This window comes from Dasypus novemcinctus, chromosome 12, assembly GCF_030445035.2.
Source record: "Dasypus novemcinctus isolate mDasNov1 chromosome 12, mDasNov1.1.hap2, whole genome shotgun sequence".
Lineage (NCBI taxonomy): Eukaryota > Metazoa > Chordata > Mammalia > Cingulata > Dasypodidae > Dasypus > Dasypus novemcinctus.
Genome location: NC_080684.1, coordinates 87,666,186 through 87,810,364, shown reverse-complemented (window position 1 = coordinate 87,810,364; position 144,179 = coordinate 87,666,186). Strand labels below are relative to the sequence as shown.

The following is a 144,179-nucleotide window of genomic DNA, read 5'->3' as shown; positions in this document are numbered from 1 at the left end:
TCTTGAGCCTCAACAGACTCCAGCACCTACAATCTGACTTATTGGGCTCACCACACTCAGCTAAGATGGAGTTGAAGAAGGACAACCACCACACCATGGAGCCTAGAGTGATTACAACTGAAAGTGGGAGGATTGCATCCAACATCCATGTGGAATCTGAGCCTCCTCTTGACATAGAGGTGCAATGGACACAACCAATCCAATGTCCAAATAGAAAAGGTGGCATTGGATTGGGAAAAGTGGACATGATGGCTGATGGGTATGGGGAAAGGCAGGAAGAGATGAGAGGTGGAGGCGTCTTTGGGACATGGAGCTGCCCTGGATGGTGCTTCAGGGGCAATCACCGGACATTGTAAATCCTCACAGGGCCCACTGGATGGAATGGGGGAGAGTATGGGCCATGATGTGGACCATTGACCATGAGGTGCAGAGGTGCCCAAAGATGTACTTGCCAAATGCAATGGATGTGTCATGATGATGGGAAGGAGTGTTGCTGGGGGGGGGGGGGAGAGGTGGGGTGAGGGTGGTGGGGTTGAATGGGACCTCATATATATATTTTTTTAATGTAATATTATTACAAAGTCAATAAAAAAAAGAAAAAAAAAGTGCATAGAACTATGCCTGGAACATAATAAGTGCATAGTAAATGCTAGCTATTATTATTCTATGTCAAGTACTGGGAATGCAAGAGTGACTAAGAGACCAGAGAGAAGAGATAGATCCAATATATCAGATGAAGGAATGAACGTTTAGACAGTGCAATTTTCAGAAGCAATGATGGAGGCCAGAAGATAGTGAACTAACATCTTTACTGTGTGGTGAGAAAACAACAATCTAGTATTGTGTACTGTATTAATGCATCAAAGGGTGCTGATACAAAGTATGAGAAATTTGTTAGCTTTTATAATATAAAGGGTATTTATTTGGGATAGTAGCTTACAAGGCCCTAAAGAGTCCAGCTAAGGGTGCTTTCTCACTAAAGGCAGTTGCCACATGTTGAAGCAAGATGGCGGGTGATCTCTGTGAGGGTTCAGCCTTCTTCTTTCTTAGCTATAGGCTGGCATAGGGCCTGTTTCTTTCTGGGCTTTCTCAGCTGCAATCTCTCCGGTGAAGAGGTCATCTCTCTTCCCTGAGCTGCAGAATCAAATTTCTTTCCTCTGCTGTGTCTTTGGAGTTCGCTCTCTCTTCCTGTGTGTTTTCTTGAGTGACTTCCACGCCCTACTGACATGGTTGAATCAAAACCCTAATCTTTCATCAAGTAAACTTAAAACCTTTGAATTTAATACACTCAAAGGGTATCACACCCAGAGGAACAGACCAGTTTATAATCATAATTTTTCTCTTTCTGGGGATTCATAAATAATATCAAATTACCACCTGTACCTAGAGAAATTACCTTTCACAAATTGGGATGAAATAAACATGTTCTATGATGAACAAAAACTGAGAGATTTCACCATCAATAGACTCTGATGAAAGAAGCTTCTAAAGATTTTGATTCAAGAAGGAGCAAAATGTCCCCAGAGAGATGAGAGATTCAAGAAAATATGGAAGCAGCTAGAGCAACTAGGAGTGTAGCTGCAGTCAACACAGGCTGCTCGGTTTCAGACTGAGCTTCATGTCCTCCCTGGGCTCCAGATCCTCAGAGACAATGGAGAACTCCCTGCCTCTGTACTTTCTGTCTTGAGCAGAAACTCTTCTGTTGCCCAAGATCATTTTCTAATTGGGCATTTTGTTGAAAGAATACACTCGCCTTGGGTAGAAAGAAGAGGGGCACATAGGGAAGGGTATATGTTTTTCATTCCTTGGAAAGGATGCAACTTGTAAAGAGCACCCTGAACAATCAAGTTAAGCAAGAAGTAACAGAAGAAAGACACCAAATGCTTCCAGGCCCTCCAAAAGGAATATATAGGAAAGAGAATATAAAGCTGAAATTCATCTGGGACTTGACTTTTAGAAAGGAAAGATCCATTTGGGTTCTATTCTCATTTGGGTTCACATCTCAGAAGTGGGCAGGTCCTGAGAAGATACATCTTATTTTAAACCTACAGTGTTTATTCATATTTCCATCCAATCTGTTTCTGGAGCTGTAGGGACTCAAAGCATAGTTGCTAAAAAAGGGTTGTGCCAGAGTAGAACGATTTTTGAAGACAAATAAAAGGGATTATTTTCATCAAAATCTCACTGTGTGTGATGAAGGGAAACTAATATTTGTTGGATTTTTACAATGTATTAGCCTTCTGGGCTTCTGACATATGAGTTCCTCATTAAGAAGATATATCTTGATATAGAGAACAGAGTCATGATGGCGTTAACTCACCTTGCATATAGCCAAACCCCCACCTTCCACTCCCTAATACAGAGGGAAAAGAAAATCTGCAGCAGCTTCTCAAGTCCCCTTCTTACCTCTGTACTGTCCTGCACTGTTCAGGACTGTGGCATTGCTGTATGGACATGGGAAGGTAAGCACATTCCCCTCTGGACAGAGATCCTTCTCCCACCATCCCCTCTTAGGGGTCCCCATATGCTGTAGCGAGAGGGATTTGGGAAAGATGAAGCATTGCCCATGGGATGGGTCAGGTTTCCAGACTGAACTACCCAGGAGAACTGTCATATTTCTCCCTTTGGACCAGGGGCTGACCTTACCCATTGTATATGTGTGTGTGTACATATATGTGTATAGGGGGGTCTCCTTTAACATATAGTGGTCACGGGAGGCTAATAATATTTAGCAAAGAGGTAAAGGAGATGAAGGATCAAGCCATGAGATATTTTGGAGGTAAGTGTTCCAGGGAGAGGGGACAGCAAATGTAAAATTCCTGAGACAGTAGCCTGGCATGGTCAAGGGACAGCAAAGGAGGTTGGAATTGAGTGAATAGGGAGGCAGAGAGTAGAAGATGAAGTAACAGAGGTAATAGGGACAGTCCAGGTTTATAATTGATGTTCCAAAATAAGTAGCATAGGATCTCCTTTTTCTCTTAAAAATGTCCCTAATTGGTCAAAGTAGTTATGGGGGTCCCAGATCCTGTTTGCTCCAGTTGGATGTCATAGAGAATTTTACTCTGGGTTGTGGAACCACTGGAGGGATCAAAGCGGCAGGACACGAGGTAGGCTTAACTGGACAGTTAAGAGCCAGCCAATATGGCTAGCACCCAGGAGATCGGGGTCCTGCAAGCGTAGTGCCTGGGCAGCCAGGCAGGTTCCCAGGTGGTGTTCCCTGGTCTGACACATGGAGCCTCAGTCAACAATCCAGAGTGCGTGTGTGGTTGTTCAGCCCTCTTCAAAGCTGGTTTACTTCATGAAGGCAAGAACGGAATCAGCTGCAGAAAGGGAGCGTGGCTTCAGGGTACTTCAAATCTTTTTTAAAAATCCCATACTTGCTATATTTTGGATTATGCTGACCCTCTGGTTCATAAGCTCTTCAGTGGCAAATTTACCATGGCCAGGAATTATGCCTGACATCAAAGGATCACCTTAAAAATGATTTCAGGGAGACTCTGAGTGCAGTTTGAGCACTTAACTGGTGTTCCATTAACCTCTTTCCCCGTGGCCAGTGTGACACTGATCAGATGAGTTTTAGGGTTTAGAGTCTTTGGAGAGGAGGGCTAAGTTGCCATCAACAAGTCAGAGATAACCTGGAATCAGGGAAGATAGATTTCCAGAAGGGCAGTTCAGTTCCAGAGTGGAATTTAGAATTACCAGCGAGTACTTGCCCTAATTCAGGTTATTTAGAATTGTGAGGCTGAGGTGGCTGATACTTGCTTGAGTGGGTGACATGCTAAATAAGTAGTGGGGGATAGTGGTTACACAGACAGACATTGGGCTCAGATGACCTGAGTTCAAATCTTGGTTTTGCTACTTTTTGTCCTGTCCTTTGGGGCACGGCGGTGTTAAATATAAAGTACCTAGAATGGTGCCTGGCATAGGTGGGAATACCACCATGCCTGTTGGCTGTTATCATTATTTCTCTTGACTGATTTATTTTTAAATTTAAAAATATTTGATTAGTATACATCTATTTGACAGCTTCTAATGTAGAATGCTTAGAATCAACATGAAAAAGAGACCTACTATTCAATGACAGATCTGAAATGGGGGGATTACTCTAACAGGATTATATCAACATCTTATGCAAATTATATCTATATCTTGTAGAGTGAAAAAAATGTTGATTTACACAGCTCTATAATTACAGTTTTTTTTAAACACCCCATTTTGTAGTCTCAGAATACTTTTCAATTAAACTGATCTGGATGTTTAAAGATGAAAAATAAGAAATTTGCATTTTAAGTAGTGGATAATATCTAATGAATTCAGATTTCTTTCATTAGTATAAGCCAGGAACAATTTAGAGTAAGCACAAAAACTGTCCACATTAAAAGGGGAAAACTTAGGTTGTATATATATTACTAGAATAAAAATTAAAAGACAAACATAGGATTATACAGCACAGTGAGCCCTATCGTAAACAATGGACTATAGTTAATAATACAATTATAAAAATGTTCTTTCATTAATTGTGACAAATGTACCACAGTAAGCTGTTCATAACAGAATGGTATATGGGAGCTCTATTTTATGCATGTGTGATGGTTTGAAGCTGGATGGATACCAGAAAAGTCTATTCTTAGAGTTAATCCATTCCTGTGGGTGTAAACCTATTGTGGGATGTTTTGACTATGTTACTTCAGTAATGCATGGCCCAGGGTGGGTCTTAATCCTTTTATTGGAGACCTTTATAAATGGGATGAAGAGAGAGAGAACCATGGAAAAAGCCACAGAAGGAGAGAAAAAGCCGGAGGAAGCCAGAGCTGAAGGAACGAAACCCGGAAAAGAAGAGAGAGACCAGAAGATGCTGTCATGGGAAGTGGACTTGGCCCAGTGGATAGGGCGTCCGTCTACCACATGGGAGGTCCACGGTTCAAACCCTGGGCCTCCTTGACTCATGTGGAGCTGGCCCATGTGCAGTGCTGATGTGCTCAGGGAGTACTGTGCCACGCAGGGGTGTCCCCACATAGGGGAGCCCCACGCGCAAGGAGTGCGCCCCGTAAGGAGAGTCGCCCAGTGCAAAAGAAAGTTCAGCCTGCCCAGGAATGGTGCCGCACACACGGAGAGCTGACACAAGATGACGCAACAAAAAGAAATACAGATTCTCATGCTGCTGACAACAACAGAAGCAGACAAAGAAGCACACTAAGCAAATGAACACAGAAAGCAGACAAGGGCGGGGGGTTGGGAGGGGGAAGGGGAGAGAAATAAATAAAAAATAAATCTTAAAAAAAAAAAGAAGAAGATGCTGTCATGTGCCTTGCCATATGACAGAGGAGTCCAGGATCACTGGCAACCACTCTTTGGGGACAAAGCATTGCCTGATTATGCCTTGATCTGGATATTTTTCATGGCCTCAGAATGCTAAGCTTTTAAGCTAGTAAATTCCCATTGTAAGAGCTAACCCATTTCTGATATATATTATGGCAGCCTAGCAAACTGAAACAGCGCGATTACAACTTCTCTGGTTTAGTAACAATAACAGTTCACATTTTCACTGAGCACTTTCTATGAGCCAGGCCCTGTGCTAAAGGTCTGAACATGCAATTTCTCATTTAATTACCTTAGTGGGGAGTGTCACAGGTTCACTTGTTTTTCACAGCTGTTGGTGATGTCTCAGTGGCAGGTCTCACTGAGCATGTGCTTCCAAACATTTACCTGGTGTTTTAGCCAGAATTATGCTCTTGTATTGTTGCGGCAGCTCACAGGGCTCACCCGCACAATTATTTATTTATTTATCTATCTATCTATCTATCTATCTATTTATTTATTTATTTATTCTTTCTTTATTTTCTTTTAAATATTACATTCAAAAAATGTGAGGTCCCCATATACCCTTCACCCCACCCACGCCACCCCTCCCACATCAACAAACTCTTCCATCATCGTGGCACATCCACTGCACCTGGCGAATACATTCTGGAGCACTGCTGCACCACATGGACAGTGGTCCACACTGTAGTCCACGCCACCCCCCACCCAGTCCACCCAGTGGGCCACGACAGGACACAACGTCCAGCATCCGTCCCTGCAGCACCACCTAGGACAACTCCAAATCCTGAAAATGCCCCCACACCATGTCTCTTCTTCCCTCTCCTGACCATCAGCAGCCACCATGGCTACCCTCTCCACATCACTACTACAATTTCTTCCCTTACTAATCACAATAGTTCCCCAGCAGAACAGCAGTAAGTCCACTCCAATCCACACTCCATTCCTCCATCCTGTGGACCTGGGATGGCCGTGTGCAGTCCCCCTCTACATCAAGAGGGGGTTTAGATTCCACATGGATGATGGATGCAATTCTCCTGCTGGCAGCTATAGGCACTCTAGGCTCCCTGGTGTGGTGGTTGACCCTCCTCACCTCCCTGTCAGCTGGCCAGGGTAAGTCCAAGAAACCAAAGGGTAGGAGCTGCAAGTCTGCTGAGACCCAGGGCCTGGCCGTCACATGGACAGTTCAGAGATTCAACACCTGCACAATTTTAAGAATGTTTCACAACATTTGCAAATGTGACCCCCTCCACACTCCAGCCCTGCACTGTGCCAAAAATAAAGAAAACAAAACCCAGACAAGGTCTGAGTCTTTACTAATCAGACAATGGAGCAGCTGTGATTTAGGACTTCACTAAAGCCCCCTTTTCCTAGGACTCAGAAGTGGCCCTCCAGGCCTTACTGCAGGAGGGCAGCCTCAGCCTTCTCCCTCTTGGCTTATACAGAGGAGCTCCAGCTGCCTTCCAAGGGCCCCACTGTGGTGGGCCCCAGCGATGACTTGCTCCAGGCGCACCTCCTTCTCCCCACCTTCTGCATCAGAGGCTCCAGACGAATGACATAAGCAGGTAACTTGTCTCCTGCATTCTGATAAGTGTTCAGAAATCTAACTGATGTATCCCTAGAGCTCTCCATGCTCCCCAACACCTGCTCAAGAGGCTTCAGACATTCGGAGGTGGTTATGCAGGGCCGTTGGTCTTGAGGATGCCAACGACACCAGAGAGGCAGGGCCTCTAAGACTCTCAGTCAGCCACCTCCTCTCTTCTACAAAGAACACTGCCACTCCTCCATGACCTCATTGGCCTGCTCCAGCTGGGGAGCAAGTCTCCTTCCCAGGGCCTGGGGTGTCCCTCCCACAGAACAGCACCAGATGCTTGTACGATATGGACTCAACAAGAGGCTGAATAGCATTTTTATCCAAAATATAATTTAGAACTTCTGCTGGCATTTCTGGGCCTGAGACTGGAGTGGGGATCTGAAGCCAGGCAACATCGTGCATAGTCCACCCCTCTCTTGCTTCATAAAATGTCAACATTGGAAGTTGCCAAATGTCCTGCACAGCTTATATTTGATCTTTCTCAGCAAGGGCAATACAACAGTGCAGCAAAAAGGTGAATTCATGGAAAGACTCTTGAAAGGTGACCATGGAAAGACCCTTCTATGGTCTTGCTGCTCACTTCTCCCTTTCCCATACTCTTCCCAAATAAGGAAAGATCTGACTTTGTTTGTATTTTGATGACTATTTTCACATGAGCAAGTTTGCTAGCATGGCCAGCAAGCCTAGCCTTTTATCTCCTAATGAGAAAAAAAGATTTTTATATGACTAACAGACATTTCAATATTAGGAATTGTTAAAAATTATGAAAATCCCTCAACAGCTCCCCAATGCCATCCACTCTTTCAGTCAGTCATTTTTATTCTGGTAATGTATTCACAACCTAAAATTATCCATTTTATCCACCAGTCAGTCATTGAGCAATCACTTTTTGTGCTCCTGTTATGTGCCAGGAATTGTGCAGTTGGTATGGAGACACTAGTTATCACAGAGATTATGATCTACTTGTGAACTGCGCTGGGATAGAATCCAAACCTTTATGTGGTTTGACCAGCCCTTCAGCTCCTACCTAGAACTTCATGTTCCACTTGTCCCCACCTTTCAATGCACCACACCTTTCACCTTTAGGCCTTCGCACACGCTACTTTCAGTCCTGAACTTCTCCCCGCTCTCCATCATACGGCTAATTCATATGCATCTTTCAGTGTCAACTTAGTTTTAGCTTCCAGAAGTCTCCCTAAACTCCAACTTGTTTTAAGTCTTCCTCTTTTCCACTTCTTTTTTTTTTTTTAAAGATTTATTTATTTATTTATTCCCCCTGCCCCCTCCCCCGGTTGTCTATTCTCTGTGTCTATTTGCTGCAACTTGTTTCTTTGTCCGCTTCTGTTGTTGTCAGCGGCACGGGAAGTGTGGGCGGCGCCATTCCTGAGCAGGCTCCACTTTCTTTCGCGCTGGTTGGCTCTCCTTACAGGGTGCACTCCTTGTGCGTGGGGCTCCCCTACGCAGGGGACACCCCTGCGTGGCTCGGCACTCCTTGCGCGCATCAGCGCTGCGCATGGGCCAGCTCTACACGGGTCAAGGAGGCCCGGGGTTTGAACCACGGACCTCCCATGTGGTAGACGGACGCCTTAACCACTGGGCCAAGTCCGTTTCCCTGTTTTTCACTTCTTGACTGTCCTTTTATACTCATTTTGATCCTTATCACTGTATCACGATTGCCTGTTTATTCTCCATGTTAGACTTGAAACTTGGTCAAATCAGGGATTATAACTGTTTTGTTCATATTTGAATTCTTTTTAAAATTTATTTATTTCTCCCCTGCCCCAGTTTTCTGCTCTCTGTGTCCATTCACTATGTGTTCTTCTGTGACCACTTCTATCTTTATCAGTGGCACCAGGAATTTATGTTTCTTCTTGTTGTGTAATCTGGTTGTGTCAGCTCTCAGAGTGTGCCATGCCATTCTTGGGCAGGTTGCACTTTCTTTCGCACTGGGTGGCTTTCCTTACGGGGTGCACTCCTTGCGCGTGGGGCTCCCCTATGCGGGGGACACCCCTGTGTGGCAGGGCACTCCTTGTGTGCATCAGCACTGCACATGGGCCAGCTCCACATGGGTCAAGGTGGCCCAGGGTTTGAACTGCGGACCTCCCATGTGGTAGGCGGATGCCCTATCCATTGGGCCAAGTCCACTTCCCAATATTTGAATTCTGAAAGCAGAATACCTGGCAAAAGGAAAAAAAAGGATCATGGGGCCCATTCTATTTTAGCTCACTGTAATCAGAATGCTGCAGACTTTCTGATTTGGGAACTAGGTGAATTATTTCCTCCGATGTTCCCTCTAAATCCATTAGCAGATGTTGTGAGTTTCAAACAAAGTGTGTGGTGGCCTCTGAAGCAAGCTTAGCCTTTATCTCAAATTTTCATTTTTGTTTCAAGTATGAAAAAAATAAAAATGAACTTGGTCAAATTTCAAAGTAAATCATTTTTAGAAAAGATTTATATTTGATTAGGCAAGTGAACTCTAGAAGTCTGGTAAATAAAAATGATGAAATGGATCATCCTCTGAAAAATAAGGTGAGACTTGTCTCATATAGAAGATGACATCATTACAGTTTATTATAATCGTTTAAAAACTTTATTGAGTATCACATGGGTGTATTTATGAATCCCATTTTACCTGAGTAGCTTTCATATTCTATTAATGGGTTACTTATAACACAAAATGAGTACATCTCAAGGAAGAATATATTTGGACTCATTACTCATCATAATTATTGTTTAACAATATTATGAAGGGCTGGTGATGAGGTGCAGGTGTTTAAACATGCAGTGCCAATAGATTTGACACGGTATTCAGTTCTAGGCGTATACATTTTTAAAGGCGTCTATTCACCAGGGGGGACAAAAAAGGCCCCACACAATGGTAAGTGTGTTTGCTAAAAACATGAAGTGACTGGTTAATTGTAGTCTTTAGATTTTAAAATGGGATTTTTATTTTCAATGATAAATGTTTCTAACTTACTAGTCCATATATTATATTTTAGAGCAAAAAATACAAAAGGGTTATATTGGTAAAGTTAACTTACCTGTTTCAGAACATCTCTGGAAGAAGCTGCACTGCAGTTCAATTTCAGACTGAGCAAATAAATGACAAAGCAGAAGCCTGAGGCTTTGACATGTATTTTCACCTGGAATTATTGGTTTCTTAAGGAGGATATCGTCCAGGCCTCTAGCTTCCCATGAAGCTACAGAAAATAGTGATTTGCTCAAGAAACGTGGATGGCAGACCAATGTTTACTAAATACTGATATGCTATTTACATGTGGTACCTTTATATGAAGCACATGAACTTGGTATTGTGCCCTAGACAAAGAGAAGCTAAAGCATTTGATAAGGTTAAGTATCTTTCCAGTATCAGTGCTGGAGACTGGTTCACCCACAGATCAAAATAGTGCCCATCTCCCATTCCCTCCTCCCCCGTACTATTCAAATTGTGTTGAATGAATGAATGCTGACTTTCAGTTCAGATCTTTATAGCATCAAAGTCCTTTCCACTATATATGTTGTCCTTTTGTACCTCTTGGTGTTAGGAACACACTGGTTTTCTTTGAATAACATCTAGCAAAATTCTGCATGAAAGTAATTGTTTGAAAAACCCCTTATCTAAGATGGTGTATAAACTCCTCTAGGCTTAGAGATCTTACATACCTGCCATTGTAGTTTTTTTAAGAACAAAGAAATTATGTAAAGTGAATTTTTGAAGATCAAGGCAAATAATAATAATGCCTTTGGTAGTGCAGTAAATACCATCTAAAAGGCACCCGTTAGGGTTTGAAACAGCCCTATTCTCATTGTAGCTCTCAAACACTCCTGGAGACTTCACTCTTCCAAGAAGTCTTCGGAGGACCCAACACCCACTTCTTTAAATGATTTATATGGATGCTTATTTTAGTTCAATGATAAGAGCTTACATTGCTCTGGATGAGGTATCTTATTGTTGTTATATCAGATTTTTAAATATTTCAATCCTCATAGTTTTCTTTGAAGTAGTTCCCCATTTTACAGGTGAATTCAAGAAGAGTTAAGTAGAGGTTAAGCCTTGTAGCACAGGTCAACTGCTGTCATTTATATTGGGCTTGGTCTATGGTCACACTCTCAGTTATTTGCTCAATTCCTCAGCAATTAGTTAATTAAATAATTAATTAATTGGACCATTGAAAATTAGTTGTTTATATAAAGGTGATCCAGACAAACACAAAGCAATGTTTGCCAAAAGTGTATTTACATTTCTTTACATGGGAAGAGGTAGGCAAAAAAAGTTTATGCATTGTAGCATTCTTTGTGACAACAATAGTAGAATACGAGTGATACTAGAAAACCTAGAAAACAGCCTATATATTAACAGTAGGGGACTACTTTGCATTTTTAATGCCATAGAATACTATGTCCTTTTAAAAAGAATGAGGCAGAATGTTATATGCTGATGAGCAAATGTGTTTGCGATGCATTTATAAGTAGAAGAAGCAAGCTGTAGACATTAAGTATCAGGTTGAGACAAGTACAAGGTACAGGTGAATATTCATAACTTTGACCCCTTCCCCAATCTTCCAAGAGAAAAGTATCTTTGTTGCCATGCCTGGCCTTTTGTTGTGTTAATCCAGTAATGAGAGTAGAGAAGGACTGAAAGAATCCCAGAAAGGTTAGGAATTTTAGAATGGAGAGAAGTTAAGCAACTAAGGGGAAAAGAATATACAGATGAGGCAGGGAGAAGGGGGATGAGACAAGAACTAGAAAAGGACTGGGTTTTCTTTTCTCTTCTTTTTTGGAGTAATGAAGATGTTCTAATATTGATTGAAGTGATGAATGCACAACTTTGTGGTTATACAGATGCCATTGATGGTAAATTTTAGATGGATCATATCATTTAGGATTGAGTTTAGAGGAGACAGTTTTGTGGAAGGAAAGAAGGAGAGGGAGAGAAAGGGGGAAGGGGAAAGAGAGAGAAAGAGACAGTTTGGAGTATCCGTGCATGCTATGAAGAGTGGGGCCTTAGGGAGGCAGGGAAGAGGTGAGGGGGATTTTCAGGATGCATTGTTGTTTGCCATGCAAGATAATGCTACTTTTATTTTTGAATGGCTGTAGGAAAGATTTCAATTGTTTTCCAGCTATGTCTTAGATGTAGGCATGCTTTCGAATGCGGTATCGATCCTGAGGTGGGCTATGAGGATACAGCTTTATCTTGGTTACGTTGTGATCTCATTTGTGTAAAAAGTAATGTGTGTGTGTATCTGTGTACAATAGCAATATACAAGCATCAAAGCTGTCTGAAAGCAGCCTAAGACATTTTTTACGTTAACATCTCTTGAGAGATAATGATGAAATCTGTATACTCTTCTATAATGTTTAAGATGTTTAGAGTGAGCATTTCTTATCTTTATAATTAACAATAAATATATGTTACTGATACAGTTGGTATTTCTCATAATTTCTCATCAGTGGAATAATAGTAAGATTCTTCTTAAGTGGAAGAGCTGTGCCTAAACAACAGGTATGTTTTTGCTTTAAAAGTCTTTAAAATGTAAGATTTTAGGGAAAACTCCTTCAGATACCTAAGTTTCAATAATAGCAATAAAACACAAACTTAAGACAGAACCTAACTAAATCCTTGAGTGGTTTAATTCTTCCCAATATCTTTGAGGAGTATGTCAGAGAAGACTTTTACATTTTGAAATTCCAGAAGGGATATTAGCGCCCTGTGAGCCTAAGAGGGCTGACCTTGGAAAGCAGAAAATATTGAAAGCACCTATATAGGGTAAAAAAAAAAAGGACATTTACTTGACACCAGGGATTGGGGAGAAGATGGAAGGTCTGGCTTCTTTAATTTCTACTGGGCTCTGCCTTTCCCATCCCCATCCCCAGAATTTATCCAATGGGGAACTTCTTCCCCACAAAGCAAAGAAGGTTGGATGTCAAAAGACCAAAAAAAAAAAAAAAAAAAACCCGAAAACCAAAAAACAGAAGCAGCTGTGTGTTCCTATTGAAGCTTATGTGGTCAATATACAACACTCTTCTTTTCTTTGCATGAATTTTGAACCAGTGAGAGAGACAGAATTGGCTGATGGAGCGAAAATATCAGATAGGTTAGCAATATGATTTAGGTGTCTGGCAAAAATGGCCTTTTTATTCAGATTTTCAGAATGGCAGATTTGCCCAAACAGCCATGGAAGTATCTGGAAGCTGCAGGACTCCCCTGTGGGTGACAGGCTCTTGACCCAAAATGTTTACACTCTTGCTGAGAGCAGACTGGAACTATTCTTGCTTTCTGTTGATCCCAAAGTTAAAGAAGAGGAGACAGAGCTAAGTCAAGCATGCTTAGGACTTTCTCCCAAATTCCCCCTTCAAGTAGTCACTCCACCTCCAGAGGTGGATGAGAAGGCCAAGAGTAATTTGCAGGCAGAATGTCCTCTCCAGGACAAAACTGGAGAGTATTTTTCCCAAGACAGCGAAGAGCTTCAGGGGTGGGGAGGGATAAGGACTTGTAGGATGGGGGTTGTTGCCTTCGATTGAAGTGCATGCATTCTGGCATTTGGAAGGCCTGAGCCAGCCCACCCTCACACCTGAAGTGAAGCCAGTCAATTCGCATTGTCTGAGCACCTTTATTAAACCTAAGGTCCCTGGGGAGAAGTCCTGAAGTCTCTAATAAGAGAATCACACCTGCACAAAAAGAGAAGAAACGCACCAACTAGCCTTCTCTTCATAATATCAGAATTTAAGAAACATCAGTGACACAAAAGAGAGGGACAAAGAACATCAAATAGAAAAACTGGCATTGGAGGAAACAGACATAATACAGAAACCAGAAAAAACATTTCACTCTAAAAAGGCTTCTAATTAGTATCATCTGGTGGATTCTGAGAAAATCCATAAAATAAGAAAGGGCATTTCCTTGCAATAGTAGCAACCAGTGAGCAGAAAGAATCCCTGGAATCCAATCTATGATTGCTGAAATTAAAAAAAAAATTCATAAAAAGATTTCAAGAAAAAGTTGTGAAAAATCTCCTAAAGTATAAACAAAAAGGCAAAAATAAAAAAATGCAAGAAGAAAGTTAAGGCATGGAGACCCAATCAAAAAGTAAATCAAACATAGAAGACAAGAAGAGAACTGCAGGGTAAGTTGGTCTGAAGCACAGTCTCCTTACCAGTGCACCAGTGAAGCTCCAAGCAGCAGCTTGTAGGGTTCGTCACACCCGCAGGCTGGTCCTGGTCCTCTGCTTTGTTCATCACTGAGTTCTATGCCATCCTCTCATCTGCTTTTCTATTCTCCACACAGCCAAGGAATACTCCATTTTGGACAGCATGCTCTGATTTTATGGAAGGTGATGTAACATTAGCAGAAAATCCCGAGGCTGGATCTTCACCCAGCTCAGTGCCACTCCTGTTACATGTGCTCTTCCTCCTCCTGTATCTTATTTGCATCCAGGCAGGAGCAGAAGGGCTGAGACCAGAGATTTCAGGACTCAAAATTCACTGCTCAGTTGCTCCTTTTTTTCTGCTGCTTTGTTCTACTCTTGATGGAGTGTTTTTGTCCTCTGTTATTGTTGCCCCTAGTGCCTCCATAAACCTAACCCCCAGGAAACCACAAAGTCCCAGTGACCCTTACCCATAGTCTGATATGGTTCTACAATGCCTGAGAGGACATTTTGTTACTAAGACATAAAAGTGATCAGAAATAGATGAGATTAACTACATAAAATTGTGAAAGACAAGTTCCTATTCTAATTGTTTGGCCAAAATGTAAAACACTCATTTCTCATCAGTGTAAAAAATGGAAACAAACAAAAGCCATGCTTCCAGTTTATAACCTGCTAGTACAATGGACAAGGAATCGATGCTATCTACCAAGAATTTATTTATACTGCTTCTCTCAGGTCTCAGATGTATGTATATAGTGGTGACTCTCTCCCAAGCTGCCCCAAATTCTCTATGAATATTGTCAGTTAATTCTCATAGCTACCCTATGATGTATGGACTATTGCTATCCCTGATTTATACATGAGGAACTTGAGAGAAAGAAAGGTAAAGGAATTTTCCAAAGCAGTAGAGCCAGGATCCAGCTTTGGCAATCTAGCTCCAGATCTGCCTGTCTCTACTGTGAGTGCACCTATTTATTATTATTGTTGTCACTGTCATTGTTGTCATTATTCTGACTGTTCTCTCCATCTTTTCCCCCTCTGTGGTAGTTTGTATGTACCTGAAGAAAAACATGTTCTTGAATTTAATCCATTCCTGTGGGTGTGAACCCATTGTAGGTAGGATCTTTTGATGAGGTTGCTTCAGTGGAGGTGTGGCCCAGGATGGGTCTTAATCCTATTACTGGAGTTATTAATAGCAGAAAGATATTCAGGCACAGAGAGAGAAAGCTACAGGAAGCAAAAAGCTGAACGTCAACAGAATCTGAAAGAGACGAGAGGTCAGAAGAGGCTGCCATATGCATTGCCATGTGACAGAGGAACCCAGGACAAAGAATCACCAACAGCCAGTACCAGAACACTAGTCTTTGGGAAGAAAGCATTCCTTTGATGACACCTTGATTTGAACTTTTTCCTAGCCTCAAAACCAAGAGCTGATAAATTCCTATTGTTTACATCAACCCATGGCATGGCATTTGCTTGAACAGCCTAGGACACTAAGCATCCTCCCTCCAATAAGCCTGAACTGAAAGTAAGAGCTCAGGAGCAGGGTCAGGGGATGTAGACACAGACTCCACGAGCTTTGGCCTTGATCCTTTTCACCTTCTGGTTCCAACCATTCCCAGCTGCATTGTCCTCTCAATGTACTCACTTCTGTATAGAACTTCATGCTTCTCAAAACTCTTTTGGATTCCCCATAATGTCTCAAGAACCCTGGAGAGTAGGAAGGGAAGGGAATTTTATTCCTGTGTGACTAATATACATCAGCGAGTTTAGTGATTTGCCTAAGATGAGGGAGCTGATTAAAGTGCTGGAGCCCGCAGTGGACCCCTCTGAGGAGCTCTGAGGTGCCATTTCCTCTGGCTTTAGGATGGTGTCAGAATAAGCACAGCTGTAATGCAAGTAGCCTGTGTGTATGTGCGTGTGTGCATATAAATTCTGGGAATCCTGAGAAGAGAAATGATTCGAATTAGGGATTAGAAGTTCTAGATATAACACCAAATTAATTATGAAGTATATAAAATTAAATATATACGTATAAAGTTTGGAGTGGAGGGAGCCAATGAACAAGGTATTTAACCTCTTAGTTTCCTCATCTGTAAAATGGGCATAATAGAGTACTCATTTCGAAGGATTGTTATGCGGATTTGATGAGTTAACATGCATAAAGTATTTAAAACAATACCTGCAGTGTGGTAGGTAGCCAACAAACCATTCATTGCTATTGGTAAATACTGAGCAGATACACAGTAAAGTTTACTTTTAAAAACATAAAAATATACAGGGAAGGGCAGTTATGCTATGCTTCTTTTCCCAAAGCAGTTGCTTCTTTATAATTTAATGGATCTCAGCAAACTGTAAATTTCGCAACTTCATATCTGTCTTTGCCAAGGGCTTCTCAAGTTTCAGATATTTTGTGTTGTTTAGTAGGAAGCACTGCATTCATTATCAACCACACAGGATTGAGAAATAACACTTTATGGAAGAAGAAAATATATCACTACAGAAACTTAACACCTGTTTCTTGCAATGACCTCAATAGGTAACTGTCAGTCCCCTTTGGTAAATTTCCTGTTAAAATTCTGGCTGGCCTACTTCTTATTTGTTAGAAAAAAACTTTCATTGGAGGAAATCAGGCAGAAAACCTTGCCAGCATATTTAACTTCTTGTCCTTTAAGAAATTATACTTTGATATTAGGGCTTCGACTTTGCTGGATAATGAAATTATCATGGTGGAACAACCCATAGAAATAATAAATACAGTAATTCTTCTTTGCCTATTGTGAGCTTTTGCTATTCATAAATTTTAGGGCCTTAGATATTAGATACACTTACGTAAGGCCTCACGTACGGTAATTATCTTTTGGCCAAAGATAAAGCCCAAACGAATGTTAAGCTGCATTATCGCTTGGCTTCTGACATGAGCTGATAATCAGATTTTCTTGCTTAAATCCATGGTGCTCGAACAATGCTACCCACTGTCTGTGCTTCCCGATATTGCCCTTAATTAGAAAGAACAGAAACACAAATCTGAATTATTTCAAAATCTGGTTTCCATGGTCAGTGGTTTGGAGAGCTTAACTTTATTATAAATAAACCTGGCTTTATTGGCTAACAAAATCTGAAATGTGAAGCCTGAGACAGAAGGGAGTGTAATACTCTGTTGCTTACATGTCAAAATATCTAATGTGGGCAAAGTGTTTTGTCCTAAATCATTGGATAATTGAATTATGAGTCCTTTATCCAAGTATCACCCTGGAAGGAACTTGAGTTTGGGTTTTCTTGAGAAGCAGCATCTTTAAGTTGAATAAACTATGTATCAATAGCTGTCAAGGAGTTGTAGACCTAATTTGCATTTCCCCTCACTTTGGTCATTTTGTTTCTGTGATTCACTGGGGTACCACACTTAGAAGTGTGTGATGGTCTAGCCATGCATAAATATACATCCCTCATGGCTCATTCTCCTTCATTCACTTTGGACTCTGCATTCTAGAGTAATATGTGGGTGAGACCTCTGTCTGAGTGATGATGAGATGGGAGATCAGTTGTATTTTTATTTATGGTCTTGTAAAAAGAGGGCTGACTACAGGTGAAGGTACCTGAACCCATCTTAAGAGTTAGTTAGTAACTAAGTGGAAATGGTAACTTTGTTCTTTTCTCGGAAAACATCGGAAAGCTAAGGCCTAGAACTGCTATCACATATATGGACCTTAGGTGGTATTAATAATTATGATTATATTGTGATATAGAATATGTAATTACATTTAAATACACACATGTCCACACATACATATTATCCATCTCTATGTGGATGATGAGCCTGAGTGTCTTTGTGTGTTCAAACGTGTATCCCTTTTTATTCTCTATTTAATATCTTCCTCTAAGACCCCATTCTTTTTTTCTTTGCAAGCACCATCTTTCATTGTCAACCTCTTGCCAATATTTTCTTTCCACTCTTTCCCTTGCCATTTTGTGCCAGGCATTTTGCCATTGCTTTCTCACTTAAACAACCACAACAGCCAGAATTACTCTTCCTGCCCTATTTTCCAGATGAGGATGTTAAGCTTACAGAGGTTGGATAATTTTTCTAGGATCCAGTAATGGTGGAGGCAGGATTCCAACTCAGGGATGATTGATTCCAAATCCCATGACACAGTCTTGACACTGTGTCATGCTGCCCTGCCAAACTGTGCTTTAGCTTCTTTTGGATCATTTGCTGTGTCTTCATAGCATCTCTGATTCATAGGTGGGAGCAGACTCTCCTGTGTCTTATATGTTGGGGCAGGACATTTGTCTTGGGTGGGAGTAGCATTGAGAGAAACCTCACCTTTACATCCTCCAGGGAGAATGATTCTGGAGAAGGAGTGGGTGCTATGGTATTCAGGTAAAGCTTATCAAGTAAATTCCATGGATGGATAATCACCAGATGGATGTCCACAGGGAAAAAAGAATCATCTAACCTGGAGAGTGTAGAAGAATGAGCAGTGAGGGGTATCTTGCTAAACATAATGGAGGACCACATCTATTTACCTCTTTTCCCTCTCTCCAAATCCCACCAAGATGATATTAGAGCAAGCTTTCCAAATTGTATGCTGCAATAATTATCCATTTAGCCCTCTTGGTGGCCTTGTGGGGCTTGGGGCAGCGAGGCCAGGCCAGGTCAGTTGCTCTTAGCCTTGAGAGATTTCATCCATTTATCCCAGTGTTATCTACAAATATTATGAAGTTTTTATGTCCCATATTGAAAAAGACTGGGAAGCATTCACCAACAAGGATATGTATAAAGGGAAGAGCAATTTCAAAAATGTTTTTAAACTTTAAATTTGCTTGAAAAGTGGCAACAGAGTTAAGAAAATGGAGTGAGTTCCAATACAAGTTTACACTGGGGGCTTACAAGGAGAAGAGATTCAATTTACTCTTCCCCCAAGAATCCGTGAACTTGAAGGTTCTGTATATCTTCTAAAGCAGGGGTTTGGCATAGGGTTTGAAACAGGAGGCTATTGAGCATCTGGATACAGAGCTCCATTTCCCCTTGACGCACCCTGCAGTCAGAACAAGGATTTATTCTATGGCAAAATTAAGTTAGAGAGGCTCCCAAATCAGGCTCAGAGGTGAAGTGGGGGCTCTAAACAGGGAATTATTTGTCATTTTATATAGTAGCCTGTGGAACCCTCTGCCCCTTTATTCTGCTCTGTCCCCACCCCAGAGCCAGATAAATAATCTCTGGGCTAGTATTTGGAGGGTTCTTCTGTGGGGAAACCAGATAAAAGACCCCCACATTCTGACATTGAAGTTTCTATCACTGGAAAGGGGAGGCTTGCTAGCTCATCACGCTACAGTGAAGCCCTTTAGTTCACAAGTTCTGCCCACGTAAATCTCCAGTTTGCAGTCTGCTTTTTAGTGCCTGTGGTGGTTTGAAGCTGTATGTACCCCAGGAAAACATGCTCTTAAATCGAATCCATTCCTGAGAGTGTGAACCTATTGTAAGTAGGACCTTTTGATGAGGTTACCTCAGTTAAGAAGGTATGGCCCATCTCAATCAGGATGGCTCTTAATCCTATTATTGGAGACCTTTATGAACAGAGTGAATTCAGAGAGCGAGAAAGCCACAGAGGAAGCAGCCAGAAGCTGAAATCAACTGGAACTGGGAGAGAAGGGAGACACCAGAAGATGCTGCCACTTGCCTGGCTATGTGACAAGCTAAAGACCAAAAGACTGCCAGCAGCCAGCTCCAGAAACCAGTCTTTGAGGAGAAAACATTGTTTTGACATCTTAACTTAGACTTTCTTTTTACCCTTAAAGTCACTTAAAAATAAAATTTTTATCACTTTTTATGTTTAAAAAAACGGATCTGTCAATTAGCTGATTAATTCATTATTTTATTCATTTATTTCATACATATTTATTGACCAATTGTGGCTAGGGAAACAGTAGTGAACAAAACAGACAGAAATCCCTGCCCTACATACCTTACATTTTGGAGGAGGGGAACTAGGGCCTCTGTGTATGGTTGAGTTGGTCGTGCCCAGCCCAAGTGTATCAGCTAAAAGGGTGGTAGTGGAGCCAAATTACAGAGAAATAGGAGATAAGACAAGCGAGGTAAGCATGTATCACGATGGCCTTGCAGGCTCTGTTAATGACTACTGTCTTCCTGAATGAGTTGGGCGCCATTAGAGAGTTGTAAGAGGAGCAGCATCATCAGACTTACTTTTAGAGGTACTGTCTGATTGGTGTATGGAGAGCAGTTTGTAGGGATGGCAAGAGCAGAAGTAGGGAGAACAGTTAGGAGGCTGTGGACAGCCAGGTGACAGAAGTTGATTGTTTGGCCATGATGGTACAGATACAAAAATCATGGCTCAGGCCTTAGAATTTAGAACCCAGTTCGACTTCTCATTCTTCCTCTAACTTGCACTGTATTTTTGTACAATTCCCTTTACCTCTTTGAACAAGGCTGCGGATGTCTGTAAAACTGGCTCTGACACTTATTTCAGTAGAGGTTGTCATATTAGCTAACAAGTCATTTTGGTCAAGTGGCTGCTTTGTTCCCTTAAAGGAAAAAGTTTTTCCATTCATTTTATAAACATTTATTGAGTATCCATAAGTTTCAGACCTTAATCCTAGACTGAATACATATGTCTCAAGGTTAAAACCTCAACTCTCCAGAAGCTTTCTTTCTAGAGGAAAATTAGATGAGTGAACAAGGACAAAAAAAGTGAAGAGTGTGTTAAGTGCAGTGATAAGGTCAGAACAGGGTGCATATTTGTAGGTCTTTTCTATCTATCATCTATCCATCTGTCTGTCTATCTGTATATCTATGTATCATCTATCATCTCTAATTACTTACTTACTTTCCTAGGAATGCCTTTAAAAGGGAATTGCAATCTCAGGTTTGCTGCAGCCCTGTTACTGACTTCCACTTCCATTATTTGCTTGATGTTGCGTGGTCTTTCTAGGTATTTGAGTTTGCTAACTATGGTAGAGATACACCTCAGCTTCTTCACTTGAAAAGTAAGGAAAAGTAAGGCTGGGTGCTGGAATTAGATTAAGGTAGCATGTGCCAAGGCTGAAAATAAACAAGATGCAACATGGGAAAGCAATTTCTAAATTGCATTTCTAGACATTTCAGCTTGGTGACACATTGCATGTATCACAGATTGTAGGGCAGGAGAGCTTGACCACTCTAAAAGTGTGGGTATGATGATGGCAGAAAGAAAGAGAAATGTCACACATTTGCTTCACTATCGTCATCACCTCCGTCACCATCATCATTAATCATTTATTAGACTACAAAATTCTCGAAAATATGTATGCATTATAGAGATATTTTGTCTAACTTGAGACAGTGTATGGCCAATTGAAGACACTCAATAGATGATAGATATTATTTTCTTTCAAAGTGGCAGGAAGTGATCTTTGAAGACAGAAGAAGGGACATTTCCAAATGACAAAGGGAAATGCAGATTTCACTTATTTGACTAATAAATTTTGACCTTGCCCATTTGACTGTGAGTGTTTAAACACTGGCATAAAAAATTCTATAAGTACAATCAGCACCAGCTACATAATTTGCGAGACATAGTGCAAAATAAAAATGTAAGGCCCCTTGTCCAAAATGCAGGGAGAAAGAACAGTTTTTAGCTAATGGTACTACAATATGAAGCTTTCTCCTTTAAAATATTTTATTATTTATAAAGGATAATAGGGGTGATCTCAATACATGAGTAACAATATGAACTTAAAATCTGCAAAAATTAATATTTTGGAGTCATATTTTACATATAATACAATGGATATTAATGTGATGGCTTGATCATAAGGTTTTTTTTTCTGGCTTATTTTATAAAAATTCATTATTATGCCATCACAACTTGTTCTTCTATCTTCATTTTTCAAGCTTACAAGTAATTTTTGATAAGTTTTAATTTTGAAAAGAATCTCTGTTGATGCAACTGCTAATAGAGCTGTTCCGAGTATTATTTTATAGACTGACAACATTGGAATACATTACTGACAAATTATTTTGAATGATAAATTTTAGTACATACAGATCTGATGATTCATGCAGACAGTTTTTCCTAAAAATTTATACAAACCAGCTTGAGGTAAATTTGAATTTTATTTTAAGTGTAAATTTATACAATGGCATTTTAATGTTTCCCTGATATATTCTGTAATTTTTAGAGGTTGTGCAAGAAACCAAACATGTCTTCTCAATTTGTATGTGATTCAAATATCTGTTAGGCAATTCCCTGGGGATCTTCCTAATCCAGCTCCCCATTCCATGGTTTACCACATAAATTGACAACAGAATATCTCTTTATTTAAAGTGTGTTTGTAGCAAATATCTCTTTCACTTTTGGGATTAGTAAATTATCTAGGATTTTTTTCCCCTCAGTTTATTGGGGAATGAGTCATCCTTTTGAGAACCGATCAGTTTTGCCCAGAGTGAAATAAGCAGTTCCTGACTACAGACTGCATTTCAAATCCTCATGTCACAAAAGCCATGCTTCTGGGGATCAAGTAAGAGAGTGTGGTTCACGTAGCTCATCCTGTAATTTCAGGAAAGGAAATCAAAGCCAACAGACAGTCATCTTGTGCTAGTGACGTGGCTGTGGCTGCCCAGGACTCTGCAGTCTCTCATAGTCAAACCTCATTCCCAGAAGTCCCCATAAAATCTCATTATACCCTGTTGGCTCTAAACTCTCATCAGGGTGGTTAACAGAATATGTCATACACATGTGCTCAGCTCTAGAATTGTAGGGGAGGCGGTTCCTCACACAAACTGCACGGATCAAGGAAGGGAGAAGCACCGATCTCCAAACGCTTCTTTTGGAAATTAGAATAAAAGTATATGGGACAGTGAAAAGGAACAAATGTTCTTCCCAGTGGTAGTGATAATGTACAATTCTCCCTGTAAATTAGAAGTCAGCTTAGCTTAGAGTAAGAGAATGGGCTAAAGCTTTACACACAGATAGCTTGTCCCTAAATCCAGTCTGACCATTAGCATTGATGGGAGACAACAATTGGCAACAGTCCATTTGAAGCTGTATTAGCACAGCTCAGAGCAAAGTGGTTAGAAACATGATTAAGATCATGGAGGGCATGATTGTCCTGCATCAAATGGGTGATGCTTCCTGCCGAAGAAATGATAGATTTATTCAATATTTACATTTAAATCTTTGGATAAGTATTCTAAGGGATCAAGCTCAATCACAATATTAACTTACATTTGCTGAAATCCTATTCTCATTTCTTATCACCTATCTTAATGTTCAGTTAAAGATTCGTTCTAGATTTCAGCAAAACATAAGTTCAAAAACTTTCTGCTAAATAATAACACTGTTGAGGAAATCCAGACTGATTTTTGGTCTGTAATACCATAAAATGAGCTGGCATTCAACAGTGGGAATTTATTAGCTTACAAGCTTACAGTTTTGAGGCTGAGAAAAATGTCCAAATCAAGCCATCATCAAGGCAATGCTTTCTTTTAAAGACCAGCTGCCAGTGGTCCTGGACTCCCCACTCACATGGCAAGAAACACGGCAGCATCTGCTGGTCTCTCCCCTCTACTCTGGGCTTCCTTGGTTCCAGCTTCTTGCTTCCATGGCTTTCTCTCTCTCTCTGTCTGAATTTCATTCACTTAAAAAAGACTCTAGAAAAAGGATTAAGACCTGCCCTGAATGAAGTGGGTCACATCTTAAATTATGATCCTACTCACCAAAAGATCCTACATAAGATGAGTCCACCCCCACAGGAACAGATTAACTTCAAGAACATAATTTTTGGGGGCACATACAGCTTCAAACCATCACATGCTGTTACTTTTTAAATACTGGGACAAGTAATCAGGAAAAGGAACTCCAATCCCTTTTTCTCTCTCCCCATGTCCTCTAATTACAGTTGCAGTTAAGTGACCCGGGCCTGAGGCTTCCCTTACACATTGCCAAGAGAGAACCAGAATATCTTTTCATTGACTACTGTACTTTTAGAATGGTTCTGAACACCAAACAAGAAAACCACAGTGATCTTGGCAAACAAACAATTGAAAAGTACAGGTGCTGGGAGTATGCACAGGCCCAAAATCAACATGACTTGGGAGGAGAGGGGTCTGGTTAACAAAGAAAGGTGCTTTGCATTCAGAGAAATTTATTTCTTTTAAATATTTGCAATCTGCAGCCAATGGCACATGCGACCACTCGGCATTATTTCCTGACAAAGGAGAGGGCCGGGTAGCAATGAGCAGATGCTTGAGTGGTCTGTGGCGTGAGGTGCACCATCCATCAAGAAGATCAATATTTACTGTTCTTGTATCTTTGTGGTGAAAGTTTGTTCTCCTTTAAAAAAATTACGTGGGGGCTGTGCTTTCTGATTAATACATGGAGAATAGGGTTGACTTCAGGTAGTGAATCAACTGAAGCAGCAAGGTCATCACAAAGTGGAATAAGTGTACCCCTCCCCTGCCCAATAATGAAAAATTCAGTGTTTTAAGGAGTGAAATGCATCTGGCTCACGACATTGACAGACTTCTCCATTCATTCTTTTTTATTCCAATTAATCAGACCTTGATGAAAAGTACAATGTGCATATAATGTTGTACCCAAAGTATGCTTTAAAAGATCATTTAATTAAGTTCAATTAGACTCAATATGTATCCATGAAGTGGTGTGTCTGTGCTGGTTACTGGAGTGACAAAGATGAAGAAGAGAGGGTTTGGTGCTTTGCCTGTTCAGGGCCTCAGTTTCCCCAGTTTGGCCTACTTAGCTTGCAGAGGAGAGAGTGCTATGAGGTAGATGCTGGACCATGACTAGCCTCCTCTACCACGGAAAGGGTTTTGTACTGTATCCTTTAGGTCAAAGTGGGGTCAACATCTTTAATGTGCACAGGCCTCAGCTGGGGATGTTGCTAAACTGCAGAGCCTTACTCTGCAGGTCTAGGACTGGGCCAGAGAATTCCATTTCCAAGCCCCTAGATGATGCATTATTGGTCTGCAGACCACACTTTGAGCAATAAGAATCTACTTATTACTTATAACACTCACTTGTGATGCTTGTTAAAAATGCATATTCTTGAACCCTGCCTCTGACCTTTTGAACCAGAATATGCATATTCAGTTTTTCCAGGTGATTATTATGCATAATAAAGTTTGAGAAGTTTTGCTTAAATGATGGGAAGCCAATCAACACAGTTAAGAATGCCAGTGAATGCGAAAAGAGGATCCAATTGGGATGATCTGCAAGCAGGGAAACTGGGGAAAAAGCTAAGGCTGGAGCTGGGAAGGGGGAAGTGGGCCTGGAATTCAGAAGGTGGGATTAACAGGATTGGGTCATCAGGGAAAATGGGGGCTGAGTGGGTAGGACAAGGCCAGTGAGCGTTTTCCAGGTCCTGGATTGTTAGTTTTGCCAACACTAAAGTGGGGAAGCAGTATGGCGAAGGGTTTAAGGACGTGGGGTTTGGAGGAGGAAAGAGTGGGTCTGAGGTCTGCCCGTAATACTTACTAGTTATATGGTCTTGGTAATTTGCTTAGATTTTCCTCATAAAATGGGGATAATAATAGTTGTTGTTAGGTAGCATTATCTCATTTTGCAAAGGGGGAAACTGTGGGATAGGGAGGGTAAGGCACCCCACCTTGAACAGAGAGAAGATTTGGACATGGATGATCATGGTTTCACAGTTCCTGCTCTTGACATTACCTTCCAGCTTTGTTCATGGATAGAGGCCTCTAGGAGGACACTGGAGGCAACAGAGCAAATATTTACCCTCGCATTTCATTTTTTCCCAAGGTTTCTCACTCTATCACTACTGCTCCTGAGGTGCTCCTCTCCTTTTAAACTTGTAGAAACCTGCTTCCTTTCAATTCTTAGCTCACCTAAGATAAGAAAAAAAAAAAAAAAAGACTTAATACTACATGAATATGGACATAAAGAAAATGCTGGCTGCAAAAAAGCAGTGAGGCTTATAAGGTTCATGTTTTGAACACTTCCTCAGTTAATTGACCATAAAATGTCACTGACAGTTTACCTGGGTCACTCATTTCCCAATTCCCTTCCTGCCTTTAAGAGGTGTGTGCTTTCTTAAGCCTCTCCCTCCTGTTTTGTCCCAGCTTGCTTTGCCTCCTTGGTGTGTGGTCATGGCGAAGGCAGAGTTCCTGCTCAGGTACTGCTCAGGTACTGCTCATTCATCTACACGTCTCTGGTTTGAGACACAAGTTTTTTCTCAAGGAACGTGTGGGGCTGCAGTAAGTGAAATGGTTTTGGGGAGTGACACAATGAAAACCTCACTCTTTAGGTAAGATCCTTTCCTCAGTCAGGGTGGCTTGGTCTCTTACAGACCCTGCAGGCTAACAATAACCTAAGCACATAGTATTCATCCGTAACCAAACAATAAAAATTACACACATGTGCTAATGGACAGGTGGTGCTGAGTATATGTTGGTTGAGTTGTTTTTTCATTGAAATAGAATCAGATTGTCCTTCTTGATGGCCTTAATTCATAATAACTAGTCATCCAGTGTTTTAGTATCTCTTTCCCCTTGTCATGTTCTCTGTTGGTTCTTTCAAGGTAACAAAGCTCAACTTTAGATGTTCCCTTAACTGCATCTTCTGACGACCTTGCCCATGCCACGGCTCTACCCTCAGACACACTGATCTCCGGGCTGGGAAAGACCCTCACACAAGAAGTCCTATGACCTCTTCCTTCTCTGCCTTGGAGTCTCTGCTCTAATCAGCCTGTCTGAGGAACCACCTCTTCTTTCTGCATATAAATTGGTATACTATCTCATCATTTTTCCATCCTCCCTTACTGCCTTGCCTTTTTATTTTTTTGTAATCCTACTTTTCAAAAATTTTTTATTTTTTTAAAGATACTTAGATTACATAAATGTTAGATAAAAAATATAGGGGATTCCCACATGCCCTGCTCCCCACATCTCCCAAACTTTCCCACATTAACAACATCCCTAATTAGTATGGTATATTCACTGCAATTGATGAACACATTTTGAAGCATTGCCACTAAGCATGGATTGCAGTTTACATTGTAGTTTACACTCTCTCCCATCCAATTCTGTAGGTTATGGCAAGATATATAATAGCTTGCATTGTCATTGCAATGTCATTCAGGACAATTCCCAAGTCCGAAAATACCCCTGAACTACAACTGTTTTTCCCTCTCCCTGCCCTCAGAACCTCCAGTGGCCCCTGCCTCCACATCAATGATATAATTTCTTCTATTGCTAGAATCACAATAAGTCTATAGTAGAGTATCAGTAAGTCTACTTTGGTCCATAGTTCATTCCCCAATCTTGAGGATTCTGGGATAGTGATGTCCCCTCCAACTCTAATTGAGAGGGGTCTTTAATCCTACAAGGCCCATGGATGGGAGTCTCTTGCTTGCAGTTGGGGACTCTCTCCATTCCTTGGTGTGGTGATTGTCCATCATCACCTCTTTGTTAGTTGTTCTGGGTGAGAATGAACTGAAGAGTAGGTGTTGCAACTCTGTTGAGGCTCAGGGTCCAGCTAGCACATGGACAGCCCAAAGATTTAAGTCTCTTGGATGTATACTTACTAATTCTAGTACTAAATATAGGTTCAAACAGAAGGACAGATGAGCCATGTTTAGAGAAACCATGACCTGGTCTAATTCTGTCATATGGGGGAGCATAAATTCCAAAGTAGGGCCCACTGGCAAGGCATCTAACTCCTGAGCTATCTCCCCTGACTATAGTGTCTGGATGTGTACAGAGCCCTCAGGATCCCCGCTATTTGAGGTAGTATCTACTTTGGCAGTCAATGAGATCCTGCTGAGACTTGCATAAGTGTAACTTCTAGGATGACCTCCTATCTCACTTTGAAGTTGCTTAGCCATATAAACTCATTTGTCTTTACATTTTCCCCCCTTTGGTCAAGGTCTTTTTCCATTGCTAGTTGGTGCTTGGTAGTAATCCCTTGGTGCCAGGGAGGCTTATCCCTGAGAGTCATGGGGGGAAGGTAATGTATATATGTACTGAGTTTGACTTTGAGAGAGGCCATATTTGAGCAACAAGGAAGCTCTCAGGAGGTAACTCTTAGGCATCTATGATACTAGGCTAAATTTCAGTTTCAAGAGTAAAGATTCATAAGCACAGTCATTAATATCAAGGGCCCATCAATGGACCATCCTCCTTCACTAATCATTGCCCCTGACTCAGGGGATTCTTGCTGTTGCATTAGAGAAAGTGACAGAGCTCCCCAGGATGGGAATGTGATATTCTTTTGGTTATTGTGTGAATCTCTAACCACCATGAAATGCTCCATGAAGATTTGAACATATTTATATGCCTTACATGTATGCCCAGGTGAGTTTCCTCCCATGTATCCCCATCACTGAATCCCTGCACCAATGATCCTCCCCTGCTACCATTGTAACCCTTTTGTGATCTAAAACATGTTCAAAAATTAAGCCAATAAAATGGCCAAATACAAATAAGAAAAAGAAATAATAATGATCGTTTTAAAAATAAGAAAAAAATATAAAATATGAAAAAAAGATTAAAATTGAAAAGAAATTTTTTAGGATAATAAAATATAATGAAAAAATATTTTAGGGAAGTGGATTTGGCCCAGTGGTTAGGGCGTCCGCCCTACCACATGGGAGGTCTGTGGTTCAAACCCTGGGCTTCCTTGACCTGTGTGGCGCTGGCCCATGCACAGTGCTGATGCACGCAAGGAGTGCCCTGCCACTCAGGGGTGTCCCCTGCCCCTCAGGGGTGTCCCCCACGTAGAGGAGCCCCACAGGCAAGGAGTGTGCCCCATAAGGAGAGCCGCCCAGTGCGAAAGAAAGTGCAGCCTGCCCAGGAATGGTGCCGCACACACGGAGAGCAGACACAGCAAGATGACGCAACAAAAAGAAACACAGATTCCTAGTGCTGCTGATAAGGATAGAAGCGGTCACAGAAGAACACACAGTGAATGGACACAGAGAGCAGACAACTGGGGTTGAGGGGCGGAAGGGGAGAGAAATAAATAAATAAATAAATCTTTAAAAAACAAAAAAAATTTTTTGACATCTTAACTTTCATCACTGTAAGATCTGCTGTCCTGTATGTACAAGGACATTTTCTTCTATTTATTCCTCCAGTGTCTTACATTTTTCATTTTGTCTTCAAAGAAGTTTTAGGTTACAGAAAATCATGTACCAAATACATGTGACTCCCATATACCCAACATCCTCCCCACTTTTCCCCCTTCCCCTATTAATAGCATTGTATATGTGGATGGTATGTTTGTTGCAACTGATGTACATATATTGGAACATAGCTACTAACTATGGGCAATGGTTTACATTATGGTTTACATTTTGGGCCATGTACTTTTATAAATTTTGATGAAATTTAACATGGCCTGTATCTATCATAGCAAGATTGTATACAACATTTCCATCACTGCCAAAATGCCCCCAGTTCCCTCTATTCCACTCCTCCCTTTCCCACCTCTCGGGATCCACAGCAACCAGCAGGCTTCGCTCCTTGAAGGACAAGATTCATAGTTATTTGCGACAACACCGAGGGCTTAACAAACTGGTCTGTCTTCTCCTATTAGGCACCACCCATGCTCTTGAAAGACTCCTGACCCTCTATTTGAGAACAGAGAGGGCCTTACCAGGATGGGAGTCCACCACCTCCCTGCTCATTATGTGGGTCTCCACCCATTGATGTAGCACACCATAACAAGATGAGCACTCACACTCCTAGAAGTGGTGTACCCTGTCCCGAATGTCCCCACATCCAATATCCTAAACCCTCACTTGCTATATTGCCAAGACAGCATTCCCCACATTGTAGTTTCAACCATGTACCCACCAATCCCCAGTGTTCCCAGTTCCATGAACCACCCAACCCCCATGACAAACCAGTACTGCCCAATCCAAGAGTATCACTGTACTACCCTGTCATGCCCCTCCACTACCCAATTACGTACTTCCACCTTAGCATAGATTTTTCCCATATGGGCAATTGGCTCACAATCTTCTTCTTCTCCTTTTCTATTTCTTATAAACCTGTCTTCCAGACTCCAGCTCTGTGAATCTGTTCAATTTGCTTAATTCATATCAGTGAAGTCATGTAATATTTGTCCTTCAGTTTCTGGCTTGCATCACTCAACATGAGTCCTCAATATTCGTCCATGTTATCCTGTGTGTTAATACTGTATTCCTTCTTGGCAGCTGAGTAATATTCCATTGTATGTATATACCACAGTTCATTTATTCATTTACCTGTTGAAGGTTGTTTGGATTGGTTCCAACTTTTGGCAATAGTGAATAATGCCTCTATGAACTTTGGTGTGCATATATGTGTTCGTGTCCTTGCTTTCAGTTCATCTGGGTATATACACAGCAGTGGAATTGCTGGATCATATGGTAGTTCTATAGTTAGTTTTCTGAGGAACCGCCTTACTGTTCTCCACAACAGCTGCATCATTCTACATTCCCACCAGGAGTGGATGAGGGTTCCCATTCCTCCACATCGTCTACAACACCTGTAGTCCTCTGCTTTTTTATTTTTTATTTTTTTTAAAGATTTATTTTTATTTATTTAATTCCCCTCCCCTCTCCCGGTTGTCTGTTTTCTGTGTCTTTTTGCTGCGTCTTGTTTCTTTGTCCGCTTCTGTTGTCTCAGCGGCTCAGGAAGTGTGGGCGGCGCCATTCCTGGGCAGGCTGCACTTTCCTTCGCGCTTGGTGGCTCTCCTTACGGGTGCACTCCTTGCGCGTGGGGTTCCCCTACGCGGGGGACACCCCTGTGTGGCACAGCACTCCTTGCGCGCATCAGCACTGCGCATGAGCCAGCTCCACACGGGTCAAGGAGGCCCGGGGTTTGAACCGCGGACCTCCCATGTGGTAGACGGACGCCCTAACCACTGGGCCAAAGTCCGCTTCCCCTCTGCTTTTTTAATAGCCACCAGTCTAATGGGTGTGAGATGATATCTCACTGTAGTTTTGATTTGCATTTCCCTAATAGCTAGTGATGTTGAACATCTTTTCATGTGGTTTTTAGCCATTTGTATTTTTTCTTTGGAGAAGGGTCTATTCAAATCACTTACCCATTTTTTAAAAGGATTTTTTGCCTTTTTATTTTTGAGGTATAGGATTTTTAAAATACATGCTGGATATTAGGCCCCTATCAGATATATGGTTACCAAATATTTTCTCCCATTGAATAGGCTGCCTTTTCGCTTTCTTGACAAACTCTTGTGGGGTGCAAAAAGTTTTAATTTTGAGGAGGTCTTTTATTGCTTGTGCTTTGGGTGTAAAGTTCATGAAACTATTTCCTAATAGAAGGTCCCATAGATGCTTCCCTACATTATCATCCAAGGTCATTATGGTCTTGGCTCATATTTAGATCTTTGATCCATCTTGAGTTAATTTTTGTATAAGGTGTGAGATGGTTTTCCTCTCTCATTCTTTTGGATATAGATATCTAGTTCTCCAAGCACTATTTGTTGAAGAGGCCATTCTCACCCAGTTTAATGGGCTTGGTGGCCTTGTTGAATATCAGTTAACTGTATATGTGAGGATCTACGTCAGAATTCTCAACTTGGTTCCAATGATCAGTACATCTATCCTTGTGCCAATATCATGCAGTTTTGACCATTGTAGCTTTGTAGTATATTTGAAAGTCAGGGTAGTGTGGTTCTTTTTATTTAATTTTTCTTTACCAATATGTCTTTAGCTATTCAGGGCCTCTTGCCCTAACAAATAAATTTTATAGTTATTTTTTCCAATTCAGTAAAAAATGCTATGGTGATTTTTATTAGAATTGAATTAAATCTGTAGATCAGTTTGTGTAGGATAGACATCTTGATGATGTTTAGTCTTCCTATCCATGAACAAGGAATATTCTTCCATTTATTTGTCTTCTTTGATTTCCTTTAACAGTGTTGTATAGTTTTCTCCATACAAGACATTTACATTTTCAGTTAAATTTATTCCTAGGTGTTTGATTCTTTTAGTTGCTATTGTAAATGGAATTTTTTCTTGATTTCCTCCTCAGATTGCTCATTATTGGTTTACAGAAATGCTACTGATTTTTGTACATTGATCTTATAACCTGTGACTTTACTGAACTTATTTATGAGCTCAGAAGTTTTGTTGTAGATTTCTCAGGGCTTTCTATGTATTGGAGCATGTCATCTGCAAATAGTGAAATTTTTACTTCTTCCTTTCCAATTTGGATGCTTTTTATATCTTTTTCTTGCCTAACTGCTCAAGCAAGTACTTCTAACACCAATAGAAGCAGTGAAAGTGGGCATCCTTGTCTTGTTCCCAATCTTAGTGGGAAAGCTTTTAGAATTTCGCCATTGAATATGACGCTATCTGTGGGTTTTTTATATATACCCTTTATCATGTTGAGGAAGTTTCCTTCTATTCCTACCTTTTGTAGTGTTTTTATCAGGAAAGGTTTCTGTATTTTGTCAAATGCTTTTTCTGCATCTGTAGAGATGATCATGTGTTTTTTTTCTTTTGATCTGTTTATGTGGTGAATTACATAGATTGATTTTCTTATGTTGAACCATCCTTGCATACCAGGGATGGACCCCATTTTGTCATAGTGTATAATTCATTTGATGTGTTATTGAATATGATTAGCAAGTATTTTATTGAGGATTTTAGCATCTAGCTTCATTAGAGGTTGGTCTACTTTTTTGCTTTCTTGTGGAATCTTTGCTTGACTTTGGTATTAGGATGATTTTTGCATCATAGAATGAGTCAGGCAATGTGCCCTCCAGTTCTATGTTTTGGAAAAGTTTAATTGGGATTGGTGTTAGTTCTTTCTGGAATATTTGATAAAATTCACCTGTGAATTCATGGCCCCTTCTTAATTGGGTTTTTTTTATTACATATCTATCTTATTACTTGTGATTGATTTGGTGAGTTCATCAATTTCTTCTTTCATCAATGTAGGCTGCTTGTGTGTTTCTAGGAATTTGTCCATTTCATCTAAATTATCCTTCTTGTTGGCATTTAATTTTTCTAAGTGTTCTCTTATGATGCTCTTATTTCTGTGAGGTCAGTGGTGATATCCCCTTCCTTGTTTCTTATTTTTTTGTATTTTCATCTTCTCTCTTTTTTCCTTTGTCAGTATAGCTAAGGGTTTGTCAGTTTTATTAATCTTCTTGAAGAATCAATATTTGGTTTTGTTTATTTTTTCTAGTGTTTCTTATATTCAATTTCATTTAGTTCTGCTCTAATCTCTTTCTTTCTTTCTTTCTTTCTTTCTTTCTTTCTTTCTTTCTTTCTTTCTTTCTTTCTTTCTTTCTTTCTTTCTTTCTTTCACTTCCCTTGGGGTTTGCTTGCTGTTCTTTTTCTAATTCCTCCATTTGTTTTTAGGGCTTTGATTTAGCACTTCTTTTTTAATATAGATGTTTTATGGCTATGAATTTCCCTCTCAGTACAGCTTTTGCTGCATCCCATAGGTTTTGATATGATGTGTTGTAATTTTCATTCATTTCAAGGTAGTAACTGCTTTCATTTCAGATTTCCTTCTTGACCCACAGCTTGTGTAAGAGTGTGTTGTTTATCTTCCATATCTTTGTGCCTAATTTGGTTCTCTGGTTCTTACTGATCTCCAGCATCATCCACTGTGGTCAGATAAATTATTTGTATAATTTCATTCTTTCTGAATTCATTGAGAGCTATTCTGTGGCTTAGCATGTGATCTATCCTGTAGAATGATCCATGGGACTTGTGAAGAATATATATCCTACTGTATTTGGGTGTAATGTTCTGTATGTGTCTATTAGATCTAGATCCTCTAGTGTATTATTCAAAGTCTTTGTTTCTTTACTGATTCTCTGTTGAGATGTTTTGTCTAATGGTGGTAATGGTGTACTGAAATCACCCCATATAATTGTAGAGGCATCTATTTCTCTACTTAGTTTTTCTAGTGTTTGCTTCTATATTTTGAGGCACCCTCCTTAGGTGTATAAATGTTTATGATTGTTCTTTCTTCTTGATAGATTACCCTTTTTATTAATATATAGTGTCTTTCTTTGTCTCTTACAATAGTTTTGCATTTAAAGTTTATTTTGTCTGATATTAGTATAGTGACTCCTGCCCTTTTTTTGTTATTGTTTGCTTATAAAAATTTTTTTCCAACCATTCACTTTCAGCCTCTTTGCATCCCTGGGCTTAAGGTATGTTTCTTGTAGACAGCATATAGATATGTCATATTTCCTTATGCTTTCTGCCAATCTGTTTCTCTTGACTGGTGAGTTTAATCCATTAACATTCAATGTTATTATTGTCAAGGAATTACATTAGCCATATTTTCTTTAGGTTCATGTATGTAATTTGTTGTTTTTATTTCTTTTTTTAAAATCTTTTTAGTTGTTCTTATGCTCTCCTCCAACCTCTCTCTCTCCCGTTATTTCCTCTCAACCTGCAGAATTCCATTTAGTACTTCTTGAAGGGCAGATTTCCTATTGATATACTCTCTTGATTTCTGTTTATCTGTGAATATTTTGAACTCTCCCTCATTTTTGAGTGCCAGATTTGCTGGATAGAGAATTCTTGGCTGGAAGTTTTTTCTTTTAGCACCTTAACCATGTCATACCACTGCCTTCTTGGCTCCATGGTTTCAGATGAGAAATCAGCACTTAATCTTATTGAGTTTCTGTTGTATGTGATGCATCTTTTTACTCTTGCTGCTTTCAATATGCTCTTTCTTTCTTCAGCATTGGAAAATTTTCCAAGTATATGTCTTGAATTAGGCCTGTGTGGATTTATACTGTTTAGGGTGTGCTGCACTTTCTGGACATGTATGTCCATGTCCTTCAATTGAGTTGTGTAATTTTCAACCATTATTTCTTCAAACACTCCTTCTGTCTCATTTCCCTCCTCTTTTCCCTCTGGGATGCCTATAATGTGCACGTTTCTGCATTTTGTGTTGTCATTCAAATCCCTAAGTCCCTGCTGGATTTTTTATATCTTTTTCTCTCTCTGTTCTACTGTATGTTGGATTTCAGATGTACTGTTTTACTCATTGATGATTCTTTCCACTGCCTGTTCAAATCTGCTGTCATGTGATTCTAGTGTATTTTTGATTTCTTGAATTGTGTCATTCATCACCATCATATCCGTTATCTTTTTACATATGTTTACAATTTCTTCAGTATATTCTCCTAGTGTCTTTTTAATATCCTTAATCTCTTCCTTCACTTCATTAAGTTGATTCATGATATTTGTTTGGACATCTCTGATTAGTTGTTGAATGTTCTGTATCTTCTCCTGGTTTTCAGTGTATTTGTTGGACTGAGCCATGTCTTCCTATTTCTTAGTATGGCTTGTAAGTTTTTGTTGGTGTCTAAGCATCTGTTTATCTTGATGGGTTTATTCAGTTGATCAGCTACTCTCTTTATTTTATAGTTTTATTTTGTTGTTGTTTTTGTGTGTGTGGTAGGGTTTCACTTTGACAGTTCATTCCTCTTATTCTATTTCTTTGTTGTTGTCTATGTCCCCTTGGAAAAAAAATTAGAACCAGAGAAAAGGAAGGAGGTAAGAAAAGAAAAAGAATAATAGTAATAATAATAGTAAAAGGTAGGAGAGGAACTGTATGAGACCTAGGAAATTAAAAAATTAGCATGAGTAAGAAACACAGATAACATTCAAATAGAAGAATAGTGAGAATGAAACAAGAAACAGAAAAATATACAGAATGAATTACAAGGCCAGAATGATGAGAAGAGGGGGAAAAAAGAAAAGAGAAAAAGAAAAAGGAAAGAAAACAGAGAAAAAAGGAAAGCAATAGATATAAAAACCAGAAAAATTGAAGACCAAACAAAAAGAGATGGAATGAAAGAATAACAGAAAACAGAAGATATAAAGATGAAGCAGAGAAAAGAAATAGCACAGGTAGAGAAAATAGTGGGGTATCATTATAGGGTATGCATTGGTGGGAGGGAGTTCTCAAGGGCATGCATGTAGGGTATATAGAAATGTTCAGATATTTGTTGGGTATTGATATAGAGGGTAGAGTATCTTATGACAACTGAGGGAGTGCTGAGTTCCCATTAAGAGAAACTCTGTTGCACTCCCCAAAGGAGAAGCAACAATCCCCCAAGCACAAGGGCAAAGACCAGAGAAGAAGGATAGTTCAGTGATGGGCCCTTGATACTGATAAGCCTGTGTGCTTGAAATTTCAACTAGGCCTAGAGCTGCAGGGTACCTAAGAGTTACCTCCTGAGAACTTCCATGTTGCTCAAATGTGGCCACTCTCTAAGACTAACTCAGCATGTAAATGCGTTACCTTCCCCCCAGCATGGGACATGACTCCCAGGGATGAGCCTCACTTATTCCAAGGGATTACCGCAGAGCACCAGCTGGTGATGTAACTAGAAAAACACCTTGAATAAAGGGGGAAATAGTAAAGACAAATGAGTTTATATAGTTAAGAGACTTCAAAGAATTGGGAGGTCATCAGAGGGGTCGCACTTAAGCACATCTTAGCAGGATCTCAGAGACAGACAAAGTAGATACTACCCCAGGTGGTGGTACTCCTGAGGGCTACAGAGATACCCAGGTCCTACGGTCATGACAGATGGTTCTGGAATTTGGTGCCTTTCCAGTTGGTCCTAGTTTGGAATTTGTGCTCCTGAGTGTGATGGAGTTGGACTCAGATGTGACCTCTCTACACATGACTCTTCTGTCACTTTTACTGAACCTGTGGTTGGCACTGGGGTTGGTGTGTGCTCAGGAGACTTGAATCTCTGGACTGTCCATGTGCCAGCTGGGCCCTGAGTCTCAGCAGAGTTGCAAAACCTACTCTCTGGTTTGTGGGACTTACCCAGGTCAGCTAACAGGGAGGTGATGATGGTCAACCACCACACCAGGGAACTGAGAGAATCTACAGCTGCAGTAGAATTCCATCCATTAACCATGTGGTATCTAAGCCCCCTCTTGATTTAGAGGTGGAGTGGACATTGCCATCCCAGGGTCCTCAAGGTGAAGGAATAAAATATGGATTAGAATGGACTTACTGATATTTTAATATAGAATTATTATGACTCTAGCAATGGAAGAAATTATATTATTGATGTGGAGACAGGGGACACAGGAGTTGCTGAAGGCAGAGAAAGGGAAAAAGATGTGTGATATTGGGGCATTTTTGGGAATTGGCGTTGTCCTGAATGATATTGCAGGGACAGATGCAGGACATTATATATCCTGCCATAACTGGGAGAGAGTATAAACTAAAACATAAACTATAGTCCATTCTGTGTCGCAGTGCTCCAAAATGTATTCATCAAATACAGTGAATGTATCACACTAATGGAAGAAGTTGTCCATGTGGGAGGAGTGGTGGGTGTAGGGACTGGCTTATATTGGAACCTCTTATATTTTTCATTGTAACATTTTGTGTGATTTATGTGTCTTAAAAAAAAAGATAGTAAAAAAGACAAAATAAATAAAGAAAAAATAGTCAAACAGAGAAACAAAGCAAGGGGAAGCACGACGAACTAGAAGCTAGACAGCAACAACTCATTTAAAAAGAAGAGAAAGGGGGAATAAAGATTAAAAAAAACAAAAATAAACATGGAAAAACATTGTCTCTTAGACTCCTAAGGACCTTCTCAGGCTGCCGGTGTTCATCAATCAGTCACCCTGTAGCCTGCCCTCTGCTGATTTTGAACCGGGTTTCAGTAAGTAAAGTAAGGAAAATAATAAAGGAACCTTTTTTTTAAAAAATAGGCTATACAAGAAAAGCTAAAGCAAAGAAAATGTCTATATATTCCCTGTCATAAGGTTTCAACTGATGCCTGATAACCCAGTAGAAGAGCGGGCAATCAAACCAAGGACCTCCTATATGCTAGGCAGGAATTCTTCCACTGAGCTAATCTGGCTCCTTAGGTTAATTTGCCTTCTCGAGGCTAAACGCCCCTTTTCCCTGGGGCAGGTTAGATTCCCTGCAGTCCTCCGGAGTCCTGCCGATCTGTCCCCTGTCTCTGCTTTCTGTCTGATGTAATTCCTCTCTGCCTGGGCAGAGATGCCCCTCTCCTCTCCCTGTTGAATCAGGGTCCTTTCTGATATTCAAGCGAGACCCAGCTGGGTAAACTCACTGCAAAGAAACCACCCTCCACTGTCCCACCCACTTCCTCCCAGGGAATCTGCCCTCACACTCTTCGGAGATGGGACCCAGCGGCTCCACGAGGCTGTGCACTCAGGGCGGGGTGTCTGTGCCCCTCCTGGCCGCAGGGGCGCACAACCCAAGATTTCCCCTGGCTTCCCTATCTGTCCAGCACCTCCTAGATGACTCAGAGCACCTTCCAGTTCTATATATATCCCAAGGAGGGGGCAGGGAGGAAGACACCCACTCTCCTCTCAGTGAGGTTCAGGTCCCAGGAGTTTTACCCTAACTTGTTATCCTGGGGGTGGGTAAGGGGAGCCCTTCCCGGCGGCCAGGACGTCTAGTAAGTCACAACCCATTTTTAGGCTGCTGCTTCTCTTCTTCCTTCCATCTCCTGGTAGCTGTGAAGCAGTGTGCCGGTCCACTATACCCCAAAAGCCTCCGACTCCCTCGCTGTGTTTTAGCGAGAGCTGTGCCCTATCTGCCTAAACCATCGGTCATGTTTCATAATCCCTTGTCTTGAAATAGAAAAATTGCTATTTGGTTTAGTATAGGTGTAATTTTTTTTTTCTGTGACCCTCCAGTAAAATGTCAGTTTCATAAAAATAGAGACCTAATCTCTTGTGACCCCAGTGTATAGAACAATGTCTGGGACCGTCTAACTCAATAAAAATTTGTCAAATGAACACGTAAATTAATTTCAATGAAACACATGAGAAGGATGAGCCTGTGTAGGTAACTAAAGTTAGTTGCATTTAGAAAAATCAAAACAAAACTAATTTAAAAATATACCAATTATCTGGGGAAGTAAGAGTGATAGGTGGATTGGGTTACTTTTGGAGCCATCAACATAATTTTATTTTGTGCATTTCCCCCCTTCTACCCTATAACACAGCCCTCATCATGAGAAAACTGCTTTGCCCTGCACCAGATTCACTGTTCACATGAAGAATTTCTATGAAACTCCTAATGAACTTCACTTTCTGCAATTTCCAGGTAAAGTAAAAAATAATCCCCCCAAATGACCTTTGTTTTCAAAGAAACTCTGAAATATGTACAGATGAAAACCATAAAGACATTATTGAAGAGAATCTGAACTGTTTTTCAAAATGGTAAAAGAAGAGGTAATTGTTTGCTTATGAAATTTGTAGATCTGAAGTGTGGGCTGGATTAAGATATAGCTGTCTCCAGGGTTCACAGATATCACTGATATCATGAGTCTTCCCCCCCCCCCCCCCCCCCCCCCCCCCGGCCAGTCTCTATGTTGATTCCATTCTCTTGTTGGTCTCGTTTCAGGATGGATGGAAATAATGAGAAGGTAGCTACAGGTGCACGTGTTTCCTCGAGCGGTGATCTCAAAAGTAAAGACAACCCCTTTCCTTTCTTTCTTTCTTTTTTTTTTTGAAGTACCAGGGATTGAACTTGGGACCTTGTACATGGGAAGCCCTTGGACACCCCCTTTTGCCTAGCGCCTACAACAGTCCCTACCTCCTATCCAATGACTGATTGGCCAGGTTTGGGTCACATGTTCACCTCTGGGATGGTGTGTCTGGGGAATGGAGCAATCCAGTCAACTTTTGTTATCCCTGAGGCAGGGGAGGCAGACTCCTTGATTGACAGGTGCACTAAAATTACACAAAATATTTGCATGTGAGAAAGAAAGAGAAAGAGAGAAAGTTAGAGGGATGGTTCTTCAAAATAAATTGATGCGATACAAACATGAGAATATCATGATGTATTATTGTTGTGTTAGCTTTATTATAAATAACTGTCATCTTGGACCGCTATGAGGATGACCTGGAACAACCCATATTCTACTTTGAGGACTATTTCACCAATATGCCCAATTTAGTACCTAAGAGAAAACAAAAATATCAGAATTGATGAAGCAGGTGTTAAAAGAAAAACTTGTCATGCAATTTAGGATCTCACAGCTTTATTGAGCTATTCAAGAATCAGGCAGCATCACATCCAGTTAATAGAGGCAAGCTCCACCAAGAGGAAGAAAAGGCATACCATCTAAACTGGAGTTGGTGGACTATGATTAGTTGGCTTAAACAGCAGCTGGCGGACTATGGTTGGTTGGCTTTGGGTTTTGGGTTCCCTTTTTAACCACATTCAAGTATATGATTCAGTAGTATTATCTACATTCCCAATAATGTGCTAACATCACTCAGAATAATATTTTTAAAGGATGTTTGTTAATTTATTTAGCCAGCTTTCTTTGATGAACACTAGTGATTCCTCAATAAGGCCCCCCAAAGTAATATGGATTTCATCATTTAGAACTTGGATAGCACATTTTAAAAATGGGTTTTCATCTAGACTACTTTTGTTAGTTTTATATAAAGAATAATTTAGGATTAATTCCAGCCAATTGATGCAATTCAGTAAGAGTAAATGCCAACCTTTTAATTCTTATCAAAATACTGGAGAAAGGGGAGTGGATGTGGCTTGAGCAGTTGAGTGACTGCTTCCCTCATGGTAGGTCCCAGGTTTGGTCCCTGGTACTTCCTAAAAAACAAACAAACAAAACAACAAGCAAACAAAAAGAAACCAACTCAGGGGAGCTGATGTGGCTCAGTGGTTGAGTGCTGGGTTCAATCCCCAGCCCTGGTACCAAAAGAGAAAAAAAAAAAAATACAGGGAGGCACAAAGGAACAAAGAATGTAATTGCAACTATCACTATCGGAAAAAATATTTGGCTTCAAGATTCAATATACCAGTAATTAATTTGCAAGGGCTGCTATAACAAATACCACAGACTGGTTGGCTTAAACAACAGGAATTATTGTCTCACAGTTTAGGAGGTGACAAGTCCATCATCAAGGTATGAGCAAGCCATGGTTTCTCTGAAGTCTGTAGCATTCTGACTTGTTGGTCAATCCATAACTCAATCTCTGCTTCCATCGCATAGTCATCTGTCTCCGTCTGTCTCCTCCTCATCCTACTACCATGTTTAAATTGCCTTTTTTATAAGGAAGCCAGTCATATTGGATAAGTCCTACCCTGATTCAGTTTGTCTTCATCTTAATAGGATCTTTGAAGATCCTGTTTACAAATGAGTTCACACCCACAGGACCAGGATTCAGGAATTGAACATACTTTTGCGTGGACTAGATTCAATCCTTAACAATCAGGATCTTGAGATTTGAGATTATGGATCTAATATTGAGAAATGCCATGGCTTATAATTAGATAGCTTGCTCCAATAGTTCTAACTTCCTTGTCATTTTGAACTTTATCTTGAATTTGGGGCCCTCAAGTGTTGGGCATGCTTGGATCACGGGGCATGTGAGTGGGAATAGAAAGGCAGTGGATTCTCTAGAGACGAAGGACTCACTTGGCAGTAGGTAGGCTTCGTGTTTGGAACAGATGAACAGCAGCATTTTGGTTCTGGGAGCCATATGTGGACAAGAAGCAGAACTCCTGAGAGCTGCCAGTAGGATGGAGGGGCAGAGTCAGGCACCAGTGAGCAGAGATGAGCCGTAGCTAGGTTTGGTTGCTAAGCAAGGGGAAACCATTACTCCCTGCCCCCCCACCCCCCCCAAAACAAGGGAGTAATGTAATTCAATTTGTATATATCAGGAGTTTGAGAACAGTGACTAGGGGACAGTTTTGTTTAAGGCTGTTTCAGTAAACTAAGTGAGAACTATAAGGGCATGAACATGGCATTGAAGTTGGACGAAAGGGGATGGGTAGGAGAGGTATTTAGGAGGTGACATCAGTAGGATTTGATCATGGATTAAAGATGAGCACTCAGGGAGAAGACCCATTTGAGGGAGGGTTTCCTGCCATCTGTGAAGTGATTGGCATCATGCAAGGTTCAGGAACGCAGAAGTGGACAAGGCAAGTTTCTGCCCTCTTAGAATCTGCCTTTTGTGGGGAGGGAGTCAATTAATAAGTAAACAAATAGATAAACAAGATTATTGCAGATTGTTATAAAAGCTCTGAAGAAAATAGGTCGATGAGTTGCATCACATTCCTTCAAAGCCACCCCCGCCCTTCAACCCCAGCCTCTGACCAACACTGCTCTGTTTTATGTCCCTATACTTTTGCTTTTTCCAGGATATCAAATAAATTGAATCACAGTCTGCAATTTTTGAAGTCTAACCTCTTTCACTTAGCAAAAATTATTTGAGTTTTTCATCCTTGGTATTGTACATAGTGGTGGTTTATTTCTTTTTATTGTTGAATGGTATTCTGTTGTATGGCTTTAGCAGTGTGTTTATATATTTACAATTTGAAGGACATTTGGGTTTTCAGTTGTGGGATAATTCTTTGATAAACGTTTTTGGGTGATGGAAATATTCTATATAGTGATTACGGTAGTGATCAGTATGTGTTTGTCAAAAGTTAGAATTGCTCAGTAAAGAGTATGAATTTTGCTCTATAAATTATACTTCAATAAACTTGACTTTTAAAAAGGCTTATTTAATAACAACAATAACAACAACAAAAAAAAGGTAAAGGAGAGGAAACAGATTAATGAATGAGAGTAACTAAGCGGTTGTCAAGGGATTGGGGACTATTTAAGATACAGTGGTTGGGGAAGACCTCCCTAAGGGGTTAACATTCAGCCTGAGATATATGTATTTGTTGTGTTCAGAAAAGAGAAAGGAAACCAGAGGGGCCAGCATATTGTCAATAAAGAGGAGAGTGATATGAACTGAAGTTAAGAGGCAAGTGGGTCCAGATTCTGAAGAATCTTTTAAATCACAGTGAGAGCTTTTGGATTTTATCCTAAACAAAATTAAAGACATTTGAAGATTTTTGGTGGAAATTTGCCATCTTCTGATTCACTTCGTAAAATGGTCACACTGTTGTCAGGAAACTGTGAGACTAATTAATAGACTACAGCAAAAGCCCAAGTGAAAGATGAAGGCAAACTGCGTATTGGTAATTGCAATGAAGACGGAAATTAGTGGGCAGGGGTTAGAAACAATTTGCAGATGAATAAAACCGGTAAGACTTGTTGATGGTTAGCCTATGCAGGTAGGATAGAGGTATACATCAAGTTGGAATTCTAATTTTTTTGCTTGAACAAATTGGGCGATAATACTGCCATTTACTGGGGTGGGGATTTTGTGTGAGGATCAGTTTTAGAAAGGAAAATAGAGAGTATGATATAATCTCCTTTCCCCTCTGGGCTCAGTCATAGACTGGGGACTTTTGGAGGTGGCTATTTGATCAGTCTGGATTAATAGCTTTCATCACTGGAATGACTCCTCCCAAATGATGCCTCTTTACCCACTATTTTTTGACTAATTCTTGAAATCTCACATCCCTGGGACTTCTTCAGTTTCTATTCTGTTTAGAATTTAACTAGACAAAATGCCACAAAATTACAAAACATGGTGACAATCACTCACTGTACTCTACAATGTATAGCACAGTGAGACATGCTTTCCTATTCCCCCCACCAAGAACATAAGTTTCGTTCTCCACCCCTTGAATCTGGGGTTGGGCATATGACCCATTTTGGCCAATGGGACATTAGGAACTATGACATGAATAAAGAATTGAAAAGTACTTGCACATTATTTTCTCTCATTGCTATGAATCCTCTCATTCTACAAAGGAGCCCATGCTATCTTATTGAGTGATGAGAAATATATAGGCTTGTAATCCCAGATGACAAGCATACATGTGAGTGATGCTCTCTCTAAACTAAACAGTCTCCTCTTTGTCAGACATGTGAGTGTGGTCATCCTAAACTCTTCAGCCAGAGCCATGCTGCCTCCAACCAGAACTGCCAAGTCAACCACAGAACCGTAGGAAATAATACATTTGTAAGCCAGAAAGTTTTGGAATGGTTTACTCTGCAGCAAAAACATAACCATGAAGAGTTTCAGGGGTGGTAACCATTCTCAGACTTACTGCTGCCTGAGTTTACCCCATAACTGACTTTATTCACTTGGTTTTACTTGCAAATGAATGGTGGAACAAATATAATACCTAGCCAAACTGGACAACAAAAGGGACTGAAACTGATCCACAACAGAAACTTATTGGAGATTTTGGTCAAGGTTGGCTTCATGTCACCTCACTAGTGGAGCATCCTAGCTATGATGATGAGGCCACAAGCCAGACTCAGGGTGACTGCAATGGTCAAAGAAGAAGTGGATGGAATCCCAACTGTCCTGCTTGGATCGTGCCTTCATCAGACAGGTGGAATATTCTTCTCGTAACATACCTAACACTTCAGTTAAAAGCAAAAAATATTCATTTATTCAAAATAACAGATAGATATTAGATTGCTATTTTTGCTTTAAATAAACCAAATCCAAGTGGCACAAAGAGAAGGAAAATGGAATATTAGAAATCTAAATCTAATTTCTTATCATCTGGATAGCAAGGTAGCAAAGAGACCATTCTAACAGAGATATCTCTTAACAGCTGAACAGACACAGACATTCAAATGGGCAAGTTTATAGATGTTATATTTGTGTGTGACTTAGAATAAAGGTCTGAGATGGAGAAAAAATATGAAATTATCTTCTTATATGTGAAAATGAAGTCTTGGGAGTGGATGAAATTCTCAAGATGGGGAGAAGAGACGAGGGCTGAGAATGGAACTCAAAGGAATAATACTTATGGGTGTGGAGAAATGAAAGGGAGAGAACCTGAGAAAGCTATGGACTAGAGATGTGGGAAAGAATCAGGAGCTACCAAGAAGCATGGTGGTTAGGAAAATCCAATCTGACAGTAAACTTTTTTGAGTTTGAATGCCAAATTAGCCATTAACTAATTGAGCAGTCTTGTGTATGCTTAACCTCGCTGCACTTTAGTTTTCCTAGGTTAAAGTGGCAATAGTAATATTTGTAATTCCTAGGGTTATATGTCACAATTTATTTAATGGTCTTGGAACATTGCCTGGCACATAGTAAATGTCCAATAAACATTAACCATTATTTGTTACAACAGTCACAGGAGGTCACTGGTTTTAAGAGAAGGGAAAGGCTCGTTAGCATGAAATACTAAGGAAAGTGAAATATGAAACATGATAAGAATGCTCATTTGATATAACAACAAGTATATAATGGTAACATTGGCAAGAACAGTTTTTGTGGCATCATAGAGCTTAAATCAGGCTTCTGAGACTTGAGGAGTGAAGAGGAGGTAGAGACTACATGTGTTCCAACCCTATCTCTGTGTGAATAATGCTAGCTGTTTAACCTCTCCGAGTCAGTCTCCTTCTCTATTAAGTAAAGGGAGGAGGAGACTGGGTGATCTGCTATCCACTGCTTTTAAACGTTCTTCAATAAACCAATAAGAACTTGGATGGGCAGTGTCTTAGCTTGCCAAAGGGCTGCTGATGCAAAGTACCAGAAATCTGTTGGATTTTATAATGGGGATTTTTTGGGGTAAAAGGTTACAGTTCCAAGACTGTGAAAAGTCCAAATGAAGGCACTATAAGAGGTGTTTTCTTACTAAAGTCAGCTGCCATGTGTTCAAGCAAGATGGCAGGTGATCTCTGCCTGGTGTCTCCTTCCCTGTTCTCTCAGGCCCAGCTGCTCTGCTTTCTTCCCGATTTCAGCTGCAAGCTGGCATAGGGCTTGTCTCTTAGGGCTACCTATATCAGTCTTGGCTTCCTGTCTCTTCCCAATTTCAGTGTAAGCTATCAGGCAAATGGCTTATCTCTCCCCGGGGCCTCAGCTCTTTGAGCCTTCTCATTTTCATCACAAGGCAGGATCAAAAAATGACAGAGCTCTCTCTTCTTGTGTCTGTCTGTGTGAATTCATCTATATCAGACCCAGCAAGGGAGAGGGGACTCAACGTGAGTCATGCCTTACTGACTGTCCAATAAAAAGCCCCACAGCAGGGGTTCCTAAACTTTTTGGTTCCACAGACCCCTTTGCTAGTCAGGTAAAAACCATGGACCCCTTACTAAATCCACACTATACTATATATATTATTTAATAAAACATCAGCACCAACGTGTCCCTGCCAGAATAATGGTTTTTTTAGATTTCAATTCAAGCTCATGGACCCCTTGTTAACAACCCCTGCCTTACAGCAATCTTAACAGGTAGTCTAATTAAAGTTCCCTCAGCTGAATTTAATGCAATCAAAGGCTATCATACCTTGATAAATAGATTAGATTACAAATAAACTTTCTCTTTTTGGGATTCAAAAATAATCTCAAACTGCCACAGGCAGTCAGTAGAATGTTGTAGAAATGAGTTTTTCCCCAGGTGGTGGTGGGGGCTTTCTACGGTCATCCAAAATTTGTGGCTTCCCCACTTATCATGTATGTTAGTGCTGTTCCTTTTAGAGCAAGAAACACATAGCAATACAGCTGTGGATGCAGGCGAGAATGCATGTGTGCTCACACACACACACGCACACACACATACATGCACATACACACAAACCATGTTCTCCAGAGACCAATATGACAAACAACAAGACTGCACATATGCAGATTATACCACTGATTCAACCAACATTTATTACAGCCTTTATGTTCATGGTGTTCTGCTATTTGTTGGTGGCACGCAGATAAATACAACAGGGCGATTTTTCTTGTAATCTGATGGGGAGGTTAGAAATTTACCTAAAGGGTGAGGTGGCTGATAATGAAGTGATTTGATACATTCAACCAATATTTATTAAATGCTGACTCTGTGACAAGCACTGGTGCTAGGTACTGTGGGCAACCGTAAGTGAAGAACGGATGTAGTCTTACATGGTTAAGGGGAGTTGTAAAATTACTTCTAACAGACTCAGAAGCTTTCAGCTTTCCTATGAACCACATTGACTGATATCAGCTAGGTGACATCAGACTGCCACCTGGGAGGTCTTTCTGCTACTGGCCTCAATTGTTCCCTTAGGATAAGGAATTATAGCCTAAGAAAAAGGGGAGATGGGAGAGCAGGAATGGAAGAGAGACTAGCTCAATTTCCCTTGGAAGCCACCATTCTCTCTTCCAAAACTAAAAGTCAAGGGGTTCCCATGCCCCTAAATGTGCTTTGGAAAGATTTCTGTGGTTACTATCCCACACCACTAGTCCACTGACACTTTTCACAGCTTCAAGCCCACCTCTCCTTTGAGAAGTCTTAGGAAGAGTAGAGAACCGTCCACACTAGCCCCCACCTATCCCCACCCCCACCCCCACCCCCAGTTTTATAGTCTACTGAGGTCTCCTGGAGAAGACTCATTTTTGTTCTTTGCAAGTAGAATACCAGAAGATAACTGGCTTAACTGTCTTAATTAGTCCAGAAGTACTTCACCCCAGGTTTCAGAATCCATTATAGTGAAATGAAAGCAAATGAAGCCCATCCCTTTCCAGGAAAATTCCATCTCAGTTTCCCTGAAGCGTTTTGCTTTTCTTTGGCATTTCTGTTCCTCATACTAAAGCTTGTGAGAAAACTCTTGGATTCTGACAGCACTCCTTGCTGGATTACTTACCCTTGTGAAAAAAATGGTGGGTTTCACTGGAAACTTGATGACTTCAATACCATTATTGCCACTTTCTTGCAAAAAGCTTGGGATGGCATTTGCTACTCTCCTGCCCATTAGTGAAAACCATGAGAAATCTACATGTGGGAAGCACTTTATAGTTGTTTGGCTTTGGGGGGAAAGCAATGCACATATAAACCCAGGACTCAGTTCTTGGGAAATTCAGGAAGCATCTCCCAGAAGGGAAGGAGGAGAAGGACATTTGTCAAAATCCCTATGCTGTTAGTCCATACAAATGCTTCTTTTCCTTTGTTCCTGTAGAACTCCGAAAAAGAAAACCCAAGCACAAAGCAAAGAAGGCACTGGCAAAGTGAATGAAACAGTGTTTCCCTAATCCATGCGGATCAAAATCACAGAAGTTTTGATTCTGTAAAGAATCTTCCTTACCATGCTGGATTAATCACATGGATTAATAAAACACAGCCACACTCACACACTGGTGCCTCTTTGCTTTTGTACTTGCCACCCTTTCCCCCTTTTTTATTCTATGGAACTCTGTGGAACAAAAGGAGCAGTATTTGGTTCTCCTGATTAACTCTGGTCTATTGGTCCAGCTCCTCTGGAAGGTAAACTCCCTGAATTTCTCAGTGTGCGAAACTTTTGTTTGTGCCTTTACGGTAACATGTATGCTTTGAGAAAAATTTGGAGTATCTCGTGGACCAAAAATTTTGCATAGGTTTGCTATGATTAAAAGATAGCACCTTGTGGTTCTTTACCTGTAAATAAGAGTCAAGACTAAATTAAAGGTATATGGTGCAAGGTGAGGGAAATTAGGTAATGACCTTAGTGAGATTAGTATATATTTGTCTAGTTGACTGAGAAATAAACTGAGCTACAAGGCAAGAAAGGCATTTATTTAGGGTCTTAGAATTGCAATTCAGGGAGCACAGATTCAGTTAGCAACCCAAACTGTGTCCCATCTTGGTGTTTCCAGGCAAGCGATTTTAAAGAAAAAGAAGAAACTATAAGTTGTTTGTGATTGGTGGGTATTGGGGGTGTTCCAAATGTCCTTTAAATGAGATAATCTACTGAGTTCTTTATCCTGTGATTTATTTATGATGTCCATGTGTCCTTAGCGTTTTCAGGAACATTGTTGCTTGAGGCTTTGAACATTTAGGCACTTTGTGATATCTGGTTGAGATTTGCATAAAAGTAATCTTGTATGGTCTCCAGATTTGTTTTAAATCTCTTAGCCATGGTAACTCTGTTTTATTTTATTTCTTTTCATAGCCTTAACTCTTTTGATTCTGTTTATCTTTCATAAACACATATATCCCTGTTTCTGGAATAAGACCAATTGGCCTTTAAGAAAATAACAATAGCTAATGTGTATTGAACTTGACTATGTACAAGCATTGTTTAAACACCTTAAGTATTGATTTGATCTTCATAGAAATCCTTGCTTAAGTAATTCTTTTTGACTGACCATTTATTGGTCACAATCAAATTCCATAAGAAGGCTTATACCATTCTTGATCTTTAGCATGCTTTTCTTCTACGAAAAGGAAGCACTGATAAGCTTACTTTGTTGATTACTGAAAGCAACATCCTATGTCTTAAGATTCCATAGGAAGTTAAGTAGCTACTGTGTCTGAGTCTGGACTTGTACATTACATTAAACCTAAACCACTCTTCTTTGACGCAATGTATTATGCCTGAAGGTCATGAACTAGTGCTTACTCAAGAAATGCTGTGTGGCCTTGAAGCATGAGTTCCTTATTACTCGAGACCAATGTCAAATGGAATAACCTAAATAATAACCCTTTGATAGTATCCCGAGTCTTAAAGTTCCACAGCTTCCTCTTTTAAATGTTTAAAAGAAAGTCTTTTCTAGTAATAGTCCTTGTGTATGAGACCTGAAGTCCTTTGCTTGATACCTGGCTGATCATTGGGAGAGACGCCATTGAATATTGCTTTGCTTTGCCATTTGCCACTTTTAATATCAAATATGCCCTACTATCTCCCTTGGAAGTTAATAGATATTAGAAGACCTCTAAGAGCTATCTCTTTACAAATTAATCTGATAGAATCTGAGACTGATTGTATTTAAAACTGGATCTGGTGGGGAATTCTAAGGAACATGGAGAAGGGGAGAGAAGGAAAGGGTTGCGACTAGTTCAGAAATAGCCATTTCTGCTATTATATGATTTATGGGTTTCTTAGGAACCCCATATTCTGAAATATCATGTACAAAATTTGGAATGGTAAAGTTGGGGCTGATTACTCATAACATGCAACTTTGAAATGCTAAGAAAACTAGTAACAATCCTAACAAAAGTATTGACAAAAAGACATGTTGCATTCCTAATAAATAATGACTATAGTAGTAAATATAGTTCTTTCTCTTAAGGTAGGTTAATGTAAGAAAATGTAAGGAAGGTTTTAAGGTAAGGGCAAATGAATGAAGATTTGCACAATTTGCTTTACTGGGCAGAGCCCATAGACAAATGGATCAAGAAGAACTTGATGGTGACTGATCATCTTGTACAACTTTATTCCTCTGCACCTATATTAGTCAGCTGAAGGAGCACTGATGTAAAATACCAGAAATTGGTTGGTTTTTATAAAGGGTATTTATTTGGGGTAGGAGCTTACAGATACCAGGCCATAAAGCGTAAGTTACTTTCCTCACCAAAGTCTATTTTCACGTTTTGGAGGAAGATGGTTGCCAATGTCTGTGAGGGTTCAGACTTCCTGGGTTCCTCTCTTCCAAGGGCTCCAGTTTAAGGCTTCAGTATCAAACCCCATCATCAAAACTCCAACATCAAAAGCCCCCAATTCTGTTTTTTGCCATGTCTTTTTTATCTGTGAGTACCCACCCACCAAAGGATGGGGACTCAATGCCCTTCTGGCACAAGAGGTTTACATAATTGCTTAATCAAGTAAACCTATGAATCCAATATAATCTAATTTGCCCAGAGGAAAAGATCAGTTTACAAACATGATCCAATATTTCTTTTTGGAATTCATCAATAATATCAAACTGCTACAGCACCTTTTTGAGTTTAGTTGTATTATAGCAATTTGCTTCATCTGCTTTACTGGTTTTCAAGCATTAACAACTGGAAAAAATTAAATATGGAAAATGTGATTTTCAAACTATTGCACTGTATTGACATTATTTCTTTTTTGTTTTTATTTATTTTTTAAAATTTATTCCCCTCACCCCCATTGTCTGCTCTCTGTGTCCATTCACTGTGTGTTCTTCTGTGTCTGCTTGTATTTTCATTAGGCATCTCCAGGAACCGATCCTGGGACCTTCCACAGTGGGAGAGAGGCAATTGCTCTCTTGCACCACCTCAACTCCCCTGTTCTGCTAGTCTTCTTATTTTCTCTCCTCTGTGTCTCTTATTGTGTCATCTTGCTGTGCCAGCTCTCCGTGTTGGCCAGCACTCCTGCGCAGGGTGGCTTTTCCCATGTGAGGTGGCCTCCCATGCAGGGCGGCTCTCCTGCATGGGGCTGCATTCCCGCATGGGTCGGCACTCCACGTGGGCCAGCTTGCCATGTGGGCCAGCTTGCTTTCACCAGGAAGCCCTGGGCATTGAACCCTGCACCTCTTATATGGTAGACCGGAGCCCAATTAGTTGAGCCACATCCGTTTCCCCATAATTTGTTATTTATCAAATGCAAATGAGCTAAATTTGGCTTATAGAAACATACATTGTAACAGGTTATATGTGAAAACTTCAAATGATATTGAAATGTTTACAATGATCCATCTGCTCATAGATTACACTTTTTAGGGAGAAATTAATTTGTTATTTCACAAGGTATTAATAGCAGAAGACTGTTATTACACTATTTTGCCAACCTACATATTTGCGAATTGTTACATGAAAGCAGTGGCTATCAGCTACATCTGGTGAGCTATGATATGTCAATATTTTAAAAATTAGAAAGAAGCAATATAATTAGGGGTCACATTTTTGATCGTTTAATAATGTCATTAACTCAGCTCAGCTTTTTGCATGTGTCACCTTATTGTGGTGGTTAGAAGCTCTATGTACCTCAGAAAAACATCTTTTTAAATCTAATTCATTCCTGTGGGTGTGAATCCACTTTAAGTGGGACATTTTAATGAGGTTACTTCAGTTAAGGTATGATCCACCTCAATCAGGATGGGTCTTAATCCTATTACTGGAGTCCTTTCTAAGTGGAATGAAATTCAGACAGAGAAAGAGAAAGTCACAAAACAAGAAGCTGAACATCAACAGAACCTGGAAGAAAAGGGAGAGACCAGGAGACGGCATCATATGCATTACCACGTGACTAGTTGTGGACCAAGGATCACTGGCAGCCAACCCCAAAATGCCAGTCCTAGGGAAGAAAGCCTTGCTGACTACTTGATTTGGACTTCTTTTAGCCTCAAAACCATGAGCAAATAAATTCCCATTGTTTAAGCCAAACCATTGTGTGGTATTTGCTTGAAGAGCCCAGAAAACGAAATCACTCACTTAACATATACTTAGTCTATTGCAGAGCTAAAATGTAGCACTCCAAGTTTGAACCCAGAAATTTTTCTTAACCAACCATCACAGTATCTTCAGCAAGTGTAGCATAAGATGTACTAGAAGATAACCGATAAGACACTTAACTTTTCAGAGGGATTTCACAAGAAGCCTTTGTTCATAATATATTTTGGTTTTGTTTTCATGCATGGGAAGTCTTCCCCATCTTGAGATCAGTGACAAATTTACCTGTGTTTTCTTCTATGGGAAAATATTTTTAATTACTTTGTATCTTGTCCTCCACTATAATGTGGGAATATTGGTTCATTTGGAGATACATGAGCTAATACATGGGAAGTGGTTAGAACAGTGTTTGCATTGTCAGTTCTCATTAGCTATTATTGATTGGCTTGAAGTATTTCTAGTCCCACCACAGCCCACTCAAAATAATCACAACATGAAATTATTATACTCAGATATTTTCAAATACCAATTTTATGATGTTCAAATTAATTATCTATGCTAATTTTAGAAAGTTTAGAAGATAGAGGAAAGAGTAAAAATCAACCTTATCACACCACCCAGATATAACCACTGTTAATATTTTTTGACATGCCTGTCCAATACATTTGTGTGTATATGTATGTGGGTAAGATATGTCTATATTATATTTATGTATTTCTACTCCCAGAATTATATATTGTTTGAAGATGTGTATTGATTTTTAAAAACATTATTACATTTTGATTATTTGGGAATATTTTTTTCTTTTTTTAGCAGCTTTTTTGTTCAGAATTTTTATTTTTATCATGATGGATGTTGAATATTGTCAGGTTTGTCAGGTAAGTGTTTTTTGTATCATTAAATTGAGCATAAGACTTTCTTTTCTCATTTGTCAATAACATGAATTACACTGATTGATTTTTTGAATGTTAAACCAACCTTGCATTCCTGAGATAAACTCTACTTGATCATAAATTTTTTAATGTATTGATAGGTCCATTGGCTAAAGTCTTGTCTAGAATTTTTGTACCAATGTGCATGAGAGCTATTGGTGTGTAGTTTTCTTGCCTTTTGTTGCCTTTTAAAAATATTTGTAACAGGGTAATGTTGGCCTCATAGAATGAGATGAGGAGTATTCTTTCCTCTTCAATTTTCTGAAAGAGTTTTTATAGAATCAGTATTATTTCTGCCTTATGTATTTGGTAGAATTTAACAGTGAATTCATTTGGCCTGGAGTTGCTTTATGTGAAGATTTTAATACCACATTTAATTTATTTAAAAGATACAAAACCATCCAAATACTTATTTTATCTTGCACAAGTTCTAGCAGTTATTCTTTCAAGAAATCTCTCCATTCCTTCTAGGTAATCATTTTTTTGGTAAAAGGTTTTAATAATATTGCCTTATTTTTTCAATACCTGTAGAATCTATAATGATGGCACTGCTTTTGAGTCTTCTGTCTTTCTTGGTCAGTCCTGCACATGATTTATTAATTTTATAGATTTTTCTGCTTTTGGTTTCATTGATTTTTTTCCTATTGTTTTTCTGTTTTCTATTTCATTAATTTCTGCTCTGATTTTTTAATTCACTTTTTGTTTTAGGAGGTCCCAGGTATTGAACCCAGGACCTTGTACATGCAAAGTAGGCCCTCAACCACTGAGCTACACTGCTCCCCTCTGCTCTGATTTTTATTATTTCCTTTCTTCCGCTTATTTGGGGTTTAAATTTTTTTTCTATTTTCTTAAAGTGAAAGCTGAGGTCTTTGATTTGAGACTTTTTTTCATATCTAATACAGGTTTTGAGTGCCCTAAATTTCCTCGCAAGTGACATCTGCAAAATTTGATAGGTTGTGTTTTCATTTTCACTTAGATCCCTTTTGATTTCTTTTTTGATGCATATGTGCTTTAGAAGTGTGTTATTTGGTTTTCATATATTTGAAGATTTTTCTAGCGATTTTTCTGTTATTGTCAGTTTAATTCCATTGTAATTAGAGAATATATGTTGATATGTTGTATGATTTATTTCCTTTTAGATTTATCAAGATTATTATGGCCCAGAATATGATTATCTTTGCATAGATTTGGAAGAGCTCTCTCTATATAACAAATATTAGTCACTGTCATAACTTTCTGTAAAATTTAATTAATTAAAATTTTTTTCATGTGTAGAAATTTTTAAATACATGAAAATTAAAAAGAAATTGCATACTATCATTCTTGTATGATTTCTTATTTAAACTTGGGTAAACTCTTGAATATCTAAATAGTTTTTTTCCCATTTATTTTATGGTCTTTACATCCAATTTTTTAATACCTCTGGAATTTGCTCTATAGTATAAGCCAATTGTCTACTAATTTTTCATTTTAAAACCAATTCTCCTACCACTCTCTGTTAGATAATCCATGCTTTCTCCAGGGTTGTGATAGTTCCTATCTGTTTTAATGTACCTAATCTTTTCCATTGATCTGGTTATCAATTCTTATTTATTCACACATTTTTCATAATGATTGCTTTGTCATACTTTTAATATCTGATAGAGAAAGTTATTATTCTTCTTTTGAAAGAGAGTTCCAGGAATTCTTACCTTTTTATTCTTCTAGATAATCTTTGGAAGTATTTTGTTATATTTCAATAATAAGCATATAATACAACAAATATATGTTTTGAATATTATTGAATTAAATTCATAAATTATTGTGGAAAAATTGCTATCTTTATATTTTTCAGAGTTCCATTTCAATTCACTCTTCATCTTTTCAAACTTCCTCTGCAGCTATTAATGAAGTTTTGTGCTTTTCTTCTTATAGGATCATCTTTCTTGTTACGGTTTTGTGTATACCTGTGTGGTTTTATGTAATTTTTATACTATTATGATTAGGTCTTTGTCACGTTTACTTTCAAACTGGATAATGATAAATTTAGGATTTTTGGGAGGGCTATATCTTCTCAATCTACCACAATATTTACCCCCCTTATTAATTATTCTAAATTATTGAATGATTTTTTTAGCTTATAGATTGATAACCATATTCTTCAAGTAATGTTAATTTTCTCTTCCTTTCTCAACAATTTTGTCTCTAATTGTTATTTCCTCTTCTATTTTATTGGGAAGAATTCGTAGATAATTGTCAAGCAATAAGGTGATTGGGAGCATCCTTATTGTACAACAGATTTAAATGGAACTACTTGTAGGTACTGTTAAATATAGTGTGAGATGCTTGTATTTTCTAAGGTTTTAAGTTGATGTGTTGAATTTACTGTTGTTCTGCTTTCTAATCCATTACTTCATGTTGTTATCTTGAATTGTTTGTTGTTCTCTTTCCAACTACTTGAGTTTTCATATTTAAAATTTTTATTTAATACTAGTAACAATTTAAGGCTATGAGTTTATCTTTCAGGGCAGCTTCTACTGCATCTCAAAAGGTTCCTTACTCTATAGAATCTGTAAGAGTAGATTTGAGATTTGTGGGTTTTTTTGGGAAATCATTCATACATATGAGAATGTAAGTTTCAAATGATTTGGTCTGTTTAAAATGTCTTCTTTTAAAAAATAACTACTAGACTATTTTTGTAGTTAATTAAAGAAAGTGCACTGCACATTTTTATAATCAGTTTTCTCATTCATCCAGTTTTTGTGAATGTTTTGTTTGAGAGAAAAAGAGCTGTAGGGTTATAAAGCTTGGTGTATGTATATTCAACTTATAATTAAATTTCTCTACTTTTAAATTTATTTTTACCCATTTGGCATCACAGAAGCTGAAAGAAATGATTAAAATTTCATTGCAAATAGCTTTTCTATCACTTTATATTTCCAACAATTTTTCTTTGTGTGCTTTGGTGCTTTTTAATTATGTACAAATGCTTAACATTGTATTTTCATTGTGAGTTATCCTATTTGTAAATATATAATGATTTTATTTGTCCCATTAAATCTTTTTGCCATGATTTTAATTTTTTTGAAATTATTTTGACCTTATAATTTTGTTTGTGTTTATCTAATGTGTTTTTGTCTTTGCTACTCTTCCATTTCAAACTTTCTGTACTATCATTGGTAGAAAAGTCTTTTGTATGTCATATAGAAAAAATGATTGAACACTTCACCTTGAGGTTTGTTCTGTCATTAATAGTTTTAACCTTTTTAATGGTTTATATACTATGTTTTATAAGATATTATTATCTTCAGTTATTTAGAAAGAATATATGTTATTTCTAATTATCATAGTGCTACCCTTAATACTTTCAAAATATTCTTCAATCTATGTTTCTATGATTGTCAAAGTTAAGAAAAAAGATAGTTTGATTTCTTTGTAAAACAAGATATTTAATGAACTACACTTTTCCCCAATGCCACCTAACTTCCCAATCTTGTTCATGCAATTTAGAATTTAGAATACATATTATTTTTATGAAATCTTTAATTTTCCTATTATATATATCTTCTCTCATATGTTTGAATCTCTTTCTGTAGATCAGTTTCCTCTGCTTTATTTGCATATTGATTATCATGGGCAACCCCCAAAAGTGCCCTCCATCCCTGGGTCTACTAGACTTTCTTTTTTTGTTTTTATTTTTTTAAACACTTTTTAAAAATTAAAGTTAATAGCTTACATAGAACGTTACATTAAAAAAACATCAGAGGTTCCCATATAACCCACTCCTCACCCCCCCACCCCCATCATTCTTATAAACTGTATTTTTTTGAAGATACATACATCACAAAAAAGGTTACATTATAAAAAGCGTAAGAGGTTCGGGTATACCCCACACTCCCCCACCCCACTCCTCCTACCTCAACAACCTCCCCCATCATTGTGGCACACTCATCGCACTCAGCGAACACATTTTGGAGCACTGCTGCACCACGTGGATAATGGTTTACCCCGTAGTTCACACTCTCCCCCAGTACATTCAGTGGGTTATGGAAGGATATAATGTCCAGCATCTGACCCTGCAATATCATTTAGGACAACTCCAAGTCCCCAAAATGCCCTGTCATCATATCTCTTCTTCCTTCTCCCTGCCCTCAGTAACTACTGTGACCACTTTCTCCATGTCAATGATAAAATTTCTTCTATTACTAGTCACGATAGTTATATAGTAGAATATCAGTTGATTTAGTTCACGTGCCTCGATTTAAGATTGCTGAGACCAGAGATGATGAAATCATTCAATTTGGTGCAGGGTTATCCATTTCCCTCTTTGGGGGAGTTAGTGTGGGGCACAGAGTACAAGGTTATGGGTAGGTCTGTTTCTCTAAGAAGGGGATATGGGCAGCAAAGCAGAGACTGATAGAAAATAGGAGAAAGGGGCTGTGTTGTTCTTGCTACCTGCTGGGTCCTTCACTGATTAGCCTGTGTGCACAGTTCTCTTGTATAATTTTGGTATGGAAGGGTTCCATGTTCAGTGGGTACCCCTCTGCCATCATCATGGCCCATTTCAGCTGCTGTGACCTTTGGGCCATGAAGGCACAGCTCTGGGAAGTTTGAATTCAATTAATTTTCATCTTTGCATAGGATGTGGGGGTGACTTTATCTTGATCCAGGATCCAGTTGCCTTAAGCTCTTCACTGTATGATGAAGTTGAAAAATGGCTGAAATGGCTTCATTGTATACAATGAAAATGAGGGCCGTCAGATGCATGGCCTTTCCCTGATTTGGTCACATCTGATAATAAGCCCCTGCTCGGCTACTACTTGTTGCCTGGATTCAAAGATGAAAAAGATAATAAAAAGCTTTCCTTTTCAGTGTGTCTGTTCATGGCATATGGACACACTAGTTAGTAGTGCTTAGTATGGTGCTGAATTTGTAACCTTAAAACTTGAGCAGCCCCAGAGAAAAATGTTAGACTTTCTCCCAGTCTTCTAATTCAGACATTATTAAAAATGCTGATGGCCCTGATGCCATTAAAATGCATGTCAGCAAGGATCCCTTGGCTGTCTGTACTGCTTCTTTTAAGATGGCCCAACCACATAATGACTTTTATAAATATTCTTTTTGAAATGGAAAAATTTGCCCATAGTCTGATAAAAAATCATTGATAACAGCTTATTTCCCTTTGTAAACTGATTTTTAATTTTGCTATACAGAATCAAATTGAATTGATTTTGTGACTCAAATGCGTATTAGAAAAAATGAAAAGAAGATAGTAAATATCTCCATTTCTTGTGGGAAGATACTTGGGTAGAATCATTTTGTGGGGTTCTTGGATATAGAAGAGGTTTGCTTCTGTTTGTGAACATTACAATTTTTGTTGTTGTTGTAAGTCACATTGACAGCAAATACTGATACTTTGAAAATGATTGATTTTGCTTGGGTTTGTACTGAAATTCTAATGCTTGTGTGCCTTCTCTTTATTTTTTATGTTAAACAATGTCCTATGGATCTTTAGAACTTCCGTGTCCTGGATGTGGAGTATAAATTGTAAACAGGGTAAGAGGGAAATGGTTCTCAAACAGCATCCTAGAAACTGCCCCCAGCGCTTGCCTGGTTATTTTCTTTTTGACATGTGGGAGGGCATCAGAGATGATGGTGACAGGACAATGAAGTTTTCCTATCAATGCTGACCCTTGGAGGCTGACGTAATCTTTCTAATGCAGTCCAGCCGTCTCTGCATTTTGTGGCTTCTATCATGGAGTGTTGTTTGAGAGTATGCTTGTTTTTTAACAAGGAAGAGGAAAAATCTATATATAGTTTTTGAAATCTGGATTTCTATGTTTTTGGTCAACTGAAGAGAGCCAGGATGTTCTGATTTACAAATATGTATGAGTTAATTCATTTTGTTTAAGCTGATCTTACAGTCTGTATTTGGGGTAATTACATTCCCTTGGGCAGATGTGAGGACTAGATGAGATTGTATATATAGAAGACCTAGACAGTGCCCAGTGCATAGTAGGTGCAAAATGCATGTTCTTCTCCATCCTTCCCTTCATGGGATCCAATAAGGCATTACTACTTCCATTGATTTCTGTAACAGTAAAATGACATAGCTCAGACAAAACAAGATGAGACATGGGGTCTGACACTGTCTCCTGATATCTTTTTTTTTTTTTAAGATTTATTTATTTCTGTCCCCCTCCCCCCCGCCGCCCACCCCAGTTGTCTGTTCTCTGTGTCTATTTGCTGCAGCTTCTTTGTCCGCTTCTTTTGTTGTCAGTGGCACAGGAATCTGTGTTTCTTTTTTGTTGCATCATCTTGTTGTGTCAGCTCTGCATGTGTGTTGCGCCATTCCTGGGCAGGCTGCACTTTCGCACTGGGCAGCTCTCCTTACGGGGTGCACTCCTTGCACGTGGGGCTCCCCTACACGGGGACACCCCTGCGTGGCAGGGCACTCTTTGCATGCATCAGCACTGCACATGGGCCAGCTCCACACGGGTCAAGGAGGCCCGGGGTTTGAACCGCGGACCTCCCATGTGGTAGACGGACACCTTAACCACTGGGCCAAGCCCACCGCCTCTCTTGATATCTTTACATTCCTTTAGGTCTAAGAAAATTGGTTCTTTGGGTAAAAGTCAAATGTCGGGAAGTTCCATCCAGTCTTTTCAGTGTCTGCTGGGTCCTCAAAGTTAATTATATACTAGAGGTATCCAAGCCAGTACTTTTCTATAGGGAAGATCCATTGAAAGGCAGCTATGCCTACAAATCAATCAGTGTGGTGAAGACCTTTATTTATTTTTATATTTACCTATCTATCCATCTATTTGTTTATTTAGGAATTATGACTATACAGTATAGCCAATGGATGCATGGCAGATGGAGAATATTATAGGACAGGGAGAAACTAAGAGATGACAGGCTGCTAGCCACAAGGTACTTTTGCTCTAATCCAAGTAGGGGTGGTTCCTTCCCTTCCCTTCTGTTCCCTTGTCATTGCTTTCCTTTCCTTCCTTCTTTTTCTAAAAAATTTTTTAGAGAAATTGTAGGGTTACAGAACAATCATGCAGAAAATACAGTGTTCCCATATACTCCCCCTTACACAGAGTTTTCCCTATTGTTAACACTTTGCATTAATATGGAACATTTTTTACAATGGATGAAAGAATATTATTATAATTTTATATAGTTCATTGTTTCCACTAGGGTTCACTTCATGTGTTGTACATTCCTATGGTTTAAAAAATTTTATTATAGTAATATGTATATGTAATATGTAACTTAAATTTCTCCTTTTAACCACATTCTAATACTTAATTCATTGGTATTAATTACATTCATATTTTGTGCTAACATCACCACCATCCATAACTAGAACTTGTCCATTGCCACAAACAGAAATTCTATACCAATTAAGCATTAACCTCCTCCCCCACCCCCCATTTCTTATTCCCATCCTAGGTCCCGATAACCTGCATTCTAGTTTCTGAGCCTATGAACTTTATTATTCTAATTACTTCTTATTGATGAGATCATACAATATTTGTCCTTTTGTGCTTGGTGTATTTCATTAAACATGATGTTCTGAGGTTCATCCATGTTCTTGCATATCTCTGAACTCATTGCTTTTTATAATAATGTGCCACAACATGTACACACGCCATTTTATTTAACCATTCCTCTTTTGATAGATACTTGAGTTGCCTCCATCTTCTGGCAATTGTGAATATTGCTGCTAAGTATATCAGTGTGTAAATATCTGTTCAAATCTCTGCTTTCAATTCTTTTATTTATGTACCCAGAGGTGGGATTGCTGGGTCATGTGGTAATTCTAGACTTAACATTTTGAGGAACTGACAAATTGTTTTCCCCAGCAGCTGCAGCACCATTTTATTTCAACAAACAATGGATAAGGTTCTTATTTCCCCACAGCCTCTCTAACATTTGTTATTTCCAGTTTGTTTTTTTTTTTAACACTAGCCATTCTTGTGGGTGGGAAATGGTATCTCGTGGTTTTGATTTCCATATCCCTAATGGCTAATGATGAAAAAAAACCTTGTAATTTCCTTGTGAAATGTCTTTTAAAGTCTTTCCCCATGTTTTAAATATGGTTTTTATTTGTCTTTTTGTTGCTAAGTTGTAGAATTTCTTTTATATAATAAAGAATAAACCTTATCAGATATGTGGTTTCCAAATTTTTCTCCAAGTCTGTAGGATTTTTTACTTTCATGATGAAGTTCTTTGGTGCATAAAGGTTTTTAATTGTGATGAATTCCCATTTATTAATATTTTCTTTTATTGCTTGTGCTTTGAGTATAAAGTTTAAGATACTACTGCCTAACACAAGGTCCTGAAGATGCATCTTGAGGTGTTCTTCTAGGAGTTTTAAGGGTTTGGTTCCTATATTTTGGATTTTGATACATTTGTGGTTAATTTTTGTATATGGTGTGAGGTAGGAGTTCTCCTGCACTCTCTTGCATACAGATATCTAGTTTTCCTGGCACTATTTGTTAAAGAAACTTTCCACAATTGAGGGAACTAGGCACCCTTGTCAAAAATCAATTGACCATAGAAGTAAGGGTTTATTTCTGAACTCTAAATTGAATTCTATTAGTCTGTATCTCTGTCCTTGTGTCAGAAACATGCTGTTTTGATTATTATTGCTTTGTAATAAGTTTTAAATTTGAAAGCGTGAGTCAGCTAACTTCATTCTTTTTTAAGATGGTTTTGACCATCTTATTCTGCCATTTAAATGTGAGTGGTTTTTCCATTTCTGCAAAGAAGGAATTTTTGGTATTTTTTTGGAATTTTGATTGAGATTGTATTGAATCTATAAATCATGTTGAATCTATAAATCATATAAATCTATAAACTTGATCATGATGGATACTTTTTAAAAGATGCTGTTGAGTTCAGTTTGCTAGTAATTTTTTGAGTATATTTCCATTCTATATTCACACAGAATATTGGTCATTAATTTTCTTTTTTGTGGTATCTTTATTTGGTTTTGGTATTAGGGTGATATTGACCTCATAGAATGAATCAGGGAGTGTTCCCTCAATTTCAATTTTTTGGAAGAGTTTGAGCAGGATTGATGTTAATTCTCCTGGAATATTTGGCAGAATTCACTCTTGAAGCCATCTGGTCCTGGGCTTTTCTTTGTGGAGAGGTTTTGATTAATGATTGTGGTGGTTTGAAGCTGTCTACATTTTAAAGTTAATCCATTCCCATGGGTGAGGACCTATTATAAATAGGATCTTTTGGTGAGTAGGATCTTAACTTAAGATGTGACCCACTTTATTCAGGGTGAAATCCTTTATAAGAGAATGAAATTCAGACAAAGAGAGAGAAAACCATGGAAGCAAGAAGCTGAAAGCAAGGAAACCTGGAAAGAAGGGGGAGGACAGCAGGCACCATCATGTGCCACTATGGACAGAGGAGTCCAGGATGACTAGCAGCCAGTCTTTGGGAAGAAAGCATCACCTTGATTATGCCTTGATTTGGACATTTTTGCAGCCTTAACACTGTATGCTAATAAGCTAATATATTCCCATGGTTAAAAGTCAACCCATTTTACGGTATCTGTTTTTGGCAACTTAGCAGAACAAAACCCTGATTAATATCTGTACTTGATATTGGTGTGTTGAGGTATTCTATTTCTTCTTGAGTCAGTGTAGGTAGTTTGTGTATTTCTAGGAATTTGACCATTTCATCTAGATTATCTAATTCATTGGCAGACAATTGTTCATAGTATCCTCTTATAATTCTTTTCATTTTGTGGTGTTTGTACTAATGTACCACCATTCATTTCCAATTTTAGTTATTTCTGTCTTTTCATGTTTTTTCTTTGTCATCCTAGCTAAAAGTTTATCGATTTTATTGATCATTTGAAAGAATCCATTTTTGGTTTTGTTGTTTCTCTTAATTATTTTTACGTTTCCTACTTCATTTATGTCCATTCTAATCTTTGTTATTTGATTTTTTTGATTGCTTTGTGTTTAGTTTACCCTTCTTTCTCTAGATCCTCCATTTGTGAGGTTAGTTCTCTGATTTGAAGTCTTTCTTCTTTTTTTAATGCACGAATTTAGAGCTACAAATTTCCCTCTCAGCACTGCCTTTGCTCCATCCCATAAATTTTGGTATATTGTGTTTTTGTTTTCAATCACTTCAATATATTTTATAATTTTGCTTGTGATTTCTTTTTGACTCATTGGTTGTGAAAGAGTGCATTGTTTAATTTCCACATATTTATGGATCTTCCAGTTTCATTTTGTTGTGATCACAGAAAAGAGATTGTATGATTTCCATATTTTTTAATTTATTGAGATTTGTTTTGTGATACAACATTCTCCAGGATAATGATCCATGTGTACTAGAATAGAATGTGTATCCTGCCTGTTTCTGAGTGAAATGTTTTATATCTATATATCTATATCTATATCTATATCTATAACCATATATATCTAGTTGGTTTATAGTATCATTCAAGTCTTTCATTTCCTTACTGATCTTCTGTCTAGATGTTGTATCCGTTATTGAAAGTGGTGTATTGATGTTTCCTACTATTGATATAGAACCCTTTCTCTCTTCAAATAAGTCAATATTTGTTCCATATATTTTGTGATTGTGCATTAGGTGTATGAATTGTTATGCCTTCTGGTTGAATTGGTCCCTTAATCAGTAGATAGTTACCTTCTTTGTCCCTTATAATAATTTTGACCTAAAGTCTCTTTTATTTGACATTAGTATAGCTACCTCAGTTCTATTGTGTGGTATATTTTTTCTATTCTTTCATTTTCAACATACTTATGTCTTTGAATTTAAGGTGAGTTTCATATAAACAGCATATCCTTGGGTCATGCTTTTTTTATCCATTCTGACAATTTCTGCTCTTTGAATGGAGAGTTTAAAATCCATTTATAGTTAAAGTAACTACTGATAATGTGGGACTTTTTTTCTTCCAGTTTGCTATTTGGTCTTTTTAAATCTTATGCCTTTTATATCCCTCAATTCTCCATTTATGCCTACTTTCATATTTATTTGATTTTTGTATTGTATTGAGTCCCTTTTCATTTCTGTCCATAAATGTTTCTCATATATATTCTTTGTGGTTACCATGGGGCTAAAATTTAATATCCTAAATCTATAAAAATCACTTTTGATTGACACCAACTTACCTTCAAAGACACACATAACATTGTTGCTATACCCTTCTTCCACCTTTTTGTTGTAGTTGTCACAAATTATATTTTTTACATTGTATGTTGAAAAACAGATTTATCATTACACTTTATGCATTTGTATTTTAGAACCTCTAAGATGTAAAAAGTGGAGTTACATATCAAAAAAAAAAACACATAATACAATAGTACTGGCACTTGTAGTTATCCATATGGTTACCTTCACTAGAGGTCTTTATTTTTCCTTATACTACTTCATAACACTATCTAAGGCTCTTTCCTTTCAGTCTGAAGAACTCCCTTTAGCATTGTTTGTAAGACAGGTCTAGTAATGATGAACTCTCTCAGCTTTGTTTATCTGGGAATGTCTTTATCTTGCTGTTTTTTTTTTTTAAACAGTCTTTCCACATTTAAAAATCTTGGTTGCCCATTATTTTCTATCAGCTTTAAATATTTTGTTCCACTGCTTCTTGCGTCCATGGGTTTTGATTAGAATTCAGCACTTAATCTTATTGGGACCCTCTTGAATTAACATATAACATGTTACTTTGCACTTGCAGTTTCTGAACTCTTCTTGTCTTTGGCATTTGACAATTCTACCACTATGTGTCTATACATGGTTCTCTTTGAATTTATCCTGTTTAGAGTTTGTTGGGATTCTTGAATGTGCATATTCATGTCTTTCATTACATTTGGGAAGTTTTCTACCAATATTTCTTTTAATATTCTTTTTGCACCTTTCTATTCTTCTGAGATTCCCCTAATGCATATATTGGTAAGCTTGATGGTTTTCTACAGGTCTCTCAGGCTCTGTTTGTTTTTTAAAAAAATTCTTTTTTTGGGAAGCGGAGGTGGCTCAAGTGATTGGGCTTCTGCCTATCATATGGGAGGACCCAGGTTTGATCGCTGGGGACTCTTGGTAAAAAAAAAAAAAGCATGCCTGCATGGTGAGCCAGTGCCTGTGCAGCAACCCATGTGGCAAACAAATGCTCATGTGGTAAGCCAAGTGCCCACGTGGCAAGCCAGAACCTGCATGGTGAGCTAAGTGCCCATGTGACCAGCCTGTGCCTGTGTGTTGAGCTGCATGGTGAGCCAGTGCCTGTGCGACGACCCATGCAGCAAGATGATGAAACAACAAAAAGAGAGACAAAGAGGAAAGCCAAGGTGAGGCACAACAGAAACCAGGAACTGAGGTAATGCAAGTGACAATGAACATTTCTCCACATTGGAGGTCCCCAGGATTGAATCCTGGTGAATCCTAGAGGAGAAAATAAAGAGAAGACAAAAAAGAGAAACAGACACAGAAGATCACACAGTGAATGGACACAGACAGCAAAAACTGCAGGGGAGGGGGAGAGAAGAGAAGGAAAAAAAGTATTTTTTCCTTTCTGGTCCTTAGTATGAATCCAATAATTTTCAAATGTCCTGTCTTTGAGTTCATTGATTCTTTCTTCTGCTAGTTCCAATCTTCTATTGAAACCTGTATTTATCAGGGTTCTCTAGGAAAACAACCGGCAGAAGATATATCTGTAAATATAATGAGATTTTATAAAATTGTCTCACATGTCTGTGGGGATTCATCAGTCTAAATTCTATAGGGCAGACTGTAAGCCAGGGATGCTGATGAAGGTCTTTGATGAGTTCCCCAGGAGAAGCTGGCTGTTTGAATTAGAGATGGGAATTCTCTCTTATGACTGCTGAAATCACTTCTCCTTTTAAGGTCTTCAACTGATTGGATGAGATGTCTCTCATTGCTGAAGGCAATCTCCTCAGTTGATTGTAGATGTAATCAGCCATGTAAATGCATTTGTGCAATCAACTCACTGATGATTTAAGTCCACAAAATGCCCTCACAGTACAATTAGGCCAGTGCTTTCTTGACCAAACAACTGGGCACCATTACCTAGTCAAGCTGACATAGGAGCCTAACCATCAAAAAACCACCTAGGGAATTTTTTCATTTCTGTTATTGCTGTCTTTCAACTCCAATATTTCTGTTTGGTTCCTTTAAAAATTTCTGTCTCTCTATTGACATTATCATATTGTTCACTGCCCCCCCCCCCCCCAGTATCCTTTAGTTCTTTCTATGTTTTCCTTTATCTCCTTGAGACTCTAGAGGGTCAGTTTTTAAAGTTCTTTTTCCATTATGTCCAAATCCTGGTCTTATTCATTGATATTTTCTGGATTTTCATGTTATTCCTCTGGTTGGGCCATCGTTTCCTGTTTCTTGGTTTGTCTTGTAATATTTTGTTGCATAATGTACATTTTAATATTTTTAAAGTGTTAACTCTGTGATTTAGTTAGTCCCTGTGCTGTCTGTTCCTTAAGTTTGTATTTAGCTAGTGATATGACATAGATTTTCTTGAGTGTCAGGAGCTGACAAAAACAAACCAATGCAAACAATACCTTCCATTCTTTGTAAATTGGGTTTGTGTTGACTGGTGCTCTCCTTCAGAGTTTAGCACTCTTATCACGAAAAATAGTCTGAAGCAAATGTGAGTTGTTGTAGCTATCAGTATTTTGTGTGTGTGCTGCCTTGGCATCCATCTTACTTTGCCTAAACTACTTGTGGCAATATTGACCTTTGGCTTAGTTAATAAGCCGCTTTCCAGCATGGGATATAAATTCCCTCAAACCAGCAACTTTGGCCACCATCCACACCATCCACACACCTTTCCCCAAATCCACATTTTAACCAAAGCGATAAACTAACCATCCCCATGCTTCTTGACCCCTAGTCCCTTTCCCTTTTGCACTCAATTGCTTTAAAAGAATCAATCCTTGACTCCCACAGGAAATCTACTAACCTCCACCCCTGGACCTCAATAGAGGCACAGACCTATGGGTCCCTTTTGCTCTGCCAATCATGCTTCCATTTGACCCATCATGGGACCCTCTCTCTTTGGGACCTGTAAGTAACGAGCTGTCTTTTTTTCACACATTTTGGTCTCAGTTTCCCATTGTGTTGTACTGACTCCACCTAAATTTAAAATCCAACTTAACTAATTCAGAAGTACAATGTCCTCTTGATCTTTACTGAGCCTGCTTCTTGTCCTGGACTTGTGCTTGTTTGTGGTCTTAGGAATTCCCCCATTTACAGGAATTTGAATACCCCCTCTGCTCACTATGAAATAGATATTTTCCCCCTTTCCAGGTCTGCTATTATATGATGTAAAGAAGGTAATCTTTTGCATTGGGTCACTCTAACGTCATTAATTTTTATGTTCCTTTTACTGTCAGCAAGCTGCTTCTGCCTGCAGGGCAAATACTGGGAGGGCAAGCCAGAGGTGAGTTTCCTAGTTAAGACTTTCAGGCTGCCACCTGGTAGACTGGCACCCACCTACAGGCCCTACACTCTATGCACATGGCTTACTCTGCTACCTCTGGATCATGACCAGGAACCCACAGTGGGAATGCAATTTGGCCCCACACTGTGTCAGGAAGGGACTGAAGGAGGGACCAGCAATTGCATCATGAGTTTCTACCATTTTTACAGGTACAATTTCTTGATTCCTATTGCAGTTACTGTAACCCTTTCACTATTTCCAGAGTTTTCAAGGAGATGGCTCTGCCAGTTTCTGCTAGTTGTTCAAAGATTCTGTAGTAGAATAGTACCTTGGAGCACCGTACATCCCCATCTTAGTTGACTGGCTTCCTTTCTTTCTTCAAAATGTAAAATAGACTTAAGTTAGGTGACATTTTAATTACGGTATAAATGGTATAAAATAAACTGTACATATTTATAGTGCACAAATGTGGTTGGTTTATGTACACGTCTATGAAACCATCACCACAATCATGATAGAGAACTTGACCACACACACACACATACACACACAAATTTTCTCATGTCCATCCCTGTCCCCATCCCCAGAACACCTTTGCTTTCTTTTGTCTGTTTGCATGTTCTTGAATTTTATAAAAATAGAATCATAAAGTGTGTACTCTTTTTTTGTTGTTATGGCTTCTTTCAGCATAACTGAGATTCATCCATGCTGTTGCATATACCAATACTTGTTTCCTTATTATTCCTTTGTAGTATTTCGTTGTATGATATGCCCTAGTTTGTTCAGCCATTCATCTGTTGAAGGGGACTTGATTTGTTTCCAGTTTTTAGCTGGAACAATAAACTGATACAAACATTTGTGTTCAAGTCTTTTTATGGGGATATGTTTTCATTTCTTTTGTGTGAATAACTTGAAGGGGAAAGTCTAGGTCATGTGCTAGATGTATGTTTAACTTTCTAAGAGACAGTCAAACTGTTTCCCAATGTGGTTGCACTGTTTACCACCAGCAGTGAATGAAAGTTCTGAACTCTCCACAATCTCACGAATATTTTGTATGGTCATATGTTTTAATTTTAGCCAGACTAATAGATATGAAGTGTAATTTATTTGCATATTAATTACTAACATTGTTGAGCATCTTTTCATGTGATTATGTGCTACCTATTTATCTGCTTTGGTGAAGTATTTATTCTTTTTGCCCTTTTTTTTCTGCTATGGTGTTGTTTTCTTACTATTGGTTTGATAGTTCTTTATATATTTTTTAATAAAGAACTTCATATACATTGTATATGAATATTTTCTCCCTTTCTATGGCTTGTCTTTTTATTCTCTTAGTGTCTTTTTAAATTTTATTTTTTAAATTAACATCTGGTAAAGTTGACTATTTTGGGTGTATAGTGAAGTGAATTTTAACACATGGATAAATCCATGTATCTACCACTGTAGTCAGGATAGGGAAGAGTTCCATGAAAAAATATCTCCCACATACTTTTAATTTTTGTTACACTATTTTCTGTTTCCTAACCCCTGGCAACTACCAATCTCTTCTCTGTCATTATAGATTTGTTTTTTCTGATAATGTCATATAAATGCAATCATGGAGTAGATAAGCATTTGAGACCAGCTTCTTTCACTCAGTATAACACTTTTGAGATTTATCCAAATAGTTGCCCATATCAATAGTTCATTCTTTTTTATTTTGTCTGAGTAGTGTTTCATTATATGAAGGCATCACAGTCTGTTTACCTATTAATTCTTTAATGGAAAACTGAGTTGTCACCTCTTTTGTATCTTCTCTTTATTATTTTCCCCCTGGTCATTCTGGCTAGAGTTTTATCAATTTTATTGATTTTCTCATAAAAATCAGTTTTTGGTTTAATTGATTTCCTTCATTGTTTTGCTCTTTTCTATTTCATTGATTTCTACTCTGATGTTAATTTTTTTCCTGCTTACTTAAGGTTAAACTTTCTTTTTTCCCTAGTTTCATAAGGTGGAAACTGAGGTCATTGATTAGATGCCCTTCATAATTTTTCATAAAGGCATTTAGTGCTATGAATTTCCTTCTAAGTACTGCTTTAGTGGCCTCCTACAAATTTCAATATGTTGGATTTTCTTTATACTCAATCTAAAATCTTTTCCAATTTTCTTTTGATTTCTCTTTTGATTCATGGGGTTTACTAAGTTGAGGATTCTCCAGAGTTATTTATTTATTTTTATTTAATTTTACTCAAATAAATATATTTTGTGTTGCTTGAACCCCTTTTATATTGAATGCCAGATGCTTTATATATCAGAATATTGTCTGTTTAGGTAAAAGTTCTGAAAGGAATATACTTGAAAGGAATATACATTCTACTTTTGTTGCATGAAAGGTTCTATAAATATCAATTATGTCAACTTGGTTGATATTGTTGCTGTTGATTTTATATCCTTATGGACTTTCTGCCTACTTATTCTATCAGTTATTGAGAGACAGGCTTTGAAATCTCTGACAGTAATTTTGAATTTGCTTCTCTCTCCTTGAGTTTCTTTCAGTTTTCTTTCCTGTATTTTGAAACTCCTTTATTAGGGGCATTTTGTTTTAGTATTGTTATATCCTTTTAACGAATTGATCCCTTTATCATTGTAAAATAACCTTCTTTGTCCCCAATAATATTTGATCCTTTGAAATCAAGTTTTATTTTAATATAGCTACTCGATCTTTCTTTTGATTAGTGTCAGCATGCTATGTTTTTGGCTTTTTACTTCAATCCTATTTATGTCATTATATTCAAAGTACATTTCTTGTATTTGTCATTTAGTTGGGTCTTATTTTTTATTCAATCTGACAACATCTGACTAATTGACAATTTATATGTGATTATTGTTATGTTTAGGTTTAAGGCTATCATCTTATTATCTGCTTTCTATTTTGTAAGATATATTCTCTGTTCCTATTTCCCTCTTTTTCTGACTTCTTTTAAAATTAATTGATATTTTCTGTAGTTTTATTTTATTTTCACTATTGGCTGATTACCTACAATTCTTTGCTTTATTAATTTAGTGGTTGCTTTAGGATTTATAATATATTTCACAGTCAACCATTAAGTGGTATTATACCACCTCATGAGTAGCCTAAGAACCTTAAAATAGTAGAGGTGAATATGGCCCCTCCCAACCTTTATGCTTTTGTCATACATTGTATTGTTCAGATTTTGTTTAAGTAGCCAATTATATTCTAAACAGATTTAAATAATGAAACGGATATATTTACCCAGGTACCTATGATTTCCAGTGCTTTTTATTCTTTTGTGCTGATCCATGTTTTCCATTTGATACTATTTTCCTTCTGCTTGAAGGATTTGATTTAACATTTCCCATAGTGCTGATCTGCTGGTGATGAATTCTTTCAACTTTTGTATGTCTGAAAATGACTTTATTTCACCTTCATTTTTGAAAGATATTATTACCGGGTATAGAATTCTATGTTGAGAGGTTTTTTCTTTCTGTACTGTAGAGAGGATATGCCACTGTTTCCTGACTTGCATTGTTTCCAGTGAGAAATGTGCTATTACATTTCTGTACAAAATGTATCTTTTCTTTGTCTGCTTTTAAGATTTTTCTCTTTATTGCTAGTTTTTAGCAATTCGATTAAGATATGTCTTGGTGCAGCTTTCTCTACCAAGTTTTTTTTTGTGCTTGCATTTGTTGAGGTTCTTGAATCACTGCTTAGAGCTTCCATTAATTTTTGGAATTATTTCTTCAACTAATTTTCTACCTCCTCTTTGGACACTGCAATTATACATGTATTAAACTTCTTGATGTTATCACTAAGGCTTCACATTAAAAAAAATTTTTTTTGCTCTATGGGTTTCATTTTTGATAGTTTCTGTTGCTACATATTCAGATTAATTCATTATTTTCCTGCAATGTCAAACCTACCATTACCCCATCCAGCATATTTTTTATCAAACATTCTAGTTTTCATACTCAGTTTGGGTCTTTTAAAATATATTCTTGTTCCTACTTAACTGCTTGAATTTATGGAATACAGTTAAAACTGCTTTAATATATTCGTCTGCTAATTCTAATATGTGTGTCATTTCTGGGTTGGTTTTGATTAATTGATTTTTCTCTTTATTATGTGTTGTATTTTTATGCTTCATTGCTTTCCTGGTAATATTTGTTTGGATGCTCAGGCATTGTGATTTTACCTTTTTGGGTGTTGAATATTTTTGTCCTCCTATAAATATTTTTGTGCTTACTTCTCTGACACAGTTATGTAATTTGGTAACATTCTGATTCTTTTGGATCTTGCTTTTTAAGATTTGTCAGGCAGAATGTGAGCCCCATTTAGTCTTGGGCTAATTCTCTACTGCTGAGGCAATATCTTTTTGAGCACTGTATACAATGTTCCATGAATTATGATGTTTTCTGGTTTCTCTGGTGACAACAAGCACTATTCATGGCCCTATGAGTGCTGGGTTCTTTTCTCTGTAATCCTTTCAGCTGCTTGTTTCTCCAGCTAAAGTAATTTTCTCACTGGCATGCATTGATAAATACTTTGCTTACTGCTTGAAGAGGACCCTCTGCATGTTTCCAGAAAGTTATCTCTTTTCAGCGCTCACCTCCCTGGTACTTTTCCCTGTGAAATCTAGCCCCTCTATTCTTCTAAACTTGATATCCTAACTCAAGATGTCCATGAAGCCATGCTAGGAAACTATTTCTTCCTGTGCTATAGCCTAGAAACTCTTTCAAGGCAGTAATCTAAACAATCTTAGGAACCACCTCATTTTCCTGTATTCACCAGCCTTTTTTATTTATGTTAAAATTTTTTTCTAGAAGCTTTCAAAAAATATTCGCACTTTCTAAGAAAAAATGGCTAACTGCATTATGTATAGTATGCCAGTAATTTATTTTATTGAAATTATGTGTGAATTATTTGGGTCCAGATGATCTTCTGAGAGTTACTTAAATTTCTAAAAAACTATGACCTTGCTAAAATACCAGCAGTGCATAAATCAGGGGTTCTCAACCTTTTTAGTTTCACAAACCCTTTTGCCAGACAGGTGAAAGCCACGGACCCCCATCTCAGAATGTAGTGGCAGATAGTTTTATGACCCTCAACTAGCGTCAGGTCTAACAACTACTATATTTTTGAAATATGGTTTTCAAAATTTGCAACAACTGTAATGAGATATGAAATGAATACTTCTATAATTTATTGTATGCATTCATAAGTGAAGGAAATGCTAGATTTCAGTAAGAGGTCAGAGAAAATAAAGATAATAAGTTGATCTTTTTCAATTCAAGCTTATAGATACCCTGAAATCTTTCCACAGACAGCATAAGAACTGCTGGCATAAATGAAATATAAATTTCATTTAAATTTATATATAAATTTCAAATGCTTATTTGCATTTACTCAATAAGATATGTATCTTAATATGTCATTCTGCCTTAGAGACCTAAACTGCAATTATATTTATGTCTTAAATTGTTTTTATTATGAAGGTTTTTGAAAAGGCAAACTCTTCTAATATATTTGTAGTTTAAAAATCAGTAAAATGAGGAAATGCTGCCAATTACCAATGTTAATGTGAATGAGTATTCCAGCCTGTTTTATAAAATGTATCCTTGTCATGAGAGAGAGAAACATCTGTGACTAGAGGTTAGGTGGCTGTGTTTTATAATTGGATTTGGCTAATAATTTGGTTAACTGTTGAAAATCAGTCAAAATAGTTCTTTTCTTCCTCCTCCTTTACCAGCTCCCACCTTGCTGAACTGCTTCCCCCTCCTTAAGCCCTTTCTGCAAATGCACTCATCTTCAGCCTCTGTGAGCCTGGTGACCTGCCATAGAAGCCTTAGAGCATTTGTCTTAATTTGCAAGTGTCAGGGACCCAGGAACTGGAGCGACAAGATCAAGTTGTAGTCTGAAAACTGAAAGGGGTAAAAGGGCTGGACAAGAATAAAAAACACTTTGGAAAGTGGAGGGGACATATAAATAAATATAATTTGGGAAGAGAGAATTGGAAAGACTTAAATGCAATAGAGGAATTGCACATGGTCAGGAAACAATTCTTCAGGGTCCCCTTAGAAGAGTTTGTTGGACAGAAGCCAGATGCTGCTCTGAGCTTTTCCAGGATGACATCAGGTTCAAGTGTATGATGTAAAGCAGTAAAGAATCTGAAATGTTGGGTTCCAGGTATTGGGTAAGAAAGCTGGTGTAGATTTTCAAAAGGAAGTAAGAAATATGATCTTGTTCCTTAACCCTGTTAATGAGATTTGGCTGATCTCTGCCCAGAGATGGACAAAGCTATGGCAGAGGGTGAACTCCTGAAAGAGGGTGTATAAGGAAGGAGAAAAACTTCCTGGCTATGCTGTTTAATACAGTAGTCATTAATCACATGTGGTAATTTACATTTAAATTAATTAAAGTTAAATAAAATTTAAAAAATCAGTTCTTCAGATCACATTAACCAGATTTCAAATGCTTGTTAGGTATATCAAGCTCATGGATACTGCATTAGTGTAGATATCTGGCTAGTGGATACTGCGTTTGCAGAACGTTCTATTGGACAGCACTGATTTGGGGGATGCTTGTATTTCAGGTGGTCGGGGCAATGGTTGGGCAGAGGGAGAGGGAGAACCAGTAGGTAAAAAATGAGAAAGTCAGAGATACATGTGGGGAACTGGAGAGTGCAGTGTCCGAGGAGGCAAGGACAGTTATAAAATAGGGAAATGCTGCATAATGGAAGAAGGAAGAGGATAAAGAAATGGTTACTGGATTACGCGAGTAAGGTGATAGTGACCCTCCATGGGGAGAAGAAGTTTCAGTAAACGGAGGCAGAATTGAGATATGGGCATTAAAGAATGAGTTGAGGATGAGGCATTCAGAGACGGGGAACGATGCCCCACCCACTTCCCTGAGAGAAGTTCGAGTAAAGGGAAAGAATGAGAGCAGAGGCAAAAGACTGGAGCCACCTATCGGTACAGAAGAAGAGATGAAAAATTCCAGTGGCAAAATGGACAATGAACACAAGGAGGTCCTGAGAGAGGTGGGAGGGGATGAAACCAAAGGTCAGGTAGAGGCTTGCATCTCAGCAAGGAAAAGAAGATAGAAAAAGCGGGACTGGAAAGAGAAACAAAGAGGAAGGGTATGAATGGGTTCATTCTGGATATCTCAGTCCTCCGTGTTGTAAGGGTCAGGGTGAGAATGAGGTCTGGGATGGAGGGCAATGTTTGGTGCATGGGTGCCACGGTGTGTGGCTTATGAGAGGATACCCAGCTAGAGGGCTATGGTCTGATTGCTATTAAAACTCCCTGCCCCTCCCCATATTTCCGTCTGCTCCTCCTTGCAGTCAAAGGCCCTTGCCCCCAGACCTTTAACTGGGACTTAAAATCTGCCAGATAGGAACAGATGTTTTCATCTGTGCACAAAAAGGCAGATAGTACCTGGGCCAGACTTTTCTGTAGGCAGTTACTTCCTCATTTACAGCGGACTTTGTGCTTTGGCTTCTCCTTGAATACCTCTCTTAGCTATAGACTAGTTAGAACAGCTGCTTTTAAAAAAGATTCCAAACAACTCACCATGATTCAGCTTCAAAGCTACAGGATGCATTTTTGGACAGCCAGCAAAAGTAGTTTCTTTCAGAGCAATTTCACTGGTGACCCATCACCATGTTCTTTAAATTAGTGACTTTAGTGTCAAGTGCCCATTCTCGCCTCACGGGCTGTACCTAGAACCAGGTTGGAGGTCTGCCAACAGGATGAAGGTGGGAAGTCAGAGAACCGAGAATCCTTCCATCAACCGGGTTATTGTTATTTCCTTCAGGGGGAAGCAAAAGGAAGCGTGGGTGTCTAATGTAATTTGACCCATGAACAGCCACTTCAAGCTGTTGTTCTCAGTGATGCATTTTTAATGTTTTATGAGTTTTTATGTACGGGGGAAAAGGTTTTGTTGAAAATAAGAGGTTAAACACTTAATCAACTCCCCTCATTTTCCAAGTCAGTATTTTTCAATGGTTTTCGTCAAACCTAAAGCTTTTATGGTCCCTGGGATTAAGTAGATTTGATGCTTGGAGGATATATTCATTGATTGTAATAAAAAAAATAGCCATGCTTTATAGATGCTCTATTATGCACCATATTGGGCAGTTTGCACAACTTGCTTTTTGATCCATAAATACAAAGGAGGTATTCTTTTCTCCTTCCCCTCTACCCCACCGACCTTTTTGTAAACAGATGAGAAAACTGAGGCACAGAGAGTGATGAGAGAGCTAGTTGTTGGATGGCTGGGAGTATGTGATTGCCCCTAAGTTTTCTGGCTAACAGGGTGTGGAGAACACCAGAGCTGCTCTGTAACCAAAAGTGGAGCATGTTTTCACTGCCATGAGAATTTAGAGCAGAAAGACATAAAGACCATAATTACGGGCCAGTGGTGGTCAGGGTGACAGTCCTAATTAGATGTTGATACTCCTGGATGTTCTGTTCAAGATCACTTTCCATTGCCCACTGGCAAAAGTTCTCAAACTGTGATCGATAAGGTACCCATGGTTCCTAGAATTCTCCCATGTAATATTCAAGGTTGTTTAAAGTGTTTACTCAACAAATACTTGTTGTAAGCTTATTTGCTGTACCCCACACACCCAGCCAGTAATGAGCCTAGCCCTGAGGGTATAGTGGTGAGCAAAACAGAGCAATCCCTGTGTTCCATAAGTTTATAGTCTAGAGGAAGATACAAGTATTAGACTGATTGCAAATATAAAAAGATGACATTCATTATTGTGCACAAATCTGCAATTTGCTTCTGAGATTCCTCATGGCTGGCTCATTAAAGCAGCATGCCTCTGCTCATTTATTCTTGTGAGACATTTCTTTTTTCAGCCACAAATAAGAGGGAGGATCTTCAGGGACTTCTGCCATGGTACGATGGTCTGCAAACTGAAGATATTTGAGAACCACTGACCTATAGCGAGACTCTTTGAGAACTGCATTAGAGAACATTTCAATTCCCTGTTTCCTTTTCTCAGGGTGTGGATGTCTGCGTGCAGTGAATGTGAAGGCCAAGGTCAAAAAGCAGTTTTCTTCAAAACTTCTGAGGGACAAATCAGTGTTGCCTTGCCCCAGATAATGCAAAAATGGATGCAAACTTACATACTTCTTTTCTTGTACTGCATATGTTAAATGTTTCTTTTCTGACAGTGCAAAGATCTTTCCCTCTTGAGAGAAATTATCTACCTTTAATGCTTCTATTTGGTACAGTGAACTTGAAATCTTTGCAGGGTTCTTAAATCTTCAGGCTAAAAGCATTATAATCATTTTCCATTGGGATGAGGAGGTAAGTGTTTATTTAAAGAGGCTAAAAAGTGCATCCTTCTTGAGTCAGAACACTAAAGGCACTCACTGTAAATTTGTGCTTACCTCTCATGTATCAATGGCAGAGAGCTGTTACTTGGCTCTGATGTTCCAATCTTCATGTGGACTGAATTCATCATTTTGAGAGAAGGAAGATTAAAGGCATTTTATTAAAAGGGAGATGTTTGGCTGTGGAAACTGGGCCTCTCCCAGTGGCTTTTACCGGTTATGAAAAGAAAAATACAGTTTGTTCCCAAATGTTATGGACTTCAGACCATCATCTACTTGAAAGGGTGCAAAGCAAAGGGAACAGAGCTTGAAGCTGGAAAAGGAAAAAAAAAAAGACCCAACTTTTGTTAATGTATAGGCATTCAACTCCCACTGTTCATTAACACACGTATTGCTAATGCTTGGCAATGAAGCGGACATTTTTCTTGAGTGGGGTCGAAAAACTAATTATTCGCCATATGGTGGTTGGCTCAGCAACAATTGCTGAAGCCGTGGAAGCAAAGGGAAGTTGGCCGAGTGATTTCTTTGGGCAGTTTGCACAGCTCTGACTCTCTTGACACATGCCATTCATGTGGTCTCTGGATAACAGATGGGCCAGGGCTGGGAACAGAGGGGAAATCATGGCTGGATCTGGTGGCAGCCCAGTCCCTTTATCCTTCAGAATGACTTTGAGTCACATGGTATGTGAAAATAACAAGTAGGGAATTGTACTCTGAGGATTTCCCTGCCTGCTTTTATAAAGCCACAAGCGTAATTTTGACTGCCTTTTCGTATTTTGTTTATTAAAGGGATCAAGGTTTTAGATGAAAGAGATTACTTGGTTGTGGGTAGGGTCTGGCCTATGCCAATGACACTTGCTCATTGTCAGTGGGAAAAATGCTGGCAGTTTGATAAGGGATAAGAAAATAGAGGGTTTTTTAAATTAAAATTTAAATTACTCCTTATTTGTTCTCTTCCCATTTGTAAATCTCACATAGGCAAGTTAAGATAAGAGCTGGTTTAGATTCAGGATACTCAAACCTCCTGAAATGAGTTAGTGTGTTTTTTCTTTCTCCCTCTCCAGAGGATCTGATGAGAGCAATATGGACAATGGTGCAGGCACAACTTGGGTGCTTTCTGGATTTTAATTATCCAAAAGAAACAAAACAGAAGAAGGAGGTGAAAGCTGCCAATTACAGATCAACCGGGCATTTATAAGCACAAAAACACAGATTAAGCTAAAATCGCTCCCACTCAGCAACTTAAATTTTAATTAAGTAGATTGTGGCTGTTAGGCAGCCCAAGTTAGAATCTTGGGCAGGTACATAGGCTGCTGTTCTTACTTCTCAATTATAGCACTTGTCCTCCTAATAAATATGAGACATTTTTCTTGGTCTTAATTCTGGAGCTTGACTTCCAAAGCTGACTCCCTACGGAAGAGGACACCTGAAATGCTAACTAGAGTGACTTGCATTTAGCGAGCTTTTAAAAAAAGCAAGGTCACTTGGTCATTTTGAAATTGAAGAAATAGAGCACGTTTCTCCTTTCAACATTTTGAAAATCTCTCATTGAAAACTTCGTTTCAGTTCAACAAGATAATATTGAAAGAGGTCCCTGGGAGTTTTACAAATTGTCGTGGATGTGATATTCTTAGTTTTTAAAGCCAGGTCATGGTTTACCTGCTCTAGCTAAAAAGGAAAAGCATTCTTCTTTATGTTTCTTCCCTGCTTCTGAAATGTGTTTTTACCTTTCTACCTTGTTTTGAAAAGAGTGACTTTTCCAAAGAGTGAATTTTATAGTTCCTTGTTTATAATAATGGATGATGTTTGCTGAGTGCTTACTATGTGACAAACACTTTATAAGAACTTCACACAGCTTAGATTAGGAATCATCAAACTACCTTATGAGTACACAGTTGGAGACTAAGGCTCAGAGAGGGTAAGTAATTTGTCTGGGGTCACAAAGCCAATAACAGGTAAAAAAGCAATTCAAACTCAGGTTAGCCTGATTCCAGAGTCCAGCCTCTCAATCACTGTATCATATTGTCTCCTTTCTAAGGAAAAAATGTGGTGACATTAGGGTTTATGGTAAAGACATGCAAAACCTATTCAGGGTGTTATTAGGCATAGGTCTATTACTCTGTTCTCAAATGTGTAGTTTTACTTTATAGCCTGATGAGATTTTACATTTTACATTTTACATATCCATTTCTGACTATCTGAAACTCCTCTCTTTGTGTACCAAGACTTCTGCTTGTATGCTATGCAGTTTGGAGTAGCTTCCTAAATGTTTGATTCTCAAAACAGACAGGCAAACCTTTTTATGTAGAGTTGGTAACGTTTTCCGTAAAGGACAAGATTGTGAGTATTTTATGCAGGACATAGGTGGGCCAGATTTTGTCTGTGGACGATAGTTTGCTGTTCTGTGCGGCATTGTTGGGCAAGTTTTTCTCTCAAACAAGTATTAACATTATTTCCAGCCCAGTTGTTTTTAATTTCAGCCTCTTTGGGTTATGCTAAATCCATCATGGAGCTGGCCCACATGCAGAACTGCTGTGCACAAGGAGTGCTGTGCCACGCAGGGGCGCCCCTGCATGGGTGTGCCCCGTGCACAAGAAGTGCGCCCTGCAAGGAGACCTGCCCTGCGAGAAAAAAGAGCAGCCCGCCAGGAGTGGCATGGTACACACGAAGAGCTGACGCAGCAAGATGACATAACAAAAAAAAGAGATGCAGTTTCCCAGTGCCACTGAGGGTGCAAGTGGACACAGAACACACAGCGAGTGGACACAGAAAACGGACAACGGGGGCATGGGAGGGGGGAGGAAGGGGAGAGAAAAAAAAAGTGAATGAACGAACGGGGACCTAAAGTAAACACTATTATTATTGTAATGGAAGAACAAGTAACATTGATACAAAGACAGTGGTGGTTATCAGAAGTTCTGAAGGGAAAGAAGGGAATAATAGATGGAACATAGGGCATTTTTAGGGCATTGGAATTGTTCTGATGGATACAGGCTGTTATACATTTTGTCAGAACCTATAAAATTGTAAGGTGCAAAGTGTAAACCAAAGGTAAACTACAGACCTTGGGTAGTAGCAAAGCTTCAATATTTATTCATCAGTTGTAATAAATGTACCACACTGTTGTAAGATGTTATTAATAGGGGAAATTATGGGAGAGGGAAGAGGTGGGGTATATGGGAATCCTTTATACTTTCAACGTAACTTTTCTGTAATCTAAAACCTCTTTTCAAGTAGTTCTTTGAATGAATAAAGTGAATGTTCTCTTGGTGAGAATGTAAAATGGTGCAGCTGCTGTGGAAAAAAACAGTTTGGCGCTTCCTCAAAAAGTGAAATATAGAATTACCTTCTGATCCAGCAGTTCCACTCATAGGAGTTGAAAGCAGGGATTCGAACAGACAATTGTATACTGATGTTCATAATGGCATTATTCACAATTTCTGAAAGACGGGAGGAGCCCAAATGTTCATCAACAGGTGAATGGATAAACAAATGTGGTATATCCATACAGTGGAATATTACTCATTAATCAAAAGGAATGAAATGCTGATACATCCTACAACATAGATGAACCTTGAAAACATAATGCTGACTGAAATAAGCTAGACACAAAGGCAAGTATTGCATGATTCCACTTATCTGAATTATCTAGAAAGCAAATTCATAGAGACATAAAGTAGATTACAGGTTATCAGGGATGGTAGAGAAAGGGAAATGGGACGTTATTGCTTAATGGGTACCAAGTTTGTTTTGCATGATGAAATGGTAAACTATTATATTATACACAAGTTACCACAATAATTTTTTTTAAAAGCTAGTGTTCTCCAGCCTCTCACTTGGCAGCGTGGTCTGAGGGCCAGCAGCACGAGTATCATCTAGGAGCTTGTTAGAATCACACAGACCTCCTGAATAAACACCTGTATTTTAAATGGGAAGCACAGGACCAGACCATAGAACTATATCAGAGATGTCAAATAACTAGCCCAAGTCACACAGCAAATAAGGGACGGAGCCATCATTTCCCCCTAGGCCTGTCTCACTAGGTGCCTTGCTCTTAACCCATCTGGTATACTGCCTATAGGTCTAGAACTCTAGAATTTAAGGATCACATGAACCTTCCCAGGTTGCAGTGAATTCTTTTAAGGATGAGTTTTCTACTCACCAGATGGAAACTCAGACTGGGTCATTCCTTAATAAGAAATCCTGAGGATTCCAATGCATTCTCTTATATCTGTTCTTTCCCCCATTCCCAATTGCAATTCTCACTTGTTTAAACCTTTATCATCTCACAATTCATTCATTTAAAGAATATTTGTTGAATGCCCAGCATGGAGCAGGCCTTATTCCAGATGCCGAGGATACAGTGGCAAACAGGTTAGACATAGTCCCTGATTTTAAGACAAGCACATCAAATATTTTCAGATAGGATAAGTGCTATTTAGCAAAATCAAACAGTAGTGGTATAGAGACCGAGGTGGGTTAGAGCTAGGGAAATTGCTTAAGGACTCTTAAATGGCTATGCCAGCAAGCTCCAGTGCTGTTCTCAGTCTCCTACTTCTAATTCACCACATCATTGTCAATTTGCCCGAAATTCACCACCCTAACCGATTATTGCCTCTGGAATAAACTGGTATAGCCAGTGAGAAAGGGAATCCATACTTACTTTTTGACATTTGAGTAAGATTCTTGAGAAGGAAATGCCAGTTTTGTTATTAGTGAAGCAACTACTCTGAAGATTAATGGAACTAATATGTGTAAAGTGCCGAGCCTTGATTCTGGTACACAGGCTCCCCTTTAGAGATCACGCTACACTGGGGGTGGGTGCACCCTGCTTTTTCATTTTCTTCTTCTAGTCCTCCTTTCCTTATACTTCTTTTTATACAAATGACTCTCATTGCCTTTCCCTTAATTCCTGCATCTATATCTTTCCTAGAATTCCTTTCTCTCCCTATTTGTTTTAATCAAAATTCTTTCCATTTTTCAGAACCCACCTCAAAACTGTGTATTCTCCTTGATTGTCCCACTATAGTAGGTACAGTAGAACCCTTCTTTGTTCTAACTGTATAGAAGACATCATACCTCCCAGCCTAGACTGCCTTAAACTGTGTCCTTACATGCCTTCACTTGTGGGCACAGATTACCCACATCCTGCTCATCTATTTAATTCCATGTGTCTAGGCTGCTGCCATGGCTTAGACCTGCTTGCCTCTACAGCCTCCTTGTTCTCCACGTTGCCCTCCCTTGCTGGGCTCCACTCACACAGTCCTTCTTCAATCCAGCCTCATCTCTCTTGCTTCCAAGCTTTCATAGTGCATTCCCTCTGCATTGTGGCTCTTTCCACCCCTTTTCATCAGCCCACTGGTCAACACACTTCTCCTAGATCTCCTTTAGCTCCCTGGACTTACCTTCACACTTCTATGTTGTGTGAGAGTTGGCTCCTCTTCACTGTACATAAGCTCAATGGGAACAGAGCATTTCACAGTCCTTACCACATAATAGTTGATCAAATATTTGATGAAATAATGAAAGTGTATAGTTCCTTGCAGTTGAAAGAGTGTATAGGGACGAATCATGAAGTACTGTCTTTTAGATAGAGGATTTACTTGTCTTAAGGAAGGGCCACAAGTGAGCAGGTGTGTGACTTGAATATCATTCCAGGTTCCTTAATTATTTTTGACCATATCCCATATATTTATAATATAAATAGATTATTTGATAATGGACTTCAATTCTATTTACATCATCAGGTATTTTCCAGGTGTTAGAACTGTGCTTGAAGCAGTAGGTTGGATATTTTGTAATATTCTCTTTCCCAAAGACATCTATGTTCTATTGCAGTAGTTCTGCCAGCCAAATCTAGTTACCAGATATATCTGGTTTACCCTAGACAGCAGTTTAAAAAAGAAATGTAACTAGGTGGACATGGCAGTTTGAAATCATTTTATGATTCTGCAAAACAGAAAGACTATTTTTGTGAAAATAATTTATTCCTGTGGGTGTGAGACCCTTTCAATTGGACTATGTCAGTGAGGCATGACTCAGGTTGAGTGTCTGCCCTCTTGCTGGGTCTATATCAATGGAGACACACAGGAAAAGGACGCTCCACCATATTTAATCCTGCCATGTGAGAGAAAGGACTCCAGTTTCGCTGACAGCTGAGCGCAAAGAGAGAAGCCCCGGAGAGGCTCAAGGAGCTGAGGCCCAGGGAGAGATAAGCCATATGTCTGATAGCTTGCAGTTGAACTCAGGAAGAAAACTGAGCAGTTGACACTGAGAGAGAAGATCTGGCAAGAGACAAACGCTATGCCAGGTTTGCCTACAGCTGCAGAAATGAGAGACCTCGGCAGAGATTGGCAACCATCTTGCTTCACTATGTAGCAGCTGACTTTGGTGAGAAAGTACCTCTTATGGTACCTTGACTTGAACTTCTTACAGTCTTGGAATTGTAAGCTTTTACCCCATGTAAATCCCCATTATAAAAGCCAACCCATTTCTGGTACTTTGCATCAGTAGCCCTTTTGTAAACTATAACAGTGGGTATTAGGATTTTTTATTTTTTGTTTTTGTTTTCATAACATGCAACTTCCATATTTATGCTTGTGTTATCTGCTTGGCCCCATAGATATTAGCATTTACAACCCATGGTCTATAAGTAGGGGCAATTGCATATGAAGCAATCTGTGAGAACAAGAGCAATGGTTCCATTGTTTACAAGGAACTGCCTTATACATTGTCACTTGACTCTCATGGCAAGTTCTTGATAGATGGGAATAATTATTCTTGCTTTGCAGGTAATATAACTAACAATCAGAGCATTTTATTTCAGTTCATGGTAGTAGATGAGCTAATAGTCATTCCCAGGTCTTCTGTCTCCTTACTTAATTGCATTTCTATAATCAGGAATAGAGATAGTGGGCTGTTGCTGTTCAAAATATTTCATACCTTATCAATAGAATGATTATACTTTTCCACCTCATTGACATCATGCTTGACTATGCAACTTTTATTTGTACAATGAAGTGTGAGCAGAAGTGTGCCACTTATGCACAGAAACTGTAAGAGCATCATGTAATTCTGCCTTGTTTTCTTTCCTCTCTGTTATGGGTCCAGCAATGTCCCATACAGAGACTGCTATGTCCATGTGAGGACCGGAATGAAGATGACATGGAACAATGCTGCAGCTGAACTGCAGATGAACATGAATTGTGAGTGAGAACAATTCTTTGTTTTTGTTAACCACTGAAATTTGGAAATTGTTTGTTGTTGCAGCATAACTTAGCCTTATGCTGACAGATAAATATAGCTTGAAATCAGAAACTGAGTGGTTTCCCATCAGCTTTATGAGTTGTAAGAGTGGTTCAGAGAATTATAAGATCTATGTGGGCTGAAGTGGTCTGACATAATCCTGAGGCAGTACTGGATGCCTGCTGGCTCCCCTTCCATTCTAGGATAAATAAGGTCTTATGATTCTATAGAGGCATAATGCTGTAGTGGAAATACAATGGCCCAGATTCCTCTCTGTTTCTATCTAACTTCCTGAGTCTTACATCGCTAGGCAACTCAGCTTTTCAGAGCCTCAGCTATCTCATCTGTAAAACGGAGCTATTATTGTCTGCTGACTCTACATCACAGGACTATCATGAAATGCTCCAATCCCACCCCATGCAGGCTTTTATGACAGCTCTTTTTACAGTGGTGTGTGGTGATTACCTGTTTACCTATCTTGCTATCCACTAGACTGGAGCTTTTAGAAGGAAGAGATTGCACATCATTTATTCATTGCTGTAACACCAATGTTTAACACAGTGCCTTGCACATAGTAGTTACTATAAATGAATTGTTGAGTGAACTTTGTTATAAATCTTCTCTGAGAGAGATTGATGCATGGAGCAGATGTCTTTCCAGGGAGCAGAGGGCATGTCTGGTGGCAGGAATTTAATCCCACTCTCAGTGCAGCACACCCAGCTATTTGTGCCTTTGTACCTGAGCAGTGGTTCTTGCATCAAGCACTTGGTGGAAATTGGAGTGCCAGAGGTTTGGAGGGAGCCTTCAACACCCTCCTCCCCTCCATCTAACTGAAAGCAGACACAGGAACCTGAATGGGATCGAAGTTTTGGTTTTACTGAGGAATGGTAAATTTTGATGGGATAATGTGGTTTTGCCTGGTACGTTTACAGCATTGAGACTGGAAGAACCAGGTGAGTCTGTCATGTTCAAGTCTAGGCATATAGGAAAATAGGAAAGCAACAGAGGGAATAAATTCTATTTTCCTGCTTTGGGGTTCAATGATCTCTGTAGCTGACAGTCTGGCCAGTCTTATCCTGATGAAAGGAGTAATTATGGGGTGGGAGGGAGGACTGGTGAAAGACTGATATTAGACACATCGAAATGAAATAAATGGGGAAGACACAGATAATCCTTTCCAACAAGAAAGTCAGGTAAGGACACAAATGATTATAATTCAGATGTTATAAGTGGTGAAGAATGAAGCCATATGGGGAGTTGGAACAGAGAGACACAGAAAACTAACACAAGAGCAAACCAGAAGATACTACTAAAGAACAGTAGTGATATTGGACAAATGGCCTTCATTCTTCTCCATGGAGTCCTGCTTGTCTTCACCAGTTATCTAAACTAAATTCATACCTCTTTAGTGCCATTATGTTCTGGGTCTGAGCAACCAATGACTTCAGTTGAAAGTTAATGCTTATAGATTATCCAGACTTCATTTTGCACCAAGGGATTTATTGAGACTAATGTGTCTAATCCTATTAGAACTCCCTGTGTACTCCTGGGAGCAATTCCTTTACCTCCAATGGAACTTTTTCATTCTTGAATTAAAAAATAAGATAAAACAATCTGAAAATCATTATTGGTACATAATATAGGTATGTGTTCTTTATTTTAATACAGTCTATAAAATCAAGAACCACATCAGGAGTTGGATTGGCTTATTAAATTCTTGTAATTAGAGTATTAAAACCAGCTGATAATCATCCCAATCCAGCACTCCAAATTTAGTAAAGAATGCTTTGCCATGGGTATGGATGTGAAGAAAGATACTATAAAATCACATGAGAGTTATTTGTTAATAATAGCTAAATTACTTCTATACTTTGAAAGATAAAGGAGTCAATGAAATCCAATAACATTTTTATATCCTTTGAAGTTTACGGCACTTTAATTTTCTTAAATTTTGCCAGAGTTGTAAACGTCAGACTGTGTTGAAGCTTAACAACTTAGCCTGCCAAAATGAATTGTTTTACTTGACAATTTCTTTATATTGCTTCTGTCAAAAAGTAGGACTGTCCAAAAAGAGATGTGATAATATTGTACATGTAATGCAATATTATAGAGCCACAAAATGTCTTTATAGGTGATTTATTGGATTGGGAAATGTCTGATGATGAAGGTTAAACAAATAAAAAAGTAAAGTCATTTGTATAGGTATAATATGCATGTGTACATACATACAAATGCATTATGCATATATGTTATATATTATAATTATCTGTATATCTGTAGAGAGGGAGAGAAGAAAAGACTGGAAAGAAGATAGCATGAAATGCTAATAGCCATTGTGTAGCTTTTTCCTTTTTCCATGTCTTTATTTGCCAAATTTTATACAATGAATATCTAAGCTTTTTTATATGCTTTTATTTTTAGAAGATTAAAAGACTTTGTTTTTGGTAAAGAGCAATGACATTGTTTAACTTAGTCTCTCTTTTTTTTTGTCTTTATTTTTTAATATTACATTCAAAAAATCTGAGGTCCGCATATATCCCCCACCCCCCTCACCCCACTCCTCCCCCCATAAAAACAATCTCCTCCGTCATCATGAGACATTCACTGCATTTGGTGAATACATCTCTGAGCACTGCTGCACCTCATGGTCAATGGTCCACATCATAGCCCACACTCTCCCACATTCCACCCAGTGGGCCATGGGAGGACATACAATGTCCAGTAATTGTCCGTGCAGCACCACCCAGGACAACTCCAAGTCCCGACAACGCCCCCACATCTCATCTCTTCCTCCCACTCCCTACCCCCAGCAGCCCCATGGCCACTTTCTCCATACCATTGCCACATTTTCTTCGGTTACTACTCACAATAGTTCATGAATAGATTATCAGTAAGTCCATTGTAATCCATACTCTATTTCTGCATCCTGTGGACCTTAGAATGGTTGTGTCCACACCACATCTATATCAAGAGGGGGCTTAGATTCCAGATGGATGCTGGATGCAATTCTCCTGCTTTCAGTTGCAGGCAGTCTTGGCTCCCTGGTGTGGTGGTTGACCTTCTTCACCTCCATGTTAGATGAATGGGGTAAGTCCAGAGACAGATAAAGTAGATACAATCCCAGGTATTGGTTCTGCTGAGGGCTACAGAGACCCACAAGTTCTATGGTCATGGCAGATGGAGTTCAGTGCCATCTCAGTTGGCCCTACTTTGGTGCGATGGAGCTGGACTTAGATGTGATCTTTGTCCACAAGTCTCTCCTTTTCTTTTACTGGAACTGTAGTTGGTGCTGGGGTTTAATGTATACCCAAGGGACCTGAATCTCTGGACTGACCATGTGATAGCCAGGCCCTAAGCCTCAACAGACTTGCAACTCCTACACTCTGGTTTATTGGACTTACCCCACTCATCTAACTTAGTCTCTTTTGAAATATCTTAGTAACTATCAAAAGAGCAGGGTGACAAACCAAAAGATGGTAAAAATTTTTACCCTCAAACCTGTGGTCACTGCATTATGACAAGGCACAAATAAGAGCCCTCTGTGTGCCCTGCTTTATGAGTTAAGTCCACCTCCTTGAGTTGACATAGCCCTGAAAGCGTATTAGCCTCACTACACTTAGCATATCATGTCACAATCGCCTCGATGTTTGCTTTCTCTGTAGGTCAGGATCTTCTGAAGGGCAGAAGGTTATCTTTGTATTCCCAGTATTTCACAGAGTACCTATTACCTAGGAGGCACTCAATAAATTTTGAACTCAGTAGAACTGAACAGTGGGGAAAGGATTGGGTCTTGAGGGTGTGGGTAAGTAATGCATCTTCTTATTGTGAAGGAAGAACTTGCTGAAGAAATTTTTAAAATGTGTGTTTGCATGTATAATGCTACTTAATGTAGCTGACATTAATTTAGAATGTAGAATTATCTGGTGTTTTATCTGCCCAGCGTCCAATCTCTCTTTTTCTGGAAACATCATTTTCCTCCCCCTCTCAACCCAAATAACTTGGCTGGGGCTGACCCAAGGCTAAATTCTAAGGATGAGCACATGAATCAAAGGAATCCCATCAGAACATTTAATTCTCCTGACTACTGTGATAGTGGTTCAGGGTTGGCATCAAACCCAAGGCAGTACAGAAGATGTTATACTTGCATTTGTGCTGGAACTATTGAGAACTGCTTTTCCCCTGTTGAAATTCTAACCTGCTAAGATGTCAGCTTGGGACCCTGGTGACTTCTATCACCTGAAGGAAGAGTCTACCTGAGAAAAAGGCTACACAGGGGCAAAATCGTGCCAAGAGAAGGTGTTGAATCCCGATGGCATCATTTCTACATAACTGAATTTAGCCTGGCCTGAATTTTTCAGTGAACCATAATAAACTCGGTGTTTTCATTAAGGTCATTCCATTTGGGTTTTGGTCACTTGCAATGAATGGAGTTCCATCTGGTGCTTAGGCAGTCTGTCTCAACACTCCGAAGTTCCTGAATCCTTAGTGTTGGAAGTCTTTAGAGTTTACCTAGTTCTCCCTTCACCCCAGAACAGACTCCCCTCCTCAACGTTCATTCAGTTCTTCCAGTAATAAAGTGTTCATGTTCCTAGAGGTGGAAAACCACTGCTCTGAGAGGTAACCACTTCACTGTTGCTCACCTACATTTATTAGAAAGGTTATATTTATAATGAATCAAAGTATGTCATCTGGTCACTTCAGTGTCTGGTCTTCTACCTTCTAGAGTAACAGAAACCAGAGGCCCTGTCTCTTCAGATATTTGAATATAAATATAAATCCCTGTCCCTTTCTTAATCAATCTTATTCTCTTCAGGCCAAATGTTACCTCTCCATTTAATACGGGATTGCTCTAATACAGATACATGGATAGTATTGTCAGATGAAATACAGGACACCCAGTTTACCCTTCAGATAATTTTTTAATATAAACATATCCCATGCAATATATGTACTTCTCCTAAAAAATCACTGCTTACTTGCAGTTCAACTCTAACTGGGACTCTTATAGTTTTACTTGCTAAATCTGGAAACCCTATCCACAGACCATCTGGATCAAAATCAGCTGGAGGCTCCTCATCCCAGAGGTCATGAACCAGAAGCTGTGCTCTTGATTATCAGAAGTTTAAGAACCACTCTTTAATTATTTCACAGGCACCTACCTACTTGTTCTACATTAGTTTTACTCTTGTTAGTTAATGTGAAATTAAAAAAAAAATAAAGCTATCTCAAGGCTCTTGTTATTTTGTAAAATTTATTAAGTGATTTTTATATGCCAGACACTGGTCTAGTCCGTAAAAAATATTATGAGGGCCTTGCCTTATAGAGTGTTCATCCCAGTGGGGAAGTCAGACAGTAAACAAGTAAATGAACAAATATACAATGACATAATTCCAGGCCTTGATAAATCCTATAGCAAAAAATAAATTAGGATAAGGAAAGAGCGATGAGGTTGAGAGGTGCCATTTCAGAGAAGATGACCAAGGAAGGCTTCTTCAAGGATGTGAGATTTGAGCTGAGTCTGAAGGACAAGAGGGATGGAGTCCATGCCAGGGTCTGGGGAAATAGCATTTCAGAGCAAAGGCGAGGATCCTGGGTGGGACTCAAGGAGCAGGAAGAAGACCACTGTCAGCGTGGAGGGGAAAGGGTGGAGTGGGGAGGTGGGAAGGTAGATCGAGTGAGAGAAAGGGGCTATATTATGTAAGACCTTGTGACCATGATAAGGAATTCTTATTTTTCCTTAGGAGCCGTGGGAAGCCACAGGAAGGGTTAAGCAGGGCAGTAACAGGATTTGATTTCACTTTTAAAAGGATCCCTCTGGTGGATCTATAGAGAATAGACAAGGGACCCCAGCTGTGAGGCCACTGGGGAAGTCCTTGTTCCCATCTTTCCCCGCCTATTCTTGCCCTGCTGAGCATCTTCTGGGTCTTTCAGGAGCATCATAGCATAATGATGAATGGGTGCAAGCTCTGAAGCCAAAGAATCCGGGTTTGAATCCTGATTCTGCCAATGACTATTTCTGGTATTTTTGGTGAGAGTTTTAAATACCCTGGGCCTTGTTTCCTTAATTTGAAAAAGGAGGGAATTATTTGTATCTACCTCTTTAGGGTTATTGTAGGCAATTGAATTAGTTAATACAGGTAACTCCTGGCATATCACAAGTGCCCAGTAAAGGTAAGGTATTATTATTGAAGGTAACATGCTCTTGTTGCCATAGGACCCTACTCTACATCCCCCCTCTCCTCAGTCATTAGGCTACTTTCTGCTCATCCTGTGAGTTTTAATTTAAGTTGTCCTAGGAAACCATCCCTGTTCACAAACCCTTGCTCTTCTTCCCCAGTACATGGAACTTCCTGTAGAAGATCTTTTATTGTTATATTGTGGTGGCTAATTGGTTATTTGTTAGGGTTTATATCTTATTTACTGCTATGTCCCCAGCTTCTAGAACAGTGCCTAAGTTCAGTGCATAACATATTATTTCCAATCTATAAATGCTGGATGAATGAACAATAAACCCCAGATAGGCTAATGCTGGATTAATAGAGAAAAGCATGGCATAGAGTGGATAATCCTTCTTTTTTCTTTTTTCATTCTTTTAGATAATAAGGGGATATGAGATTTTCATGGGTTAGGAAATTCATGTACATGAGTCAAGTGCCATATCAGTTAGCTATTGCAGCATAACAAACTTCACCAAAACTCAGTGGTGAAGTAATTTTTTGTTTTTTTTTCATATTTCATATAGGATTTATTAGTTATCAAACTAGTCCATGTAAATAATGTAATTGTTTACATATCACTGGAATATTATAGTCTTCTGAAATTGCCAAGAGAAAGTTTGTTTTATATGTGTTCTTTTTTGTTTCAGGAAGAGTAGACAATAAGTTTCTAGGGTTAGATAATTCTTAGAGATTTTTATAACAAAATGCCCCTAATTCTATTGAAAGCTTATCTTTAAAGACTTTCTTAAGTTTCATGTTGCCATTTTTAAATTAATGTAGGGAACAAAATATCACTGAAATGCTTATCTCCTTCTGATCACATAACATGAAATCTTTAATTTTAATTTTTTTTTATTTTTAAAAGTTTTATTGAGATATATTCACATGCCATACAATAGCCCAAAAAATTAAACTCCCATCCTGGAGAGTCCTGATATGTTTTCAAATAGAGTGGCAAAAATCTCTAAGTCATAGGCAGTGCAAAATAAAAGAAAACAGATCAATATGCCCAGCGCTGGCAGAAGAAAAAATCGGTGATCTCAAAGACAAGACAATTGAAATTATGCAGGCAGAGAAGCATTAAGAAAAAAGAATTACAAAAAGCAAACAGAGCCTAAGAGACCTGTGGTTTACCATCAAGCAACCAAAATACACACTATGGGAGTCCCAGAAGGAGAAGAATGAGAAAGTGACAGAATATCCAAAGAAATAATGGCAGAAAATTCAACAAATTTAACAAAAAACATGAATATGTACTTTCAAGAAGCCCAGTGAACCTTAAACAGAAAAACTCAAAGAGAACCACCCCACAAGCACAGTAGCCTAACAGTCATTCTGAAAGCTGAAAGAGAAAAACAATGTGTTGTGTACAAGGGAGTCCCAATAAAATTAAGTACTGATTGCTCATCAGAAACCAAGGAAGCCAAAAAGCAGTGGGACAAAATATTTAGAATGCTAAAAGACAACAACTGCCAACCAAGAATTATATATCTGGTGGGATTGTCTTTCAAATATGAGGGAGAGATTTAAGACATTCCCAGATAAACAAAAGCTGAGGGAGTTCATCACCACTAGACATGCCCTACAGCCATTGCTTAAAAGGAGTATTTCAGGATGTGGAGAGATAGAAACCCTCCTTCACTGTTGGTAGGAGTGTAAAATGGTGCAGCCTCTGTGGAAGACAGTTTGGCAATTCCTCAGACAGCTAAATACAGTACTGCCATATGATCCAGCAATTCCTCTATTAGGAATATATCCAGAAGAACTAAAAACTATGACACGAACAGACATCTGCACACCAATGTTCACAGATGGAAACAACCCAAGTGTCCATTCACCAATGAATGGATAAACAAAATGTGGCATATACGTACAATGGAATACTATGCTGCAATAAGAAGAAATGAAATTGGGACATATGTGGTAACATGGATGAGTCTTGAAGACATTATACTAAGCAAAGTAAACCAGACACAAAAGGACAAATATTGCACGGTCTCATTAATATGAACTAAATACAAATAATAAACACATGGAATTAAAACCTAGAGTATAGGTTATAAAGAGATAAGAGGAGGGATGAGAAGAACTATGGATGCTTTTATGTACATAGAAGTTTTAATTAACTTGACTGTAAAAGTGTGGAGATGGATAGAGTTGATTGTAACACATTATAGTGAGTAATAACTGGTTTATAAATGGGACTGTGACTGAAAAAGATAGCCTGGGGAAGTAAATGTCAATAGAAAGAAAGCTAAAGAATATTTGGGACTGAATAACAGTGAACCCAGAGGCGGTTGAGAATTGTGGTTAAGGGTACAAATACTAGAAAGTCCTTCTGTGAGCTGAGAAGATGTACATCACTATTGCAGGGTGATGGGAATATGGAGAAACAAGGGAAAACTACAACTGGTGTGACCTATAGACTGTGCATTAATGCCAAGCTATACTGTGTTCATAATAGAGGATAAAGTGTGCCAAATGTATTCAATGGACCATGATTGGTGGTAATAATCTGATGATATTATCTCATAATCTGTAACAAATGTTCCACCAAGGTGTGGAGTTGTATGGGAAATCTACACATCTGTACGAATGGTTTGCAAGTTCACAATATCTGTAACAAAAATACAGTTAAAAAAATAGTATGTGTTGGGGGAAAAATACACCAAATGTAAGATATGGAATATAGTTGGTAGTAATATTTTGACAATGCGCTTGCATAGTTTGTAACAAATGTTTCACACCAATGTAAAGAGTTGGTGGAGGGGTGATGTATGAGACGCCTGTGTGATGTGATGTATATTTATTTTGTAAGTTCGCAATATTTACACTTATTGTTTATGTGTGTTCATGTATGAATGCTATACTTCAATTAAAAGAAAAAATAAAAATAAAAAAGGAGTATTTCAGAGTGAAAAGACAAGTGGATGTGGCTCAAGTGAATAGGCACCTCTCTCCCACATGGGAGGCCCCGGGTTTGGTTCCTAGTGCCTCCTAAAAAGGAAGATGACAGCTTATCACATGAGCCAGGAGACCCTGGGTATTGAATGCTTGGGCCTCCTGTATGGTAGGTGGACACTCTATTTGTTGAGCCACATCCACTTCCTAGTAAACATTATTTTATTCTAACCCTTAAAAGATTGGTAAACCTTATATAGCATATTGGGTGGTTCTCTGGTAACTTGAATACCCAAGTGTATTAATTTGAATGCTCTATACCCTAACAATGCTAGGTAACAAAACTTTATGCTAAAATAAGAATCAGCCCATCAAGTAGATTTTGAGACACAATTAGGTGGTATGTGGTGTGTGTTTGGAGGGGAGTTAAGAGAGAGGAGGAATGAGGAAGAAAGAGAAAGGGAAGGTGGCACTGAGCTGTTGTAATAATGTGTGCAAATTAACAGGTTTTGAATTCTCAACAGAAGTTTGGGGGTCTGTTGACTCAGCCACTGAATTTTAAGACTTTGTGCAAGTCACTGAATTTCTTCTGTTAAAGGAGAGATTAGGTGATATGCCATGCCTTTATGACACACTGACATGCTTATGTTCCATGGATCAAAAGAGCTCCTTTGCATGGGAAAAATACAATTAATATAACTTATAGACTATAGTTAACAGCAATAATGAAAACTTTTTGCATCAATACCAAAGATGTACTGTGTTAATAATAGGGGGGGATATGGAAAAATATACCAAATGTATGCTATAGACCATAGTTAGTGGTAATATTCTGATGATATTATTTTGTAATCTGTAACAAATGTTCCACCACAGTGTGGAGTGTTGGTGGAGGGGTGTTGTATGGGAATTATACACATGTGCATGATTGTTTTGTAAGTTCACAACTCTATAATAAAAATATTTTTAGAAAAGAGAAAAAAAAAAAATAAAAAGGAAGATGAGCCCACAAAGAACAGACACAATTAACTATAGTCAATAGCATACATTAGGGTTCACTCCGTGTTGTATAGTTCTATGAATTTTTAAAATATTTTTATTCTGGTAACACATATACAACCTAAAATTTCCCATTTTATCCACTTTCTTGTACAATTCAGTGGTGTTGATTACATTTACAATGTTGTGCCACTGTCACCATCATCCATCACCAAAACATGTCTATCACCCCAAACAGAAACTCCACACCAATTAAGGATTAACTCCCCACTTGCCACCCCCATTTGGTCCCTAGTAATCTGTATTCTAATTTCTGTATTTATGAATTTTCATATTCTACTTATTTCTTGAAAGTAAGATCATACAGAGTTCATCCTTTTGTGCCTGGCTTATGTCAGCATAATGTCTTCAAGGCTCATCCATGTTGTCATATACATCAGGACTACATTCCTTTTTACAGCTGAATAATATTCCATTCTGTATATATACCACATTTTGTATACCCATTTGTCAGTTGATGGACACTTGGGTTGCTTCCATCCTTTGGCAATTGTGAATAATGCTGCTACAAGCATTGTTATGCAAATATCTGTTTGAATTCCTGCTTACAATTCCTTTCTTTTACTTTTTTTTCTATTCAATGTATTATAATCTATTACTGACATCTTTTAATTTTGAAAGCAACACAAATTTGTCCAATGCAAGCCCCTTTAGACTCTCTTTAGTATCATTAAAGTTTTTTTTTTTAATTTTTCCTCAGTTTTTTAATTAGAGAAGTTGTAGTTTTACAGAAAAGTCATTTTCTTTGTCATTACCATGGGGCTTAAATTTAACATCCTAAATCTATAACAAACACATTTGATTTGATACCAACTTAACTTTAATAGTATACACATAAACTGTTCCTATATCTCTCCATCTCCCCACCTTTTTTTTGTACTTGTCACACAAAATCTTATCTCCTCTATTCAGGAAAAACATTTTCTAAAAGTTGATGGCAAATAATAGCTACCTGTATCACCTTAAGAGCAAACAACACGAAGAGCTATAGAAATATACAAATTTGTTACTCATAACACTCTTCTTTTTTTTTTTTTTTGTAATAATAAACTTTATTTTTAGAGAAGTTTTAGATTATGGAAAAGTTAGATCTAAAGTATAGGGGATTCCCATATACCTCTCTCCCCGCCCTCACATTTCCCCTATTAATAACATCTTACATTAGTCTGGTATATTTGTTACAATTGATGAACCAATATTGAAGCATGGCTACTAACCAAGGCCTATAGTTTACATTATGATTTATGCTTTGTGCTGTCCTGTTTTGAAAAATGTATAATGACATGTATTCTGCATTGCAGTATCATACAGAACAATTCCAATGCCCTAAAAATGCCCTGTGCTCCACCCATTCTTCCCTTACCCTCTTTTTAGAAACTCTAGTAACCTCTATATTTATATTAATGCTACGAGTTCTTCCATTACTCCATGCTAATTACTAGAATAACAATAAATCTACTCTGGTCCATGGTTGTACTCTCCCCTTTACGTTCGTTCATGCCTCAATCTTGAGGCATTTGGGATGATATTTGTTCTTCTTCATATTGAGAAGGGGCTTAAATATGATGGAACATATGGGAGGAATTGTTTTGCTTTCAGTTGTAGATACTCTTTGTTTTTTTGGGATGGGCTTGTCCATCATTATCACTTTATTAGTTGTCCTGGTTGAGTCTGAAGAACTGGAGAGGAACTGTTAACTGCAACACTGCTGAGATTCAGGCCCCTTTCCCCCAGCCAATGAACAGACCAAAATTTAAGTCTCTGGGACATATATTTAATGAGTATGGTGATAATTATAGGTTCAAATAAGAGGGATAGAAGAATCATGAGAAGGGAAATTATAAATGAGTCTAACTCTGTTATAGTGGGGAAATATTTTCCAAAATAAATGTCTTCTGACAGCATGCTGATTTCATGGGGTTGTATGCCTTGCCTATATTATCTGGTCATCCCTACAGCCCCAGGTTGCAATCTGTCTGAGACCTACATAAGGATAATCTCTGGAGTGACTGCCCAGCTCATGTTGAAATCTCTTAGCCATAAGAACTCTTTTGCGCTTAATATTTCCTCTTTTTGGTCAAGGTCTTTTTCCAAATCCATTGCTGATTGGTGCTTGGTAGTAATCCCTCAGTGGCAGGGAGGCTTATCCCAGGGAGTCATATCCCACACTGGGGGGAAGGTAGTGAACTTATTTGTTGAGTTTGGCTTAGAGAGAGGCCACATTTGAGCAACATGGAGGTTTTCAGGAAGTAACTCTTAGACAGTTATTATAAGGTTGTTTCAATTTTACAGAAATAAGGTTCTTAAATAAAAGCATTAATATTGAAGGCTTTGGAATATTGGCCTGTTTTCTTTTATTAGGCATTGTCTGTATACTCCAGATATTTTTGCCACTCTATTTGAGAAAGTAGCAGGGCTCCCCAGGACAGGAGTTAAATATTTTGTTCACTAGTGTGTGGATCTTCACCCACTGAGAAAACACACCTTATAACAACACAAACACATTCATATCCCATAGAGGCATGGCCCCAGATGCATCTCTCCCCACACATCCCCCTACCAGTGATACCTTGCAGCAGTGATGCTCTTCTGCCATAGATCCAAAAAGAATCCCCCACAATTGTATTCTCAACCACATCCTCAGCCTCTTACCTGTTCCATCCTCCACCCCTTTCCCCAGCACCATGGATGGCCCCAACCCCTCCTCCCCCAACTCTGTTCATACTCACATTCCAGTCCCATCAACCCCACTCCCATCGCTGTACCTGTCCACTGCCAAACTGTTACCATCCCCCTATCATAGACTCATCCTAAATTGATCATTGCCTCACTACTCTCTACTCCCTTTCTATCCCCTGGTAAACTATGTTCAAGACTTTACCTCCATGAGTGTGCTCAATATTCTTAGTCCATATCAGTGAGTTCATACAATATTTGCCCTTTAGTGACTGGCTTACTTCACTCAACATGAAGTCCTTGAGGTTCATTCATGTTGCATGTGTCAGTACTTCATTCATTCTTTTTTTAAAATAAAAATAATTATTTTTAAAGATGCTTTAGATTACATAAATGTTATATCAAAAATAGAGGGGATTCCCATATTCACAACCCACATTTCCCCAATTAGCAGTATCTTTCATTAGTGTGGTACATTTGTTATAACTGATGTACACCTATTGAAGCATTGCTATTAACCATGGTCGATAGTTTACATTATGGTTTACACTTTGCATCACACAATTTAAAGGTTTTGGCAAAATGTATAATGGCCTATATCCATTATTGCAATATCATACAGAACAATTTCAATGTCCCAAAACTGCCCCATGTTACACCTATTCTTCCTTCTCCCTCCCTTCAGAACCTCTGGTGGCCACTGTCTTTATATCAATGTTAAAAGTTCTTCCATTACTAGAATAATAATAAGTCTAGTTTAGTCCATAATTGCATTCCCCCTTGTTTGTTTGTTTCTCAGTCTTGAGGATTTGGGGATGGAATGTCCACTCTGCTTCCAATTGAGAAGGGACCTAGATTCCTTGGGGCAGATGGATGGGTCTATCTTGCTTGCAGTTGTAGATACTCTCAGTTTTTAGGGATAGGTGTTTTCCATCATTACGCAGGATGAGTCCAAACTACTGGAGAGTAATGTTGGCTGCAACTCTGCTGAGATTCATGGCGCAACTAGCATAAGAACAGGCAGAAGATTTAAGTCTCTGGGACATATATTTAATGGGTATAGTGCTAATTATAAGCTCAAATAAAAGGGGCAGAAGAACCACGTGTAGGAAAATTATAAATGAGTCTAACTTTGATACAATGGGGAGACAGGTTATGCATTCCAAGATAAGGCCCATCACTGGCCCAGCATTGGGGTGCTGATTTTCTGGGGTTGTCTGCTCTGCTATAATTATAGAGTTCTGCTTGAGGCACTGTTTACTGTGGCAGTCAGTGAGATCCTCCTGAGAACGTGAATAAGTGTAACCTCTGAAATGACCTCCTGACTCACTTTGAAATCTATTAGCCATGAAAACTCATTTGTATTTAATATTTACCCCTTTTGGTCAAGGTCTTTTTTTCCAAATGCATCATTAGTTGGTACTTGGTAGTAATTCTTCAGTACTAGGGAGGTAGATCCCTGGGAGACATGTTCCACGCTGCAGGTAAAGTAGTGCGTTTATATACTGAGTTTGACTTAGAGGCTACATTTGTGTAACAAGGAGGCTTTCAGGAAGTTACTCTTAGGCAATATATACTATTAGGCTAAGTTTCAGTTTCACAAGAACAAGGTTCGTAAGAACAAGCATCTATATCAAGGGCCTGTTTTATTGGTCTGTCCTTCACTAGGCACTGCCCATGTACTCTAGAGATTCTTGCCAACCTATTAGAGAATGAAGCAGGACTCCCCAGGATGGGAATTCAGTATTCTGTTGTTTATTGTGTGGGTATTCGCTCACTGAGACAACACCCAGGACCACGTGAACACATTTATATTCCAAAGAGGCAATTTCATTTCTTCTTACAGCTGAATAATATTCCATCATATGTATATACCACATTTTGTTTATCCATTCATCAGTTGATGGACACTTGGATTGCTTTCAGCTTTTGGCAATTGTGAATAATGCCATGATGAACATTTGTGTGTATATATCTGTTCATGTCCCTGCTTTCAATTCTTCTGAGTATACTGCAAGTAGTGGTATTGTTGAATCATATTAGCTTCCCAAGGAACTGTCAAACCGTCCTCCACAGTGGCTGCACCATTCTACATTTCCACCAGCAGTGAATGAGTATTCCAATTCCTCCACATCCTCTCCAATGCTTAGAGTTTAGTTTCTTTCTAAATAGCAGCCATTGTAGTAGGTATAAAATGGTATCTCATTACAGTTTTGATTTACATTTCTCTAACAGCAATGATTTTGAGCATCTTTACATGTGCTTTTTAGCCATTTGTATTTCTTCTTTGGAAAAATGTCTGTTCAAGTCTCTTGCCCATTTTTTTTTTTAAGATTTATTTATTTATTTATTTCTCTCCCCTTCCCCACCCTGGTGGTCTGTTCTCTGTGTCTATTTGCTGCGTCTTCTTCTTTGTCCACTTCTGTTGTCAGCGGCACGGGAATCTGTGTTTCTTTTTGTTGCGTCATCTTGTTGTGTCAGCTCTCCCTGTGGGCGGCACCGTTCCTGGGCAGGCTGCATTTTCTTTTGCGCTGGGTGGCTCTCCTTACAGGGTACACTCCTTGCGTGTGGGGCTCCCCTACGCAGGGCACACCTCTGTGTGGCTCGGCACTCCTTGCGTGCATCAGCACTGCACATGGGCCAGCTCCACATGGGTCAAGGAGGCCCGGGGTTTGAACCGGGGACCTCCCATGTGGTAGGCAGACACCCTAGCCACTGGGCCAAGTCTGCTGCCATCTTGCCCATTTTTTAAAATGAGTTTTTTGTCTTTTCATTACTGAGATGTAAGATTTCTTCCTAAATGCTGGATATTAGACCCTTTTTGGATAGGTGGTTCCCAAATATTTTCTCCCATTAAGTAGGTTGCCTTTTCACTTTCTTGAGAAACTCTTTAGCACAAAAGCTTTTTGAGGAGGTCCCATTTATCAAATTTTTCTTTCACTGTTCACACTTGGGTGTAAAGTTTATGAAACCATTTCCTATTACAAGATCCTTTTAGATGATTCCCTACATCATCTTCTAGGAACTTTCTGGCCTTGGCTCCTATATTTAGGTCTTTGATCTATCTTGAATTAATTTTTGTATAGGATATGAGGTGGTGATCCTCTTTCATTCTTTTGGATGTGGATATCCAGTTCTCCCAGAACCATTTGTTGAAGAAATTATTCTGTCCTAGTTGAGTGGGCTTGGTGGCCTTGTCAAATATCTGTTGGTCATCTACGCAAGGATCTATATCTGAACTAGCAATTTGTTTCCATTGTTAAGTATGTCTATCCTTATACAATTACCATGTAGTTTTGATCACCGTAGCTTTGTATTATGTTTTAAAGTCATGTAATGTGAGTCCTCCAATTTCCATTTTCTTTTTCAAGATGTTTTTGGCTATTCAAGGCCCCTCACCCTTCTACAATAATTTGATTGACTATTATATTTCTATTAAAAATGCTTTTGGAACTTTTATTGGTATTGCATTGAATCTGCATATCAATTTGGGTTGAATTGACATCTTAATACTATTTAGTCTTCCAATCCATGAACATGGAATAGTCTTCCACTTATTTAGGTCTTATTTCATTTCTTTTAGCAATGTTATGTAATTTTTTGTGTATAATTCCTTTACATCCTTAGTTAAGTTTATTCCTAGATATTTGATTATTTTTGTAGTTGCTATTGTAAATGAAAATTTTTTCTTAATTTCCTCCTCAGATTGCTCATCATTAGTGTGCAGAAATGCTGCTGATTTTTATGTATTGATCTTATTCCACCACTTTACTAAACTTGTTTATCAGCTCCAGTAGCTTTCTTGTAGATTTTTGGAACTTTCTTCATAAAGGATAATGTCATCTGCAAATAGTGAAAGTTTTACTTCTTCCTTTCCAATTTTGATGACTTTGATTTCTTTTTCTTGCCTAAGTGCTCAAGCAAAAACTTCTAGTATAACATTCAATAAGAGTAATGACAGTAGGCATTCTTTCTTGTTCTAAATATTAGAGGGAAAGCCTTTAGCTTTTAACCATTGAGTATGATGTTAGCTGTGGGTTTTTCTTATGTGCCCTTTATCATGTTGAAGAAGTTTTCTTGTATTTCTATCTTTTGAAATATTTTTATAAAGAAAGGATGATGTATTTTGTTTAATGCCTTTTCTGTGTTGATAGAGATGATCATGTGATTTTTCTCTTTCAATCTGCTAATGTGGTGTATTACATTAATTGATTTTCATATGTTGAACCATCCTTGCATACCTGGGATAAAACCCACTTGATTATGGTGCATAATTTGTCTGATGTGTTGTTGGATTCAATAAGTAATTATTTTGCTGAGGATTTTTGCATCTAAGTTCATTAGAGGGATTGGTAGCATCTTCATGTGACTTTGGTATTAGGGTGATGCTGTCATCATAGAATGAGTTTGGTGATGTTCCTTCCTCTTCAGTTTTTTAAAAGAGTTTGTGTAAGACTGGTATTAGTTCTTTCCAGAACGATTGGTAGAATTTACCTGTGAAGTGGTCTGGGCCTGTGCATTTCTTGGTTGCGAAGTTTTTGATGATAAATTCAATCTTGCTACGTGTGATTGGTCTGTTGAGTTCTTCTATTTCTTCTTTCATCAGTGTAAGTTACTTGTGTATTTCTAGAAATTTTTCCATTTCATCTAAATTGTCCAACTTGTTGGCATATCATTTTCCAAAGTATCTTCTTACGATACTCTTTTTTTCTGGGGGTAAGTGGTAATGTCCCCTCTCTCATTTCTAATTTTTAAAATTTGCATCTTCTCTGTTTTTCTTTGTTAGTCTAGCTAAGTATTTGTCAATTTTATTAATCTTCCCAGAAAAACAGTTTTTGGTTTTGTTACTCTTTCTAATGTTTCTCTTTTATTCTCAATTTCATTTAATTCTGCTCTAATCTCTGTTATTTTTTTCCTTCTGTTGGTTTGGGATTAATTTGTTCTTTTTCTAGTTCCTCAGGTGTGCAGTTAGGGTCTTTGATGTTAGCTTTTCCTTCTTTTTAAAAATAGGCATTTAAGGCTATATATTTATCTCTCAGCACTGCTTTTGCTGCATCCCATGTTTTGATATGTTGTATTCTCATTTTCATTTGCTCTGAGTTAGTTACTGGTTTCTCAAGCAATTTACTCCTGGACCTACTGATTGTTTAAGAATGTATTATTTAGCTTCCCTATATTCGTGCCTATTCTGGTTCTCTGCTTCATTCTACTGTGATCAGAAAAATTGCTTTGTATAATTTCAATATTTCCAAATTCACTGAGACTTGTTCTACGATGAGCATGTGGTCTTTCTTGGAAAATGATCCCTGAGCATTGAGAAGAATGTATGCCTTGCAGTTTTGGGGTGCAATGTTCTATATATGTCCGTTAGGTCTAGTTCTTCAAATGTATTATTCAAGATTTCCATTTCTTTATTGACCCTCTGATGAGATGTTCTGTTGAATGGTGATAGTGGTTGTATTGAGTCCTCCACTATGATTGTAGAGGCATCAACTTCTCCCCTTAGTTTTGCAAGTATTTGCCCCATGTATTTTAGGGCAACCTGGTTAGGTGCATAAATATTTATGATTATTCTTTTTTCTTGGTATATCACCCCTTTTATTAATATGCAGTGTCCTTCTTTGTCTCTTATAACAGTTTTGCATTTAAAGTCTATTTTGTCTGATATTAATATAGCTACCCCTGCCCTTTTCTTGGCTACACTTTGCGTGTACAATTATTTTCCAATTTTTCACTTGCAGTCTATTTATGTCCCTGGGTCTAAGGTGAATTTCTTGTAGACAGCATATAGAGGAGTCATATTTCCTTATCCATTCTGCCAGTCTGTGTTCTTTGATTCAAGAGTTTAATCTATTAACATTTGATGTTATTACTGTAAAGGCAGTAGTTGCTTTAGCCATTTTTTTCTTTAGGCTTATATATGTTATATTTTATTTTTATTTCCCTTTTTATCCTTTTAGTTACTCTTACCAATAATCTTCCTTTCTACACTCTACTCCAACCCTCTTTTCCTGTGTTTTCCTTTCAACCTGCAGAACTCACTTTAGTATTTCTTGAAGGGTAGGACTCTTATTGACAAGATCTCTCAATTTCTGTTTATCTGTGAATATTTTGATCTCTCCCTCATTTTTGAATGATAATTTTGCTGGATTTAGAATTCTTGGCTGTGAATTTTTTTCTTTCAGCATCTTAACTATTTCATACCACTGCCTTCCTGTTCCATGGTTTTAGATGAGAAATCAGCACTTTATCTTATTGAGCTTCTCTTATATATGATGGATCTCTTGTCTCTTATTGCTTTCAGGATTCTCTCTTTGACTTGCCTGTTTGACAATCTGATTAGTATGTGTCTTGGGGTAGGTCTGGTAGGATTTATTCTGTTTGAAGTACACTGTGCTTCCTGGACATGTATACCCATGTCCTTCATGAGAGTTGGGAAATTTTCAGCCATTATTTCCTAACACTCCTTCTATCCCCTTCCCTTCTCTTCTCTCTTGGAGACACCTGTAATGCGTATGTTTGCCTGCCTGTTCTACTATCTGTGTGATTTCAGGTGTCTTATCTTCAACATTACCAATTCTTTCAACTGCCTGTTAAAATCTGTTTTGTGATTCTAGCATATTTTAAATTTCATTCATTGTGTCTTTCGTTACCATAAGATCTGCTATCTTTCTGTGTATGTTTAAAATTTCTTCTGTAACTTTCCCCCAGTGTCTTCTTAATATCCTTTATCTCTTCCCCCAACTCACTGAGTTGATTAAGAATTTTTTGGGGGCATCTTTGATTAATTGTTATATGTTTTGCATCCCTTCCTGCTTTTTAGTTTGTTCATGAGATTAGGCCATGCCTTCCTGTTTGTTAGTGTGGCTTGTGATTTTTTGCTGATATCTAGGCATCTGTTTATCTTGATGGACTTATTCAGTTGGTTAATTTCTCTTTTTAGTCTAGGATTTTATTTTTGCTTGTCCTGTGTTAAGGTCCTTCTTGAAAATTTGTTCCACTTATTCTATATCTTTGTAATTGCTCGTGTTAACTGAAAAAAATATTAGATCTACAAATAAAAGGGGGAAAAAAAAAGGAAGGAAAAAGAACAAAAAAAAAAAGGAAAAAGGAAAATGAGGGAAAAAATAAAAAGGAATAAAAAGAGAAACAAAAAATAAAAGATCAGAAAAATGAGAGAAGAAAGAAATGAAGACAAAATGGAAGACAGTGGAAGAAAAAAGTAAAATGAAGAAAAAGAAAGAAAAAGAAATAAAGCAAATAAAAAGAGAAAGAAAAAAGTATAAAAAAGAAAACCAGACCTCTCTCTCAGGCCACCAGCAATGGACTAGACTCCAGTTACTTGTGCCTGCCAGTCAATCACCCTTGGCCATCTCTCCGCAGGTACCCAGATGAAGAAGGGAAAAATAAATAAATAAAAACACCTCTGTCTAGGTTCCCCTTAACGGGCCTGCTTGCCCCATAGCTCCCCTTCCTCTGGAAGATGGCTGGGCAGTGGCATGCATACCCATGCATACCTGATTGCCAGGTAGCTCTCCTTTTCCTCAGAACTGGCTGGCCACTGGTCTACCTGTCCATTCACATTCCCCTGCTCCCCTCTCCCCTTGAGCCAGCTGGGTCCCACCTCTCCCTCATGCCTGACAAGCCTTTGCATTCCTTCCCACAGTTTCTGTAGGAGGACTGCAGCCTGCTCTTCCCTACTCTACCATCTTGGACCACCTCCATGTGCTTTTGATAATGTGTTTGTGGATCTGTAGGCAGCTGAAGATCAGGAAGTTCTCCTGGTCTTGGATGGACTTTCTTGCATGTTTAGAGGCTAAATGCCTATAGAGTAGTCTGGAATAACCACAGAGCAGCTGAGACAACAAGGCTTTCTTTCATAGGTTTCTGATAGTCCATCAGGTTAACCTGTACTTTTTCTCATGATAGTAGCAGTATTTCAAAAGAAAGAAAGAATGGAGGTGTAAGAGGCCTCTTAGGCCTAGCCTCAGACAGGCATGTTATCACTTCTGCTGCATTCTGTTGGGAAAAGAAGTCACACAATTCCAGCCAAGATTAAGAGATGGGGAAATAGACTCTCTCTTGAAATGTGGCAAAGTCACATTGCAAAAAAGTGGTGTAGAGACAGGAAGGAGTGGAGAACTGAAACCATCTTGGCATTCTACCACCCCAGATGTCAAAAGAACCATTTCCAGAGAACTATTGTCAAATTCTTGCTAATGAACACTCTTTCATCATTAAAGTACCCACAGGATCCTATCCTAAGACAGGTGCAGTATCATGTCATGACCTTCAACCTTGGCATTGCCAAACCCAGCCTTTTTGTCATCCAAAATACTGGATGTTCTGTGGCCATATCCGCTATCTTCTAGATGCAAACATTGCTAAAATGAGCCTGGGCTGATATGTGGGATGAGGGGTGAGAGGGAATTGAGCTTGGGAAGACATATGCACTTTGTGGCAACTAAATATATCTCAGTGGAGAGAGCTGCAGTTGAATGATCTCAGCAGCATGGGGCCACAGGGCTTGAGTCTGTAAGCATCAGATACATTTAATGCTTCTTGCTTTGCCACAAGAGTGTCACTCAGAACAGGAGCCCCTCCCTCTGCCTATGAATAAGGCTTGCCTGCCAACACCAATTCCAGCTGTGAACATGCAATCATCTCTTCTATAACCCCAAAAGGGTAGTCCCAGAGGCCTAAATTTAATTTTCATGCATCTTTGTCTTCTCCCTCTACTTTATGCAAACACCACTTTGTTGCCAACACAGGAGCCAACTGTTTTGTTTGGATAATTGCTCCAAGTCAACCCCAAATGTCAGGGAGCTCCCTTTTCCAGAAAGTGCAGTTTGGTTAATTTTTGGTGAGCTGAATTCTGTCTTCCTTCAGCACTTTCTTCAGGGTTTCGACGATGATTTCTGTAAACATTTTATTCATTTTAAAGCAGCTTAACACCAATGTCAGTCTTATTATCCTCCACACTAGGTTGGTTGGAATGAGCAAAGAAAACAGGAGCTCTCCAGCCCCACAGATCATCTGCTGCTGCTGTTTTTCTTCCAAATAATTCGCTATTCATCTTGCCACACTCAGCTGGTCCTAGAGTAGCTGTAATAAACCCAATAGAGGTTTGTGGCCATAATAGGGTTGAGGGGACAGGGAAAAATGAACGCTTGTAAAACAAAGATCTTATTTTAATGGAAATGAATAGAAACTCTGAAGTAAGGATGAGACATATGGAAAAGCATAAAATATGAACAGAACGTTTTAAAATAAAAGGTCCTCAGAAATGCTCCATATGGCCCAGCAGTATTTAAGGTAACAGAAAACAGTCCATGTTGCAGCTGCAAGCGTTCCTTCCTGGGGCTCAGGACTCGGTTCAAAAACTACTTTCCAACTTATCTTGAAGAATGCTTCTTTTGTCTAACTCCATGTCTATTCTTTTAGAGTTAGGGGAGAATTAAATTAATCAGTTATTAATTAAGATCAGAAGCTTCAATTAAATGTATTTCAAATGTATGACAAATGACTCAGAAGTTCTCATCGTCTCTCCTCCTCCCCTACTGAGTCAATAGTTAGGAAAACTTAAAAAGTTTTAAAGCCTATTTAGAATTTATGGGCTGTAAGTATTACAGTTTAGTAATACTGTGGTGCTTGAAACTGAAACATCAATTCAAAAAAGACACAGGCCATTAAAATGACCCCTTCTAAAAATACAGTTCACATATACATCTAATGCTCATTAGTGACTACTGTATAAAGTGTCAGCCCAAAACTGACAAATTTTAAAGAGGATTTTCTGATTTTTGCCATGGCTTTGATAAGGACTTGAGAAAATTCAGTGAGCACACTGAACTATGACTGGTCTGTTATTTAGAGCTCTGTTTGGATAAAGTGCATTTCAGTATACTTTTTTGCTCTTTCAACAGTGAAGATACTATTAAATCACCATGTTGGATGGCTACATCTTGTTATGTGGCTGGTATCCAAGGCAAATGCTGCTTTTTAATATCCTGGGCTAGGGATATAATTCAGCTTTTTGGATATTGGTTTTGTTTTTCTTCATTTTCATCTTAAATTTGAATTCTGAAAATGAATTAGAAATGTTAGAGGAAAAAGAGAAATATATATTCCACAAAAATTAATGGCTCTCTTCTTGTATATTCAATAGGACTCTGCTTTTCTAAATGATGGTGTGTCCTAAGCTCTAAAAATTTATCTCAAACAGGGTTCCCTCTTGTGTTCTTAAGTTGGGCATCTTGTGTCTTCCACTTAACTTCAAAAACAGAAATTTCATTCTTTTGAGGTCTAGGGGAATGTATTTCAGATATTATAAATCTAAACACATTTTTAACATGATACATTTTTCATTTCTTTTAACAATAATTTATATAAAAGTTACAAAAGTCTTGGGCTGTTTTAATATTTGTTTTGCTCTTACAGTGATATATTTGACTTGCTTTGTAAATATCTGGATTTTTTAGATAATTAAAGTCAAATCATTTAAAGCGTCTCATTCTAGATCTGCAACTCTATCTTCATGGAAATCGTTAAGGTGATGAAAACAAAAATTCAGCAACCTCCTACTAAAAATCCTCTAAAAACAATAATTCTTAATCTTTGGGCTCATGGGTGGATTTCAAGGGCTTTGAAAACACCCTGGAATTCATTTCATATGAATGTGCATAATGTGAAAATTTCCAGACGTTCTTAAGGGAGTTTATAACCTAATTCAGAAAGCTGGAAAATAGCAGGATGGGGTAATGGAAAGTGTCAAGCCTCTTGTTCCTATTTGCCTAAAAGATAAAGATAAGCGCCATGATCTTCACCATGGAGCAAAGGCCCTCCAAGGCATGGACACAAATTTATATATTTTTCAAATGGCATTTTCCCTTTTTTTCTGACAGTGACCATCAAAAGTCTCACACTCACTTACTCTCTCCTTTAAGTTTGTAAACTCTGCCAGGGATTATATTGACATTCCTTTCTTCATTTTATTTTGTCCGCACAGTCCTGACCAACTAATTTCATTTTTCAGTCACTAAACTTTTTTTTTTCTTGCCTGAATTGACTGGATGTTTTGGCTTTGTGTAGACACAGCTGCACTGTAAGTTGGCCCCCTAATTCAATAATTCACCATGAAGACTGGTTTTCATCCTCAGTATGTTGAACAGGCATCTAATCAACCATTAATTTCCTTTTTGTTGGATGAACATAATAACTATTTCTTTCTGTCTGATGGGAAACAGAGGCAGAGTGGTTTATGGGCCACCCTTAGTTAGAAAAGGAGGTTTATAAAGGTGGAATTCACCTTCAGGGGTTCCTAAAACATTCGAGAGTGATGTAGCAGAAAAAATCCCAGAATTTGTGAAAAGAAAAGAGGAGGATAGTCAATAGATACATGCATCTACAGTGTGTCAGACATTGTGTTGACACTTTATGTTTGTTTTCTCACAATCAAGCCTAGAAGTTTGGACTGTAATATTACTTTTACCAGTGAAGAGTTGGGCAAACGTGGACAAGCCCCTGAACTTTTCTAAGCCTATCTCTACATCATCGATCAGTGGAACAAATAGAGTGGAACTGAGCAATATTTTACAAACCAGCAGGAGATGTGAAACTATGCATCTTATTTCCTGGGTTTTAGTCATTATCACTCTTGTATTTTGCATGCATTGAATTATGTGATGAAAACTGTCTTCAAAACATACCCTATGGCTCTTTTTCATAAGCATTCCATTTATTTCCAGGAAATAGCAGATGAGCCTAGTAACATTTGCATGAATTCAGACATTTGTGGTGGCGAGAAAACTAGTATAAACTTGTAAAGAAGTATAGTTGCAGTAAATGTATATACCTTCATGGCAGCTAGTTTAACAAAGGCACTTTTGATTAGACATCATAGAAATTAATCTGATTAAATTGATCAAATGGGGAAGAATGGCTTATATATACAAATTACAGAGAATCCGAGGTGAGCTGAACTGCAGAGAAGATCTAGGACTCTTCATCTTGTACATCTCGTTCTTCCTGCACGTCATCTTCATTTCCTCAGAATAGCCTCTTTAATGAAGGCTGCAAACATGACCCCCCAATAGCTACCAGCTGGTACCTCATGGCACCTGCTGTCATAAAGAAACTGAAATGTTTTCTCTTAGATGCCAAGAGCAAAAATCCATTGGACGGAGTCAGATTGTCCAAGCTTGGGTAAGTTGCACAAACCTGGAACCATCAACATTGGACAGAAAATGAGTTACCATCTTGGATGATTTACCCACTGTAGCTAAGGAAGGGAAGAATCCAAGAATAAGGAAGCTTTCATTTAAATCACTTAGACTCATAGGCTCATTGGCCAGGAAAAATTTATGTGTAGGTGTACGTGTGTGTGTTTTAGTGTTTGAGCAGATAGAATTGAACATGATTACCATATAAGTTTACTGATGCATTACCAACAAGAGATTCTTTAAGAACTTGTTATAATACTGGGAATGGTTATCTTTTGTATGTTAATGCATTTAACAAATATTTATTGAACACTGACTGAGGGCAACCTAAAGGGCAATGGGCTGGATTTAAAAAGTATAACTATGAAGATTCTTCTCTCAAAAAATCTGCAAGCTTCCTTCTTCCCTCTTTCCCCCCTTCCTTCCTTCTTTCCTTTACAGAAAAGGAGTTACTCATCTAAGATATTAAATTACAATACATAAGGGTCCAGTGAGGATATGGGAAGCCTAGAACCCTTCAAAGGTCAGGGAGATTGGTGAGCATGAGCAGCAGGGGACGTCTTCCCCAAGGGAGTAATATTTACTTGGGCCTTGAAGGCCACTAGAATGTGGACAGGTGGAGAACATTCTAGGAGGACATCCTTAATGGAAGGCTGAGACTGAGTAAATGTATAGAGGTGAAAAGGAAGACAATGCTGAGAGAAGTGATGAGGTGCTTGGAAACATCATTATTTTGAATAATTTTGTCCCTGATTTATTGTTTACCCAATTAATTTGCATAGCAAATGCTCTTTCCAAGGACAGTTTATCTGATTATGCCTTGGTCTGGAAATAGTAGAGTACACATTAGTGAGACTGTACTTGGTCTTCTTTCTATAGTACAATGATGGCAAATTGCTCCAAGAGTGAAACTTTCCTTCACGTGCATAAGAATATCTTTAACTTAACAGAGATTTATAATACATCAAGATATGATGAAGTCAGAATCAAATCCTGTTTTATTATCAAAAGTTCCTCTTTCTGTACAAATATTTATGATGAAACACCTCTAATGGTGAAATTGATGTATCTGTTACTCTCCTCATGAGTTTTAGAGTATTTTTGAAGGCAAGGTAATTCAATAAGCACTTTTAAATTTGAGTACAATGATAAAGCAAGTCCAGGGAGCCACAAGAATATACAGCAGAACTGATGGGGGAGTGGAAATTGGTCAGGATCGAGACACTGTGGAAAATATCCAGATAGAAAGAAAACTTCTTAATGTCAGGGGAGAGAATGAGGTATCCAAAGAACTGAAAATAAATTTATCTTTCTCTCTTTTCTGGGATGTCATCAACCTGAGCCTCTGTGTTCTCTTATACCAATTGTGTTAATGATCTAAGTCTTATTGAGAGATTTTTCATGGGCTTGTTGGTCATTGCCATTAGGAAGATCATTCAAGATTGAGATGTTAAAATAAGTGATTTCCCTTTTCACTGTAGGAGGCTAGGCCTGTTAGAAGGAGATATCATGTGTCTATTGATCATATGTTTTTAAATTAATATTTTAATTGGGCTGCCTGGTTATTCTAACCTGCCAAGTCCTCAAGGTATATTCCCGAAACTCCAACCCCTCACCAAAATGGCTTCAGTTGCTTCAAAGAACTTGAAAGGAGATTTGTTTGAAGAGGAGATCATCACTCAAGATCATTTGCCTTGTTGGTGTCAGCTGACAGCCTAGTATATTTATTTGGACAACAGTAGGTTCTGACAGAACTTATAAAGTTTTCTTTCTCAGTGGTGAAATATGATGGATGTGCCAAACCAGCGACCCTTAACAAGGCCACATGTTAATATTCAGGACCTCCCTATTGTTGGCCTTGAACAATGGCTGTCATTACGAGAGCTTGGTTTGCCAATATGCCCTCTGTTAGGATGCTGGACCACTCCTGATTGGTCACCAGGAAGTATCATGTGCCTTTGATGGAAATGACATGGAAGATGTATGGTCAAAGTGCTGTGCTCAGCACCACTGCTGTGCAGAGGAGAAAACCACTATGACCCAAATAGCCCTGCACTCAAACAATGTCGCACCAACCAAAGACAACATATTGGGAAGAAAAATGCTTGTAAACGGTGTGTGTTAGAAGATGTATTAGCCAGACGGCCATAGGGCAATCTTTGAACTATTGAAATCTTTAGAAATATTGTTTGGTTCTGAAACAATACTTACAAACCTAATTAATCAACCATAGATGGTTTATTTTCAGGCTTTCCACAGTGTGTTGCTTTAATGCAAGAATAGGGACTGTCTGGTTCTTTTTGCTGTTTCACAGAGGCATGCAAAAACCCAGCATGAGTATTCATGTTCATACAAGTTGAAACTCTAAATTTAAAAATAATATCTACATAGATCTCTGGTGATCTCTTTGACAAAGGCTAGGGTTGGAGGTAACCTAGATTCCTTTTTCAATTGTTTCCTATTCTATGTGTGAATTTTGTTTCTGCCCTTCTCCTTAATATTATTCCTCGGTTCACAGAATCATTTTAGAAAGAGCATCATTTCTGTTGAATTCTCTCTAGCTTAAGGGAAAAACACTTTTGCTTTTTTTCATATAGAATATAGTGAAGAGTTGCTTTCCAAAATATGTGCTATTGAATGACGTGATTTAAAATGCTCATGAGTATGGCTTTGTTTTCCAATTTTAACATCACATTTTAAAAGGGTCATTGAAAAACTGAACATCCTGGATGGGAGGGTGAGAGACTTGGAAATCATTTCACATTAGAAAGCTACGGTGCCACCTGGAGTGGTAACATAGGCAAGTACCACAAGCCTTTTCATGACTCAAGCAAGCTGTGGTTGAAATGAGCTAATTATTCAGATGAAAAAAATCATCCAAGGACTTAATTGCATGCAAAATAATGCTTGACCAGAGTTTTAGCAAGACATGAAATATTACACTGGGTCATGGCAGTTGAATTGTGTGAGTACAATCCCCGAAGGTCAACTCTTGGTTATTCATTTAGAGACAGATTATCGACTTTGTGGATTATCCAAGTGCTCCCCACTGTGTCCTCCAGGGCTATGCCTCTATTCACCACCTGGTTAGAATGTGCAGGGCAGAAGAAAGGAAAGGAGCTGCAAACAAGCCACAGTTAGATTACTTGTAAGCAATTCAGATTAAAGTTCTAGTGGGAGGAGAGAGATGCTCAAACTCATTGAGTATTAAGAAATAGAATTAAAACCACAATGCAGTACCATTTTAAACACATGAGAATGGCAAAAATCAGGAAAAAATAATCACACAATAACAAGTGTTACAAGCAGTAGAATGACAGGAAGGCTTATTCACTGCTGGAGAGAGTGTAACTTAGTCCCAACACTTGGAAAATAGTGAATATTACAATGAATATTATAGAATACGGTAGAAGATATGCATATGTTGGGACTCAGCAGTCTACACCTATAGAAACTAGGGCACATGAACACCAGAAGACACGTACAAAAATGTTCAGAGGCACTTTGCTTGTAATATGTAAGCAACAACAACTGGGCTTCGCCAATATCTATCCATCAATAAAAGAATGGATGAATAAATTGTAGTTATGCATATAATGAAATTGGGTGAGTCCATGGCTATTTGTTTTCCCTAAACTATATGTATATATGTTGAATATTCTTTTGTATCTATGATATTAATTTGCTATGGACACTACATGTTCATTTACGGGGGGTGGGGAAAGATTGAGCAATCTCAGGAGAAGGAACTCTTTGCCCTCACAAAAGGCAGGGACAGGTACCCTCCTATTTAGCAGAGTGCCTGAGGCAGGGCAAGTGTGTCCCCATCTTGTGGCCACTTCATTCTCCCACATCCATGGTAAACAGCAATAATTGCCCCCAGGAACCTAGACATAGTGCTGGATCGCATCTTAGCACAGTACCTCAGGCAGCTACAATCCATTTTGAGGGACTGGTGTTTCTGATGAAACGTGTTTGCCATCCCTGGCAGGGGCAGGGCGCTATTCCTAGGATTGGGGTAGGGGATCATGGTGAACTGAGGGTTGCTGGTAATATGGGCCAATCCCTGAGGAAAAAGAAGTGAAGTGGTTTACCCCAAAACAACTGCAGAACAGGGGATGGAGTGTGATGAGGAAGGGAAGGATGATGGGATAGTTCTGAAATAAACTATTCAGCATTTATTAATTCTTTCTGAGATGATAATATTCTGTCTACTATGGGCCAGACACTATTTTTAGGTATGTAAGATACTGTGGGAAACAATTCAGAGAGGGTCCTTGACCTCAGAGTTTACATTTTAGGGAAGCAGATGGGCATGAAACTTGTAAACAATTAAATTTATAATGTATTATTATATTTCAGTGAATAAAACAAAACCAGGGAAAGGAGACTTGGAGGACAGAAGGGGCTATTTTGGAGTGAAGTGGGGACATGAATATTTGGAGAGGGATATTCCAAGCAGAGAGAGTAGCAAGAGCAAAGACCTCAATGTGGGAGGGTTCTTGGTCAGTTCAGGGAACAGATAAAATGCCAGAGTGGGCAAAGAGCAGTGAGTATAAGAAAGGGTGGCCCAGGGTAACTTTTTTTTTAAGGAGGTACCACGGATTGTACTGGGACCTTGCACATGTGAAGCAGGCGTCAACTACTGGGCTGCACCTGCTCCTCCCAAGTTGACTGTTGAGAGGAAGTCATGGTCTAGATCCCTAACATTGATCAAGACTCTGGACTTCACAGTAAGACTCATCCATGGAAACCTTTGGAGGCATTGTATAGAGGAGAGAAAAGGCCTGATTTAACAGCCTGTCTCTCTGATTGCTGTGTGGAGAATAAGTCTATAAAGGGAGGGAGAAGAAAGAAGTTATGTGGCAATTATATAATCTAGATAAGTGATAATGGTGATTATAGAGGCTTGAAACAGAGTAGGTAATGACAGAACTGGTGAGAAGCCAGATTCAGAAGAAAGAGATTTCATTCACCCCTGAAATTGTCTTAAAATGGTTAAAACTTTCAGGGATTGTCCTTCCCACTACCAGAGTGGAGAAAAAGATAACCCCTTAAGAACCTCCACTCTTTCCCTGGGGAACAAGGCAATATTACTTTCCAGTAGCATGACAGATACAGCAACGAACTCCAGCGAACAGGGTCTGCAGCCGGAGCTTCAGGAGAGTGGGGAATGGATGTGGTGGCAGAAAGCCCTGCTTGGTTAGGCTTCACTGTGATAAAGCGTCTTTTTTCTTTCCTGGACTTCTCCACATCAGTAAATGCCTCCAGCAACTCAACCCAAAAATTGGGGGATCATCCTTGATTCCCTCATCTTCCTTTCTTCCTCCAGCAATTTATCAGCATGTCTAAGACACATTGCAAATTCTTCAACTTCTTTTGACAGCCTCTAGCCTAATATGAGCAAACATGTAGGACATACTTTGTGCCAGGCACTAAACTAAGTGCTTTGCATGTTACAATCTTTATTATTTATTTATGCCTTTATTTACTTATTTTTTTAAGATTTATTTTTTAATTTATTTCTCTCCCCTTCCCCCCCCCCAGGTTTTCTGCTCTCTGTGTCCATTTGCTGTGTGTTCTTCTGTGACCGCTTCTATCCTTATCAGTGACACCAGGAATCTGTGTTTCTTTTTGTTGCATCATCTTGCTGTGGCAGCTCTCCATGTGTGTGGTGCCATTCCTGGGCAGGCTGCACTTTCTTTCACGCTGGGCAGCTCTCCTTATGGGATGCACTCCTTCCACGTGGGGCTCCCCTATGCGGGGGACACCCCTGCGTGGCACAGCACTCCTTGCATGCATCAGCACTGCACATGGGCCATCTCCACACGGGTCAAGGAAGCCCCGGGTTTGAACCGCAGACCTCCCATGTGGTAGGAGGATGCCCTATCCATTGGGCCAAGTCCGCTTCCCTTTATTTACTTTTAAATAAACTTTTAAAAAACAAACAGTTTTAGGTTTACAGAAAATTTTTGACGATAGTCCAGAGTTCCCATATCCTGCATAGTTTCCCCTATTATTAACAAATTACATTAGTATGATGTACTTGTTGTATCTAATGAGCCAATATTGATACGTTATTATCAACTAAAGTTCATACTTTATTCTACTTTCCTTAGTTTTTACTTAAGGATCTGATTTTTTTTCTGTTCCAGGATCCCATTGAGGATACTGCATTATAACTGTCTTGTCCCCTTAGGTTCCCCTTGGCTGTGACAGCTTCTTAGGCTTCCCTTGTTTGTAATGTCATTAACAGTTTTGAGGAGAAGTATTCAAATACTATTCAAGTACTCCTCTGATATTTTGTAGAAGGTCCCTCTCACAAATAGACTAGGGTTATTCGTTTTGAGGACGAGCACAGAGGCAAAGTGCATTCTCCTCGTATCAGCATTACTTATCACTGTTGACATTGACTTTGATCCCCTGGCTGAGGTAGTATGTGTCATTTTTCTCCATGGTAGAGTTAGTCTCTTTTTTTTTTTTATTTTTTTAATATATTTTTTATTGACTTTGTAATAATATTACATTAAAAATATATATATATGAGGTCCCATTGAACCCTACCACCTCCACCCCACCTCTCCCCCCCCCCAGCAACACTCCTTCCCATCATCATGACACATCCATTGCATTTGGCAAGTACATCTTTGGGCACCTCTGCACCTCATGGTCAATGGTCCACATCATGGCCCATACTCTCCCCCATTCCATCCAGTGGGCCCTGTGAGGATTTACAATGTCCAGTGATTGCCCCTGAAATACCATCCAGGGCAGCTCCATGTCCCAAAGATGCCTCCACCTCTCATCTCTTCCTACTTTTCCCCATACCCATCAACCATCATGTCCACTTTTCTCATTCCAATGCCACCTTTTCTATGTGGACATTGGATTGGTTGTGTCCATTGCACCTCTATGTCAAGAGGAGGCTCAGATTCCACATGGATGCTGGATGCAATCCTCCCACTTTCAGTTGTAATCACTGTAGGCTCCATGGTGTGGTGGTTGTCCTTCTTCAACTCCATCTTAGCTGAGTGTGGTGAGCCCAATAAGTCAGATTGTAGGTGCTGGAGTCTGTTGAGGCTCAGGACCTGGCTATCACATTGTCAGTCCAGAGATTTAAATCCCCTAAATATATCTTAAACCCCGACAGAGTTAGTCTCTTTTTATCCTCCTTTTCCATACTGTATTCTGGGAAGAAGTCACTATCCACAGCCCAAACTGAAAAAGTGGGGAGTTTTATTCTACCTCTTTGTAGCCAAAATATCTACATAAACGATTTGGAATTCTTCCACACAAGAAATTTTTTGTCCTCTCTTCCATTTATTATTATTGTTGTTATTTTAACTATTTCAACTACAAAAAAGAAAATAATATTTTACTTTTATTTATTATAGATATAAAAATATAGAATAAACATATTCACATAATAAATATATTATTAACTAATTTTAATATTTATTTTTATCAGTATGAACTTAATGTATATTTATTTTGTGCTTTGGGTTTTGATGCAATGATGTTCTGTTTATTTCGTTGCTCAAATTGTTCCAGTTTTAGCCATTGGGATCTTTTTCAGTTGATTCCTGTGTCCTTAGGACATACCCCCACTGGTACAAGTGTGTATGTGTGTGTGAGTGTGAGTGTGTGTGTGTGTTTGAGCAATTCCTTACTTGCTGGCACTACATGATGCTCCATGCTCTTCTTATACATTTCCTGCCCCAGTCTTAGAATCAGTCATTTCTCCAATGAATCCTGATTCCTTTTATTGGAAAACTGCATTAGAAAGCAAGAGCTGGCATGAGGTGTGATACTAAGGTGACAATGCACGGAAATTTGTGAATGTATACTGACCCGTGTATCTATATATCTGCAGTTATTTCCATATATAACCATCTGTATCTGTGTTAAGCAAAACAAGTTCATTCTGATGTCTCTAACTCAAATCCATCACCACATGGATTATTCTAGTCTCCTCCCCTTATCTGTAGCCTTCCATTCCCACAGTGAAATGCCTGACTCCCACTATCTGTCATCCATTTGCTTAACTGTTTAATTTTAGAATACATGTAGAAAAACATCAGAATGGTTAACATGTACCCTCCCCAGGTTGGAAACAACTTCATCAATTAGAGCACAGTGTTTACATGCAGTTGTGTGTGTTGACCTCAGTCTTACAGACTCTGAGTATTTTCAAAGTTACTTAAGTTAGTACCTCCCCGCCCCCCAGGGAAGTTGTGTGTTTCCTAGGCTACTCAAGTAAATATCATGAAATGGGTCTACTTAAACAATGGGAATGTATTAGCTTATGGTTTTGAGGCTAAAAGAAAGTCCAAATCAAGGTTTTGTCAAGGCAGTGCCTCTTCTTGAAGACCTTAGCATTCTGGGGCTGGCTGCCAGTGATCCCTGGTCCTCAGTTTGTTGCATGACAAGACACATGGTGGTGTCTCCTGGCCTCTCCCTTCTTTTGCAGGTTCCACTGATTTCAGCTTCTGGCTGCTTCCTCTGTGGCTTTCTGTGTTTGAATTTCATTCTTTTATAAAGGACTCCAGTAGTAGGATTAAGACCCATTCCGGGTTACACCTTAACTGAAGTAATGTTGTCAAAAGGTCCTACTTACAATGGGCTCACACCCACAGGAATGGATTAAATTTAAGAACACATTTTTCTGGGGTACACCCATCTTCAAACCACCACAGCTTGTTTTGTATATTTGTCATAGAATTAGATTGTTTTGTCAAATTCTGGGGTTTCCTGAACTTCTAATTTTAAAAAAATAGTATATGTATATATATATTAAGGTCCACTCTTTGTGCTGTAAAGTTCTATGTGTTTTGAAAGACACACATAAAGATTAGTTTCACCAACTTAAAACTACCCTGTGCTTTTTTCCTATTCAACCTTCCCACCCCCCTGCACACCTGCCAATCACTGATCCTTTTACTATCTCAATAGTTCTGATTTTTCCAGAATGCCATCTGATTGGAATCATACAATGTGTCATGTCTTCAGACCTCTTCTTCTGGCTTCTATCTCTTTTCACTAGCCTTTTCACATTGGCCTTTTTCACAGGAGGCAATGTGCATTTAAGATTCATCTATGAGTTTTCAAGGCTTGATAGCTCATTTCTTTTTATTGCTGAATAATAGCCTATTGTATGGTTGTACAAAATTTGTTTATCCACTCACCTACTAAAGGATATCTTGGTTGCTTCTAGTTTTTGGCAATTGTGAATAAAGTTGTTATAAACATCCATGTGATTATTTTTGTGTGGACATAAGTTTTCAAATCAGCTGATGAAATACCTAGGCACACAGTTGTTAAATTATATGGTATGGCTATGTGTAGTTTTGTAAGAAACTGCCAAACTGTCTTCCAAAATGACTGTACCATTTTGCATTTCCACCAGAAATGAGTAAGAGTTCCTTTTGCTCCACATAATTGTCAACATTTGGTGGTGTTAGTGTTTTGGATTCTAGTCATCCTAATTTATGTATAGTGGTGTATTGTTTTTAATGTGCAATTCCCTTGTAACAAATGATGTTGAGCGTTTTTCCATATATTTATTTGACATGTGTATATCTTCTTTGGTGACATGCTTATTCAGATCTTTTGCTATTTCTTAATTTTTAAAATTTTCTTATTGTTGAGGTTTAAAAGTCCTTTGTATATTTTGGAAACAAGTTATTTATCAGATATGTGTTTTGCAAATATTTTCTCTCATTCTGTGATTTGTATTTTCATTCTATTAAGAATATATTTGACAGAGCAGAAGTTTTACATTTTAATAAAGTCCAACTTATTTTTTTTTCTTTCATGAATCATGTTTTTGGTGTTGTGCCTAAAAACTTATCACCAAACCTGAGGTCATATGGTTTTTTTCCTATGTTTTCTTCTAGCTGTCTTATGGTTTTGCATTTTGCATTTAGACCTAGGATCCACTTTGAATTAAATTTTGTGAATGATGTAAGGTAGGTTTTATTTAGGGTTATTTATTTATTTTTTTGCCTATATATGTGCAGTTGCTCACCATCATTTGTCAAAAAATTAATCTTTCTCCATTGAATTCCCTTTGTTTCTTTGTCAAAGATGAGTTGAGTATATATGTGTGATTCTGTTTCTGGGCTCTCTATTCTGTTGCTCTATGTGTATCCTCTTTTCAGCAATGTTGTCCTGATTACTATAACTTTATACTAAGTATTGAAATGGGGTAATTTGAGTCCTGTAATTTTATTCATCTTCAGTATTGTATTGGCTATTGGTCTTTTGACTTTCTATAGAAAGTGTAGATTCAATTTGTTAATATCAACAAAATAGCTTACAGGGGTTTTGATTAGGATTGCATAACTCTAAATCAAGGTGGGAAGAATTGACATCTTTAAAAATATTGAGTCTTACCATCTATAAACATAGAATATCCCTCCATTTCCTTAGGTCATCTTTGATTTATTTCATCAGAGTTTTATAGTTTTCCACATAGCAATCTTGTATATATTTCGTTAACTTTATGTCTAAATATTTCTTTTTTGAGTGTGCTATTGGAAATGGTTTTGTTTCTTCTTATATTTCAAATTCCAATTTTGCATTGCAGGTGTAAAGGAACACAACTAACATTTGTATACTGATTTTGTACCCTATAACCTTACTATACTTGCTTTATTAGTTCCAGGCATTTTTGTTGTTGTTGCTGTTGGTTTTGTTGATTATTTTGGATTTTCTATGAAGCCATTCATGACATCTGAAAACAGAGAGTTTTATTTTTTCCTTCCCAATCTGTGTACCTTTTCTTTTCTTATATTATTGCACCAACTAGGATTTCTAGTATGATGCTGAGTGAGATTGATAAGAGAAATGTTCTTAATCTTGGGGGGAAAACATTCAGTTCTCTCCATTAAGTATGAGGTTAGGAGTAGGTTTTTTGTAGATGTTTTTTATTAAGTTGAGAAAGGTCTATTTGATTCTTAGTTTGCTGAAAGTTTTTATTTTATATCATAAATGGGTATTGGATTTTGTCACATGCTTTTTCTGCATCTATTGATATGATCATATGTCTTTTCTTCTTTAGCCTGTTGATGTGATATATTGCATTGCAGAATTTTCAAAATTTAAACTAGTCTTGCACACAAGGAGCACTTGATTGTAGTCTATGAATCTTTTTATACATTGTTGCATTCAATTTAAACATTTTGTTTAGGACTTTTGCATCCATGTTAAAGAGAGATATAGGTCTGTAGTTTCCTTCTCTTGTCATGTCTTTATTAATTTTGCTATTAAGGTAATGATGGCCTCATAGAATAAGTTAGGAAATGGTCCCTCTGCTTCTATTTTCTGCAAGAGAATGTAGGAAATTGGTATCATTTCTACTTGAAATATATGGTAGAACTTACCAGTGAAATCATCTGGGTATGGTGCTTTCATTCCTGGAACGTAAATATTTCAAATCATGTAAGAATTATAGGCTTATTCTTTGATCTATTTTTCCTTGTGTGAGTTTTATAGTTTGTGTCTTTCAAGGAATTGGTCCCCTCCACCCAAATAATAAAATTTGGGGACATGGAGTTGTTCATAGGATTCCTTTATTAGTCTTTGTATGTCCATGGACTCAGAAGTGATGACTTTCCTGTCATAATTTTATAATTGCCTCTTCTCTTTTTTATCTTGGCTAGCCTGGCTAGGGGGGTTATCTATTTTACTGAACTTTTCAAAGAACAAGCTTTTGGTTTCATTGATTTTTCTCTTATCATTTCCCTATTTTTAATTTCATTATTTTGCTCTAATTTTTTATTGTTTTTTTCTTCTTTATTTTCTTTTAAATGTTATATTAAAGAAAATATGAGGTTCCCGTATACCCCCCACCCTTCCCACATCAACAACCTCTTCCATCATTGTGGCACATCCACTGCACCTGGCGAATACATTCTGGAGAACCGCTGCAGCACATGGACAGTGGTCCACATTGTAGTCCACACTCTCCCCCAGTCCACCCAGTAGGCCATGACAGGACACACAACGTCCAGCATCCGCCCCTGCAGCACCACCTAGGACAACTCCAATTCCTTATCTCTTCTTCCCACACCATATCTCTTCTTCCCTCTCCTGACCATCAGCAGACACCATGGCCACCCTCTCCACATCACTACTACAATTTTTTCCCTTACTAATCACAATAGTTCCCCAGCAGAACACCAGTAAGTACACTCTAATCCATACTCTATTCCTCCATCTTGTGGACCTGGGATGGCTATGTCCAGTGCCCCTCTACATCAAGAGAGGGTTTAGATTCCACATGGATGATGGATGCAATTCTCCTGCTTGTAGCTGTAGGCACTCTTGGCTCCCTAGTGTGGTGGTTGACTTTCTTCACCTCACTCTAATTTTAATTATTTCTTTTAATCTTCATTTTGTCATTACATTTGTACTTTTTGTCTTCCTAAGCCCTCTTTTTCTGCCTTCTCTGGTTTCAGTTGAGGTTATGATTGCATTTTCTCTTCCTAGTATACACATAACCCTTTAAAAAAAAAAGGTTTTAGTGGTTTCCCTAGAGTTTGCAATATACATTTACAACTTATCTGAATCTACCTTCAATTTCTTCAAATAGTGCAAGTGTTTTGTAATGGAGTATTTACAATTCCTGCCTCCCACATCTTATGACATTGCTGCCATTCATTTCACTTATCCATAAAAATTATTGCAAGATACATGGTTACAATTATTGCTTTAAACAGTTATTTAGATTGATTAAAAATAAGAAATATAAAATATTTTATTTTATTTTTATTTATTCCTCCTCCAAACCATTCCTTTATGTTGATCCAAGTTTATGACCTGTATTTTCTTTTGCCACAAGAACTTCTTTTAACATTTCTTGCAAGGCAGGTATGCTGGTGATGAATTTTCTTGTGTTTTTTTTTTTTTTTTCTTTTTTGGTCTAAGATAGTCTTCTTTTCTCCTTACATTTTGAAGGATAACTTCATTGGATATAGAATTATAGGTTGGTGGATTTTTCTTTCAACACTTTAAATATTTCACTCCATTATCTTTGCTTGCATGGTTTCTGATGAAGTCTGTTGTAATTCTTATCCTTGTTCTATAAGGAAAGTATTTTCTTTATTCTAGCTTCTTCCAAGAATTTTTCTTTGTCTTTGATTTTCTGCATTTTGAATATGATAGGTGGCGTAAGTGTTTTTTCTTTTGCATATTTGTGGGGTTTTGTGGGTTTTTTTCCCCTTTTATGCTGCTAGCTGTTCTTTAAGCTTTATGAATCTGTGGTTTGGGGCTTGATGATCTTTATAATTTTGTAAAGTTCTAAGCTGGAGTTACTTCAAATATTTCTTCTATTCCATTTTCTCCTTCTTTTGGTATTCCAATTATGTTTCTGTTACACCTTTAAAAATTATTCCACACTCCTTGGATATTCTGTTCTTCTTAATTTATTTCAATTTTTATTCATTTTTCTCTTTTCATTTTCATTTGGGAAGTTTCTATTGACTTATTTTTAAGGTCACTGATTCTTTCTTGGCCATGTCTAATCTACTGATAAGCTCATCAAAAGCATTCTTCATTTCTGTTACATTGCTTTTGATTTCTAGGGTTTCCTCTGTTTCTTTCTTAGAGTTTCATCACTCTGCTTATATGGTAGGCAGAGTTACAGAACATCCATCTGTATCTGTTTTCTGCTTTTTCCATTAGAGACCTTTACCATTTCAACCACAGCTATTTTAAATTTCCTCTCTGATAATGCAATAATCTGTGCCTTATCTGAGTCAGGTTCTTATGTGTGGTTTTCTCTTCAGACTGTGTTGTTTCTTTGTTTTTTGGCATGCCTCATAATTTTTGTTGAAAGCAAATATGATGTTTCTGGTAATAGGAACTGAGGTAAATTGATCTCTAATGAAAGGTTTTATGTTAATCTGGCTAGGAGTTGGGAATTGTTTAATATTAGCTATAGTTTAGGTGCTAGAGGCTTCATGTTTCTCCTCACTTTCATGAACCCTCTTTACTTTGGCTTTCCTAAGTGCTCTTCATCAGAGAAAGCCTGTGTCTTGCAACCATTTCAGTGAAAATCTACTGTTATTATACTGGAGTCCTGTTGGTGTAATGGTAAAGTGTATAGGAAGGGAAGCATTCTCTAGTCTTATGATTAAATCTCAGTCTTTTAGTGGGCCTGTGCCCCTGGGAAGAGATCTTCACAAATGTTTCTTAGCTTTTTTTTTTTTTTTTCTTTTTTCTCTCCCTTAAATGAAACAGGAAGAGTAGACAGGTCTAGGGTAGGAAAAATGCCCTGCTTTCAGTTGAGATAAGGTTCTGGTGCATCCTTTCGCACTGGCTTTGTTATGGCAAATGCTCTGGACATATTTAAAATGATTACTCTTCTCCTTCTCTTGTTAGAACCCTGAAGGGGTCTTTCTCAGAACTTCTTGAGAACTTGGTAGAATTCTTTGAGTTACAACTAAAGTGTGGGGTCCCCCTAAAACTGTAGACCCAGTAGTTTCTCATTCTTAAACTACTACACACTCAGCTACAGCAATGTATTTGTATCAGTTGATGGCCCCAGAGACTTCTGCTCCAGGTGAGCAGATCTTGATATAAATCTCTGGATTCACTTGTCTTTCCAGATTTATGGGTGAAGTTTTGCCCTGTAAACTCAGTTCTCTAATGGGTCCAAGAAAAATGTTGATTTTTGTCTGTTCATCTTTTTCTTGCTGTAACTATAGGGATGTTATTTTCCAAGTAGTGTAGATGTTGAAACGGAAATCAGAAGTCCACCCCATTTATTTCTCACATTATTCTAATTTTACAGATGAAGACAATCAAACCTATACTTCTCAGCTGTCAGCCACTATGCAAAACTACTACTCAAGTCTAAGTTGCTGTCATTTCTCACATGGATGACTGCCAGCTGCCTTCTAACCAGCTTCGATTCTTGTCCCCACTTGATCATCTTTAGAGGGCTTCTTCAAGGGTAAATGCTGCTCCCATCGCTTGCCTATATGCCATCTTTAGTGGCTTTTCACAGCACATTGGATAACCTACAGCTGCCTCCCCTGTCCCTTTCTTTTCTTCTCACTGCCCTTCAACCACAGAAGCTGCTGTCTGTTCTGGGAACACATCTCAGCTCTTAGCCAGGCTGCAATCTCTTTCTCCCTACTCCTTAAATGATCAAACCCTTTTCAGCCTTCATGTTGGTCTCAAATTAAATGTTCCTTGCCTTTATAGGTTTCCATCTATATTTCTCTGTCTCAGCCCCTAGTTTTTTTCCTTAATATCATTCACTACAACTTCTAACCTCTTAGTTGTGAACCTATTTTTGTAATCTTCCCCAGTAAATATCATGAGGGCAGGGATCACACTTGCTTATTCTTTTGTATCCAGCACCAAGCACTGGTCAAGGTGCACAGTAGGCATTCAATACATATTTTTGAATGCAGGAATGAATAAGATGAGGCAAACTCTGGAAGATAGATGGAAAATATCTCTTTTTCCATTTGGGTCCTTACCACTGAAAGAGGCCATTTCAGAGGTATAGAAGAAGATAGGAAGGAGCTTTCAGTAACAAGAAAAACAGCAACAACAATAATAATAGCAGTAACAACTAAGGCTTTCTGAGCTCTTCCTATGTACCAGATATTATTCTCAGCCCTTGTTTATTAACTCATTTAATCCACACCCCAACCTCACATCGTGAGTACTATATTCTAGTTTTGTAATGGGGAAACTGAGGCACAATGCACTTAAATCACTTGTCTTAGGTAACATAGCGAGGAAAAGTAAAGCATAGACTTCATCCAAGCAGTCTGGCCTTAGAGTTTGTGTACTTGGCCACTAAGCTCTACCACCTCTCAGCACTTGAAACATCCCAGATTCCTCCCCCAGACTTAACCTCCTTAGTTTAAAAATGATTCTCATGCCACAGCTAGGGGAAAAAAAGGTGAGTGTCAGGTTGCAGACTCAATTCAATCCCATAGAGTGTCTGCGAATATTTTTAAAAAGAGTGACATTGGAGTTTGGGGTATTAATCAAAGACCTACTTAAAGTTTATGTTTGTTTTTGGATAAATAGGAGATGAAATCAGTTAGTTTTAGCTAGGGGCAAAATGAGTTTGGAGGCTTGTCTTGTGTGCCCCATTCTCCCTCTATAACAGTTGCCGTTGGTCTTTGTTAACATGAATATACTGAAGTTAGAAGTCAAAAGGAAAGAAGAGACAGAATGGAGACTCATATGCACAAGAAGTTAGCTCTTGAGCGGCACCTGTGGGGAGGGGGTGTGACAGTTCTGCGTCACCCTAGGTCAGTATCTCGGTGGGTAATGGGCCAGAGTTACCAGGTTTGTCTTTTGCTATTTAATAGGAAAGGAAGAAACCAGCATCTGTCATGATTTTTTTAGCTATTTTGCACCTCAGAGGTAAAGAAAAATTGCTTCTGGAAAATACATTCATATCTGAAGTTTCCTTTATTCTACCTTGAAATTGCCTGCCTGCCACAATATTATTTTAAACAAAACTAGCAACAGATGGAAAGACCGCTGATGGAAATAAGAGGCAGAGTTGTCTACCTATTAAAAGAACTTGAACATTGGGAAGAAATTTTTAACAAACAGCAAGACAAAAACAAGTGGATTTATAATGAAGTACCTCAGTAATTGGGGAACATTGGACCCTTACATCAGTAAGCACTTGGAGAGATGGCCTGAGGATGCTGTTAAGAAAGTGGACTTTGGTAGTAACTGGTCTGTAGGTTCAAATCCCAGCTTTGCTATATTTAGTCACTGGGCCTTGGGCAGGGCACACAACCTATGATGGCATTTCCCCATCATACGTACATTTGAAATAATGTTGACAGCATTTACTGCATGGCACTGCTTTGAGGAATAATCGAGTTAAGACACACTCAGACTGCCTGGGCAGGGGTCAGTGAACAATACTTGTTAGCTGTTATCTTTGTAGAAGTTTGCCTCCTTGCTTTATCAACCTCAGTTCACAGCCTTCACACCTTTCCTCCATCACCACTGGCTTTGATTGTGTAACAGGAAAACAAAACCCCCTCAATTATCCAGTTATTTTAAGACCTGGGTGCCAATCCCAGCTTCTTCAATACTTGACTAATGCAATGGACAAGAGGCTTACACTCTCTGAGCCTTGACACTCTTCAGAAAATTAAGTAACCTGAAAGCTGTGTGTGATCCCTCACAGGGATTATTGGTATGAAAACTAATAAGATGTGAAGGAATCTGTAAGTTGTAGAGTGGCATCTCATGCTGATTTCTGAATTGACAGCTCTCTGTAGAGAGTCACCCTGAGAAGGACATCATTGGCTTCACGGCTCTACCACTTTCTTGAGTATGTGACTGAATACAATTTATAACAGGACCTGAGGTCTCTAATGAATGAATTAGACCAGTGGTTCTCTACCCTGATTACACATTATAATCTCCTCCTTAAGATTACAGCCCCCCAGGTCCCACTAGCACTGATTGTTCAGAGGCAGAGCCAGGCAACTGTACTTTTTAAAGTGTTCCAGGTGCTGTCTAATGTGCAGACAGAGTTGGGAAATACTGAATTAGATTCAAGAGATCTGGAACCTAACAAAGAGCACTGGACTTTTAAGTTACGAACTATGGATGTTGGCACAAGCTCTATTGCTATGTGGGTAGGTAAATTTTACAAAATAAAAAAAAAATCAGATAGCCACTGGAGATGGCAAAAGACCTTTCCATTTCCAATAGTCTCTGTTTGGGAATGTTTAATGACAAAACAGCTGGTTATTCCATTCAAGTCAGACAACCTGGTAATTGTAGCTTAGAAGGAACCTGAAATGCATTCAAGGGTCTGTGAAACTGAGTGCTGATCTGCTGTACTGATGTCTATTTTGCTATTAATCAGCTGGTCACTTTAGTCTCAAATGGTTGATTCTATTCACCTGGATAACCTTTCATCATTGGGGTAGTACCTGTTCTAACGCAAATGAGGAAGAAATATTAGTTGAATAACTAAATAAATAAACATGGTCATGCTTGTCCCTACATATGTGGTTGCTCTGATAATTATTACCCAGAGAAATAAACATATATATATATTCCCATGTAAACCTTATTTTGATACATAATAATAAAAATATTCCTCAATATCTATTAAATATTTTCTATGTGCTAGGTACCATTCTAAGCAATTTATATGTATTACCTATTTTATTTCTTATAATACCCCAGTGAGGAAGTTACATCCCTATTTTATGATTGAGAAACTGAGGCAGGGAAAACCTAAGGAAATTTTTCTAAGCTTCACAGCTATGGTTGGCAGAATCAGGAGTGAAATCCTGATCACGGTGTTCCAGAGCTTGCACTCACACCGCAGTCATGATACCTTATCTTAGAACTGAGTCATAATTCATTTTTTATTTACATTGAAAAGAGAATCTCAGAAAGAATTGGATTTGGTAACAAGATAAAAGCAAATGAATCTTAAATCTTCTTGTCGCCTTCATAGCATCCTACTTCCCCAAGAAAGATGGCCACCTTTTCAAGTTCCAAATTTACAAACACACACACGCACATATTTATATCATCTATCAAATGTTACAATCCAGATAATGATTCTTCTCTGTTTTGGTAATCACCCCCCCATAACCAAACCAGTAATATTTGGCTAATAAGCCTGTTTTTCTTCTTAGATACCTTGTTAAACTATCTTTTACTCTCCTTTTCCTCTGGCCACCATCTGAGACAGGGAAACCTGGCATTGTGCCGCTTTGTTCAATTTCTTTGTTGGGGATCTTCTCTTATGTACTTTCTACCAAGGAGTTAGTGATGTAGATATGAATGGTCACAGTAGCTGTCAGTCTCTCAATGAAGTTGAGGATTACATAAAGGAACCCACATCGACTATTTGACAAGGATCAAAGTGGAATGTCCCCCTTTTCTCTGGGATTCTGACCACATTCAGGCACCTTTGTTAAGCTCCGGAGATTGTTTCCTACCTCATGACACTGCATCAAGGGGAATATCTTGAGCAGTTAAGACTGAGTTGTGGGATTGAGAAACCTGAACTCAGGTTTCAGCTCTGCTACTTAATATTTGTGTGACCTTGGAAAAGTTACCTGATCTAAGACTCAAACTAGCTATGAGTCTGTAAAACGGAACAGATCCTGTAAAATGGAACCTGCTAGATATGATTCTTTTGAGAACTGAAGGATGTGATGTGTTGAGTACCTCAACATGGCTTGCACTCAAATGCATTGTCAGCCTTTTGCCCCCTTTCCTCTCCTGTCGCCTCCACTTCCTCTCCCACTCAGGTACCCAGAGCTCTCCTGCTGCCTTTTTCCTTTCTGTTTGCTCAGGGTAGAAATATGAAACAGACAAACAATCCACATATCATCAACAAACAAACTATCAGGATGGATGCCTGATTCCATCCTTCATGCCCTTAATTTTGTGGGTGCTCTTGAAGTACATTCTTGCAAACTAATATGTTTACCTTTTAGAGTATATCCGGAAAAGACTCAGGAGCCACTGACACAGAAGAGACTTCTTTGTACCAGCCAGTACTTGTTCTCCAGTTATCCTGCTGTAAGCACAGTTTCTTCTGAAAAAGAAAACTGTGTTGAAGGCAACCCCTCCTTGACTCCACCCAGTCAAAAGGGCGAGACCTCCCTGATCTCAGTTGGCAGAAGAGAAGTGAAGAAGAGGGTCAGAGGAGGGCCCAGTTTCTCATCTGTAAACTAGCAATTATTACTACTTGGAAGAGGTCTTGTTGTTAGAGCAGTGATAAAAATAAAGTGCTTGAACATGGTGGGACTGAGCGATGTTGTTGATGATTGTAGCACTGGTGGAGTTTATGGTACTGACATTTAGACTGGAGAAGAGAAAATGTAAAGAAACAATACAGAGCTCTGAGTATTCTAGGAGCCAATATGTCGAAGAAGGATTACACTGATCTTTTATGCTGCACTTTTTTAAAAAAGGGAACTCTTTGGGTAGATTTTGCTCTAAATATTTGTACAGTTTGTTGGAATTGACCAATAGAAAAGAGAGAATTTTCCCTCACTACAAAGAACCTTCTTTGAACTAGGGGTGCCAAAACAGGGTGGGAGGCCTTCTACCAGAGACGCTGTGTCAGAGACTCCTTCCTTTTGGGGAGGGTGGTCCTGAAGGTTGGATGCTGATGGTACTGGAGGTTAAGGTGTTCTGGGTCCTCCTGTGTACAAGGCACATGCTACATACAATCTGAACATACATCTTCAGTGGTGATCCATACCATCCCCCTCTGAGATAGGAGCTGTTATTTTTCCTATCGTTTATTCAGATGCAAACCTTAGGAGGTTCTGTGACTTTAGGGCTGGAGTCAGGATTCCAGCTCCCTATTCTGATACCAGGCATTCCTACTTGAAGACTAAATATAACAATAATAGATCTTGGCTATTGATGCATTTACTGTGTGCTAGATGCTTTAAATGTCATCATGTGCTTCCCTCAGATATCCAAATAGTTTGATTTCTTCACTTCCTTCAGGTATTTCTTGATATGTCACCTACCCAGGGATATGTGCATTCATTTGCTTATTTATTAGTCTGTCTCTTCCTTCCTGTCCCCTGTTCCCAACTAGAATGTAAGCTCTGTAAGTACAGGGATATTTCCTGTTTTTATTCTCTTCTGTATCCCCAGTATCTAGAATACTGCAAAGCACATAATAGGTGCTCAATAAACATTAATGAATGAAAGAATGAATAAACTTTATCCTATTAGCAACCCTGAGAAATAGGTCATTCAATACCAGTTTCAGATAAGGACAAAGAGGTTTAGGTCTAGTGATGTGTCAGGATTTGAATCTATGATGATCTGACCCCAATTAACCTATTACAACACACTGTCTCTCGAAAACAGTTTTTGTTGTAAAATGCATCATTACCAAATTGCATTTGGTGAAGGAATTCCTATTCTTTGACTCAATACAGAGATAAGTGTATTCTACCTAGGTGAAATTCTATTGCTCCAAATTCCAGAGCCATATCCATGTTCTCTGGTGGAATCTACTTGCATTGAATCTTGATTATAATGAATGGGTCATCTGTTAAGACTAGAAATCCAAATCAACAAATAGCTATTAAGCATCTAGTTTTCATAAAGCAAAGTGCTTGGCTCTGTGAAAGCTTTTATTTACCTGGAAATATTGAAGTGCCATTCCACCGGCATTTCCAGGAAATAATTCTCATATTGGAGAATGTGATTTGCTAAAAATATTCCATTGCTTGACTTGAGTATGTTCTGTTTGTGGTGGGAGATGCCAAGCACAGACCTGGTTGAGAAATGGGACAGTGTGGGCTGAATGGAACTGAGTTGTTTTGAGATAGGTTGTCTCCTCCTCCCCTGTTTTATATTCACCTTTAGTAAGGTACTGTGTGTTTTAACTTTTCTATGTGTTTTTAAATTTGCCAATGGCCCCGTGGGATGTTCCAAACATTTTAGACATCAAATTGCCACTCAAAGCTTTTTAAAAGCTTGTAGAAATTTATAGCACATAAATTTTCTGAATTCGCAACTAAAGAATTTAATTTATGTATGTCAATGGGCAGAATTCCTCAGGTAAGAATTTCAAGATGACCTTTTACATGAAAAAAAAACACCAGATTTGGTTGTGCAGAAAAAGGAAATCAATCAAACCTACCATTATTATTATTGTTACTATATGTGCCTATGTGTGTGTGTGTGTTGAGTAGACCACAAGTCAGGTTAATTCATTGTTTGTTTTAATTTGCAGATGGTTTGCAAATTCTAATAACGTCCATAAAGTAATATTCAGATTTTTAAAGTATCAGTTGTGAGTCTAAATAGACTGTAGATCTGATTGCTTTGGTATGATCTCTAACCCCAATCAATACATATCTATCACAAAGTTTCCCCAAATATTTTGAAGAGGAGGCCCGGTTTTAGCTACCAGAGTTTCTGTTTTCCTCTTCAGAAACTTTGTGATATCAGTTTTCCTTACACTAAGCCTTATGAGGATTCTGTAAAAAAAATTTCGTGAGGAGGAGATTTCAATTAGCAGTAGCATTTTTATTTTCTTAAAGAAGCGCGGTGAAGCATGCGAGGCTCTTTTCAGCTGATGCTTGGCTGAGTATGCTACAAACGCTGACTTCTCAAACATCCGTTTCGCCAGTCCCGGCTGGCAAATTTCACACACTCCGCCCCGCCGCCACCCAGCTCCACCCACCCCCACCCTTCTGTGCCTTCCAGGTCCAGCGTGAGACCTTTTAGTGCCATCGGCCCCTGCAAGGGAAGCCGAGCCCCTCCGCCCAGCACAGCGATTTGGGGAGTTTCTCGAAAGCCGGGCTGGAGGAGAGGGTGGCAGCCGCCTAGGCGCTCTGGCGCACCCAGCTTCCCAGAGCTGGCTCCTAGGCACGCCCGGAAATCCCGTCGGATGAGGCGCAGTAACCATGGCACCGGGGATGCTCCCCAAGCAGCCTCATCCGCCGGGGAAAGGGGGCGCTGGGCACACACCTCCCTCCACAGCAATCTGGCCGCAGCGCCCTTTCCTGTGCTTGCCCGTGCTTCCACCCATCTCCCCCAAAGACTTGATAAAGGCTGGCTCCTCTCCCCCCTCGCGCCCACCCCCGCGTTTCCATACGGCTTGTTCACAGGCCCCTCCTTGGCCGGGGGTGAATGCTCACTTGCATTGACCGCTGCGAGGGAATTGTTCCGCGAGTGCTGCCCATCTTCAAATCAATGCCTGCCCAGAACAACAGAGAGGGCCTCAGATGTACTGGTTTCCACAGGACCATTGTTAGGCTTTTGTGAGGCATTTTTGAACCTAATAAATAATGTCAAAAGTCTCTATCGCAGCCAAAAATGTTCCTTTTGAAGCATTTCTAATAGTATTTTTGTTCTGCGGTGTCTCCCAGTGTTGCAAAGAATTTGTGCCTCACAATAGGGATGGGGTACCTCGCGTGCCACTTCGCAACGTGCCCCCTGCGGTTGGGAGCACTCCTCTTTGTCTGGCTCTCACAGGTAAACGTTTCACTTGCCAACTTCGGCTCTCCTTTAAGGATGTTTTCTAAGGCCCTTTAGAATTTCTAAACAGGTTTGCAAAAATATAATTGAATGTCTGTAATGTAATAGTTAACATGAAATTTGATTACTCCCGTTGTGCCCAGGGGAATTCTTGAGGCCACATGAAGATTTTCATGTCAGAAACCTGAACCTGGATCCTAGTTTGGGGCCCTGCAGAACTTGGAACTAGGTTTAAAGTAAAAGAGATACTGAATTTCCTGATTTGTTTTAGAAAATACTGAAGCTACTTAGGGGACTATTGGTCAAACTGGTCATTCCAGGCAATATTCTTGTTTTGGCTTAACCTAAATTAAACGGAGTGCTTTTCATGATGATGCAATGCAGATTGAATTTGTCCAGTGATTTTATGAGGTTAGTATATTTTTTTAATGTAATTTTTTTTTTACCAGAGGGGAAATACGAATCAGTGTATTTGTATACTGCAATACATCCAAATATATCCAAATGCAGTTTTACACCCAAGTTCCCTAAAGTTTTCCCACAGATTTGGATCCAGAGTTTGATACATGGAGATTGCAAAAACTTACTGCATATTTTTTTTTGTTGTTTAATTCAAATTAATCTTTAGTACCCCTACATTTAATATTTGCCATCATGTCTAAAGTCCAAATTTAAGTCTCAAAGTTTCAGTAGAAATGGAATACTATACTCAATAACTGCTTAACATTTAGCAGTCTGTTTAGTCCTTTTAAGGATGATTTGACTTCTTTGAATATTAACATTCCCTAGGAGTATTGCATTTTGAAGAAAAAAAGGTAGAGCTTTCTAGGTTACAGATTAATATGATTTTAGCGTACATATACTTTTATCATATTTAATAACATGAGCCTATTATAAGAGAATGCACAGATTATCAGTGGTGATTGCTATGGTCCCTGAGGATACAATGGTCTCTACTCACCAGGGGTCACTCAACATAAGTTCAACTTCATGCCATTTAGTTGAGAAGAACATGAACAAATGAGGGTTTCATGTGTAATTTTTTATTCTGGGTTATTTTATTTTACTATTTAATTAAAAATTAGCACAATTTGTTTTCCTGTTCAGAATATCATTACTATCAGTGATTCTAAATTAATTAAACAAAGATTTGTAATGGTCAATTCCAGGAATGGAAATGTATTGACAGAGTAGATGGATTCCCTTAGATCCAGAAGTACAAAATAGTGAATTTACTACAATATGCAGTATCGAAGAAGCAATTGAGAAAAGGGTTGTGCAGAATTGAGAAACAATTACAAGTTTAGGATGTAAAATATGTGATATGCCATATTCTAAATCAACATTTCCCAAAGTGTGTCCCATGGAACAATTGTTCTAGAAAGTGCTTTGTGAGATGGGGAGTCTGTAGATAAATATATCTGAGAAATGTGCCTACCATACACCCTCCTAGAGAGTCATAGCAACATATTAAGGGCCCTGAGACATTCCACGTTAAAGAAATCTGATAAAGTCTGTTTAACTCAGTGTTTTTCAAATTCGTTTGACCCAGGAACCTATCTATCTATCTATCTATCTATCTATCTATCTATCTATCTATCTATCTATCTGTCTGTCTGTCTGTCTGTCTGTCTGTCTGTCTGTCTGTCTGTCTGTGTATCATCTGCCTGTATTTTAAAGAACACCTGTCAATATTTTGCAGCACTGGTGTCCTGTGGAAAACCCTTGAGATCACTTTGTTTGAAACTCTCTTCAAAATATACCCGATTCTGTGGAGACTGGTAGGGTTCAAAGTAATGATTTCTTTTCAAAGATGTAAGGTAAGAATTGGAGCTAAGAGAGCTGCCCTTCCCAAATACTTCCAGGAAGCCATTCTTCCTTGGAGAAATGTTACAAGCTGTCTTGGATTCCATTGCCTCGTTTTGTATGCACATGGTTGGGAGATATTTGGTTCAGCCTGACCATGTTTGGATAGTGAGGGATAAAGAGCATTTCCAACTATGACTGTCATAGTCATTGGCTGCAGGGGTTGAATCCTTCTGAATTACAGAAACCTCTGTACTAGAACTCAGCTGCAAATGCGATATGTGGATGCAGTGAGCTCTTTCCCAATGCCTACCATTATGAAAGCAATGCTGAGTTAATTGAGTTATAATTGAGGACGAATCTATTTTAGAGAATAAATAATATTTATTTATGTATAGCACTGACGTTGGGGAATGGAAAAAGGGCCTATGGCATAAAATAATTGTAACATAGTTTCTGAATTATAGCTTGCTTTTATTTTTCTTTGGGGGTATGTGATTGACTTATGTTACATTTATCTAAGGAACATAATATACCACTTTATGGGGGAAAAAATTCTTCTGACAGTTGTATTGGAAAACAGAAAATGGTAACTTTTAAAAAAATTGCTGCATTGAAGAAATGAAATGTTTAAGACAGTTTCTAGTGAACAATGTTTTAAAGTGAGGAATCCTTTTGTAACATAAATAATACACAATAATTTGAATGATAGATAACATTTATTAAGTGTGTATTAATCACTAGGGACTATTTAAAGTGCCTAATATGAATTAATTCATTAGTCCTCACAACAGTTTCATAAGGTGGTTATTATCTCTATTATCTCTATCACTATTAATATTAGCCTATTACAAAGAAGCTTTATTTCTAAAGATAATAATAATAAAAGTACATATGTTTGTATTAGCCAAAGGAGTGCTGATGCAAAATACCAGAAATTAGTTGGTTTTTATTAAAGGGTACTTATTTGGGGTAGGAGCCTACAGATACCAGGCCATAAAGCATAAGTTTCTTCCCTCACCAAAGTCTATTTTCACGTGTTGGAGCAAGATGGCTGCCGATGTCTGCCAGGGTTCAGGCTTCCTGGGTTCCTCTCTTCCAGGGTCTTGCTTCTTTTTCCTCTGTGGGCTTACTTCTTGGGGCTCCAGCTTAAGGCTCAGCATCAAACTCCAACATCAAAACTCCAACATCAAAAACCCCCAACTCTGTCCTTTGCCATGCCTTTATCTGTGAGTCCCCACCCACCAAAGGGTGGGTGCCCTACTGGCACAAGAGGTTTACATAATTACTTAACCAAGTAAACCTATGAATCCAATATAATCTAATATGCCCAGAGGAAAAGGTCAGTTTACAAACATAATCCAATATTCTTTTTGGAATTCATCAATACTATCAAACTACTACAATGCTCTAAGAACAATATTCTATATTATGAAATTTTATTTTTTATTTTATATTTTTTCAGTGTAATTTTTTTAGAGAAGTTATGGTTTACAGAAAAATTATTCATAAAGTACAGGATTCCCATGTGAAATGTTTTTTTATATATAAAGCTATAATATTATATATAATTAAAAGATAGCATAATCATGCATGAATATATGTAAATGTGTGGGTATTCTACTTATAGAGATAATACCTATTAATCATTTCTTACCACACTCTTGTGTGCAGAAGGGAGGTAAGTATAGGCACGCCACATATACCCCCTTTCCTTCTGATAGCATGGCAGAAAGTAGGTTGACTGCATATAAAAATGCTCGAACTCTTTGAAGAGTAAAGCTGGTAAGGGGTTATTATCACAAAGTTCTTTCCATCTGAAACAACATCATCCCTGTGAACGAAGGCTCAGGAAATAATAGAAGGGAAGATGGTCTTGAGGCTTGTCAAAGATGGCAGCACTTTTCAAGATTGTTGGAGCTGACTAACTTCAGACTTGTTAAGGGGATGGGATGATACAAGGGGAGCATTAAGGAAAAGCTGAGTTATGGAAACTGGCATGGATCTGAAGAGCCAAGAGTGAATTCCTGTAGATGTGACCTGAACTTGGCATCAGTCCTGTCACTGGGCCAGAGTTTCTTCACTGTTAAATTGGGATAATGTATCTTGTTTACTGCAAAGGATAATTTGAGGATCAAATTTGCTATCAAATCACAGTATTCTGGAAAGAAAGAGCACTGTGGAAATGCAGGCCATTATATTATGCCTAATATCAACAATCATTAGTATAAATATTGTCATTGGTTATGCCAGGCTAATTTAAGGGCTTGTAGATCCAAATGCCCTCTACTGGCACTGACCACGCTTTCTGGTGATCATAATGATCATGCTTTCTCTGGGCTGTTCTTATATATTCCATTCCTGACCTTCATCATGGTACTGGGAGGTAAGTACTATCCCATTCACTGATGGGGGAAGTGAGACAGAGATGAAGCAATTTGTCCAAGCCCTGACCAGGGGCGCCCGGTTCATGCCTGCAGTGCCCATGCTAACAAACATTACACTGAAATAGCTCATAAGCAAATGCTATGTTTAAGAAAAACAGTGTATGTAATTGGTAAATTAACAAAACTAGTGTACTGAGAACTCCAAAACTCCAACTTAGGAACGTTCACTTTAATGTACTGAGTGACAGCTGACTCTACATACCACAAAATGCGGAGGGGTTTGGGAAAAGGATTTTGGAACTATATGGTCAAGTTGTAAAGTGATTAAGTGCAGTGGAAACTTAGAGAATGAAAAAGTCAGTTTGAGTTGGAGTAATCATAGAAAGCGTCCCATGGCAGGATTCAAGCCCGATGTTGGAGACTGGGGGATTTGAAGGGCAAAGTAGTGAGTAGAGAGCATCTGACTTAGGCAGCACAGAAGCCATGGTCAGATCCACTTCCGAGGGGACTGAAGCTTATCCATTTTGGGGGACCTCTAATTACAAATATAGGGCCTTTCAAGGGGTCATTACAATGAGGGGCACTGAAACTTAAGTGTCATTAGCTTCTTGGTAAATCTTCCTTGAGCATGGCCAGATCCATGAATAATTTATTTTATGAAGTGAAATATACTTGCAGAACTATAAATAAACTCATATGTTGATACTTGGGTTGGGGCGGTATGAGGAGGAGAGAAGAGTTGGGTTTCTTTGGGGAGGTGACTCATTCATTTTATCCTTTGGATTGTTTGTCTGAGAAATTGAAAATGGATAATCAAAACAAGTAATCTTTATATCTAGGGAAATATTCCAAATATTTTAAAAGAATGAAGCCAATCATGAATGTATTTCAGAGTGATTGGCTTACAATTGGCCCCAGTTCAGTTTTCTCATGTTTGATTCTATAGTCCCTTGCTAAATACTTTAATATAATTAAATGGCATACTTTTTAAAGAAGAGAAAAAGAGGCATTTCATTTTGAAATTTACCTTTTTAATTGACTATTTAAGGGTACATTGTCTTTAGACTTCAGGGAATAAGCTTGAATTTACAAATATCTTCAAAGGTTAATCTTTGGAAATTTCCATCTTACTATTAGTCAAGATAAATAGCAATATTTTTCTCTGGAGCAGTGTATTGCTATACAAGATGATTTGTTCTAGGCACTGTTCCAGTCCTTAGCTGCAATATCTCCTTCAATCCTCCTAACACCCCTGTGCTGTGTTGTTGTCATCCTCTTTCACACAGGTGGAAACTGAGACAGAGAGGTTAAGTTACCTCACCAAAGTCACACAGCTTGTGAATGGCAGAAATGGGTGATAAACCCAGGCGCACACTGACTTTGGTTCGCCACACTCGTCCGTATACCAGCTTTTCTCAGATGCTGTCTAGGCTTTCGTTTTTCAGGTTATTTAGGAAATTGCACAAAAACAGGAACTACTGTTTAAATATCCTCCAGCCCCCTCCACTTACCTATCATCTGAGTAAATGACACTTGTATTTCCCAAAGTATATTCTTACAAATATAATAGCCCACCCAAAGTCAGTACTACTTACATAGATGATGTCACAAAAAAACCCCATGTTCTTCCTCCTGCCTCCCTATTTGTGCTCCTCTTTCTAAATCACAGTGCAGGTGGATGTTTGGAAAGGCAAAAACTATGCCCAAGCTGTCTATTAATTAATCCTCTTGGAGTAGGAGCCTTGCCCCCTTAATTCTTCTTTGGATGAGAGCAATATTGCCTGCTAGCTCCTTCCTTCCCACACCTCCTCTAGGTTAAAGTTGAATTCTTTGAGATCAAGATTTTTTTTTGTGACTTTAACAATGTTCTGTTCACATGTCCTTGCATAGGCCCAACAATTGCTTGTTGACCCATTTTAACCTCTTTTGAGCGTCATCTTCAAAGTGGTAACTGTCCTTGACAATGAAAGAGACCTTCCTATTGTCTGGTCCTTCCAGGCAATCTTTAGCATGGAGTTAAATGGCTTTCAGATGGAGGAGTTGGCTAGAGGAAGGAGACAAAGTAAGCTGTTGTTCCTGAGTGACTTTGCTAAAGTTTCCCTTTTCTCTCTTCGAATGGTGCATTTCTATAGAAGATGACAGACGTTTTGACAGGTGCAATATGCTTTGAACTGTTGTGCCCGATAATTCTTTTGTCTTGGGTTTTCCCAGCAGAGTGGTACATCTCCTTAGGATGCTGATACGCATACTGTTTGCTTTTCATTTAATGTGGTGAAGCCTTACTTCCCGCTTTCCCTCCACCTCTCTCTTTAGGCCCTGTGCATGCATGTCGCTAACCCAGATGGTAAGGCAGGCGTCAGCGCAAGGACCTCTCCTCTTCCCCTCCCCCTTCTTCCCTCAAAATGGAAATCACTTCTTTTATAGCTTTCTCATTATAGTTGAAAAAGAAAGAAGAAAAGAAAAAGAAATTATCAAACAATGTTAAGAATAAGTGGTACATATTTATGGCCTCACAACTGAAGACAACCACTGTTTACATTTTGGAGCATATCCTTTCATACATTTTTCTTAGCATATTCACGTACAGATCTTCTTAGCAAAAGCAAGGGCATACTACCCACATTCTTTCAAAACCTGATTTTTTGCCTATCTCAACAAACTGTGGACATTTTTGCAATATCAGTAAAGCAGTGATCTTTATTACTATTTTAAATCTCTGTGGAGATTTTCATTGTCCCAATGTACTATAACTTAATTAACCAATCCACTTCTCTTGGACATTTTAGTTACTTCCAGATTTCATAATTGTCAATATTTTTGTGATGAATGTATTTTATATACATTTGTTGTGTATTTGGCCAGATATTTTAATAATGTAAATTCCTAAGGGTGAAATTGATTGCAAAATTTAACAGTTGATACCTTTTGCCTTTGTCCAGAAAATAACCCTAGGCATTTCATTTGGCATGCTCTCTGACTTCCATAACTTTAAAAAAAAGTGGTGATATTGTTAGAAAATATTTAGCCTAAACCAAAAAGAGACACCCAGAGAGTCTTAATTAAATCAGCTTGCCTTTTCACCTTGACCATAGTGAATTAGATATACACAGATTTCTGTGCTTTGGTATAAATGTGTGAATTTTTTTTTTGGCAAATTGGATGGCTTCTGTTATTTCAAAAACAAAAACTGGAGGCTTCCAGTGTATAGTGGGATAGCACTAACTGTTGCATATCTATTTGGAAATACAACCTCAGCTGTACCCCATTAATTTCTCTGTATGACCTTTTGTGTATTTCTATAAACATGTTGTTGTCCAGAACCTTATTCTAAGTAGACAAAAAAGAAGGTCTGAACCAAGAGAGGAGAGAGTTATTTATCAAATTAAATAAAAATTGCCATGCTACTTGTATTAAGTGATTGTACTTTTTGTGTTTTAATGTAGTACTGAGAAAATACTAGAATCTGAGGAAGACTGATCTAACAGAGAGGGAGTTTGAGATAGATAAAGAACATTTTGAGTTATTTATTTATGTATCTGTCAGAAGCCCCTGAAGATATTCTTAACTTGCTAATAGTCACTTTGTGATGTAGAATCTACTGTGCCTTACATGTATATGTAACATCAAATTGAAGTCAATGAAGAACAAAATGTCCAAGTCTGATATAATGGCATCTGGTTTACAGAACATCTGAAAAATTGAAATAGCTGTCCTCTGTGGAAAATGATGAACTATGACATCTATGGTTTGGATTGCAAAAAAGAACAAAATTAAATTTAAATGTGCATTGAAAATTGCCAGTGAAAGTACTTGCCATTTTCAAATAAGAGCTCATTAAATGAAACTTGGTAAGGTGCTAAATGTAATTTTATTTCCAATTTTGTTCTTTCTTGTAAACATTCAGTTCTTTCTTGTAAACTGAAAGGCCACCTTATCCTTGATGCCTTCCCACCACTCCTTTACCTCCCCTTCACCTGTCCCCAGCTTTTCTATTTTGTTTTACTGAGTGACTCTCTATAGTCTGAATTGAACCCTTGGTATGAAAAATCAACTTTGGCTGTGAATTCTGCTACCGGGTAATAGTTACAAAGTCACTCATGCTTTAGTTTAAACAGCAGGATGCTCAGCGTTTGGAGGGCTGTGGGTCATAAGATCTGTTGACCTCTATTGGGGTTCCGTGACTCTGCCTAGTAACAATTGATTAATGGTGTATGGTAACTTTCAGAGCAGATCTCATCAGTTCCCCTGAGTTTGAAGACTTCCTCATTATCTTAGGCCTTTCACTGCTGCCCTTAGGAAATTTTACTCACAAATTAGGTTGAACAAAGTCTTCTCAAAGAAAATTATTTTCGGTGTTTGGTCATCGGGGAGCAGAAGGCTTGATGGTCATTTACTGCATTGAAAAAGGGCATGGGAGGCAAGTGGCGATTAGAGAGGCGAACACCGTTCAGCCCCCTCCTCTTTGCTCCAGGGCCGGGGTTTTCAGAAGGACTTTAACAAAAACGATCACTCGGGTGAAAAGTTGGCCTCAAACTTTTTTTTTCTTTTGGTAGTTTCTGCTTTTGGTGCTCTGCTAAAGGTTATTAACATATTTATTTATTGAGCTTTAGGATCCAATAGCCATCTGGGTTCTGTGACAGGAGCTGTTGGTTGCCTACCCAATAGCCATTCTCCTCTTCTTACAAACAGAACCAATGTGCAAGGTTAAAAATATTCTCACCTCCATTCTCCCCTCTGGCTGGTATAGCAGTGTTAACCTGCTCTGGTCAACCAGTTGTAAGCAGCACTCAACAGGAAAGGCTCCCATTTTCCTGGCAAGCAGTATGGATTCAGCCAGCATGTCCTCTGCCCTTTGCTTTGCCCTTCTCCCTGCCTGCAGGACAGGTGCAATGCCTGCAGGTGGAGTGACCCTTTCCTGACTGTGAAGAAGGAGCCACGTGCTAAGGAAGGTGCCGCTGGAAGCTAGAAGTAACCAAGTCTTTGATGACTTCCTGGGCTGCTGAACCAACCTGCATTGTCTACTTCTGGATTTTTATTCCATAAGTGACAATTAAGCTCTTATTTGGTTAAGTCATTATAGTCTGATTTCTCTTACATATGATTGAATGCAACCCTGATCCATCTAAATCCTGGTTCTATCATTTTCTATGTAGGTGATGCTCTAAACCCCAAGTGGAGTTGACAATAGCTGTCCCTACCTCACAGAGTTGTTGTGAGCCTTAAATGCAATTGATAATGGCATGTCAAGGTCTTAGCATAATATCTGGCACATTGGAAGTCTCACTGTCTTTTAGGAAGTATTACTGTTTGGGTTTTAATTCTGCTGTCATTGCCCCCAGTCTTCTGCTACGTCTTGTACCCCTCTGATACGCATGTGCCTCACAGCTTTTTGGGTGTGTTTTCCAGGCCCTGGGATACAAAAGATGATATCTGTTTATGCATTTAGGTTGAGATAGTATTTAACACATCATTTCTTTCCCTTCTATTGCATGTGTACCCAGTCCATGGAAAAATTGTTAAACCATTATAAAGTGTTAAATATCAATGGATTGTGGTCTGTGAGGCTGTTTGTATTTCTAGAGGTAAAAAGAAACTGGACTTTTTCTAGGGGAAACAAACCATGATTTGAAACCAGATCACCTATCTGAGTGTTAAATTAAAGACACCCCTTTGTCATCAGGGGCAAGTTTCAGCTTGTGACTGAACATGTTACTCAGGCTTTTGAAAATGAGGTATTTCCATCAGGGTTTTGTAGTATTCAGATAAAAGGCCCAGGAAACTTTGGAATTCTCTGTTGTCAGAAAACTTGTATTTATTAACTCTTTTTATGCCAGAATGGAGGGGGAAAAATATGGTGGGTGGACAGCAGTGGACTACACAAGTAATCGAAGGCTATTTTAAGTGTTAATTTTTACATTGCCCTTAGATACAGTTTTGTAATAACAAAGAAAACCTGGCATAGGCTTTAGAAGTTCTGGGTTCTAACTGAAATAAGGTATTTAAGTTACTATTGTTACCTTAAATAAGTTATTTAACTTCTCTGGTCCCTGGCTTCCTCATTTGAATAATGAAAAAGACTTCCTAAGCTGATAATCTATGATTCTATGCTTTCTTCAACTTTCCCAACTTCTCTTTACCCATCTCATATTTGTTTTATCTACTTCCCTTTATTCATGACCATCCTTCCTTCTTGCTATTATTCCCTGGGTCCATTTATTATTCATCTTTATGTCAGATCTTAGAAAAGAGGGACACCCAGAACCAAATGTTGAAAAATGTCTTGATTGTAAGGAGAAGCTGCATAAGCTTTATTATAAGCTCTATTGCAAGATATGATAATTAAAATCATCATCATCATTGTCACAAAGTATTTTATACATACTTTACAGTGAGTCTCTGAGTTGGTACTATGGTATTCACTATTTTATTTATGAAGAAACAAAAACTTGGAGGACCTAAATATAATTTATGAAATCCTTAAAAATAAAAAATAGCAAAGTTGGGACTAGACTCCAGGGGTGTCTGTCTCCAAAAACGGTGCACAAAACTCCTTGCTGTACTGCCTCCTACTTTGTAAAAAACTCTGTCTCTGTTCATTCATTCATTTACTCATTCAACAAATATTATTGATCATCTGCTATGCACTTAGCACCGTTCTAGGCACTGGAGATTCAGGATTAAGTAAAATATGCAAAAATCCCTACCTCTCTCGGAGTTACGTTTTTAGTTATAGATGAATATATTGAACTCTCCTTCCATATTTGTAAAAATAATTGTATATCTTAAAGCATTTTTTCCCTATCAATATACTACAATAAACAACAATGCAATGTTCAGCTACATGGAGTTGCTTTCATCTTGGTGTCAGATTTTACACATTTTATAATACTCAACCAATTTGATCTTACAACCTTTCCAATGATTTGTCAGAAGCCCAGTCTGTGTAGATTTGCTTTGAGATCTCTTCTTTTCAAATAACCTCACTTTTGATAACTATGGGATTAAATGCTTACTCCTTACATTAAGAAGCTATTAGTATTCTAGTATATTTATCTTTGAATGGCAAAATGACATAGTGAAAAGAATACGAGCTTTGGAGCTAGAGTGTGATGGATTCCAAACCCATTTGTGCCTTCCTTGTGATCTTGGACTATACTTAACTTCATTAAGCCTTAGTTCTAAATCTGTGAAATGGAGTAAATTATTCTTACCTTGCTGGGTTCTCAAAAAGATAATGGTGATATACAAATTGCATCTAGTTCAATTCCTAGAACAGAGAAAATTCTTGTGAATGCAATTTTTTCTGCTTGTTTTTGATAATTCAGGTTTTTGTGAGCCATAATCTGTGTTTAATTGCCTAGAATATGAACAGAAAATCTTATGTACACACTAGATGTTTTCAAACTAGATGACAACTGGAGACCTGAGGATTCCCCAGGAGGCTCTTCCACACGGTCGGATTTTCATCTGTGTGGTGAGATTTTCTCCTGCCTTTGGTGTGCTCTCTACCTGGAAGCTGGGTCTTTGTTACTAGAACTGCTGAACGTGGGCAGCCATCCTAGACAGGGAAATAATTTGCATAGGGTCCAATGGGAAAGCCAGGGCCGATTTATCCACAGTAGGCACAGAGCCTAGGACCCACAATATTTTAAATTTCTTTTAAAATAAGAAGAAAAATGGAATATAATACAGCTCGAACTCTTTTAGTGTTTATACCAATTAAGTTATAAAATAATAAAATATAATTTTTAGTATATTTTTATGAAGGTAGGGCCCACAAGGGCATAAGCACCTATGGCCTATGAATGTCACTGTGGCCCCAGGGAAAGCCAGGAGTTTTTAAATAGTTGCCTTTCCAATGGTCTCTGAGGTGACTGGATATACATTTATGCATCCGTTCAAAAAATATAGATTGGGAGCCCC

General features: G+C 38.5%; 1 protein-coding gene across 1 annotated transcript; it reads left to right on the top strand.

Annotated features, from left to right (window-relative positions):
- Positions 1 to 26,185: 26,185 nt before the first annotated feature.
- On the top strand, positions 26,186 to 131,732 carry C12H12orf42 (chromosome 12 C12orf42 homolog). Its single transcript, XM_058309121.1, is given in 7 exon segments — positions 26,186 to 26,343; positions 39,048 to 39,148; positions 128,543 to 128,745; positions 130,601 to 130,638; positions 131,330 to 131,526; positions 131,529 to 131,619; positions 131,621 to 131,732. Coding segments are annotated over 7 exon segments (900 nt in total).
- The last annotated feature ends 12,447 nt before the right edge of the window (positions 131,733 to 144,179 follow it).